The sequence below is a fragment of the Camelus dromedarius genome, chromosome 3 (genome assembly GCF_036321535.1).
Source record: "Camelus dromedarius isolate mCamDro1 chromosome 3, mCamDro1.pat, whole genome shotgun sequence".
In the NCBI taxonomy this organism is placed as follows: domain Eukaryota; kingdom Metazoa; phylum Chordata; class Mammalia; order Artiodactyla; family Camelidae; genus Camelus; species Camelus dromedarius.
Window position 1 is genome coordinate 12482997 of NC_087438.1, and position 144179 is coordinate 12627175.

The window sequence follows — 144179 nt, forward strand, 5'->3', positions numbered from 1 at the left end:
ATCACACTACGGCAAGTAGCCAACCAGGTGCCAGTGTTTTCTTGTACAAGCCTGCCACCTTGTGGTCACTTGGAAAACCAGACTTGGCAAAACAAGTGCTCTGCAGTACTTTTCCTTCAATAAGTATTTTTTGACCTCCCAGTGTGTACCAAGCGGTGTCCTAGGTACTCAACTTATGACCGTTAATGAAATGGACAAGAATCTCTGCCCTCCTGGTGCTTACGTTTTAAAGGATAAAGACTTGCGTATGTAAGTTAAAATTTGGAAATGTGACCCCCTTTTATAACCTGTTAACCTAATATCCTATGGGCATGTGTGCCGTCTTCTCGATCACTTCTCCTGCTTTATGTGAGCTGCTTTAGGTCAGCTCTTCCCTGTCTTATTCTCTGGATCCAATACCTCTTTCCCTGTCAAAGACTCAAGGACCCTGCACCTGTAATTACCCCCCTCTCCCCTATATTCTCAATCTTCCTCCCTCTCGCACATACACATGCTCCAATAGCTGACATCAAAACAAAACAAAACAAAACAAAAAACCAAAAAAGCCCTTTCCTTAATCCCAAATGCTCTCTAGCTAATGCTGCATTTCTCTGCTTTCCATCGCAATAAAATTTTCCAAAGTTTTTAATCCCTTGTGTCCACAAGAACCTCGTCCACCTTGTTCATCGCTGAATTCTACTCCTCAGAACAGTTCCTGGCATTTAATAGGTGCTTGATAAATGTTTAGTTTGCACATGAATTCCTTTTGCAAGAATGGTGACTCCCATCAGTCTTTGGTTTCTGGGTAAACTGGTATTTGGAAAACAGAAGTAGACAAGGCATTAAATCGATGAGAATCACGCTTAGCCCTTGGGAAGATGCCTGAACCTCATGGCTTCCCAATTTGTAAAATGAGGAACTGGACTACATTGGAGATGACAATTACCTATCAGTCTTGGGGTGAGATCTAATTAGTAGTGGCATCTTGGGTACAGTATTACAAAGAATGTTCTGGCTAGGAGAAGCCTGCTGTCATTGACTGATATGGATTGATCAGTGACAGCCACTGGTTGTGGCTGTGTACACTTGAGTCACGTGGTTTCCCTCCGCTCTGAAATTAAAATGATTTAAAAAGACAGAGTCTCAAAACCTTGTTGTTTCAACTGCATTTTAGATTTGAACAAAACTTAAACCTTTGAGCAGTTCTCAACATTTAATGATAGAGTAAGAATTAGACTCAACATTACAAACGATGATCTCCAGGAATAAATCTAAGATGAGTGGAAACAGATCTAACACCTACATATTTAGCCAGAGTTCATCTGATGTCTTATAGCACCAAGGAAAGGACTTTTACTGTATATTAAAAATGTTCCTTTCAGAAAAATGTCCTGCACTGTCTGCTGTTTATTATGCCTAGTATTTTATTTCCCTGTAAGATGTGTTATCTTCTCTTCTCTTAAGTTGGCTGGATTCATTTGCTTTCTTTGCTCCGTCTTGCTTCTTTATGAGGAGGTAATTCCAGGCCAGACTGACAAATATTTCAAGCTATATTTCAATTACAGGGACAATACATGTGAAATTAATGAGATTAAGACACAATACACCTCAGAAGGGAGGGTAAGCCCTTTTAAATGGAAATCGGGATTAAATGGAAATTTTCATCACTTTACAGTTCAGTTAGTTATAAATGTTTTGAGTGGATTAAAAAGCCATCTGAATGGATATGAAGACTTAAAAGAATGTGTGGAGTTATCTTAGTGAAAAGAAAAGACAGTGACTGGAGATCTTAGCAGGAAGAAATTCTTAATGACCTAGATCAGGTTGGGAAAATTGTAGCCCTTGGGTCAAAGCTGACTGCCAACATGTTTTTGTAAATAAAGTTTATTGGAACACGGCCCTATCCATTTGTTTTTATGTTGTACGTGGTTGCTTTCCTGTGACAATGGCAGAGTCCCCAGTGGCAGACAGACTTGGGCTTGCAAAACCTAAAATATTTAGTATTTGGCTCTTTCTAGAGTATGAGTTTCTCCATTAGATTTTATATTTTTGAAGGGAAGGATTCTAAGTTTAACCTTGGTTTTTAATTTCTCTTAAAAAAATATCAATCCCTTTAAGATGATCAGTTAACAACAACTTTAAGAAACATAGTATAAAACATAAATTGATGCAGTGGGTGGCATTTTCTATCAGTAGTTACCTGTGTCCTTTAAGTCAACTCTGTTTTTCTTTGCCCTCAGAGAAAGTTCTGTACCTTCTGCTTCCCCATCCTCAGCTGGGCTCTGCAGGGTGTCCCACCAAGAAGGGCGCTCTGCACAGCAGGACATCAGGGCCATGACCTTCCAGCCTGGATGCTTCCCAGGAGCCACTTAAGGCATCTTTGAGTCCATCCAGTTGGTTGGTTGGTTGGTTGGTAACAACTGCCCTCAAGAGTCTTCCTTCCTGGTCCAGGCTGCCTCTTCCAGCCTCTGGAGCAATTTCCAGGCCCTTGGGAAGATTTTAAGCAGCTGCCAACAAGATGTAAGGTGTCTGTCGCTTGCCAGACTCCCAGGGAACCCCTTCAGGAAGAAATGGGGGTGCCCTCTATTTCAGCCAAAATATAAGCCAAGGTCTTAAGTTTAAAAGAAAACCTTAAAATACAAATATTTCTTATTATTTTTCTGCTAACACAATACTCAAGTCAATTCTTGTGCTGCAGTGTTTGCTTAAAGTTCACATCAAAATGCCTGGCTTTTAGTAAGAAGCAGCTAAGCGAGAGGGGAGGATAATTCCCTGATGGCCACCCTGAAGTCTCCTAGGAGCCTGGAGTCCCAGGTTGAAAACTTCTGCCTGAGACTGAAGTGCAGAGGTGGCATCACCGCCTGGGGTGAGGGTGGACACATATTCTGAACAGACCTCGCTCCCTTAATGGACAGTGTGCACAGTCCAGGGAGAGGGTCCCTGCTTCCTTCCTGCACCCTCCATCCACTCGGAGAATCTTCCTGTGTGCTCCAGCACAAAGATGCTGGTCTGGACCACATTATTTTTACTCTTTTCATACAAATACTTCAGCAGAATTATACTAAGATGGTTTCTGCAGTTTGCAGGTTGATATAATAAATGACCTCATGAGAGAATTTCCTTATCTCCAGTAAAAATCATTATCGAAAAATTGTTTTTAAGAAAAACAGTATCTTTTACATAAAGGGATATAGAGATATGTTCTCCTTAAAGTTGATTGCTGGGAAGAGTTGCCCCTTCTGACGCACCTGAAATGTTTTCTGTTATGAGAAATATCAATACACCATAATATTTCGATTATTTTTCCTCTTGGCTGCCAGGAAGCTTAGAGTTAAATTCTTTGTGCAAACAGAGTGTCATACTTCAGGTTTTCCGTCAGAACTATCTGTGCCCTCCTGTCTTCCCTGATTCGGTCCTTAACTCTAATTTTTTTATTCCTTCCTTAATGGTCCTGTTGGTGGTGCTATAAAACCAGCTTCTTTAAGACACATTTTCTGAATGTGTTTTCTGAATTGGCTGAAGGCCTTAAATCCATTTTCTTATATAATTTTCAGAACAACTCAGTGAAGCTGGTAATTTTCCCATTTTCTAGATGAAACCACTAAGGTTAAAAGGCAGGGAGGATTGTGTTCAAACTCATAACGCTAGAAAGCGGAGGCAAAGTTAGGATTTGAAACCATTACCGTCTAAAAACTGAGCTTGTCAGCTCAGCCCCTGAGATGGACAGTTTCCCCAAGTCATACTGCGGTGGAGTTCAACAGATGTAAAGATGGGATCAATTTTTCCATGGACGAAATGATCACAAGGATGAACAGTGAGAAGACTTTAATCTACAGAGTTGATAGTAACTTTTTCATAGGAGACTGAGACTGTTACACCAGATTAAATCCAAGCAGTGAACCAACACTGGAAAGACAGCATCTAATCCTGTTGGTAATTAAATATATGCAACTTAAAACGTTGATGGATGGATCTCATTTCTAGAAACTGAAACTGAGGAAATATTTTAAAAGATGAGAACTATGTGTTTGAAGCTGTCATCGCAGGATTATCAGGAGTAAAAGCCAGAAAGGAGACAATAATTGTCTTCAATAGAAGATAAAATGCTTAAGCGACTTTGATTTAGCAGCAATGACGCTCTAGATGCCCATTCAAATACACCGAGGAAGACATAAAACACAATGTTTCACAGAAATCAGAACTTTGTGTTGATTATGGGTTCATTAATGCAAAAAGTAAGTTAATATCTGATGGAGTAGCAGGGACTAACTTTAGGCTAAAATCTTCTTGTTTCTGCAATCATCTCAAAAGCTTGGGATGCGGGCTGGGGTGGTCTCTTGCATTAGAAGTGGGTTGGATTAGGACCAAAAGGGAAGTGCCAGGGCTTCGACACATTCTTCATCCAAACTGAGCCACTAATTTAAAGGTGAAGAAGCAAAAAGATGCAAGAAGCAGAAGCGTAGTGTTAAAATACCGGGTGCTCGAGAGGCAGTTTCCACATAGGGACTGCCTAGCCCAGAGCCGGTTTCTGGAGCAATGTACCAAATGATATATATTCTTTTAAAAAAATATTATATTTATTTATTTACTATTTTATCATTTTATTTTACTTTATCTTGGTGGGGGGAGGTAATTAGGTTTATTTATTTTTAGAGGAGGTACTGGGGATTGAACCCAGGACCTCAAGCAGGGTAAGCATTGCTCTACCACTGGAGCTATACCCTCCCCTCCAAATGATATATTCTGATTCCCAAAGTAATGAGTGGTCATTGCAAAAACATTCATTCAACATAGAACTTCAGAACATGGTATTAGAAAGCTGAGCAACCCTCCACACCCACCTCTGAAATGACACCGATTCCCAGTGAGAGCTACTATTAGCAGTTTGGGCTGCAGTCCTGCAGATATTTCCCATGTATTTATTTATAATGTAACATAAGGACAATCATACTCTCTATATTGTTCAGCAGCTTACTTTAGGCACCTTAGAAGCTGTTTTTGACATCTTTCCTTTTGTTTGACTTTGATCAGATGAATATTTTAATCACTACAATGAAACTGCTTTTCTTTTTTGTTTCCTGTCCTCCAGGAATGCTGATGTTTTAAGACAGGAACCACGATTTTCTAGTTGTGTTCAATACCCTGGTCCACCACTGTGATGGTCTGCCTCATTGTCACAGATGGTTCCCCTTAAAACTACTGACACCATAGCTGGTTTTTTTTTTTTTGGGGGGGGGTGTTTCTTTGTTTTTGGATATCCTCAACTATTTATGCCAGTTTTTTCCTTAATATATTTTAAGCCTGGCTCTCTCATTTCTGACTATACTTTTTTATGTTTGGGGAGAAGTCATTCTTTCTGACACTGAATTGGACTTATCTGAGTAGGGGATTCCTGGTCTTGAGAAGCAAGAGGATCACAGCATCTGAGCGAGAGACTTAGGGAGTCTGTCCAAAGGGCGGAGTTAGGTTGCTGTTGGAATTTGACAGTATTTGCACTTGGAGAAGTCGGCAAAGCTGCATCCCTTAATTTACAGCCCAAATGCACATCCTCAGCGGTCTCTTTGGCAACTAGCTTTTGCACTCACCAGTTTGTTTTGGCCACCATTCCTTGCACTGCAGTTAAAGTAAAAATATTTTCATGACCAGTAGGGTCTGATCAGAGAGCAGGAGCTGGTGGTAACAAGGAGCGGGGCTGGACTTAAGGTTCACACTATTTAACGCTGGAACCTCGGTAGTCTCGTTTACCCAAAAGGGAAGCCACGTGAAAAACTGCTCTACAACATTCTTTATGCCATTGTAAAGTAACTTGTTATTTGAAGGGTTTAACCGGTGATTATGGGGGAAGGGTAGCCAAGGAATTAAGGACTATTTTCCCAAGACTAAAGTCCCTCTGTTCTAATCCCCTGCCCTGTGTCTGTAGAAACAGGCAGGCACTGCCTGAAAAAAGCCCTCAATGGTTAGTGAGGCAAATGTCCCTGGATCACCGGTTTTATGTATTTTCTTCATAGAAAATGCTGATGAGTTGAAAAATTTCTTTGAGATTGAAAGGATTGATGGGGGTGGGATTGTGGGCGGGATTCTGGACTATGAAAGGGAGAAGGCAGTTGGGAATGAGAACTGTTTAGGTAGGGTATAATGTTGTGTTTTATCCATTTTTTATCGTGGGCAAAAATGTTCCCAGTTTGGTGCTCAGGCCAGGTTGCTCCTTCCACTTCAAATCCAAGGTTTCATGGTAAATACACGATTCCTTAGGCTTCCCAGCTATCCTGTTACAGGACATACACAGGAGGGTGAACTAGGGGACCTGCCGTTAAGCTGTTTTTTTTCCAGTCACCCAGCGTGGAGTGACAGAGTGGAATTCAGAATCCCTGATGGGAACCTTGGCCATTGCTCTGCAAGGGGGCGCCTAAATTTGTGTTCTAGTCCAGCTAGATGGCAAGAAGGGCTCAGGGTGCAACTCAGTCCCTGCTAAAAGGAAAATCACTGTGAAATCTTTGCACCTCCAGACCTGCTACTTGCTGCAGACACCGTGTATCATGGCAAGAAGCAGTCCCCCATGCAGCGTGTGCTCTTCCAAAAAAAAAAGAATCAGGTCTTTTCCAGCCTCATGCTCTTTCAAACCACAGGATTCTCAACCTCCTCATATTGACATGTTGGGATGGGTAATTGCCCATTGTGGGGCTGTTCTGCATGTAGGATGTTTAACAGCAAACCTGATCTTTACCCATGAGATGCCAGAGCACTTCTCCGCCTTATACTTCCTTCCCCCAAAGCCTCCAGATACTCCCACAGTCCTCTGGGGAGCAGAAGAGCCCCTGCTTGAGACCGACTGATTGAAACAAAGGAAGCCCTTTCACTGGGCTATGTGAAGGGTGAGGTTGTAATAATGGTGCTGGGGGCAGGGGATAGAAAGGGAGAAGGATGCGATACATATACAGATTTCAATATTTTCCTTGGATTAAAAATGATTAATATTCTTAAGAAAGAAAAGCTGTCTACTTTTCTACGTAATATTGGCTGTTTGGTCTTTCGCTTGTGATTCGTAGAAGAGATCTTGTGATCAAATTACAGCAGTTCAGTCCTCCACCCAATACTTAGCCGTTGAGCTGAACTGATCAAATCCCCTACATGGGTGTCCAAGGGCTCGCGTTAATTCAGTGGCCTTGAACGGGAGCCAGTCAAAAAGATGTCAAGCAGAGGTGGCTGGAGTGACACGGGGTGACACTACTGTCACTGTGCTTTTTGCTTCATTCATGTTGGTCTACATGTTTTACTTGGGACCTGAATTCCCTTTTTACTGTTTAGGAGGAAAGGATGGGGAACTGAGGAAAATGCTAAACCTTGGTGGGTGATATGAGAGGTACCAAGAGGGGAGTTATGGGTGAGGTTTGGAGGTGAGATGAGATGAGGTCGATGTAATCATCTATTGTACGCGTCTCAACTGACCATAGATACGATTTGAAAAGCTAAGCACATGTTGAAGTTGTCATAAACCTACTAATTTAGGTGCCAATGAGTCCATGACGTTGCAAGCAATTCTATGGCAAATCCTTTAGCAAAAATCAGTCATCACTGAATCATTTATCTTTTTGATGAATATTTTCATAATGCAGGTTATGCTTCACTGAAGCAAAATGTGTAGGCAATTGAAGATGACAGTGGAATTCATTTTACAACCCAGGAAGTCTAGCTTTGTTTATTAAAGAATTATTCATTCCTTTTGGAGAGTAAAGCCATTTTTATTTTCATGACTGTAATGTTGAAAGGTAATTAAATTTGTCATAAATTGCACCTTTAACATAGACTCCCAAGTTCATTAGTCTGTAATCTAAACAGCTAGTGACATCCACAATAGTTAATATTAAAAATTTTCTAAACTCCAGAGCTTTAAATGCTTATTCATTAATTCCCTAAGTATGTGTTGAAAAAAAAAAAAACTTTCAAGAGCATGCAAATTAAAAATGAAGATGTTAGATGAACAATTAAAAATGAGACTAAAAACATCACCAAATTGGATTTTACATAGTAATGTGTTGAGATATAATATTTTGGGTACCATTTGATGTATAACTATAAATTCTGGAAAAGCTTCCATTCTTAGGATTAATAGCACTATGAGCCAGTTACATCATTATGTCATTAAAGAATTCTTTTAAAAAATCTTTTAAATGAACAACTAAATCTGATGGAAGACAAAACTGAGGAGACCTGCAGTCTCATTGGTGTAAGCTTTTGCCTCCCATTTCTATGGCAACCTGTGATCCGTATTCCAATCACACCTTTAAAAGGCTTGCTTTCTCCATCATGAAAATTTAGCTGGAAGCACTGAAAGTACCAAATTATAATTTTTATGTATTTTTTCAAAAATCAGAAAAAGAGAAGATAGAACTGAGATAACATCCAGAGATTTATCATGGAACCACAATAGGAACATATGTTTACGAATTTTAAGATAAGTTTACATGCCTGGAAGATCACAGGGACAAAAACTGAATGCTAAATGAGATAGCTACACAGATAATCCATAACAAGTACACTCAATAAATGCTTTGAGCATAAAATTGCTAATGCTTATTCAATTTAATAAGTTAAAGACTTAGACACTTGCTCACAACAATTAAACAAAAATTTAGAGCCCAATAGTTTTCAACCTGGAGTGATTTTTGCCTCCCAGGGCACATTTGGCAATGTCTGGAGACATTTTGGTTGTCACAACTGGTGATGGTGGTGATGGTCGTATGTGTTACTGGTAACTAGTGGACGGATGGAGGCCAATAATGATGCTGAACAGACTACAGTCCACTGGGCAGGTCCATCCCCCCGACAACAGAAAATTATCTGCCCCAAACAGGAGGGTGAGAACTACATCTAGCTTCATGGAGGGTGTGCTGGAATGAGGGTCAATTAATACTGACCATATTAAATTATTGAATATTTATGTTCAAATAAATTAAAAGCTTTAGAGGTAACCCTAGTTGTAATTTGCTTCCCTGTTCTTATGCCATGTTTCTCTTATACCATATTCTTTGTTCTTTCATTTCAATGGCAGAAAGACAAAAGAAGAAATGAAAAAGACAGCAAAATTCCTCTGCCCCTGGCTTTAACATGTGAACATTTCCAGCCTGCATTGCCTTTGTCTAATTTGGTGTGGTTCATATAAACTGTCAACACCTGTGCAGTCCAGGAGTCTGTTCCGCTGCAAAACCTCTAGCGTAGTATGGGGTCTTCACGGCCACCCGGATTCATTTAAAATAGTAATTAAATTCTGGTAAGTTTTTTCCTATTAATTGAAAATGGACTTACCTTTCCCCAGCTGAATGCAGATGCAATTGCCTTTGGAGTCTGCCTCTCTAAATATGGTTACATTTTGTCACCCTGATTTTGGATAATATTCCTGCTCTCAAATCCACGCCCAGGTCAGGAGGGCAGAACCATCCTGGAGAACCAGCAGCTCCATCCTTTTTTTTTTTTTTTTTCTTTGCTGAGATGTAGGCGACCATGAAAGTAATCCAGACACAGCCAGAGGGCGCCCAAATGCCGCAAATGAGAGTTCCAAAGGTTCAGATGGGTTTTGCGGGAAGGTAAAATTGGCTTTTGTTTAGTGAAAGAGTTACCGTTGTAAGCGATGTCATATTACGTTATTATTATCTTTGCATTTGCTTGCCAACGGATAAGCAAGGTGAGCATATCTGCCCACCCGGGTGGTTATTTCTTATCTCGGTATTAAACAAAGTCCCAGGCCCCCGGGACACCCTGACACACCGCAGTTGGCCACGGTTTTGATCTGTGCGTCTCTGAGCGGCACTGTGCGGGTTGCCTCGGCTAACTCAGTCTTCCTGAGAGCTGGCTGCCATCAAAAACCGACGGTTCCTTTCCCAGGGCTCTTGTCTTCACTCCCTCCTCTCCCAAGTCCCGAGAGCACCCTCGCAGGGGCAACGCCGCTCGCCTGGACAGCTGGAACTTAGCGCCGCGCTCGCCCAAAGCCGCAGCTTTCGCGGCTCAGCCCAGCGAGTGCGGGAGCCGCCAGCCCAGCGCGCTTGGTCCCCCGGGGGCGCCGCCCAGACGCGTCTACCGTTGGAGGCCACCCTCAAACCCGCGGGCATCTGTCCTGACGGGTTGAGGGGAGCTAGCAGGTCACCCCCAACCTCACTGCCTGCCCGGGTATCGGAATCTCAGCCAGACGTCTCGAGCGGCCGGACTGGGATGCTGAGACAGGTAGCAGGTGGCAGGGGGCGTCATTCATCACCTCCAGGCAGCCCTCTGAGTGTGAGCGAGAGCCCGAGCACTTCTTTTCCAACCGTTCCAGAGAGGGAGAAAGGGAGAGAGAGAGGCAGAAAGAGAGAGAGAAAGTGCCTGTGGACAGCCCCGCCGCGCGGCGGGGGAGGGGAGACGACGAGGGCTGGGGGCAAGCTGCTGGAGAGGAATGGAGGAGAGGTGGGGAGGGTGTGGGAAACAGGCATTCAAGGCTGATGTAGAGAGGCAGGAGGGGCACAGGGATGAAGGGAAGGGGAGAGCGAAAGGAGAGGACAATCCCTTTGGAGAAGGGGGTGGGGGGGGGACCCGGGATGGAGGGAAGGAGATGTAAGGAGAGAGAAGGGCTGGAGGGGATTGAACGGAGGCGGGCGGGGCACCAGGACTGCGGGGAGTTGAGGGGAGGCGGGCGGGGCACCGGGATGGAGGGGAGGGGAGGGGAGGGGAGGGAGGCGGGCGGGGTGAGCGAGAGGAGGGAGGCTGGGCGGACGGACGCGCCGGGGGAGGGCGCTGGGCAGGAAGGGGAGGGGGAGCGCGAGCGCGAGAAATGCAGAGGCTGCAGCGGCGGCGGCGGCGGCAGTAGCGGCAGCGGCGGCGGCGGCGGCGGCAGCGCTCCAACTCGCTCCTCGCTCCGGGCTCCGCCGTCGAGCCGGGGAGAGATCTTCTGCCAGCGGCCAGGCACCCGACCGGACGACACCAGCGACCCGGGCCCCTCGGCGGCACCGCGTTCACCCAGGGGCGGCACAGGCACCCAGAGCCGGTAAGCAGGCGCGCCCTGTCGCCCCGCTGCCGCGGCGGACCCGGGGTGCCGGCATCCCCGGGGCCTCCGTTCCCCTCCTGCACCCGCCCCACCCCCGAGGCCCTTTGTTCTCTCCCCTAGCTGCAGCCGGGGCTGAGGGGGAAATGGTGCAGGGCCCAATTAGACGGCGCCGGACACGGGATCCCCTCAGTGACTGCTCCGTCGCGCTACGGGGATCTTGGGTGGTGGGGGCCCCGGAGGTGGGTGGATTCCGCCACTCGCGGGGTGGGGAGGATGGAGGGTTGGTGAGCCTGATAAATGGAGTTGAGGGGGTGAGTAGTGGGAGGGAAGCTTCTAGTTAAGGAGGAAATTGCCGCCTGTGAAACCCTTTAATCCATTGAGACCCGAAGAGACGGTTTTTTGAGGCTTAAGAGTTATCTGTCATCGGCACCATTCACAGCCGGGAAGAAAGCGCTTGGTGCGAGGGGCGCAGCAGCAAAAGATGGAGGGTGGGGGTGGGGTGGGGCGGGAGTTAGGGGGAGCAAGAATACGGGGACTGTGGTGTGATCGGAAGGAAGGAGGTGCTTTTTGGTTTAGCAAATGGGTTTCCTTGACCTGTGGGACGCCTGAATCTTGGCTTGGGGTGGCCAAGGAATGCGAGGTTCACACGACAACGTGCCTCCAAAGCACATTTGAGCAGATCAAAGCCCCAGCCTCGGACTTGGCTGAACTGCCTTCCCATTAACCGGTGGGCTACATCTGAGCATTTATTTTTTCGAGTCTTCGCCTTCAGAGAATGCGCTGGGCGCCTCTACCCGCGCGGCCCGGCGGGGAGGGTGTGAGCTTGAACCTGACAGCGCGCGGCCCCTAACGGCCCAGACCCGCTGTGAGCGAAGGTTTGGGGTTTAGCAGGTTTTGCCTGAAGTGCTAACACTGAAACCCGACGCTGGGTCCCTGTTGCCCCTCCCCGCCTTACCGTCCCCTCCCCCTCAAGAATAAAAATTGCAGAATCCCTGGATCCGAGCGCACACACAATGCGTGGCTCCAAACCGCATTCTTTTCATGAATATTCATCGAACGCTTGGCTGGGCTCCTTATCTGCTTCCCCAGAGACATTTCCGCCTTGAAACGAACTCCGCGAACAGTCTTTGCCTGTGTAATTTTCACTCCGCTGAAATTAGTACAGCGCGCACGGGTGCATTTTTAGTACCTTAAACAGAATTGACGCCACACCTCGGTCTGCCGCGAGGCCACTAGCACATCTGTGATGGCGGGTTAAAATCGGACACTAGCATCGAGGTGGTCTTCCTGCTATAGCGGTGTGGATCAACCTCCCAGGGATTACCGGGGCTAAGAGATCCTCAGCACTGCGGGCAAAATGAATGAATCGGGACTGTAATTACCTATTCCTTTGTCTTGGCCTCGCGCATGCGCCTGAGAGCAGGGTGTGGAGGGCCCCGGCAGCCCCATCTGATCTCTGCATCACCCACCCACCCACTCCCTTACCAAAACCAGGAACAAAGGCGTTTACCCTAAATGTTGCGTGAAACCCTTGGACACAAATGACAAGTTTTTCCCTCCTGTGTGTATATTTCTTCCTTTCCAGCCTATCTAATCGTTTGCTTTCTTAGTGATTTCAATTGATGAAAAATAAGATTAGCCTTGATGGTGAGGTCAAACCTGTGGATTAAATATTTTTTTGTAACCGAACACTGCTATTTTCTTTCTAATACTGTTCATTGTTCTTTTTCCTGCATCGTTTTGCACTGCAGTGATGGTGGCTCTCTTAATTTGCATCAATTAACCGTTTCTCTGACAGATTTTTGCTGTTGGCCATTTGATTAAGGGATATTCGTCTTAAAATTGACAGTGGGTATCGCCCCTAGTGTCACCATTTGGGAAAAATGAAGACATTTTGGCATTTATGCGAACAAGATGGCCTACAAAACCCAGAGCTGAGAAAATGGTTACCTTATCAGGATCCTAACTATGTCTGTTTTCTCTTGATTTCCTGATTGTTCTCCCTTGATTTTCCTCATTGTTTCATTAGGGATCCCAAAGACGAACCCCATGGAGTTGGAAATCCACTGATGGGGAGGAAGAAGTCAGCTGGGGCTGCTGGGGTGAAGATGATGGTTGATTAAGTTCTTAATTTTTTTTCAATGTCTACCAGAAACCATGATATATATACATATATACATACCTTTGGTGGTTGATGGATGATTTTCTTACCAATGATGTATTATCCAAGGACCATGTATGGCCCTTAAGATTTCTTTTTGGGCTAGTTTGTTCTATCAACTGAAAGAAGACTTAACTGTACGAAATAGGAGCTAAATATTATATTTTCGCAATGGTACGTTATGCTTGAAAGAATTTTATGCTTAAGTATTCTCAGTGAATCCTGGTAAGACAACATGTGGCAGGAAAATGGAAATCATCTCTTTTGTCCCTTTTAATAAAAACTTGATATTGATCAAGTTTAATATAGCAGAGCCTTTACTTGGTAGGGTAGCTGCCTGGTACCCTCTCTACTTCATAGTACTGAGTGGGTTTTTTTGTTTGTTTGTTTGTTTTTTATGGTTTAGGGGGCTAGATGTAGATTTTTCTTTTTCTTTTTAGGTTTTGTTTTTGAGGGAGGGATGAGTCGGCAGACAGACCATATGCAATAGCAAATATATAACAATATGCCCCCAATTCAATGAGTCTCAGGTTTTTGAGCAAGATAATTTTTCAATTGAATTCTAAATGATCATTTACCTTATTCTTTTATCCAGCTAGCTTTTTGGCAAGCTGTAGCAGGTGGAGAAAGGGGAAATTGGGCCTTGTGACAAAATGCACCAACAATGACTGTATTATCAGTGGTGCCAGTGGCGGGCCTCTCCTTAACTGGTGCTCCTGCTTTCTTTGTGGGCAGAAGAGGGCCTTCCCTCCCCCCAGACCACCCCAGGTTGAACATCTAATTTGAACACCCTAATCTGAATGGAAGAGCCCTATGGGCTTCGGCTCCTTATCTTTGGAGGCGTCTTTATAATCTTCCTGGATTTACTAGAAGATGTGATGTATTCTGTCTCTTTAGTTTTTGTCTTTTTTTTAAAAATTCACATTAAGAACAATCCCAAAGTATTGTTTTCCTTGGTCATAAGTGGAGTGTGAGAAACTTAGGTTTGGAGAGGATTTGCTCACTCTAAAATGGACGTCTGTAATACTTCACTGTGGGGAAAAAAAAAAGCAAAATCCAAACCCTTTTTTAAATCAGTTAAGGTGCCATATATATTTATACACACACATAATTTATACATATAGACTCATGCTATAAAATAAAATTTAATTAATGATATGAAATGAAACTGATTGGTATAGACTATCATTTTATAGTGCTTCATAATAGTCTTTGGAAAATAATTAATTTTCTGTTTTTCTCAGTGTATATTGAAGGGAGAGCCTAGCTAGTCTACTAAGATGCTCACTTCTAAGTTTTACCAGTGTACCCCTGAAACAAATGGGTTGTACTGAGCATCTTAAATTAACATGTTCATTTACAGGCTTAAACATTCACATGAAGCACTACCGAACATGAAGAGCTGTAATAAACAATGCTTACTAAATAAAAGATTTATAAAGTTGCTCTGCCTTATTTTTCTGATCACTTGTAAAATTTTGTTTTGAAAAATATCCAGAAAAGGCCTACCAAGTATCATTTGTCAAAAGCAATTGCCTTTGGTGTCTGATTCTGTTAAAAGAAACGCTTTGATTTGCTTAGGTCTTTATCTTTCTAATATGTAGTTTTTACCTACTCATTTTTTTACCCTTTTTATCAAAAGATTAACATCTTCTTAATGACTGTTTTAGCTGGTAAACTGGAAACCAGGTAACTGAGGAAAAGCCAAACGTGTAGATGCGTTGAAGTTCTGGGGGAAATGGGTGTGGTATCTGTCTTTTTGTCACGTTTTCTCAACTCACCGAATCTTTTCCATTTATTCTGACTCGTAAAACTTTGGATAACACAGTGCAATGTGAATTTTACTCTTCAGCTTAATTATGGTGGATTAATAGCAGGAAATAACTGAGGTTGTGGACAGCCAGAATTTTTTTTAAAGAAAATAGTCTTGATCGGGAGGCTTCCTCGGGCTTAGTTGGTTTGAAAAATCTCTAGGTACTGGCTGGGCCACTTTGGGCAAATTACTTCAAACCTCTCTAAATTTCACTTTATAAAAATTGTTATTGTAAAATTGGAGTAATAATTCCTATTTTTAGGCTATCCGAAGGATGACATGTATGTCTGGAAAGTGTGTAAGGACAGTGGCTGGCTCTTAGGGGCCCCTTGCCCTCTCAGTCTGCATTATCAACACAGGCGGTGTGATTGACATCGATAACTAATTTCTCTATATTAAGCTGCAGTTTTCTTCCATGCTGATTAATCAAGACCTGAGGGTTTCCGTGTATTCAGTCAGAAATAGGATATTTCAAACCACATAGAGATACATATTTGAAATTCTGTGAGACAGAAATGTATGGGAATTTGCCCCAAAGTGGATTGAGTGAAGCCAGAATGGCCACCCTCATCAAATTTCCCATGGCTGCTTCTGGAACTCAAGAGACAGCATTTAAGTTCTTTTGAGAAAATATAGGAGTAGTCTTAAAACCACAGGCGCTCCCAGCCTGCCAAAGGAGGATTTTTGGTAAATGCCATTCCCTCCACTGCTATTAAGACAGACATCTAGGTAAGTGTCTTGTGAGGAAAAAAAAATGTCCAGTAAACCTTATCAAAAGTAAAAGATAATCACGTAGATAATCAGATTCTTACCAGGATAGAGTTAAAGTGCAATTTTGAAAAGATACAAGCAAGGTGATTAAAACAACATTCTCTTCTTCCCCCTGGAACTCAGAAGCCCGATGAGATGGGATGCAGAGAAAGTCTCATCACGTGTTTTCTTTATGCTTGCAAAGAATTTAAGTAACTTACAAAATCAGGCTTTCTAAAGGCAGCAGTTTTTTGTTTTTTTTTTTGTTTTTTTTTTTTTTTTTTTTTTTTTTTTAATAAAAACAGGGAATGCAGGAATTGTGTGGACTAGCCAAGGCTGCCAGTGAGGGGAGGCTGTGATTGAGCATGCCTCGAAGTCTAGGAATAAATTCCTGAAAGCCTGAGAGATTTAGAAATAGAAGCCATCTGCAAACACAACAGGGACCCAGGTCATAAGGAAACATGTCAAGATGATATAAGAAAGTGGTGTTCAGTGGGGAAAGGCCCGGCGTTTACACATTTCCTTCTTATTGCTTAAACACTTTACGAACTTGTTTTTAAATTGATTTTTTTATTCTTTTGTTCATTTTGGATGAGGGAGGAAGGGCTGGTCTTCACTGGTTTGTTTCTTGAACTTTGCTTTGAAATATACGTTTCAGCTATGGTTTGTACACTGTAGGGCGTACGGTATTTAGAAAGTGTGACTTGGAGGGCTGAGTGTGGAGCCAGGTTCACTAGGTTAAGAATCTTGTCTCAGCCATTGTCTAGCTGTGTGATCTTTGGTAAATTGCTTAGCTTCTCTGTGCCCCACTTCTCATCTATAAAATGGGGGGGGGTTTATAATGCAGTTATTATAGAGATTAAATGAAGTCATCACACACTTAGGACAATGCCTTATACATATTTTCTGCATCTCTATAATGCACTTTCACTGTCAAGTGGTGAGGAGACCAGCTTTCTTTACTTCATCCTCTATGTCTGTAGCTGTCTCTAGGCTTATTTCAAAGGTCATTATTGCAAGACAGGCTGTTGGTGGTGCCGTGGACAGGAGTTGGGAGAACATAGAAGTCTGTGGTTTAGAAAAATCCTCTTGTACTAGTTTCAAAAGTCCAAAGTGGGTAGATGGATACAACTCCAGCCTCCAAACTGAGTTGGTATTGAAATGAAAAGCAATGATGTGAAAGTCCTGAGAGCCTCAGAGAAAGGCTCAGTGTTTTGATATGTTGACATCTGGACTCCACTGGATGACCTTGGGTATTGACAGAAGTCCTTCATATTCCTGAAACTTGGCGTTGTGGTGTCCTGAATCAAGATGAATTCATTAGCATTTGAAAGGAGTGTCTTAGTCCTTAGTACAAAGATTGTATAAACCAATTTATGTGTTTAAAATCCTCAGGACACACCAGGTGCAGGCTTTCGCTTTCCCACATCCCCACCACCCACTCCAGGAGTAAAACTGAAGCTTATCTTATGCAGGAATGTGACTGTATCACCTGTTGACAAAAGTCTTTGGAAATAATTATCCCCCTGGCAACCTCAGTCACTGTGGAATCTTAAAAAAAAAAAAAAAAACAAGGAAGTTCTTTGGAATTTCAGATATTTGAGATGGATCATCCTGGAATCTGGTTTGACCTTGTAGGCATTTAATTCTGGGATCTGCTTAACTAACTTGTTTTTGGCCTTCTGGATCCTTGGGCTTTGCTGTTCCATGAAGGTCAAGTCATTCTCATTTTGGCTAAATTATTTTTTTAATAGTTTCTTTAAATGGGTTTTTGACTCTTATGAATCAGGATGGTAATTATATTTAACTTTATCTGTCAGATATTCACTGTAGGAAAGAGATTTTGGATATGGTGATTGTATCATTTAAAAAACTTCATCAAAATTTTTTTCTTTTATATCTAGAGAAGTTTAGGAATGAAATTGGACACTTAATGAAATTGACTATTTATTGTATGTCATATGCTTTAGTTGAATTTTATCCCCTCAAAAAAATTGTTAAATGCATTTTATCTGTGAATAAATGAAAAATAGAGGGTTAAATAATGTACCTGAGATCCTGGAGCCAGGAGAATGTGACAGAATTTGAACCCGTGTCTGATGGCCCCACGCTATTCTGTCTTTCCCTTAAGTCTTGGCCATTTTATCTCATGTCATATGGACACTTGAGGATAAAACGGATGACATGTTCCAACATATTAGCATCTTCATTAGAGAGAGTTGTACTAAGTTGTAACATGAAGAATTATCATAGAAGAGATACAGCTTACAAAAAAGTTTTAATCCATACATATATTAAGTAACCTAGATGAGAAATTCTTCCTTGTCATGGTGAACATGGGCTGATGTCCTTAAGTCACCTCTGTTCTGCGATGATGAGGATGAAGAGGGTGAGGATGATGGCTCCTCTTCGGGACTTTGGATAAATGTGGGTAGTCGGCCCCTTCACTTTCCTCATTACACTTCACAGGTGGCCCACAGTAATCACTCAAATGCCTTACCTGTAATTCAGCTTTTAAAATACTCACCAGAGAGGCTAGTCAGCCCTCCTGCAGCTATGTAGTAATGGTTGCCTGATGAGAAATAAACCAAGCCCTAAATTGGCTACCCCCTTTTTTTTCTGCCTCCATGCAGAGTTCATTTACAGAAAGTTGGTGATAGCTTTTACTTTCTAAACTACAGCCTCAGTCCTTTGTAAATACTTGCCATCATAAGTTGAAAGCTCATAATTAAAACACTTACTCTGTAACTCAAAAGGACCTTGGACAATTTGGTGGCTTAGTCAAGGTCTCATGAGCTGGGTAGTGGCTGAGTAGAAACCCAGGTTATTTCCCAAAAAAGCCTCACTCCTCCCGCCCTCCCTTCTTTCTAATTGAGTCAAACTCTTACTCACTGTCCACAACTTAAAAAGAAAAATTCCTACCATTCTTTGGCTCTGATACCATTTTTTGGGAATCTGATCCTGATCCTGTGTCTCTCCCTGCTGCCCTCCTCAGAGACAGACCCTGGTCTGCATTTTGATAGCATCCCTTGTGCAGCTCTCTCGTTACTACCTGCCACTGCGCGATCTGCTCGCCATCTCTACTCCTCAGCTTACCTCTTTTTTGCTCTTACACTACAGACATGTGGTTTCCTTCATATGGCAAAGAACTTACGGCATACGTTGAAGTAGTTTTTCCCATAAAACTAAATGTTAGTATCATATCTTTGTTTTCCTGCAGAAATAAGGAGTGGTGCAGGGTTTGAAGCCTGCAGATGGAGGGATAGGAGTTTGACAAGAAAGCCAGTTGGTTTTAGACTCATTTGGGGGCTGCTGAGTGAGTGGAGCAGTCAAGCATGGTGCCCTAGAAATGCTCTGGAATCTCTTGGAAGATCCACCATGTACAGTGATGCACAGGAAGTATTATGCCAGTTTCTCGTGTGATCTGGCTTACTGATTTGAGAGCTGCATAAAAGACATGGTTTAATCTTTTCTTCTTTAGAATTGTCATTTATAGTATTTGCGCTGATTTAGGAGATTTAAAAGGGCTAGAAGTTTCTGAAGTTGTCATTAAAATATGGAACTTAAGTACTTAAGTTGTTAAAATACTTCATAAAGCTTAATATTCGGATATTTGAAACGGAGTTTAGCAATGTAAACTGTTTATGTGCATTTGTATTTTGAGAAATTGTGATAAGATTAGTTTTAGATGAGAGAGTTTTAATTTATATTTAAAATGACTTATTTAGACATTTCAGTAGGTGGAGAATAAGCCTTGGGTGAATTTATATTTTTTTTCCCAGGGAAACCTGCCCTAAACAAGTGACTTTGCAGTTTTTGTAGTGCTTTTCATTATTACAGTTTTACAGGTTCAGAAATGAATATATTCCTAAAATAAGCCCAAATTAAAACCTCTTTTTTTTTAAGTTTATGAAGAATAAGATGTTAGAAAACAGCTTTTCCGGGTTGAACTTTCTAAATTACAAGTTTCCTGGATTGCTTGGCGAAGTGAATTTGAAAAGACCCACATCATTTACCCATTGACAGCTGTTCAAAACACCGTTACCACACAGATTAATACAACAGCCAAGTTAAATATTAACAAGATCTCAGTGGGGAAATAGTTTATCAAAGGCGAAAACAGTAGCAACCATTGGGTAACTGTGAAGACATCCCTGTTCCCTAAGGATAGAAGACAGTCTCCTCGGAATTGTCGAGTCTTTACAAAGTATCGCTTTAAGCCTCTCTGGGCTTGTCTTGGAAACTGTACAGGCAGTAGGGGTATTTTTCTTTACAAATGCTCTCAGCTGTTTCAGTCCAGGTCAACAGCATCTGTATTTGCCATAGACATATTTAAGATGATTGGAGAAAAGGAGCATCTAGAGAAATCAGTGACTTACAGGGGGGTAGATTAGCAATGACTTCCTCCTGCCATTACCCTGCATTCCATCAAGAAGTTAGGCTGAGGTTATGTGGCCACTTGAGTATTTACTAAGGACTTAAATGATTAAATGAGGGGTTCTGGAACCGTCTCTGAATGACTCATTTTCCTAAAGAAAAAAAGAAAGACTCTCAATTAACAATTGGTGGTGACAATAGCGCTTAGCATCTCATGGTCACCCAACCTCGGTGGATCCTGCCCCACTTACCATGGTTTATTTTGGCACTAGGGTTTCCTCAGTCGCTCTGGTGATCTTTTGTTGAGACCTCAAGCTTTGAATTCCCAGGGCTCACCCAACTGGACTTTAGTAGAAACCTGCTTCCAGAACTTTCAGTGTGTGGTTTTCAGACAAATAGTAACAAGTGTTGGTAGCAATGTTGTCCAGAAGGCTGTTAATACAAGATGGACAGTGGTTTCCCAGGTACGTGTTTCTTCATGTGGCTCACACCTGAATATCTCTGTTCCCCCTCGTCAATCTGGTGGTTGACTAATGGAAAGTCTCCTTGAAAGTTCTATCGGTGGAAGAGACAGAAACACTAGGTCCCTACATTTATCTCCATCCTTTCTATTCTAACCGGTTTTGTTTCCACCATCCAGAGAGCTTCACCTTGATTTCAGCTATATGAAAGTCCTCTGGGTGGGTGGGTATCGGCTCATCCTAGGAGAACTCAACCGGCCACAGTGCAGAGAGAAGCCACTACACAGTGGAATTAGAACACATGATTCCACTAAGGTAAGAGCTGTAGTTTTAAATCCGAAAGGAGTTCTACTCATCCTTCTAAGCTATGATGTTTAATTTACTACTAACAGAATGCTGAGAATGTAGCAAAAACTGTATTTTACGAAACTGAATTTGAATGTCGGCAGGCTTCCATCTCTCTGCCTCACCCAACCCTGTTGGTTAGTCCTTCCTGCTTAAAAGATATCACTTTGTGGCACTTTAAACGTCAGTAGTAACACATTCTTTGACTGTATCCTGATTTCCAGCAGTAAGTATTGCCAAGTTAAGGGGAGAAGAAATGGCGGTTAGAGGAAGCAACTGGCGAATTAGTTAGGATTGGTCCTCATTCAATTTGTCCTAAACTAAATTAGGGTTTGTACTCATGCTACCCCCCTTGCCTTCTTTAAGACCGGGAGCTACGACTTGCATGCCGCTTACCTGTGCTCATCCCCACTGCTGGGCATACCACCCGCGGAGGCTCCTTTACCATTTTTGTAGTATGAGAGCCAAGAATCCCAGATAAAGGGTAAAGAAGTCCAGAATGATGTAATACTGCAAAAAATGTTACTGCTGTTTCTAAGAGGAGTAAAAAAAAAGCTCAAGCCAGTTTTGAGTTGGGCATGATTCCTGTTGCAAGAGGGTGTGAACTGGGGGAGATACATCTGAAAAACAAACCAGCCCCTCCCAACCGCTCAAACCCTTAGGGTATTTAGGCAGCAGAATAGAATACAATTGATGTCAGCAGCGCCAGCAGGCCCTGACTTGTTAGCAATTGTCTGCCTGGTTTACCTGGTAGAGGAAATACCTGACTGCTAGAACAAATGTTTTGGGTCGCTCATATGCACCACGGTTAGTGTGAGGTTTAAGTGGCTGGGGATGAATTCCCACTGAAATCTGATTCTGAAGATGTATTTAGCTACCGCCCTACCTAATTAACCAATCCACTCGAGAGAGGGACAGGCATGGGTAGCCCTTGTTAAATATGGAGGTTTGTAAAACCTTCTGAAAAGGAGGAAATGGCTGTACTTGAGGGAAGTGGCGATGAGGTACTTTTGCAGCCATGGTTCTGGATGGAGAGAGGGGAACACCATTCCTTTCTGTTCCTAAGGGTGTCCGGATTCCCCTTGTGTGGGCAGGATTTCTGGTAAGTACAGGAAGCAAAACTACATTGGTCTAGATCAACAGTCAATGACCTCTTGTTTCTAAGCCCCACCACTCCCTCCTTCTAGTGTTTCCAGGGGCAAAAAAGAGAAGAGAGCATGAGAGGAGGAAGGGGAGGGGTGGGAGAGGGGAGGATGGAGGCGTATCTGCAGAAACAGGAATGGTAGACGCAGGGGTGCTTTGTTCCCACGTTTCTCTGCTGGGGCTGCCAGAACAGAGCACAGGACCAGGAGGCTAGAACTCCAAGGTCATGGTGTTGACAGGTTTGGTTTCCTCCGTGGTCTCTCTCCTAGGCTTGCAGATGGCTGCCTTCCTGCTGTGTTCTCACAGGGTCTTGTGTCTGCGTGCATGCACCCCTGGTGTCTCTTTCAGTCCCAGTCTCTTTTCATAAGGGCACCAGCCCGATGGGTGAAGGCCCACCTCGATGGCTTCATTAATTAACCTCTTAAAGGCCCTATCTGCAAAGACTGCAGTTTAGAGCTTCAGCATATGAATGGGGGTGGCGGGTGGGGCACAACGCAGGTTGCAACAATTCGTGCTTCATATTAAGAAAAGTGGTTTACAGTGAAGAACATTTACAGCCCCTGTGCAAAGTGCAGTTTCACTTGGCAGGAAGAAAGGAGTGGGGAGAATCAGCTACACTCCAGCCTGACTTAATCCTCACGACTCCATGTGAGGCAAACATATATCCTCTTCTGACAACATGAGATGCAAAAAAAAAATTAATTTTGCTAAGATTGGCATTACTAGGACAGGTAGAGCCTGGTGTGGGATTCAAAGCCTATTTCTGTGGCTTTGTTGTACCAGGGATGGCAAAGGGTGTATGCAGGTACCCCTCCCTCTGTGCACTCGTGCTGGACATGGGTACATGGACGAGGCCTCAGAATCCTTCTCAACACAGTGCTCTAGGCAGTTGCCACCATTCAGTAGGCGTTAGCATGTGGCATTTCTCATTCTAGCGCTGTGTTATCATGCTTTTCCTCTGTGTGAAGCCTTTCCCATTTGGTTACCCAAATATGACAAGAATGAATAAAGGAAGAGAGAAGGATTTACTTAGTCTATGCAGTGTAATGAACTAGCCAATCTCGAGTAAATTAAAATAGAGTTATTCTGGGAAAGCCCATTTGATAGTGGCTCAAGAAAGAGCCCTTCCTACCCTGTATGGAAGGGTTGACCTTCCTGCCAGTTGACAATCCTATTCTGCCATTGGTAGGGGATTCACCCGACTGAATCTTACCACAGGGCAAGTTTTACTGGATGGACACTTGAAGACATTAGAAGATACAGGCTTTACCAGAAAGCAGATGTGGGAAGAATGCTTGGAATTTTCTAGGTTTCTGTATGGTGGACAGTGAGGATTGGGCAATTAGTGGCAGGCATCATATGGAGTCTTTGATGACTGCAAAAACCAAGGCTAATGAATTTTGGGGCCTTTCCAAGTAATAAAACAAGTAGTGATACTGAAGGGATTTTTTGAGGGGCATTCTCAGCAAATGTGGATGTGGGGATATCCTCACTTAACACTTTTGAGAGGGTTTTATTTTTTAAAGCAGTTTACAGCTTTTGAAAGTGCCCTGTCAGGTGATTCAGTCATTGCCTTTCTGTTTCAAACTTCAAGTCACGTCATGTTGTGTTAACGATGGCAATAAAGAATATTACCTCATTAATCCACAGTGTAATTGAATATAATAATTCAATCTGACTATACTCGATGAGCCACCAGCCCTACACTAACTGAAAGCTGGTAATGTTTATTATCTTTTATTAAAAATTTTCACCGGTAAACTATTTCCGGCATAAAACCTACAATGGGGGTTGCTGTAGAATTTTTTATCTTAAGTCTTTAATTCAAGCAACATCTACCGCCGAGCCCACGTCTGTGGTCTTCGGTGCTCGCTTTCTGGTCAATAGCACCTTCCTCCATTCATTCCAGAAAACTGGGATCTTTCTGCTGACAAAGTTCTGTAAAGTCTATCTTGTAATTACCCCTCACATACGTCCATCCATTTCCCTGTACAGTAAGTCACGGATCTAGTCGAAGCTTCTGTCCCCCCCCTTGACTGCTCCCCTAATGCTCCTCTGAATCTAAGCACGGCATGCCTGTGCCTAAGACTTTTATATCAAGACTTTCTGTTACACTTGGAATAAAACATCAAAGTCCTTTGCTGACCTGTGAGTTCCTGCGTGTTCATCTTTTCCCATTTCCCTCTTCTGCCTCCTTGCATCCTCTCTCTCACCCACCCTCTGTTCCCACGTGGCCTGCCTTTCAGGTCTCCCAATGCTCCAGGCTCTTTCCTGCTGTCCTCCTGCCTGGAATATTCTTTTCCCCACTGTCCAAGTGCTCCTCAGCCTAACTGCCACTTTCTCAGAGGCGCTTCTCCTGACTGTCCCCACTCCTCTCACAGCATTTGGCATTTTTGCCCCCACATTTATCAGAACTGATGTGATTGATTAGTGTCTCTTCTCCTCTAGACGGAGAGACCCAGGAGGCAGGGATGTGTCGGTTCTGTTGACCCATAACAGCGCTGTACAACAGTTCTGGTCCATCCCGAGGAAGCCTTACTTGTCCGGTGTCGAAGGTTGCCCATAGTCCATTATATTCATGGAGGGCACACGTCTTCTGAAAGTCACCTTTGGCAGCTGAGACGACTTCCGTTTATGGACACTAAATTTCACCTCATCAGTTGTGCTTACTCTGAAGATGAATATCTGATGAGCTCCAATTAGTGTAATTATTCGGTTTCCAAGCAGTAACCTTAGTAGTAATTGTTCTAAAGCCCTGTGACATTACGAGTAATTAGTCCTACTAATTACTGCTTCCAAGCTTTCTCCTAAGGTAGAGTCTCAAAGGAAAAATGAAATTGTGTTGTTATTTGGGAAACGAATAGTATGACGTTGTGGGTTTTTTTTTTTTCCCCCAGAAATAAACCACAAGGAATGAAAGCTGGTGCTCATGGTCGTTCTGTTTCTCATCTGTTCCTCCCAAGTTGTTGAATGCCATGGGTCTGCTACGGATCCATTATACTGAACGTCTTAACCAATGCATTTTCATAACAGTCTTTGTGAAGTCAGGAGTGTTAGGCCTCCAGATGGTTTTAAATCTGAACACACTCGTGGATTGTAAACCTGCTGAAGTAAATATGAATTTAACCCTGGTTCTGTGCAGGGACCACTTACTTTAAATGCTGAGTTCCTCCAGTCCAGGACTTTGCTTTGTTCATCTTTGGATGTCAGTTTCTAGCACAAAACCTATGGTCCAGTAAGGGCTGAAGGCACTGAAGGACACTGGTTTATGGCCGTTTGACAAATAAGGCATATTTCAGAGTGTTGGGAACCACATCTGGGAACCAGCTTGCAATGAACCTTTAGCAAATATCACAGGGTTTTCTTTGGGGTGGGCGGGATAAACACAATTAAGACTACATCTGTGATTTACTCTTCAGCCCCTCATTTACACGTACTCCTGGATGGTCAGTATCAGCTTTCCTTGTCTCATCCCTGAGTGTCTTTGGCCTCAGTTTGAACTGAGATTCTTAAAGATAAATATTTCATGTTAACCCTGAGATCTCTCACAGGTCAGTGTCTAGTTTTTGAAAGCTGATCCTTAACGATGGAATTCTTGTTAACGAAAAAAAGATTTGTAGTTTTTTTTTACAATGATAGGACACTGGTTTCTAAAGTAACCTGTGGTTAAGAAATAATAATGCAGGTTTCCAGGAAGCAAGTCTAATCTGACAATACAGTTTACTCATTCTAAAACATTTTTAGATTTGGTGCTTTATTTGTAAAATTTTTGCTTTAATAGGCTTCTGTTTTACATATTCAAAGTGCAGTTGTGTTGAGGTGATTGTCAGGTCTTTACTGTCCATATCCATTGGCCTCTAAGACATTGTTGTGTCATCTACATGATTTATACCATGAACACCGGCTGCTTTTACTATGAAATCAATACTTTGTCTTAAAATGGTCTCATTTTAAATGAATTCAGTTTATGAATGAGCCAGTGGCATTCTCTGCAGCTGTGGCTCCTTCATCTCGCCCTCCTGTCCCTGATGCCCCCCCCCCCCCCAACAGGTAGAATGGCCCTTCCAGATGGACCTAAAGGAACTGGCCATTGGGAGATGGGGGCACAGCTAGGGATCATCTACTCTGTAGGGTCAAGTCCATTTGATTTAAATTGGGCTGTAGAATGAAAAGGGTGGTGATAGCTCTTTGCAGTTAATTTTTTTAATCTTATGCACCGTTGAGTGTCCCTTCCCTAACTCACCCTACTTACTGACGGCTGATTTCTCACCAAACTTCATGATTTGCTTTGCAGCCTCGAGGCTGTAGATTATGTACTTGGAATCTGTAATTAGCTGGAATGACATGGTACTGATGGTTGAGCAGCAGTTTCTGACACACATGAGTAACTGGATGACTGATAGACCTTTGGGTGTATATTTCCAAGCAGTTTCCTGGGTGATATTTTCCTTGCTTTATTTTATTTTTTTTAAATCCTCTCATGTGACTTGCTAGGGTAGAGGTGTCATTTTGGTTTTGAAATTAAGGAATATAAACAGAAAAGTTGCTGTCGCTGCAGTCAGGAAGCCCAAGGCATGATTGGCTTTGAATTCCGCCAACTCCCAACTCCAGGAAGCATTCATTCCCTGTGAGTCTCTGTCTTCTGCTATTGTGGGTACATACGTCATTCCCCTTCAACTGTATGAAAATCATTCTATTTCTGCTCTATCCGTGCGTTATTGGGTTGGACACGCATGATGTACACTTACCCAGCTGAAGACATAAGTTTAAACATTTATTTTATATAGTTAAAAGGTGAAAGTGTTGCTTTGGTGATGAATTCATTCTTTATTTAAAGATCGGTGGCATTGTTAGGCATATAAGACTAAGCCTTTTAAAAGCAGTTCCAAAGAGCAGCTGACGTGGGAGTTTTCTACTCTGTTAATGCAATGTGGGAAAATACAAACCGCGTTAAAATCTTGTAGAATTAGTGTTTGTTTATTGAATGAGCTGAGAGATGCAAAGACCTGTTACCTTGTTTATAAGGAGCTTACAGTCGGGGAAGGCAAATGAGTACACCAGTAATTACAGCGAGATGAGTGGGTAGACACACAGGATAGAGACACTAGCAGATAATCATTGGATTAACTACATGGACCTCTGTCCTTTCTCTGTTCCCCTGTCAGTAGAGCCATCTCTTTCACTCGCCTAAACCGTGGGGGATATTCCAAGTTCAACTGGCTATTATTTAACGAGTTTTATGTAACTATCACTTTTGAGAATAAGGAATTCAGGATTGATTTCACTTAATTCGAAGGTCTTTTTAATCACTCCGGAGCAAAGCCATTTACATATCTTAAATTTTCATCAAAAACAAAGTACTTTGGGATTATAAATCAAAGGAAAAGCCTTCAAGAATAGTTAGTTCTTTTTATTTTTTTAAGAAAAAAAATGGCTCCATGTACATAACTGTAATTCTTGTCAGTGATTTCTCTCTTTTTTTTTTGACATTTTTTATTGATTTATAATCATTTTACAATGTTGTGTCAAGTTCCAGTGTAGAGCACAATTTTTCAGTTATACATGAACATATATAAGAATAGTTAGTTCCTAAAACACAGTAAGAATATGCTTTAGATCTTGAGCAGAGCTGCTTCCTTAGAGTAACCGGACGCTGCCGTGGGGAAGCGCCCCCAGCTGCGGCTCCTCCCTGCCAGCCTAACTGCTGGGAGACAGGCTGCTCAGCTTGAGAAACAGGGGGAAGGATTTCTGTTCTCATCTTCTAGAGTCTAAGAAAAGCACCCAGTCGTTTGCAGGATCCTTCAGATCTTTATTCTAGGGACATTACTCCCTGAATCCAGGAATGAAAGGTGCTTGTCCTTTGGAGATGTAATCTCCAGGCACACAATGTGTGGAAGGGACTCTGAATTGCACATGGCATGTGACTAAGGAGTGTCTCTAGACAAAACATTTTATTTTTGATAATATGTGCTTGGGAAATGCTCATTCCAGTTTCTTCTTGGGTTGGGTACATTTGCAGTGCTAAAGTTGATAACAGATCACTTTTCTGTTAATGTTTTGTCATAGGAATTATATTTCCTTATGTGTCTAGTCTTTTTTGCCCTAAAGTGCTGGTTTCTCTTGACTCCTCAATTATAAATAGCTTACAGGGATTCTTGAATATGATACATATATATTTAAAAAAAAATCCTTCATTGAATTTAGGGCAAGGTTGGTAACCAATTTCTCACCATTCCTCTAGCCTTCACCTTCTAGTCTGATTTGTACTCCCTGCCATCTGTATTGGCTGATTGACAGATGGTTATTTCTCACCCTCACAGGAAAACTCCTTGGACCAGAACACCTGTCTTGCTTGACTGTTGTTCTCCTAGAATTTAAGGCACTAATTGACCCAGAATAATTGCTCAATGTAAATCAATGTATTGATCTTGGAGATAATTCTACTTTGGGGGAGAAGAGCAAAAAATGATTATTTTTCACAGTTTTAAAATTGCTTGTTACATGAATTTAAACCAGTGCTACATTGCGGGTCTCTTGGGCAAATCATTCTGAGAGCTAGTTTCCCGGCTGATCAGTGGGAATTCTTCACTCTCTGCAGATGGTCTTTCCCGAGTAGTTAAATGGCTACTGAATCGATCCTGAGTTCATGTCCTGAGTTTGGTTTCATGTCATTGTTTACAAAAACCAAATATATATATTTTTTAATGGTGGTACTGGAGATTGAACCCAGGACTTCATACGTGCTAAGCATGCACTCTACCACTGAACTATACTCCCCCCAAAACAAATATTTTAATAATAGGAGTTAAAGATTTAAATAAAATCTTCAGAGACCCTAATATCTAATAGGTGAGTAGGTGGCGAGTGATGCACACTTTTAATTAGTTCCATCTTAAACAATTCTTCAGCCTTGATGTAATTAATAAATAAATCAATTCGTGGCAAAAACGGTATTGGGTAATTCCCTCTGAAATTTTCAAAAGCTAGAATTTTTTCTGTATACCTTTGAAAGCTTGTTCATGGAATGTTCCAGCCCACCTTGCAGTAAACAACCAGGAATTCTTCCTGGAGGTGTCGTAAGGAAGGCTGATAAGTCTCTCTGATAAGGAAGCAAAGAACCCTCCTTGCTCGTCTGGAATTCTTTTCCGACTTAAAACACAAACCAAAAGTCGGGTTTTTAACATTAGTGACTTGGATAATTTTCATTTGGAAGAAGGGAAACTGCCTGAATCTGGGGTTGAACTTGCAGGTAATACAGGTGTAGACATCCAGAAATGAGATGCTGCTGCAAGGCTTCTATAGCCTGGCCCTTCCTAGGTGTCCCCTGATGCTGCTTTCCAAATTCAGAGCACTTGCAGCGCCACCAAACGAGTACAGAACGTAACACGTGTGTCAGGAGGCTCTTTAATATGGATGCTCATTTGGGGGAGTCCTGTCTTTTCCCAGTTCGAAGTCGTGGGCGGGTCTGAGCAGTTTGATGCTTCTACTAACCCTTTATTTGCTTCACGACTTGAAACATCTTTGCGCGCTATACCCATTCCCTTGTCTAGGTGCCTTGCTATTCTCTATTTAAATTACTCTGTCTTTTCAGAATAGCAGGGGACTTCGCTTCTCCTTAAAATCATTCCAGATGCATTTGGTTCTGCTCAACATCTCAGTCTTATTGTCCTGGAAGAGTGGTCACTGTTTCCAACCAACTCAGTTTACCTGGCTGGCTCTCTGAGTTTTTATTGCGAGCAAAATAAGACTTCAAAGGAACTGAAGAAGCTTGAGCGTCCTTTCTCTCTTTCAACTAACACCTCCTGATGTTTATCCTTGGGAGTAATTTGATGTTTATTGGATGAAACATGTAGTTAGGTGTTAATGGAGGCTAATGGCAACCTTCAGAACAGTATGTAGAAACCTTTAATATTTTTTGTTGAGCATTTGATACCCTGTGGTCAAGGGTTTCTATGGAATCCATGACATCCAGGAATAAAAATGCTTAGAGGCCCCCTAGTGGTCTCAACTGAACGCACTGAAGTGTAGCCACAGCCATTTCACCCCTGAACTTGACCCACCTTTTCTTCTACATCTCTTGCTGTCTCTTCTTCCTGCCTTGTGCCATCTCCAATTTGTCGTCCTATGCTCCATCACCGTGAACTATTCCTAATTTCTGATAAACATCTGAAGTGTGGCACAAAAGATATGACACTTTAAATATGACTCATTAGGAATTGTATTTAAATATTGATACGACAATGACTTTTCCAAGAATCTGTGGAGTGTAAACTCATTTTTGAGTGTAAGCTATTAATCACCAACCTTCTATTCCACTTCGGTTATCTTTGGTAATTGTTAAGTGCATTTCCACTCGGATAAAGACTGCCCAGCTTTCTGATAAATGCCTGGAAAAGGGGGATGGCTTTAGTGCTAACTCATTTCAACCAAATAAGAAACCAATGGAGCTGGCTTGAGCCAATGGAATGTATAAAGGGGTCGGGGAATAAAGCCACATAACTTCTTACTCTTACCTGGATAATCAGTCAGCACTTGACTTAATATTACACACCACTTTAGCTCCTGAAAGAAGATAGGGCATCTATGAAAAATTCCCTCACCTACTTTGGTTTTTCTTGGTAAACCTTTTTTTTTTTTTGAAGGTGTCGTTTATTTAAAAAAATTTTTTTTCTTTGGTTGGGGGGAGGTAATTAGATTTATTTACTTATTTTTAATGGAGGTACTGTAGAACCTCCTGCATGCTAAGCACACACTCTACCGCTGAGCTATGCCCTTCCCACCAGGAAAACCATTTGTGAAGTTGTCAAACCCAGGGTCCAAATAAGGTAGATCACTGTTAGTCCGTGTAGCTGGAGGCCATATGTTTGGTGATGATCGCTGACTCTCTGCCACTCACCCTGGGATCTAGGTCTCAGCGTCCTGAAGGGCGTGTTTGAGATAGTCTTAATTACAACTTCTGTTACTTTCCTTCCAGGACCTTGCAAAGCAAGGCTGATCTAGTTTGGACCCAGTGAGGAATTTAGACGCACGTGGCTTATTTTCATTTGTTAAGTTCTTATGGTTGAAAACAGAAGCTTCACTTAGTGCGGCAAAACTCCTCCAGTTTGGATTTCCCCTCCCCCACCACCTTGAGTCTGCAAAGTCCTCTTCGCTGTAAGCGCCGTGCTGGTGCTGGTGCTTGTGCTGGTGGAGCCTTTGGAAAAGTCACTCAGTGGTGTGGTGGTGGTGGTTTTTTCCTTTTCACTCTGTAGTCCTGTGTTTGGAACAGTTAAGAGAGATGCCATTTCAAAGAGTCTACCAAATAAAAAGCCTGGGCTGTGGTGATTTTGATTCCAAGTTGATAACGTAAAACCATCATGACAGGGACAGCAAAACTATGCGAAGGTGTTGTGTTTTTTTTTAAATGGCATTTCACAACACTTTGTAATCTTCTAAAATTATATTATTACAAAATAAAACCTTTTCATCTACTGAACCCTGGCAGTGCTCCCAACTTTACAAAGACTGACATTTTAAGATGTGGCAACCTGGTGACTTGTCACCCCATTGTACGAATGAGGAGATTGAGACGCAGAGATATAAGGCACAGGTCACGTAGCCAGTGTGACCAGCTTTTCTTGGTCCACATTTCCCTGCTCTTATCTTGCCAGAAGCATCCTGGTCAATAGGAGGGCTTAATTTGTTCCTTTCTGTTTGGGTAACTTCTCTTCAACTTCTTTAAGTCAGTGCCACCCGTCAGCTGCGTTTGTTGGAAATGAACAAGATTCCAAAGCTGTCATAGGTCTGTTCCGGAGCTGGAGTGGAGCCCGTGTGCACAGCGGTGACTGGGTGGGAATGCGGCCTGTGGGTCAATTCACCAAAACAAAATTGAGACTCCGGACCCCCCTGAGTGACCAGGATCTTGAGGATTTGGGGTCAAAGCTGCAAAACCAGTACACGGAGCCAGCTTGCCAACTTGGGATTTTCTGAGACTCAAACTTAAGTTTAAAAATTAAATCAGGGGACTCAACTGAAATATTGAACTGGACTGTGGTCCCTCCATAAACTATGAGGTGTGCTGCATTTAAGGGGAAGCAGTTATCCCAGAGAGAAAGTACCCCATCCCCTCGAAATTCTGTATCCTTTCTGGAGTGGCCGAGGAAGGAGCAAAATCTCAGTAAGGTGCTGTTTTCTTGTGCTGGTCCCCAGAGTAAGAAGGCATGCTTCATGCACCCTCCATAGTTTTGACAGTTACTGTCAGCCACAGTGAATTTGCAGTTCCTTTTTTTTTTTTTTTTAATTTTGTTGACTCAGTTAATAAAAAAGCAAGAAGAAGTGGAAGTTTAGCGTGCACCCCTGTCAGCAACAAACGGTGGTAAGAATGATCCTGTGGGTTCATCTCTCCCTCCCTCTCTCCCTTCTGTTTTAATACTTTTTAGAGTAGTTCTAGGTGCACAGCAAAATGGAGCGGAAGGCACAGAGATTTCCCATGTATGCCCTGCCCGGATACATGCAGAGCATCCCCGCAATATCAGCAACCCCCACCAGCATGGTACATGTGTTACAGCTGGTGAACCTACACTGACACACCATCATCATCCGAAGTCCAGAGCTGACATTAGGGTTCATTTCACACTTTGTGTTGTACATTCCGTGGGTTTGGACTGATGTACAATGACACGTATCCACCATGACTGTATCATAACTTTGTCTCTTAATCAATGTTCAAGTCAGGCCTTCTCATTTAATTTAAGGGGGTTTGAGTGTAAGTGCATTTTTATGTCATTATGACTACTGATAATATGTTTTAAAATCTTTAAACAGCAACAAAAATTAACGTTATTTATAGTCCTGCATATTTGCTCAACTTACTAATCTTCTAACAGAGTGGAAGTTTAGAAAAAAATCAACTCAGTTTTAAGAAAAAAGTATCTTTTCCCTTCTAAAAGGAATTTTTGTGGAGGGGGGAGGGCATCCCTTTAAATAAGTGAACTTGTGCTTATAAAATGACATTTTTGTAAGTCCTTCCATCCCCAGAAGTTTGCCCTTTTCTTAAAGTCTGAGTCTAAGAGTGTAACATGTGTGTAAAGGGAAAATGGACATTCTGGAACACCCGTAGCATACTGCCTCCACCAGGCTCAGGCAATAGATGGTGAAACAGAACTGTGATAGACCGATCTGGACTTAAACCTTTGCTCCATGCCTTGTTTATTCCTATATTGACTTGGATCAGTTCCTCCAACCTTCAACCTTCTTAGCTTCAGCTAGTTTGTGCCTCACTGGACGCGAATGATGTCTCCCTCCTGTTATGAGAAGGCTTCTCCAGGCACTGGAGTAATTCCTCCAGAAGGGGTGATAGTTACTGTCCTCTCCCTCCCTGCCCTAATCTTAAAGCATTTTTGACACGTAGTGATTCTTTTGTTGGGGAATTTGTCTTATTTGTGCGTGGACCGGGTAAGCTCTCTGCTGCCAGCCCAGGTCTGTCTCATCCACGGCTGGGTCTTCAGCATCTGCACCTCGTACGTCTTCAATGTCTAGTTACCCGCTGCCGGCGCCAGACAAAACACCGGAGCTCTTGCCAATGTGTTTAGCAGGCACCGTTTCTCCAGGGCAATACGTGCTGGGTGCTGTGGGAAAGCAGGTAAAGTTAATTCCTTGCAATTATATCCTTATACTGTAAACTAACACCGAATGGAAGATTTCTGCTTGGTATTTTACGTTCTCAAATATTGGAAGATAATAACTTTATATTCAGTGAGAATCTCTATATTAAATATATCCAATATATATCCTCTTGAGAAGAATATATACATTATACATTCCCTCATGTGTCAGGGGCTAAACTAGTAAACCTGAGAGGGGAATTTTAGATAGAGAATTGGGCCCCGGTTATTATCTCAGTGATTGCTGTTCAATCAGAACTTTGTTAGACACAAATTATTAGAGAAATGATGCTGTGCTTTGTGTCAGCTCACAGCTCTGTAACTAGATACGAGCTCACATGGGTGTTTGTAACTTGGCAACATCTGCAGGAGGGGTCTTTTTCAAAATCGCATTTTTCTACCTCTGAGCCTCTGGGGGTTTGAACTCTGACCGTGAATGCTGAGAATTGCCCTGTCTTCCATTGGTCATTTTGTATCATCTTTTAAAAGTCATCTGGATTTCTGAATGTTTGATTCTTAACTTACGTTAAGATTCTGAGCATACAGAGGACTGGCCATCTGAGACGGCTTTGCTCCAGGGACCCTCCGCGCGGAAAAGTGCTCCAAGGGCTCGCTAAAGGATGTGGATCCTGACTTCATCCGTGTAACGATGTTATTGTGATGTTTTTGTTTGGTTCAGAGGATCGAAAACCGTGTTACTGTGTCTTCCTTCAGCTAGGGGAGAAATCAGTTGAATACCAGACTGCCCAGTGGGGTGTGTTCCTCTACTGTCAGGCTTTTGAGACCCATTCGCCAAAGCTGAAACAGTCTCCCGGATGCCGCTTCTTCAAAAGGTACCCGTGGTTGGGAATCAGCTTTGATGTGGCCCGAAAGTTCCTGGGCGGGCACTTAAGTCTGCTTTTGATGGAATCACCCCTCAGTCAGATTTAAGCAATGTGACTGAAATTGTGTCCCTTTTGGCATATAAGACAGTGGCAGGAATGAAGTTCATGAGTGCGGCTGAACAATGGCACTTCACATGTCCCAGATTTAACTTAAAAGAATCGGTCGAGTTCTTGTTAATGAGAATCAGGGGATAAGTGTAGTGCAGAGGATTTGGAAAATAGTTAGCATTTTTGTGGTCTCTTGAGCAGTGCCCCACTGTTTCCTGGAAGAAAGACATCAGTGAGCAGAGAAATTGTGACCCCCTTTGCATCTGGGACACCATGAAGCTGTCTTAGGCATAGACTGGCCGGGAGCCCCAGGGTCATGAGGTTTCTGTCTTGTTCTCAGTTACTTATGATTATTGCAGTTGAAACATTGAAATATTCCAGATCTGGGATGGGGAACAGATGGTTTCATGCTAGTCAGTATTCTAGTAAATATATTTTAGATGGTTGCGTGCAGTCATACTGTTAGAATTCTCACTTCAGCTATAAACGCAACAGTCTCTCTGGCACACACTTAAATTTAGCTGTTGTTTGTAAACTATGAAAAGACCACGTTCACATCCAGTGTCCATTACCTGGAGAAAGTGACCAATAAATGTGTGTATCAGCAGCCTCTGCTGTGACTTCAATCTGTTGATCTGATTTGAAAACAATTGCATCGTATAAATAGAAGGGTTTTTTTTCCCCCATCATATGTTATGGTGCTGGATAAGGATTTTGTCACTAAAATTTATTGCCAAATGTCAGTGCACACGTGGCACGGATTCTACAGTTGACGACGTTGCGTAAATTTCAATGGGAGGTTATGTCTGCAGAGTTCGACAGTTCATTACGTTATTCAATGTTTATTCTTTTTTTCTTCCCCGCCCCCGCCCCCTAGATGTTTATCCTAAGATTGAGCATTCTCATTGCATGAACTAGAGGATTAACAAAACCAAATTCAGTCACGGGAAGTGTTCTTTCCACCTCAGAAGGAAGGCACAATGCAATGTATTGCCTGCAAGATGTCCGTAGCTCCCAGCCCGCAGTCCAGCGTGGCGCCCTCAAACAAGCATGACCATGGGGGCCCACATCAAACAGGAGGGCACCGGATAACCAACACCATCAGACCTTGCTATAAATACATGCCACATTGCAATTGTGCTTCTTGAATAGCTTTTAAAGCACTTTTATATCTTGTTGACCTTTTTAGGCCTCCTTGATTACCTTTTTCTAGTCTCATACCATCATTCCACAAGTTCTAGCCTCTCTTACTCCACATCATAGTCAACGTTAAAACACTTGCATCCCAAATTAAGTATAATGTGTGTAACTATACATCTCTGTGTTGAACTGTAGCAGCTCACTGGCATACTATTACTGTAGACACATTTGTCCTAGTCCATTTGGGCTGCTGTCATAAATACCATAGAGTGACTTAAACGGTAAATATTAATTTCACTTAGCTTTGGAGGCCAGAAAGTCCAGGCTCAAAGCACCAGCAGATCTGGTGTCTGGAAGGGGCAAGTAACTCTCTGGGGTCAGTTTTATAAGAACACTAAACCCATTCACCAGGGCTTTGCCTTTTTGACTTAACACCTTGAAAAGACCCTGCCTCCAGACACGATCTCGTTGTGGGTTAGGTTTCAACATGTGAATTTTGGTGGGGGTAAGGAGGGAGCTAATGCTCAAGTCTACAGCAACACAAACACTTACTAGTTAAAATCTGGAGTCTTCTTTTTATTTTTTGGAGGCTCTATTTTATTTCTTTGAGAGCTCAAGTTTTTAGACTTTCCAGGGCCTTGGGAGCTCAGACACCCTCACCCTGTGCCTGCAGCGGGGCCTGACGCAGGAACCATCCCTGTGGCTGGCCTGCGTCGCTTCACCTCTTGGTGGGTGGGTCTGACCTCGTCGGGTGCGGTACCAGTCAGTCTTCCTGAAGCCTTTTGTTTTTCACCTGGAAGAAAATTTGGTGACAGGTGAGAAGCCGTCTACTCCTGTCTTGTGCAGGCCTGTAGCAACAAGTCAGAGCTGTCATCCATACCCTTGAGTTGCAGTGTTCAGGCCCTTGGACATGGTAGTTCCCTCCTGAGCTGGGGACCAGTGAAAGTCTAGATGGATGGGATGAAAACTGATGTGGACTTTGAAAAGCCAAATTCAGTAACTAGCTCCCAGAGACCCTCTCTGTCCTGTTCAGTCAATGCTAAGGTGGTGTCCCAGTACACAGTTTTTGAACTCTACTTAAAATTACTCTTTGCCTTTTTTTAACTTGTGTTTATTTTCTGTTATGTTTTGTATAAATGGTGCTTTTTCCATACTAACACTTCTATCTTTGCTTTGCTTCTCCCTGCCTCATTAATTTTTTTTTTTTTTAACCCACAACTTTTTTCTTGACCATCTTTAAGGCTTCTCATTCAGGTGTGTTCCTAGGGTTCCTGTTTGCTTTTGCTTCTTGCTAAGACTCACTGCTGCTAGTGTCGTTTGGTCCATCTGTATTAAAGTACACCTCTTTTTTTCAATTTGATATACATTCTGCTTGACTATAAAAAGTTAAGAAATAGTCATGGTGGGAGGAAGTCATGTGAATAATTTATTGCCCCATGTGCTGAGATATTTTATTTTAACCTGAACTTTTGGTGCCTGAAGTGATTTTGAGAAATCTACCCTCTCTTAGTATTAGTTTTTGCTGCATAGATAGAACAGAAAATCCAAAGTTATAATGGCTTAAATGAGAGGGAAGTGAATTGCCTCTTACACAAAGTTCCAGAGATGGGCCCTCTCCCGCGCTGATGTGGTGGTTCAGTGGTGTCTTTCTGTGCTCATGATTAAAAATGGCAGCTGGAGCCCCAAGCTGTCTTTCTTTAGAAGAATTTACAACACTTCAGGTCATATTTTGTTTGCCAGAACTTGGCTGTGGAATTATGAACAGTTTTTAAGCAATTGGATGTGAGAATTGTGGTGGTGGTACAGATTGGTCCACAATGGTGGTGGTGGTACAGGTTGGTCCACAAAGACCCATGTGTATCTGCCCAGGCAATGAGGGGGAATGGTGGTTCTAGTCTCATGAATGGGAACGCAGGAAAAGGAGTAGGTTCAGGTAGGTGGGAAAGGTAGCAGTGAGCTCACCTGGGGAGAGCTTGAATTTGAAATCCCCAAGGGACATCCATATTGGGTCAATGGTACACTCTGTGTGCATGGCTGTGACACTCAGGAAGTGACAGTGAGCTGTAGGCACTTGGGATCCTCAGCATCCCAGAAAGCTCTTGAAACCGTGCAAGTGGGTGGATCTTCCAGGTAGAACGAGGCCTAATTGATGAGGTGCAAAGGCGATGCCCCCATGGACCTTTGAAGGAAGTCGTGGACAGGAGAGAAACTTAGGTGGAGGGAAGATGAGAAAGATAGGTCGGGGAAAATGAAAGGAAAGCAGAAGCTGTGTTTTCTTCCGTTTCCCTTTCTTCATTGTTTGATATTATGGCAGCGTCCCAATGATGTGCGTTTGAACTTCAGAGAAGGCCAGGCCGGATATCATCGGAAGGGTGTCACAAGGCCATGCCCCCTGCTCGAGAGGCGTATTGAAGTCTTTGTTGTCTGTTTTAAATGTTACAAATAAATCTTTTCTCATAAATTGGATATTATCCCTATTAAAAAAAATTTATTTTATTTTTTTATTGATGTGTAGTCGGTTTACAATATTGTGTTAGTTTCTGGTGTACAGCATAGTGATTCATATATATATATATAAATTTAATATTTAAATACATATATAAATATAAATGTTCACATATATTTATATTCCTTTTCAGATTCTTTTTCATTATAGGCTATTACAAGATATTGAATCTAGTTTCCTGGTCTATACAGTAGGACCTTGCTGTTTATCTATTTTATATAGTTAGTTTCTCATAAAGTGGGTATTATCCCCATTTTATGCTTGTGAAAAAACAGGCTCACAGAGGATGGGAAACTCTGTGCCATGCAGCAGAAAGGAGTGGAGCTCTGACTTAGCACCCAAGCAGGTTTTTTGGTTCTGGTCTGGCTTTTGTGCTGTGGCACCAAGCCTCCTGAGACTGGCTTGTCCAGAGTTTTTGACCTGGAAGTGCTGTGTTGATACAAAACCTAAGTCTCTTTGCTCTTGGGCAGTCAGAATACAGAGAATAAGTGATAAGAGGTTTAAAAAAAAAGGCTATCTTGTTTCCCAATCTTAAAACATTCCCATGTGACATTCTTCTTTACTGATAATATTGTTGCAGACCGAAAAGGGCCTGATTAATCTTTGCAGCATCTTTTAAGCTTGAATCACACTCTCATCTGATTAGAACCGAGTCACTGGTTAAGTATGTTCATCCAAGACTCTAGACTGGGGTCAGCAAACTTCTTCTTAAAGGACCAGGTAGTAAATATTTTAGACTGTCGACTGAAATAAATGCGTAGCCTAAAAGTTGAGAGTTATGTGTTTGGCGGGAGGACTCAAGCTGGGATGACAGCCTCTCAGATCGCTCTGAGGGACTGCACCCAAGAGGTAGGGGAGGAACTAAGATATATAGGAGCTTTACAACAAAGATCAGGTAGTTGGAACAATAAAAGATTCCTTGTTGTCTAAAGAAATCCAGGCATCTCAAGTTAAAGAATTTAGTGCTTTTCTATGTATGGGAGGAAGCAAACATTTGGGCTCATTGAATTCATTCCTCTGACAAGCACCTACCTATCTAGGGCCAGTATCCTGTCCTTTCTTACCCTGAGTCCCCTCGGGGTGCACCATTGTGAGTGGCTGCAGAGGCGGGGCTGCAGGCTTGTCTTCCCTGGGGTGTGGGGCAGCCCCCGATGACTTGATGGTTTTAGCATTCTTTGTTTACTGATACGGTTTGCAACATTTTTCGGTCACAAGACTTTGCCAGCCCTACAATTTCCCTCACAACTACCCAAAGCTTTTGCAGCGTTGAAGGGCGTGGCTGTGTGCCAATTAAGCTTTATTTAAAAAAAATAACGACAAGCAGGTGGCCCAGTTTACTGACCCCTGCTCTGGGAGAAAGCTTCATTCTAGAATTTCTGCTTTTAATCCTGCAAGCAAAATTATCTGACAAAATTGTGAACATAGGCAATTGTTCCTTTTCATTTTCAGAACTCCAAATATTGAGCACATTTTGTTTTTAAAACTAACTTAGCTCTGTAATGAACTTTTAGATGTGTAATGACAGTTTTGGAAGAACAGCTGCAAAATATGAAATGAGATTCCTTATTTGGTTCTCTATTTTGTTTTCTCCTGGGAGTCCTGATGGAATGCTGAATTATCAAGGTCCTTCCAGATCTCTCAGAACAATCCGTGTCTTTCAAGTCAACCCCTAAATCATGGAGACGCTTGGTTACCAAACTTGAGGCATTGAGTTGCTTTGATCGTCACCCACGTGTACCCCAATATCTGTGGCTGGAATCTGTGCCTGTGAGACAGTTGGGACACTTTCATTCTTAGCAAAGTTCCCTGCGTTTGCCTCACCAATGATAAGCCCACTAGCACATTCAGGGGGCTTTAGGGAACAGAAAAATCCTTGACCATTTGTTACTTTATCTCCTGATTTTTATTTGTATTAAGCAAATAGATGTATGTAGCTATTTTAGAAAAGCATTTTTCTAAAAGTGCAGTTTGCATGTTGATAGCTTCCTGATAGGTTCAAATTGCTCATCTGCAGTTGTATGGTAGGTGAGTTTTTGGTAACAGGAACTAGATGGAATTTTTTTTTCCTTTTTCAGTTTTATTACATAGATTTATTACAGTCAGACTACAATTATACATTATATTGTATGTAAATACATATACAGTATACTGCACATTTTATTTTAGCTTACATATATGTACTGATTGTTTCTAAGAACAGATTAGAGTTTTAACTTTTTAAACTTACATAGTTATCAAAGGAATAAAGCCATTAGATGGAATTTTTAAGGGAACTGTCTTCTTCCCATGAAAGAACAAAGTAAGAGGACTTGAGCATCTTGTATGCAAATAAGTGTTGATTATGACAAATGAGGATAATTAATTCAGAAAAGACTCATAAGCAGGTTCTTGATTCTTTTTATCAGTTAGTTCTCATTTACTTGTAATTGAAAAAGCACATTTTTACTAAAAATCATTGTAATCCATCCTTCGCGTTCATTTAAAATTGCTCTGTCCCTCCCAGGCAAGGCAGGCCGCGTGCGTTGTATTAACACAGGATGCATCTTCGGTGAATATCCCTTCCGCCACTGTTAAATGCTTTTTCTCTGTTTGGCCTTTGGTTTTCCTCATGACTTACAGGAAATAAAATATTTCTTCTCGTGCAGAAGGTCTTTGAAGTTAGAGTGACTGGAGGAACTGAGAAGACGTGACAGGGTTTGGCAAATCCTCTGTGTAAGTCTATGATAATCACCTGTGACAGTCAAATTGTACTAATTCCAAATAAAAAGAGACAATTTTGGCTGAGAAGATGGTTCGGATTTTAGTGTCACTTGCTTTCAAAGCTGCGTCATAAATGGAAAAATCTGAATAAGTAAAGCAAGGTATGTTGATAGACATGTTCAGTTTACAATGGTCCTTCAGTATGTAATGAAGAACTCAATATGCTTTGAATAACAGATTTTAATTTGGTAAGATTGGCAAAGCCCCCATTTGAGTCATCACAAAGTGAGAACCGCGTGATGTGGAATAGGAAACTTGTCCTTTACACCGTGCTTGGTGATGATCCCTAAGACATTTTAGGCTTGGATTGGTAAGAGGTCCGGTATTAAAGTGGAGAGAATGAATCTTAAAGCCCCGTCGGAGTTGAGTGTCCTTATTTCAGTAGGTGGCACGTGGACAGCCTATTTCAGTTGATACCGAAAGAAAAAAACGTGTTCTGACACAGATCTTTATCTTCATAGATGCTCCCTCTTTTTTGGATGCTCTCAGGTAATTTCAACTCACCTTCTCCTTCTTTTTAGCCTACCAACTGACAGAAGGTACAGCTTTGATTTTTCTTCATGTTGCATTATAATTTATTCTAATCAGCAACCTATTTATTTATTTGCTTATTTGGACTCATTACTGATTTGGACAAGTGAACTGTTGGGGACGCGCAAAGTTTTCTGTATTGCTATTTATTGTAATAGTGTTTTAGACACATGCGAGATGAAGTAGTTCGATCCCTTTGTTTTACAGAAAAACCCTGTCAGTCCAGAGATGTGAGGGAGAGGTGGACAGTCACAGGAGCTAGAAGATGCCGTTCTAGCAAAGATTCTCCTTCCCTTTGGCTCTACTTAATCTATTTTAGGTCTCGTGGTAGTGACATAGTAAAATAATTCACCCACTTAATACTATAATAAGTTCACTAGGATTTTCCCGTTCAAACAGACCCATGAGTCATAGATGAGTGCTGCCTTGCAAGCTTGTATTCTACACTCTCCTTACATCCAGGGGTTCCATGGTATCTGTGGTACCTGGGCTAGTCTCAGGCTGTTGTGTGTTTTGAAATCTCTTGCCCCATGCTGATGCCCGGTATAGGTCAGGAAATGTTGTAATGGGTTCCCCGCTCCCTCTGATGCTCTTACAGGGTAGGAAGTTGAGGGAGTGCAGGGTTGGTGGTGGGGATGAGCAGCAGAACCCTCGGGATCTTCACTGAGCCTTAGTTTTTCCTGCTTATGTGAATCCACTAAGCTTGGTTGTGTGCAGTCCACCTTCTGTTTTAAAGGGACACTGCGTTGGCCTTTGACTTTCTTATTAAGACAGTCCACCCCTCCTCAAATGTCTCTGTCACAACTTCAGGATTGCTTAAGACTCACGCTGCCTCTGGCATATTCCATTTAGCAACGTCCTACAGACCTGAGTACATTTATAGACAGTGAATAGACAGCCACACGGAGGAGACGTGGGCTGAGTGCATGGGATACGACCCTTGGTCTCCTAGTGAGCAGGAATTTGTGTCTGACTGAGTGGCTCTTTTTTGTTAGTGTTGTCATTTTGGGTGGGGGGTAATTAGGTTTATTTATTTATTTAATGGAGGTATGGGGCATTGAACCCAGGACCCCGGCATGCCAAGCCTGTACTCTACCACTGAGCTATACCTTCCCCACAACTGACTGACTCGTGGAGGGTCTGTCATTGACACCTAAAGTATCCCTTGTCCTCATTTGTCTGGTCTGAGCGTGCCTCTCCACCCCCACCTTTCAGCCCTCCACTGTCAGCAGCTCTCACCTTGGTCCATGTCTCAGACAGTTCACAAAAAACTTGAAGGAACAGACTCACAGACATAGAAAACACACTGTGGTTACCAAAGGAGAAAGGGTGGGGAGGGATAAAACAGGGGTTGGGGATTAACAGACACACATGACTATATACAAAATAGATTAAAAAAAAAAAAGGACCTACTGTAGAGCACAGGGAACTATATTCAATATTTCTTATAATAACATAATGGAAAAGAATCTGAAAGGAAAAAAATATACACGTGTGTATATGTTTAACTGAATCACTTTGCTGTACACCTGAAACTAACTACACTTCAATAAAAAATTACAAAAAACAACAGCTTGGACTTCTCCAGGAGAGCCTCATTAGCAAAGATCTGCTCTAACTTTTGCAAAATAAATTGACTTTCTGTTGTAGTGTACTTGTTAAAGTAACTTAAGCTGTATCGGCAGAATCCAGCCCAAAAGCTAGCACGTGCTGTTACCTTTGACCTTTTGAGGAGGCGTGATTTTTCCTGTGACCTAGACAGAGATCTACAGGCAGTAACAATGTTCCCGTAGATTTGAGTGCTCAGTATAATCCAATTAAATATGTACATTATTACAGCTCATTTGTGGAAGGATGAAAAATTGCAGACCTAAGGGATATCGTTCTAGTCATGTGTATTACAAGTGACATAACCAAGCCCTGGGGAGTTACAAGTGGCTTGTTTAGCGTAAGCAGCTGGTAGTGGCCATGGTGAGACTCAAGCCCAGACTCAGGTTCACAAAAGCAGGTACAAGGAATTGTGTTAGTTCCTTTTCCGAGGAGACTGATTCAGATGAGTTAATTGTGTGGCTTGAGCAGCCCGAGAGGGCCTCCGCTGATACATTAACTGGGGGCCCTGTTTTAAGTTCCACTTGTCAGGATGGTATTTATCACCTGGTCAGCAGGCCGAGATCTAACGTGATGTTGGTGTGTCTCCGAATGCAATGCTACATTCCCTAGTGGTTCCCTAATTCCAAGAAAAATGCTCATGGATATGGGCCTTTGGGTTTCCTTAACTTGCTTTTCTGAGCCTATAGGAAAAAATTAAAAAGTGTCTGGCTTCTCGCCTGATTTATTTACTTAATTTTTTTTTTGCTAAGATTGAGGAAGGATATCTGGTTAATTATTTCCTTTCCTTTGTGTTTAAATGTATTATTTTATAACTGTGGATGAAAAATAAGATATTCCTGGGGAAAAGGTTTATTGATATTTCCACTTTAAAACTGTTATTGAACTCTAAGCAGGTGAAATGGGCAAAACAGAGTATTGTGTGTGGCCCTTTGCTGCAGCCTCTCAATTGAAAGCAAGATGGAAACAGAGTTAGGAGAGACTCTCCCTTTCCCAAGGTTGTTTAAGGCCCTTCTCCCTTTTGATTTTCCATGTAGTATTTTCCCATGTACGCTGGGCTCACTCGGTGTTTGGTGTTCCTGGTTGGCATTCATCTTTTTCCAGCGTTACTGAACTCAAGTTCAGCTGCTCACTGCTCAAAAGCCAACCCTCGAGAGACAGGTGTTGGTTGGAAAGGAAAGGTTGCTTTGTTCAGGAGGCCAGCAACCTGGGGAGAAGGCAGATTCGTGTCCAAGAACCAACATCATTCTCACTGTTGTAAGATTTTGCCTGGTTAGTAACACTTACCTGCTCTTAAACCTACAGATTATGTTGTGTATATTGCAAACTTTAATCTAGAATTTAAATGTTAAGGGACATGATGGTGATGATGATGATTTTAATTAAATTGTATCAATTTCTATTTGTTCGCCTGTTTTGAATACAGTAATTTGTTCCACCTCTCTTCTACTTACTCTTGAAATTCAAGATGACTCTATTATATAGAAACAGGGCTGAGAAATGGGTTTTAGGTAAAGGAGTAAAAGAGTGAGTGTGTTGTTAGCTGAACTGTGTACTTTCCTGTAAATACTCTATTTAAATGGGTTAATAACCTCCTCCCCCTTTCTTTTATGGGTGAGTTTGAGTTTGCTGAGGCTAACTGTCCTGCCCAAGTTCACGTAGCTGAACTTGATCTGCTGACTCCACTGCCCATATGCTTTCTCCCACAGAGTATGTTGGATCAGGGCGCAGAACTCATTGGCCAGCTATCAAAGTTCTGTTTGAAACTAAAACAAAAAAACCTGTTTTCTGAAACGTGAACTCTAATTACATAAAATGGATGCTTCTGAAAACACAGTATCGTCTCAACAGGGCGGACTGTAAACTTTGAACAACAATTGAAGCCTCACATTGTGCGAGAAGGGAGTTTGCAGAGCTGAATGTCCACCGTGCTGTGCTTCCCCCACCAGTGGCAGAAGTTGCTGGGGAGACAAGGGACCGCCCACGGCCTGGCGGAGGCGTGGGGCTTCTCAGCAGCTGCTGCTGCTGGTCCGGAACCTTGCTCTTCCCAGCAGGCTGCTGTGCGGTGTGCCTCATGTGGCAAAACAAGGGCGCTAGTGGAGGGGTTAGGTGGGAGAGGGTGGGACAGGCGGTGGGGGGCGGGCAGTTGGGTGCCAGGGAGCTTTGGGGAAGGAGAATGAGCCCTGACAATTCTAATTTATTTGAGATTCTGGTAGCAAAGAGGACCCAAGGACAAAATGGCTTAGTAGTTAATGAGATTTCATTGGGGCTGATGCCACCTTGTTCTGTCCACCCTCACCTCCAGGCTGGACCTGCGTAGGTCTTCTGCCATGCTTCTTTCTAGCTTGGTAAGCTCCAGTAATCACACTGGTCTTTGGGATTTTCAGGTTTTAGTTTTTACAGATGATGCAAAATCATTAGCTGACCCAATGTCACTTCCAACGCCATGTATCTGTATTTCTCAGTGAATGGCCCTTGAGACACTGGCTTCAGCTTTACCTGGTCAACTTGTTGAAAAATAGATTCTTAGGCCCCATTCTGGACCCATTAATTAATCTCTGTAATGTGACCCCTAAATTACATTTTTAATAGGCTCCTCCGGTGACTTCTGTAGACATTAATTTCACTACTACTGTTTGATACAGACTGAAGTATCGACAAAGAAGAAAATTTGAGAGACTTTGCTCTAAATCACATCATGAACAAGGAACAAACTGGTATTTAGTTCTAGTTGCTTCAGTTAGAATTCGTAACCTTTCATTCACTACTTAAGAATCTATGTATTGAGCTTTTACCGTATGCCAGGTCTGAGGATAAAAACATCGTCTTTTTTCTTAAAGAGTTCCATGGTTAGGAAGACATACCCCCTCAGTTATGTTTTTAAAGTCTTAGAGCATTCTGGGACTCAAACCTTTAATGTTTCTTCATTGCTCAGTGCCTCATGAAATAGCCAAGATGCTCAAATTTGAAGAAGGCAAAAGCATGGCAGCTTGGGATAGAATGTTTAAGAAGCTTTGAGAGATATATCTGGATTTGTAAGGAGAGGCTGGGTTGCAGATGGCATTAAATGTTCCCCTGTGTTGCTTAAACTCAGCATTGTAAGAGCCTCTTGAAGACGGAGGTAACTCATGCTATTTACTTGTGGATTGAATACATTGTTTCTTAATTCAGCATACATTTACTGAATCCATATTTGTGCTGAGCATAAACACCAAGAACCAAAGCAAATTCTTTGTTTAAAAATCAAGGACACATATAAAGAATTCTAGAATGGTTTTCATCAAAAAATGATTAAAATATGAAATAGCTTTAGGGCTGGAAATCTGACATTTGCTATTGGTGCCGAGGGAAAAAAAAGACACATTAAATAAATGTCAGCTTGTGGCAATTTTAGGTGATCATAAAAAGTGTGAACTACGCTTTATAATTGGAGATAGAAATGACTGGAAGTAGGGAAAGGGTACAGCTCAAGCAATAGAGCGTATGCTTAACATCTACAAGGTCCTGGGTTCAATTCCCAGTACCTCCTCTAAAAAATAAATATATAAATATGTAAGTAAGTAAACCTAATTACCTCCCTCACAAAAAATAAATTAATAAAAAATTTTAAAAATTACTGGAAGTAAAGTTACAGTTCTTCTCGCTGTTAGGTGGGCCTCCTTCCTTCGCCTTGGCCAGCAGCCGGTCTTTGTTGAGTGGGTGCACTGAACGAGCCCTTTGTGGCTCCAAAGCCCATGATGATCTATCTAGTCCGTTAACCGTTAATAAGCAGCAAAAATATCTTGGCTGCTGCAGGTTTTTTCCCTGTGCTTTATTTTAATTCTGTTTTGAGCGTTCGAAATTAGTTGCGGTCATAAGACATATTAGTTTCCTGGGTCTGTGGAAGAGAGGGATGGTTCAGAAGTGATCTCAGCAGTTTGCATTTCCTGGGCTGGTTGTGGTTCACTTACTAGCTTTATTGACTAAAGGAGCAGGTGATTTATAACATAAAGTCAGATGTTAGAATGCTGCAACCAGGGCTTTTGAAAGGACCACCCGTTAAGTGCAAATAAGTAACAATGTGAATGGACAGTAGACTCTAAAAGCATATTAGACTATTGATGAGAATGAATAATGAATGTTTTCTGATAGTGTTTGCTGCATGTGGCAGGATATTTTCAAAGGGGGAGAAAAAGCACTTCTGCATAAAGTCTGCATTTAGTTAACCTTTATCTTCAAAGGAGAGCTTAACTGTCACCTGCCATATTTATAGCGGCATCATCAGTTCAGAGTTTTATGCTCAAAACTTGTAGAATCAGTTAGGAGATAGCTTTTGAAATGCATAGTAGCTTAGAAGAAAAATGTCTTTTCACTGTGATTACAGAGATTTCTATGTTCTCATCTTTAATTATGTGATGGATCCTAGTGCCTTAGAGTTTGCCATCATGGATGATCCCTAGAACTTGGCCGTGTCTTATTTAATGGAATGGAAATTTCACTTCTAATTTAGCAGACTTATTTCTATCACCAAGTGAAAGCTGAGTTTACATAACTCAATGGTGATGATTGTGTAGACTCTTTGATCTCCAGAGTTTATAACTTGAAAATTGCATGTTTCAGTGGAGAGTGAGTCTGTAATATTGACCCAGTAACCATCATGTATTGCCAACCTTAAAACATAACCTTTGTTCTGGGGTCATCATATATCCGTTGAGTAAATTGAAGTTAGACTTTAGGTCGATGTTGAAGTGAGCCCAGATCTGTTTTACTGTTAAAACTTTGAACTTCGAATATAAAAGGGTTAAGCAATGATGATACAGATAAATGGTCAAAATGGAGACTTATCTAAAGACCAAGACTAGATTGCATAATAAGGAAAGAATAAGGGTAGAAAAGACTTCTAAAGAATTAAGGTCCTTTTATATTTACATTGTGAATGCAGGTCTAGATATCAATGCATTTCTTACCTAAGAAACTCTTAAACCCTTTTGTAATGCAGTGAGCCACTCTGCTCTCCTTTGCACATCAAATTGTTTCACCATCAGACCTCTCCTGGTTTAGTGGTCACTATGTTAATTCTTTAGCACTTTAAAGCATTTTAGTTGATGAAATGTCTGTCTCTTCCTTCCAGTACTTGAGAAATCCTAACTGTTATGTGAAGGAACTGAGAAGATAAATGACTGGACATATGAAGACCTAAAGACTAATGACTTAAAGACACAATCAAATATTTACTAGAGAGAGAACTTACTGAGTGTTTGGTCTGGAAGAATTTAGATTTAACTGCATGCACCTGAACGAGAGTGATGTCAGTGCCCAGTCTGGGAAGACCCCTGGGTCTGGAATTTCACTCACTCTTCTCTCTCGCTCCTCGATCTGTATCATAAGGGTCCCTCCTTACCGAACCGAGCTTAACCGTGACTGACCTTCCTGAGTCTTCCAGAACCTTGCCCTATCAATTGTTTCTCCTTTATGTTTCTACTTTCTTTCTTCTTTGTCTCCTCCCATCTTCCTGTATATACTTTCAGTTCTTCCAAATCCTTATAAACAAATGAACAAAACTCCGTTTTGACAAAATTGCAAATTCTTGCCTTGACTCTTGCTGTTACTTCACTGACTCTCTTTTATGTGGGCCTTTGTGGATCTCTTCGCTGGCTGAGTTCTCTGAGCCCTTCCAGAGAGGCATATGTCTTTGCTCTTCTACCTGAGTCACTCCAGGGTCAGCTGTTAACAACTCATCGCAAGATCAAATTGTACAACCTCTGTTCCTATCTTTCTTAGTCTTTTTGCAGCTGAATATCACTCCTCCAGGCCGCTTCCTAAAATTCTCTCTTCTTTTGATTTCTGAGGCATATTTTGCCCCCTTTCTGGTTTTCTGCCTTCTGCCTCCTAAATACAAACATTCCATTAGGCAACCTTGATAGGTGTATCCATCATCCGTCCCTCCAGGTGGATGGGTCCTGACCTATCTCCTAAAGGAAAATAGGGGTTTCTTAACACTCTTGACTGGATTCTTCCTGTTAGTTTGCTCTAACATACTCTCCACTTCTCCGTCTTCATCGAAAGACAGCCTAGTCATCTTCCAAGGCAGTTTATCGTGATGGTTACGAGTGCTCACTCAGTGCCAGACTGCGTGGTTTCACACCACATCTCCAGACCACTAGTTGTATGATCTTGGGTAAGTTATTTGGCTCCTTTGTTTCCTAATGGTAAAGTGGAGACGGTAATAATAATTCCTTCCTTGTAGGATTGATGAGACAGTTGATGGTTTAATATTTGTCAAGATTAAATAGTAAGACAGTCCTAGAGTAAGTACTATATGTATAAGTACTTTTAATATTTCTACCATCTCAAACTGCAGCTTCCGTATAAAACTTTTCTGACTCTTGACTCCAACTAAAGTTCATCTCTTCTGGGAAAACTTATTTTTTGCTCTGTTATGACGCCTGACTTCCTCTCATTTTACTTGTCTCTGTTTGTCTTAACCCTAGTGCTGGACTAGAGTAGGTTCTCTTTCCCCTCTTATATTCCCTGCCATGTCTTACTTGACTTCAAAAAAATTTCTTTTCCTACCAAAGATGAGGTGTATTTTTTTTGTAGAATAATTTCTGAAGATTTGAAGTTCTTGAGGCTACTCTGCATGTTGGATTTAAAAAAATGTTTTTATTTGCACTCTTTTTAATTGAAATATAGTCAGTTTACAACTTTGTGTCAATTTCTGGTGTACAGCATAAAGTTTCAGTCACACATATACATACATATATTCATTTTTCATATTCTTTTTCATCATAGGCTACCCCAAGATTTTGAATATAGTTCCCTCTGCTATACAGTAGAAATTTGTTTATTTCATATATAGTAGTTAGTATCTGCAAATATCGAACATCCAATTTATCCCTTCTCAGTACTTTTACCCCCCTGGTAACCATAAATTTGTTCTCTATGTCTGTGAGTCTGTTTCTGTTTTGTAAATCAGTTCATCTGTGTCTTTTTTGCATGTTGGATTTTTGATGAGTGATCTGCAGAGATACTTTGAGGGTGCTCTGTAGGGCTAGCCCGAACTTCATGAAGAAAAATAGTGGAAGCTTCACTTGTGGTTAATTTCCTTTTCTATTGGAGGACTTTCTGACTTTGTAGATCTAACTCATCTTAACCACCTCTTTGGGAAAATTGGGTTGCAACAGTGAGTGTATGTGCATCTGTGTGCTTTCCAAATATTTCTTGCACATTGTACAGTACATTTTTTACAATGTTGAACATTTTTTTTGTGGCAAGTAAGTAGGTTATCTTGCAAATGTTTTCTCTAAAATTTTACTCGTGATATTTAATAGGTTTGCCTTAGAAATTTAGACATGAGTTGACAACTCTTACTATACTTCCCCTTCCGCAGAGGACATTCCCAGCCCCTAAATGTTGGAGATTTTACAGTTGCTAAATAGAAGCTTTCACCAAATCAGATACTGACAACAATAATTCAAGAATGGAAATTATCACCAGGCATTGATAAAACCTGAGAGCAAATCATTATGACAAAGCATATCCTAGTAGGAATACCAGAAATACACACAGGCTGCATTATCTTTATTTCATTTTCCTCTTTTAGAGCAAAAGTTTTGGCATTTGAAAGAAGAGAGCCAGCCATTTGTTGAAAACAGAAATTGTTGCACATAACCAACCATATGTTTTAGATTTTTTCCCCTCTATTATTGAAAATGTATTTTGAATTTGTTGTGTTTCTCCATACTTTGTAAATTCTTTCCTTAAGGTTAAAAAGATTTTTCCCCCCTTTTTCTTATCCCAACATTTGCTTCGGCTTGGTTTAACCAACAACTTGGAGTCTTTGAGCCTGAGTCATTATAAACCCAATGTGTCTGGTGATGTTTGTCTGCAGACGCAACTTATGAGTCAGTTCTAACTTTGTATGTATGGATTTTCTTGTATATAAACCTGTTGAACCTTGGCAGCCCTGAATTTGCAGAATGACACAGTTAATGTGCTACGGCCACAGATTTAACTTTGTCAAGAAACATTGATTCATTCTCATGATGTGATCAAAACAAGAAATAATCTCCTTTTGATTCTGTTTCCGTTTTATAATCAGAAGATAATGTATCTGCTTCGCAGATGGAAGCAGAATGAAAAAGAGACTCTTTCTTGTCTTGATCTCACAGTGAAGCAGCAATCAAACCAGAAATAATGCTCCAGTCTCTGACACACACTGCTGCATATTCATGTTGGGTTTTGCTATAGGCTTGGAGTCATCTTTTTCTTCGTATTCTGTTTGATATCATCCTTAAGAACTTTATTCTTCTGGTTCTAGATGAAATGGTTAATTAATCCAAATTTGTGTTTTCAAAATAGAAACGTGGCACTAGATGGGACCTTTGTATGATTCAAACTGTCCTATACAGAAAGTACCTAGATATTAGCGCAGAGATAGAAGATATAAGAATAGCACGTGAAGTCATAATAAAGTAACTTTCAGATCATATGGAGAAATTCTCTATCATTTCCTTGTTTTGTTTTATACACCAGTAAATGTATGCCAGTGATTTTCATTGTCACAGAATTATGTTGCTGTTCATTGACAGAGTAACAAAAATGTAGAAATATGCTAATGAGAAATGGAATTGGGAGATGCCTTGGAATACGTACTATTGTGGGAAGAATACAGTGCTTGTAATGCCCTTGGTTTTTGGATAGTTAATGCCTGGAAACTGTCATGATACAAGATTGCATTTTCTGAAGAGGGTCAGTGCTCTAACTGGGGCTTGCCTTTTTCATCTGAAGGTGTGGGCAACACTTAACTAATGGCTATCACCAGCAAAGTGCTACCTCAGTGAAGCTTCTTCCATCACAAATGGTGATCATTTGCATGTCAAAACATGGAAAATTCAGTAGATGGGCTGAGAAAAACCTTAACCTTTAATTACCAATAATCTTGCTCACCAGCAGGATGCAGGATGGTTCTTGAAGCTCTTTGGATGACCCAGCTCTCTAGTGGAACTTTTCTCGGATGCCTGATGGCATGCTGTTACTCAGATCTGCCTTAAAGGACTGAGATTTTAAAGTTGGTGGTGACAATTATTGTTTCACCTACTCAAAACTCCTTTTGATTCAGTATTTCTTCTTTCTCCCTCACCTACACCCAACCAGACTATTCAGTAAAGGCTAAATAGTCTTTCAAGGACTAAAGAAAGGAAACAGCAAGTGATAGCTCCTAGACCCCTCATGTTTTACTGAAAAGCCATGTAAGAACGACTTCCAATAACGGCTAAAATAGCGATTAAATTCCACCCTGGTGGGTAGAGTTATGTCAACGTTGGCAATTGTCTTGACCAAAACCAAAGGGACACACAGGCAGAGGGGCCGAGCTGTGTGTTTTCACTTGGTAGCCAGAGGCTTTGAGAACCTCAGTCGCTGGAAGGGCAGAACTGTCTTCTATAGAGACAACTGAGGACCAAGTCAGCTTAAAGGCTCCACTCATCACAGTCTGCCAGTCGGCTCCTTTCTTAGCACCGAGGACAGGGAAGCTATCCCAATGGGCTTCCCGATTCATGGTAACTTTGCTTTACCTTTAGTGTGGAATGAAGTCAGGGTTTAAACCCTCTTCCACTAGGTATTTCTTGCCTGTGAAGGTGCCCTACTGGAAAGGGTATGGGATGAAATATTTGGCTTCAGTTTCTATAAGATAAAAATTCAGAAAAAGATTGGATCCAGTGGAGGAGTAGATACTCGGAAGCAGTAATAGGGAGAATTTTTCTCTTTCTCCTGACTCTCTCCCTCTCTCTTTTATGTCTGGGTGATGCATCTTACTGTTTTCAGAGCCACCATGACCTCATGCTGATAGTCCCAAAGCAAAGCTGTTGGTATTAAAAACCTATAACTGGCTGGGAACTCTTTCCCAACCTATGATAAACTCCAAACAAAATCTTCTAACATGTTGCATTTTGATAGCACAGTAAAAATGGTGCTATGTCCTAGTTTTGTTCCGTGTCTCTTTCCATTACATTGGGTATAGAAATGAATTACCCCTTGATTTTGAAAATATGCGATTCATGAGAACATTCTTAGATACAACTGTTTAATTAAGAGAATCCACAAAAACATATGGACCTTCATAAACAAGTGAATTATTTTTTTTCCCCCTTAGATGAACCATTCCATATTTCTGGGCTCAATTCAAAACCAAACAAACAAAAAATGGTTCCTCCCAAAGCAAGTGGTATAATCAGTTGGTGGTACTAGTGCTTGCTTTCTGTTCACCTCTTCAGACTTGTTGAAGGAATGAAAAGAGAATGAGTCCGTGGCTAAAACCCTCAATTTTGGCAAAAATGTAGACCATTTTTGTATTGGACAATCATTGTAACATTGGTACATTATTAATCATGGTAACATTTATCAAGATTTATTAATCATGGTAACATTTATTCTGACTCAGGGATTTAATCCACTTTCTTCATAAAATTCAAGATACTTTATCATGTTTTTTGCATAAGCAGATTACTCTAGATGTAAATGAAACTGCCCCACATATTTTAAACATCCTTTGAGACCTTTGGGTGAGGGAGGAGTCCATAGTCAGGAATTTTAGAATTTGAGAATTTTAAGATTTATTGAGGAAGAAGTGAGTCTAGCCACTACTAAGATAATTTTTCTCACCGGTAGCAAGTGGGTGAAAGCTGGTTTCTGACAGACAAAATATACTTTGTCGGGAGGCCACACGTGACTAAGTGCTTGGTGTTAATGTCCTATGAAACAGCACGGTCTTGCCTTAGAAAGAAGGCGAGTCTTCCATTTGCACCAAATGTGTGTTCCTAAAGGATTTGCAAACACTGTTCCCAATGTTAACTAATTCTGGATGAGGTGGTAGAGATGGTGTGGCAAGAAAATCATTCCTCTGTTGTGCCAGTTTGTTGTATAAGTGTTTTTTTATCTATAGGAAACAGACTAATTAGTTTTAGATTACAAAATATTGAATTTATAAATTTAAATGGTTCTCACGTGATACAGGGTGGGAAAAGGTAAACCTTGGGGGTTAAGTTTCAGCATGAATTTTAAAGAGACACAAACACTCAGACCATAGCATTGATCATAGGACATTTTTCTCACATACCCCTTTTTGTTTAGTGCCAAGAAGGACCCATAAAATATATCTATCCATCTATATATGTATGTGTATGTAACTTTTTTTTTTCAGAAGGGGAATAAACTTCAAATATCTTTTACTGAAAGGGAAATTTGAGACCCAGAGCAGGAGGTGACTTGCTCAGAATTTTATAACAAATTATTGGGGTGGGAGGGTATAGCTCAGTGGTAGAGTATGTGTTTAGCATGCACAAGGTGTTGGGTTCAATCCCCAGTACTTCTGTTAAAAAATAATAAAAATAAATATACCTAATCCCCATTTTTTTCCAAAAAAAAAAAAATTATTGACAGCTGGGACCAGCACTCAGTGTGTTTGCTATTTTTAGCAAACGTCATACTAAGTGAGTGCTAGGTGGCTTGTTTTTGACATGAGCCTTAAAGAAAAGATTAATAATTTAATTTTTTCCTAAATGACATTTTGTCCTTTGCCTGTCTACCTTTATTTTCTCAAAATTTCAATTCAGTAGGCTATGCTGGTTAGATTGGTTTATATTACGGTCAGAAAAAAACAGGTAAGTGCCTATTAGGAAAGTTCTGGATGAGTCGATCATCTTAGAATTTGCAAGAATTGTGGTTGTTTAATGAAATCCCATGATAATTCAGTTTACACAGAAGTGGTTCTGCCCAGTGTGTCCTGGGATTGTGTGTGCAGAATAAACACATCTTAGACGATTTGAATGGCTAAAGAACACCTTCTGGCTTCACTGGCAGGCTTCCTGCAGCCATAGGAACAAAGAATTGAAACCGCTTAGTACAGGTGATTATCTCTGTTAGACTATCTTTGTTACAAAAAAGCATTTCAAATTATTTCTTGTCCTTAATCCCTCAAAGAATTTTTTTTAGGTTTGCTATAGTGGTAATATATAGGATCAAGTTTTTCTTTTTCCTTTATAGATATATATTAGTCAACTTGGTGGTTGAACATTAGCTTGTAAACAGAATTTCCTTTTACAAGAAAAGAAATCCTTGTTAGCTCCAAGACTCAACAAAATCCTTCAAAGATTTGCTTTGGGGAAGGAATTAAAACCTAGTATTTAGGCCATATATTACTTTACTTCATGTACTTAATTCTGAGTACAAAAGAATCCTCACCTTACTTAGCCTACCCAGCTAGGAAGTTCCTCTGTTACGTGCCTTGAAGACGTTAGAGAAACACACCATTAGAAGTTTTGTGAAAGTTCTTAAATATAGACCGTCATTAGCAAAAGTCATCCGCTGCCAATAAACAAAGAAAAGTGTCAGAAGTGAATGTGTCATGTAAGCTAACAACCATGCTATGCAGTCAGCCTCAAGAGGTGGTGGGTGGATCAGTCACCTGGATGCTGCCTCCTTCTGAGTCCCTGATGGATGTGCCAGCAAATGGCTGGCTGGACCACCACCCGCTAACTTTCACAGCTTCTCTCCTGTTTTCCCACGTCCCATCCGTGGTGGCTCTGATCACCTAGCAGTGCTAGATTGTCACTTTCCTCTCTTCACTCAAAAGCAGAACTTTAAGTCTCCTGGACTATTTGTTTATAGCCAAGTGGGGTTAGTTAACTAGAGCGAGGCTCGGTTTTTGTAAGATGGGGAAATGAGTCACAAGACAGCTGTGGGAGGTTTAAAACTGTTGGGGGGAGGGTATAGCTCAGTAGGTAGAGTGCGTGCCTAGCATGCATGAGGCCCTGGGTTCAATCCCCAGTACCCCCATTAAAAAAATAAATAAGTAAACCTAATTACTTCCCCCTCCAAGAAAACCAACCAAACCAAAAAGAAAAAAGGAAAAAAAAAACCCAAAACAAAACACTGTTTGTTAGTACCTTAAAAATATGAAATGCTTTGGTACTTTATAATAAAGAAAATTTTGATCTGTGGAAAAAAAAAATAGGGGGTGGCATTTGACTGCTACCTTTCCTCCTAAACATCTTATGTTTAGCTTCTTAACAAAGGTAAGGTGTAGCTCAAGTGTTTTGCTTTCACATGTATATGTCAGTAAGTGAGTTTTAACCGAAGAATTTGGATCCTCTTTTCATCCTGGTGACTGAAGAGGAGATTTTTTTTCTCTCTCGTTTCCTTGAACCAAGTGATGAAGAGGTAGTGAAACGATGAAATGATATTTCTTTTATGATCACTCTGGCATCAGCTCAGATTGGGAGGAAGGAGGTTTGATGACTAATCTATAAGTTTTACTTCTATCTGGAAAATGATTTCTTGGTATAATAGACTGTTTATATCTTAAAAAGACTCATAACCTGGAGAATTTTAAGTACATAAAAGTTTCAAGTTAAAGAATTTTGACTTAATTTTAATTTTAAACTTAATTTTAATATGAGCAGTATGGTGATGATGTGGCGACAGCAGATAACCATACAAACTTCCTTTCCACATGTACCCAGTCTGCAGGAACATACATGGAACACACACCCCGAAAATCTCCTTGATGACATTTGAAAATATTTTTAAATTTAAATTTCTTAAATTTTTTATTTTGGGGGAGGTAATTAGGTTTATTTATTTATTTGTTTGTTTCTACTATTATTTTTTTTTCAATGAAGGTACTGGGGAATTGAACCTGGGACCTCATGCATTCTAAGCATGTGCTCTACCACTTGAGCTATATATACCCCCCCCCCGAAAATATTTTTAAAATACCTGAATTCCAGGGCTTCTAGTTCCTGATTCTAGAACTTGTGTGTGGAACCTATGTCCTCCTGGTCTCTTGGGGTTTGCAAGCACAGAACTATCTAAGAATTGCAAAATTAAATGGTGGGGAAAGGAACCAACATTTATTGCAGGCCCATGAAATGCCAGGCGTTGTACTGATGCCTCATGTTAAATTTCCCTAAGATTGATGTTTCTTATCGGACAGGAAATGAAAGGACAGTGAAGTTAAGTAACTTGCCCCAGGATTCTGGGCAGGTGAGCTGTGGAGATGGAACTCAGAACAACATCTCACCAGTCTTCCGTGATGCAGTGTGCAGCGTCTCTGTGAAATAATTCCTGTCCAACATTTTCCAGATTAAACTCAGTGAAGCTCCTCTTTCTCTGCTGCTGTTGGTCATTAGTTGTTTCCTATGCCAACTTGAAGCCATCAGTCTGTAGTGTTGGCCCTTGTAACATAGTATTCTCTTGTAATTTGAAAGGAAAACTCCTGACTTTGCTTTCCTTTGAGATGTTAGTGTGTGTGTGTGTGTGTGTTTATATATATTTTTGTTGAAGTATAGTCCATTTACAATGTTGTGTTAATTTCTAGTGTACAGCACAATGCTTCAGTCATATATGAATATATGTGTATTTGTTTTCATATTCTTTTTCACCATAAGTTATTACAAGATGTTGAATATAGTTCCCTGTGCTATACAGTAGAAACTTATTTATCTATTTTATATATATTAGTTAGTGTCTGCAAGTCTCAAACTCCCAATTTATCCCTTCCCACCCCCTTCCCCACTGCTAACAATAAGTTTGTTTTCTATGTCTGTAAGTCTGTTTCTGTTTTGTAAATAAATTTGTTTGTCCTTTTTTTTTTTAAGATTCCACGTATAAGTGATATCATATGGTATTTTTCTTTCTGACTGATCTCACTTAGAATGACAATCTCCAGATCCATCCATGTTGCTGCAAATGGCATCATTTTATTCTTCTTTATGGCTGATTAGTATTCCATTGTATAAATATACTACAGCTTCTTTATCCAGTCACCAGTGGACATTTAGGTTGTTTGCGTATCTTGGCTATTGTATACAGTGCTGCTAGGAACATTAGGGTGCAAGTGTCTTTTTTGAATAAAGGTTCCCTCTGTATATCCCACTCCTTTGAGATGTTTTAACTAATAAATCAACTTTAGTGTTTGATTATCATATCAACACATAGAGCTTAGTTCGGTGCATCAGCCTGAGTCTGAGTTTTTTGCTGTGCCACTCAATGGCTGGTGAATGTCCCAAATGTGGAGAAATGCAGAGGTAGTCTTGGCCCTTTCATTGTAGCTTCAATTTGGGTTTAAGTACCTTCCAGCGTGGATGACTAGTTGCTGTGTGTGTATGTGTGTTTGTTTGACTGCTTTTTTATTTTTAACTTAGAAGTTCCAACTTCTGACTTTCTACACCAACTGATTTCTTTCAAAATTAAAAGTAATAGAAATGAGTGGCATAATTAAACTAATGAATATTAGTTTATAAATATTAATATAATTAAATAAATAATAAATAAATAAATACGCCCAGCACTCTCCTTATTTCTTAAGGATCTTGATACAAAGCTCTTCTGGCAAATGGGCTGATAAAATGTTTAGGGGCAGAGGGTACCTGAAATTCTGAATTTCATCCTTATCTTGTCTACATCTTGAGTTTTGAGTCACCCCAGATCTGCACCAACCGTGTGACCCAGAGTGAGTACCATTCTTGAGAGGAGAGCTCTGCCTATTTGCTGGCTTCTCGGTGGAATTCCCTTTGACCCCCCTGGCTGGGGCCCTCCTGCCTTACCTAGTTTTGTCAGATGGACTTGGCCTTTTGCCTGTGGTACTGGCCCAGCTAGTTAGAATTTCCATGTGGGTAAAAAGGAGGATGCTCATGACATACTACCTCATGGTACTGTTGAGAAGATTAAATAAAATGGCTTAGTAACGTGTTTGGGATTAGGGTTGTGCTGGACCCCAGGAAACAGTTAATAGATTTTAAGTTGTAATTTTAATTTACCCCCTAGTTGTAAGGCAAGGTTTTCACCCAGAACGTCTTGGGAAATAACCAGACTACCAGAGTTCTGGTGAATTCTTTAAGCTTCCCTCTGATATCTCACTATATCTAACAGAAGAAAATTAGCAAAAAGTAGCTGTGTTTATTAACTTTGTGTTCAAAAAACAAACAGGAATGGAGAGACACTTTTTTAGAATTTGATTCTGTAGATTCATTTCCTACCCAGAGACGAATCGCAGCTGGACTTAAAACAAAGAATAGGAAGTGGCCCTAACTGTGTTTCAGAAAACCAATTTTAGTAATGTAGATTTTAGGTTTGTAAACCAACATGACTTTAAGCCTCTGGGGATAGCTGTATAGAATTTCATGCTGTATGGGGTCAGAAAGGGGCACTCGTGTTAAGTACATATCCACACTACATTTATACTTTGTCTTCTCTTTTGTAGTTTCTAAGTTGGTATATGGGTTTCTATTATAGAATTGGGAGAAGATCCTAAAGGCAGACCTGTCGCAGCTCTAACTTGATGTCCCAAAATATCTTCAACTATCAGAGCTGTTACTTTGACATGCACCGTTCACGCATGCTGGGTAATTCAGAATTCAGTGAAAGAGTTGTAAACTATCATTTAAACTTCTGCTCCAGTGTATTCATATTTTTACTTATTGCTTTGTGACTGCTTATGGGATAAAAGTACATTTAATTGTATTTTTACCATTTATGTTTGTTCCCACTTCTGAGAGAGAATAACCAAAAATTAAGTCACACAGAGCCCACTGGACGTCCAAAGTGGGTTATGACCAAAAGCCACTCCGTTTTTAAAAAGATACGTGTAAGAGAAATTCTTTCTTTGGTAACATAATAAAGGCTTTCCTTGAGAATTGGAACTGTATTTTAGTCACCTTTTGATGTATTGCTTTTTTTTCTTCCCCAACAATTCAAGTTACTGCAGATGGGAAATTCACATGCAGAGTGGTGAGACAGATTTTGACTGACGAATAGCACTTTGCTAACCAACACCCGGCTTTTAAATGAGATAAATGTAGGTTATTCACTGTCATGAATCGTGATTCCAAGGAATGGAATGAATAAGCAGCAAATTTTCTGTTTTAAATGGATAATACCTTAAAAAAAAATACTGGTTAAAGAGTACATTATAATTTTGCCTGGAGACAGCCCTGACCTGGAATGGAACCAGGAGGTCTCATATGTACACCTGTACACTTGGGGCACAGGGCAAGGCGCTCTCTCTCTCTCTTTCTCACTCCACTGGACTTCTTATTTGTGAGGACTGAAGAGGATACTGGCATGTGATTTCTGTCATATGCTTCATCAAGGAAAGGCAACCGGTTTTCCTCTAAAGAGCAACATTTCAGTAGTTTCTCACTGATCTCTGATGTCGTAAAAATGCACTTGAGGAAAAAGAAACGCAGTACTTGTTTAGCTCCGGCAACGGTTCTGCACTGAATCTGTTATTTATAAATTTATAATTGATTGATGTGGATTAATGCTTTGGTGCCAGGGGAGAGCAATTCAAGATTCAAATACATTCACGGGTTTTTATACCAGACTTAGTGTCAGCCTCTAGGAAGTTGGAGACTTAACTTTGAGTGAAAAAGGCTCTTAATGACCATTGAAGTTGTGTATCTCTTTTGAATTCTCATCAGGAAAGTGATAATGAAAGATGTTTTTAATTACCATGGAGCTATTTTTTAAAATCCCAAAATACCTTGAAAGCAATGAATAGAAGCTGGACATAACTAACAAACTAAATGTAATTGGCAACACCATGCTTTTCATTTCTTGGGCGATAGTCTCCTTTAACTGGTCCTACTTAATAATGAGATAGACCAAATCCTCTTTGCTTTTGGTCTTTGGAGGCATGTGTGCATATATGAACATATTTGAATAATGGAGTTTGAAGTGTGAGATTGTTTTCTTGAAATTTGTGATTTGTGTGATTTTCCAGCTGGGCCATTTCTCTGGAAAGTATTTTAAAATTATGAAGCCTTTTTTACTCACTACAATATAGACTTAAAATGGCTGTGCCTGTCATCTTGTACACAAGTGCTCAACATTTGGGGCTTGAGTTGGACATTGGAAAGCAGAAAAAACAAATACTGCTCTGATGTTTGTGAGTAACAAGCTTACTCTTTTAATTACCGATTCTTTGATCTCAGCTTAATAGGTCCTCTGCTGGCTGCGATTAGACCTTTTATAACTGAGTGTTTGACTTTATGATACACTTTTTTTTTATATGTTTAATTGTGGCAAAGTACATGTAGCCTAAGACTTCCCATGTTAACCATTTTCAAGTGTACAGTTCAGGAGCATCCTTCCTGAACTCTTCACTTTGTAAACAGAAGCCTCTTCAGTTTTTATACTCCATAGACATCTTTGTCCGTTGGCGCGCTGTAACAGATTACCACCGACCGAGTGCTTATAAACAACAGAAATTGATTTCTCCCAGTTCTGCAGGATGGAACATCCTAGATTAAAGTGCAGGCAGATCTGGTGTCTGGTGGGGACCTGCTTTGTGGTCGTGGACGGCTGGGTCCTGGCTGCGTCCTCATATGGGAAGGGGACCAGGGAGCTGAGCGGTGGGGTCTTTTCTGGGAGGGCACTTATCCCATCAGCCGGGGCTCCACCTGCTGCCCTGGTCACCTCCCCAAGGCCCACCTCCTCCTGCCATCACACTGGCGGGTAGGATTTCGACCTATGGGTTTAGTAGGACGCGCACATTCCGTCCGGAGCCACAAGTAACTCTTTTCTCGTTGTGTGTTGTTTCCCGTTGTGTTACAGAACTCCGAGATGGGAGGCAAACTGAGCAAGAAGAAGAAGGGGTACAATGTGAATGATGAGAAGGCCAAGGACAAGGACAAGAAGGCCGAAGGAGCTGGGACAGAAGAGGAGGGAACCCCCAAGGAGAACGAGACCCAGGCGGCGGCGGAGACCCCGGAGGTGAAGGAGGGCAAGGACGAGAAGCCCGAGAAGGATGCCCAGGACGCGGCCACCAAGCCCGAAGACAAAGAAGGCGAGAAAGACACAGAGGCAGCCAAGGAAGACGCCCCGAAGGCAGAGCCCGAGCAGACGGAGGGAGGCGAGGGGAAGCCGGAGCCCCCGAAGGATGCCGAGCAGGAGCCGGCGGCCGCCTCGGGCCCCGCTGCGGGCGGCGACGCCCCCAAGGCTTCGGAGGCCGAGGAGCCTGCCGCCCCCGCCAAGGATGACAAGGGCAAGGAGGGAGGGGAACCCACAAAGACTGAGGCTCCCGCCGCTCCTGCCGCGCAGGAGACGAAAAGTGACGGGGCCCCAGCTTCAGACTCAAAACCCAGCAGCACTGAGGCTGCCCCATCCTCCAAGGAGACCCCCGCAGCCACGGAAGCACCCAGTTCCACGCCCAAGGCCCAGGCCCCCGCAGACGAGGTTAAACCGGCCGAGGCGCCGGCAGCTAATTCGGATCAAACCGTAGCAGTCAAAGAGTAACACGGACAGCCTATGGAAAAAAAGAATACCGTCTAACAGCAACCTGTCTCTCTGTCTCTCTCTCTCTCTCTCTGTCTCTCTCTCTCCTATACTAACTTGTTTCAAATTGGAAGTAATGAGATGTATTGCCCAAGAAAAAGGATGATGTCCCATCGAGGGAGGGAGGGGGTGGGGAGAATCCAAATAGTATTTTTGTGGGGAAATATCTAATATACCTTCAGTCAACTCTGCCAGTCAGTTCTGGATTTTCAAGCTCAATGTCTGAAAGTAAAGTACATCTTTTGTACCTGAACCGCTGTTCCATGCACTCTGCCACTAAGATCCCAACATCCTGCCTTCTGCAAGGGGAGTCGGAGTGTTCGATTCTGCCCGCAGGGCCTGTGCCAAGGCAATCAGATCTTTATGAGAGCAGTATTTTCTGTGTTTTCTTTTTAATTTACAGCCTTTCTTATTTTGGTATTTTTTTAATGTCGTGAATGAATGCCAACTTTCAGACAGCCCACTTAGCCTGTCCACATGTATCTCAAGGCCAAGACTCCATTCTTCCTCCCCAGGTATTTTTGGGAGTAACAAACATTCTCTCATCCTACTTAGCCTCCCTAGATTTTCTCATGACGAGTTAATGCATGTCCGTGGTTGGGTGCACCTGTAGTTCTGTTTATTGGTCAGTGGAAATGAAGAAAAAAAAAAAAAAGTCTGCGTTCATTGCAGTTCCAGTTTCTCTTCCATTCCGTGTCACAGACACCACCACACCACTCATTGGAAAATGGAAAAAAAATAAAAATAAAAATAAAAAAACAAAAAAAAAGTACAATGGATGCATTGAAATTATATGTAATTGTATAAATGGTGCAACAGTAATAAAGTTAAACAATTAAAATGAAGTCACAAAGACTCCTGGTTTTCTTTTACCACCACTGCCCTGCCCCGCGCCCCCACCTCCCCAGTAATTACTGACAGACAGAACTTATGTATTGGGCGTTTTCATGAATATATTTGGACAGACATATAAAGCAGGAGCCTCAACCTTATCTGTTTCAAAAAATTAGCTCATCGGTGTCAGTAAATCTTAGAAGAATCGAAACTAAAAACTTACTATGTCTATGATGTACCCCATAAAAATGGGGTTGTGATGAATTTACTTAAAAGTCACAAATATTTTGAATAAAATACATTGGAAGACAGACAATAAACGGAGTTGATCACGAAGGGCTGGAGAGAAGAGAACTCCAAGATCTTAAAAGAAACATGCCACGTACGTCAGTTGTGAAACCACTGAAGATGGTTTTGTTTTATCTGTTTATCATTGTTGTGAGAGAGCCAGGCAAGGGGCCCTGAGTGTTGAGCAGTATGCTGGAGGGCAGTGACTTTAATCCTGTTCAGGTTTAGCATGAACGACTTGTATGGCTTTTAAGCTACATTTAAACTGCGGGGCTTCCCTGCTCTACTTACAAGACGGTTAGGGCAAAGCCCCGTCTGAAATATTTAATAGTTTGTGTACGTGCCTGATGGCGGATTTATAGGATGGATAGGTATGTAGCAACAGCTGTGATGTCACCTCATCCCTTGAAATCTTCCCCAGAGCTGAAACAGTGCTCCTCCGTTTGCTCAAGTTCCGTAGATGGGGAGGGGTTGGAGGTTGGGGGTCAGGAGCGGCTTTCGGAGCAGCCAGCCATGTGCATCTGTTCTGTAATGTAAGATGAGTTGCTTCAACTCTCTTGATGTTGATTTGGGTCTTTTCCAATTGGATATTAGCCACCAAATCTCCAACATAAAATACTTAAAAAAGAATTGAACCCTAGCCACCCCAAAATTCCTCATGATTCTCAGTTAAGTGGAAGTTTTTTTTTTTTTTTTTTTTTTTTTTTGCAGGGATAGGGGGGTTGGATTGGATGGTAATTACCCAGAGTAAAATACAATTTCATACTCTAACCTAGAAAATTTTCTGCAGAATTTGTGAAGGGCTAGTATACATGAATTAATTCCCAAAGGGACATGAGCGATATGGTGGATGAGGATGACCCTATTCGGTTCAAATGCGTTATGAAATAAAAAAGAAGAAAAAAGTACTCCAAATATCTTCTCAGTAGCCTAGTGTGGACCATACCTAAGGTGTCGCCAGTGGATGAAATGGGAGAAGAAAACAGTGAAACTGAATATTAGGCAAATAGTCTTGTTGGGGTTAATTCATATCTATGTTCAACTTTAGGCACTTTTGGTTCTTGTTTCTATAGTGAAATAAATGTGAAATTAATGCTTGGAAGCACAACAAACAAGATATATGTAAACACATTAACCACCAAGCAACTGTTTTAGGTAAGAAAAAACAGCAGAGGAATGTCCAAATTATTGTGGGTGTGTCCTAGCTTATATAAAATAGCTCGGGGGTGGGTTGGTAGCGGTGGTGGGGAAAGAACAGATTCTCTGAACCATGGAGGGCATTTAAATGGTTACTAATATTAAATACCACGCTTTTCTTGCAGATAGATGTGCTTGATGGAAGCAATATGTTATAAATTCACTGTTCATCCCCTTCTTTTAATAAAAAAAAATTTCACTAGGCTTTTTGGTGATTAGAATACTCAAATCAGCCTCCTGGTGTAGCGTTAATCACTATAAATTTGCCACTTAGGGCTAAGTGAAACTAAGTGGACGTTTTTCTTCATTTATTTACATTTAAAGTTGTTGCCTGGGAGAATTAAAATCTGAGCTATTTTTCTCTTTTCTAACTCTAGTAGGTGTTCAAGCAATCTAAAAGTATCAGAAATGTGATCCCCTAAATATGTATTTATTTATTTGAAACATTTTTCCTTAGATTTGTTTTGGGGGGGGGTAATTAAGTTTATTTCTTTATTTATTTTAATGGAGATACTGGGGATTGAACCCAGGACCTTGTGCATGCTAAGCATGCACTCTATCCCTGAGCTATACCAGGCCCCTCACCCAAAATATTTAAATCAGAATTTTAACCTAACCATGGCTCATAACACTTAATTTTACCACGCTAAGAAAAACTTCTTTGAAATTGTGTAATCAGCAGCAAGTGTCTTCTATGTGGGAGTGACTGGCTCAGCCAGGAAGGAACAATGTTGGCATCCATTTTAATTTTGGATTAACCTAGATTGCTCCCTCCTCAAGAAGGATCTTAAAGGGAAGGTAACACACAGACTTGTGCTTAGCAGGCAAGTTGTTTGGGGACTCACCACACTCAGGCGTGTTCAACATCTCCCTTACAAAGAAGAAAGGATTCCAGGGTCTAACACTGAGTGTCTGTGTGCAGACGGCAAGGAGGAAACTGACAGGAATTGAAATGAACTTGTCGATGGTGACCAGCTCTGTCTGTCTACCTTGAATGTCCTGTCCAGTAGCTGACACTGCCTCTGTATGATGGGGATAGACGCAAGTCCCCAAGAGCTGAGGGGTTGACAGACATCCCATGGTGACCATTCCTGGCCTCAGCCCTAAGAACAGCCCATCTTCAACCTGTCCCTGGCCACTGAGGCAGAGGCCACACATGGCCACGATCCAGGAACGCCACTTGGCCATTCTTGAAGAGTCTTCTTTCATTTGGTGCAGTCGAGACCCAGGTCCAGTGTACATTAGGGAATTGGTTGTCAGCCGTCTGGTGCTGAGAAGATGTAGACATTCTTTAGCTGCCAAAGTTGGGAAAATTATTAGGTGCCAGAAGTTATACAGTTTTTCCAATAAAGTATCCCAAAATCTTAATTTTCATGAAATGAAATACCATGGTATATTGAAACACACTATCTGCATTGAAACATTCAACATATCAATTAACGTTCACTGCCGGAGCTGCTTTGGGACACCCATCTTTTTTTGTTCCTTTACAGATACAAGGCTTTGACATACAGCAAATTTCAGTCCAGTTTCACTTATGGAAAAAAAATCTATTTAGGAAATTTACTATTTTGTTGTTATCCAACGTCCTGTCTCAAGAGTGGTGAGGTTAATCTTCAATCTTGACTTCTATTTTGCTTTTCCAGAGAAACGGGCGCAGTTATTTTGATCTTTATTTTTAACTAATTTGCACAAGTATGGAAATTGGATGATTGGAAGATAATTTTAAGAATATACCAAATAGCAGTGCCACTAATATTTGTGGGATTAACCAGATGAGCTATTATATGCATCTTTATAAAAGGAAGCAAAGTTTGTTTCATTTATAATTGATACTGTTTTTGGTCAGCCAAGCAGTCCATCTTTAATCCTTTAGCTCAGGGAAAGCTATTTGAGCAGGATGTTGCAATTTTTTCTTTTTTCTTTTTTTAACCCTTTCTGCTCATGGAAAAGTGAAAAGAGTAATATAGAGAGTTTTTTCAGAAAGGTATATCTCTTTGATTAAAAAAAAAAACAATTTCTTTTCATGAGCCTATATGCTTCATGCCTTTTTAACGATAGAGATTTTATTAGTGTACAAAATCTCAAAGTCCAGGAACCACTGGTTTAGTACATTTCTCCCAGTTTCTCTCAGCCTTCATTTTATTAAGAGCACTTTTCCTTCTGAAGCTATATTCTTCCACTTGGATACATATTTAAATTCCTAGAGGGAATGTCTGTTTGAAAAAGAACTATGCTCTTGAAAAAGAATACTGAGTACAACTGTACACATTAAAGTAAACTGCAATGTCATATAGCTCTATCTCACGTACGCTTGACCTTCATATTGTCCCACGGTCCAAATACCACATTTGTTCTCCATTTTGTTTCCTTTGAAGATGGTTTTATGTTTCCCTCTGAGTCTAGGAAAATTCACTTTTAATATCACTCATTTATAAATTAATTGGTCTTCTAGAGTGTATCCACTTGTTTTAACTCCCTCAGGTTCTCTTTTTCTCACAGGATTGCTGATCAGGTCCATGTCCTCAACGGTCGACTGACAGAATGATGGAGCGATAAGCACCAATTTAGAATCATTTAGAAAGTGTTCGTGTTTGCTCTCCTCACATATGTTTCCGCTTTTGCATGCCCAGAATTTAAAAGCGTTAGAGTGAAAGGGTCTCAGAAGTGTTGTCTGGAGGAATTCTCATCTTCTTATGACTTTACAGGCATGTCCCCAATTCTGAGGCAGAATTTCAGGTAACAAAAGCGAAGCCTGTCAGGCTGCAGGCTTCCCTGAAGCCGTGGGTGAGGAAAGGCTGCTTAAATTTAAAAAGAAATTTGTTTTTTAAAACTTAACCTCAATATTCTGAGACCTTAAAAATATCTGTATCTTAAAGACTGAGTTTCAATCACTAGAAACGCTATTGGCAACCTCACTATCTTCTGGCTTTTTAAGCTATGAATTTTTTCAAGTAGAAAATATGTTGGATCAGGGCACCAAAGACTCTTGCTTTATAATTGAATAAATCAGTCCCTGATGTCGACTGGATTGTATTTAAGAGCCACACGGCCAGAAAGTCAGGCCCATCATGTTACTCAAAGGAAAAGGGCACCTTTTTCACCTGGAGGTAAATACATTCACTTAAGATACACTTTTGTTAACAACAAGAATGGTGAAGAAAAATGGAAAAAAAAAAATCCCTGAGCCCCTAAAAAGAAAGCAATCTTCTTAATGGAAGGGAAAGTCTCCATTTTGGTCCTTTACAGACAGAAACAGCCCTGTTTGGAGATTTGCTACGAGAAGGAGGGGGTGACACGTCTGATTACAACTGCCTTTTACGCAGGTTTGGGAAATTTGATCTGACAGGTGAACCCCATTAAAAGCACTGACTGGAAGACGGTCCAATGGCAGCAGTGAACAATTTCCATCTCCCTGCCTCAGCACAGACGTCTAAGAATAGAGCGGCCTCTCAGCCGGAACCACCCACAGCAGCCACCAAAGTCTGACTAGTATGCAAATTCCCCAGAGGGTTCTTTTTCTTCTTCTTTTTTCTTTTAGCTGAGGATAATAGAGACTATATTTTGCTTGCTACCTATTCAACTGCCGTCTCTTGCAGGAGCTGAAATTGCCTTGACATTCAGAGCAAATTCTACCGTTTCAAAATAAAATACACACACACACACACACACACACACACTCACTCACTTAATAGTAAAAATCAACAAAACCAAAAAGAACATAATTAGAAGACAAAAAAAAAAAAAAAAGAGTTGCTTACATTTCTGATGCTAGTCAGAACTTCATTATAATTTTTTATTTCCTCTCTTCTTTATTCTGTTTCCTCTGCATTTTTGTCTTTCCCATCAAGTTTTCTACTACTTTTTTTGGTCGGCTAATTAAATTCTAAAGTGATGATGTCACTGTCTTTCTTCCCTTTCTCCCTCCCTCTTTTCTTCCCTCTCCTCTTCTTTCTTTCCTTCCTTCCTTCCCTTCCTCCATCAAATTCACACTGACTGGGGCAAATATGTACAAGGGGCCAAAATGATAAAAATTATATACATCTTAAATATGTACTTCTCAAATACACTTTAAATGTACTTTTTTTTTTGGCTTTGCATAACCCTTAATATTCATTTGTTCTTTGTTCAGAAAGAATAATATTCTTTACTTGGAAATTATGTGTAATTTACTTTTCTCCCCTCCCCCGCCCCACCATTTACCTATAAGAATAACTGGGAGGTTAAGAGCAGATATGTTCAGGATAATTTCAAATGGTCTTTGATGGAGAATATTTACTAAAAGAGAATTTTTAAGGTTTCACCTCCAGAAGCTCTCTTCCAGAATGCAGGGCAGCGGTTCCTAAATTCCATACAACTAGGCTACGGAAAATTTTCTTGGATATTCAAATAAAAACGTTCCAGGCACCAAGCCGTGCTTCTGACTCAGTAGTTCTTATGGAAGATGGAGGAAGGGAGACGTTTCATAAAGCCCTTCTTGGGGAATCCACTGAGATCGTGGAACTTTCAAAGATTTGCGAAGAGACTTGGGTTAGAATCTTTTTTTGTGGATTATTCTTCGATCTTAAGTAAATTACTTAACATCTCTGGGGCTCAATTACCTCATTAGGAAAAAAAAGGGAAGAATAATAATTTGCTGCGAATATTTTTAAAAAGAGCTGGAAGTAACCAGCTCTTGATATATACTCAATGAACCACAGCAGAGGCTTCAGTTTCAGAAACAAACAAACAAACAAACAAAAACAAAACAAAACTAGGATTGTAAGCTCTAGCCTGTCTATTTACTTAAATTGTAAAAGAAAATATAATGGGAAGACATATCTTAATGTTTTCTTGGAAATACAAAAGCAATGACTATGGAATCAAGACCCAAATTATCCTAGACAAGGCAGCCCACTTTATAGGAAAAAAATAAAACACACATGCAATGTATGGAAATCATTTTGGGGGGAGATTAAAATCCAAGATGGTTTTCCTGAGAATATTCAAATGAGAGTACAGAGACAACTAAGATATGAATCAAGGAGGGAGAATGAATTGCCTTTGTGAATGGCAGGTGAAGACCTTGGAATCCTACCTCTTTTGTTTGGTCAGCTCTGTGACCTGGGGACAGATTTCACTTCCCGGAGCCTCAATATACTAATCTGAAAACTAGAGAATGTACCTGTCTTGGGGGTTCGTGGAGAGCATCAAAGGTCATGTTTAGCACAGTACCTAGTATATAAGTGTTACCAAAGCTGTTGCCCCAGAATCATGCCCCTTCCCCTCCCTTGGACGGAAGCCAATTACGCTTATATAAGTTTCAGGAAGAAGCTGCAAAGATTAGAAAAACAAGAACTAGTTAGAACCAACTAGGCCCAAGATGGCAGAAGATTTGACTTCCAGGAGACTTCAAGCATCATTGTACACTCATTGCACTACATTAGCATGCAAAAGACACACCCACCAGTGCCATGACAGTTGACGATTGCCATGACAGCAACTGGAAATGCCCATACAAGGACTGAAAGAGAGTGTTGCCTCAGTTCCAGGTCCAAACCAGACCCCTGTTCTCGGATAAATCTGAATTTCCCTCTCACTACCTAAGTCCCTCCCTTTTACCTCAACCTTACTAAATATTTAGTGTCTCCACCTGAATTAGGTTGAGAAGTTGATTTTCAAACTAGATCCCAGCTTCTCCATTCTTTGGTAGTTGAATAAAGCCTGTGCTGTTCCAGCCTCAGCATTGGTTTCATCATTGGCTGCATGAATCTAGTTGGAAAAAGAACTGTCCTGGCCAAGACAAGGGTTCTCAGCCCAGGCTAGGACCCTTGGCCAAGTCCAGCTGACCAATTCAGTTACTTAAGTACTCATTGAATGGATGCACTGTGCATATAATGTGCATTTCCCTCCAAACAAGTGAATAGTCAAGACTGAGGCAAATCATCTTTCCCACACCCTGATTTTTATGATCAGTTTCTCTTTTAAAGAAAAATCCTATTTTATAGATTAATTCTGGTTGGATCTTTATTTATTCTGTATGTATAACATTCCACTGATGTCAGCTTTCCTAGGGTGTTCTTCATTGCTTCATTCATTGATTCACCAAATATTTATGAAGCAATTACTATCTGCCAGGAATCATATTTCTGCAAATGTTAGGAATACAATAATCATGAAAACAGAGTCCAGAACTTTCCCCTCAACTCTGGACTCCAAAATACAACTTTCCTCTTGAACCCGCTACTTGGCCATCTTACAGGTGTCTCAAAGGCCACATATCACAAAGAACTTCTAATCTTTCCTCCCAGTCTTGCTCCTTCAGGCTTCTTTGGCTCAACTAATGGTAACTCTATCTTCCAGATACAACAAATCAGTGATTGCATCCTTGACTCATTTCTTTTTCTCATACTCAGTATCCCACATGTCAGAAAATTCTGTTGACTTTATACATCTGCTACAACCAGGATCCAACCACTGTTGTCACCCTGGCCCAGGTCACCCGAGTCTCTTATTCAGCTTATTGCAAGGGCCTTCTCACCAAGTGCTCTGCTCTTGTCTCAACCCTCTGACACTCATCTCACCAGAGCAGCCAGAATGGCCTTGGTGAAACGTAAGCGAGACCATGTCATTCTTCAGCTCAAAACCTTCAGCTGGCTCTCTGTGTCACCCAGAGGGAATGACAATGTCTTAACCAGAGTAGACAGGCAGAGGGAACGGTAACCCACTAGATCCTGCAAACAGACCAGCTGTGTAATTTACAACAGGCAGACCAGCTGTGTAATTTGCAAGTCCTTGTCCAAAAATGTTTAGGAATTTCAAGACGGTCAGAATATTAAAGTAGGTCTGAGGTTATTCTGAGCGTAGTGTCCTGTGTGTCGGCCCGGGTGACATGCCCATGAACCAGGCCTTGCCTATAGGTTCTCCTAGGGTCTCCCTTCTTCCCTTCCCTCCATAAGCTCCAGTTTTATCGTCTTTCATTCCTTCTGCTCAACCAGGCTGGCTTCTTGGCTGTTCCTCCAGTGGGACCATCCCAGGCACCCTGTTGATTTCAGGTCTTTAAGCGTGATATTCCCTCTGTCCAGGTGTCCTCCAAACCCCCTCACCTCCCTCACAACTTTGCTCAGATGTCACATTCTCAGTGAGATCTCCTTGACCATCCTATTTTAAATTTCAACCCACCATCTACCTACCCTCCGCAACATACCTTGCTCTTTTTCCCCATTCCCCAATTCTTTCCTCCACAGTGCTAATTATCCATAGATGATACATTTTTCTTAAATAATTTGCTTATTCTGTCTCCCACCACAAGAATATAAGCTCCATAAGGCTGAGCTTTTGTCTTTTTTTTTTTTGTTCCTCTAGCACCTAGGACAGAGTAGAAAGTCAATAAATATTATTGAAAGGGATGAAAAAGCTAGTGGTTGAAGAGGTAAAAATTAAACATAATCTTCCAACAATGAATAGTTAAATCTGAGTTATATACCATGAAGGAACATAAGCTCCATGAAAAACCATAACCAGGATGAGGCTGGGGAGAGGGATAAATGTTGTAGGCAGAGGGAACAGCATGATTTAGGGACCTGTGTGCAGAGGGAACAAGGAATTCTTGAGGAGCTGAGGTGAGTGCATAGTAGTAGGAATTCACAGAGAAAAAGCAAAAGAGGAAAAGATGAGTCTGGACACACAGCTGAGGTCAGTATAAGCAGGACTTTGCAGGCCAGGCTGAGGACTCTGTTCCTCACACCACAGGAGAATGTAAATGGGGTGGGGTGGGGTGGGTGCATATGGGAAGGAAAGAAAAGATCATTCTAGGTTCAGTGTGGGGAACAGACGAGGGTCCAGGATGGATTCAGGAAGTCTGATGAGGAAATTCTTGCAGTTACCAGACTGAGACGAAGGGCTGCTTGGACTACAGAAGCAACAGAGAAATGGAGAAAAAGAGGCGGATGAGGCACTTAAATAGAGGTAAAATCCACAGTCCTGGCCACGGGGTAGGTTAAGGCATGTGTCCTCTGCGGGGGCAATATTGTCCTCAAGGGAGTGGAAGTTGGTTCTGGGGGCTGTAGTTTGTCAGGGTTGGTTCTTCTCAGGCCTCTCTCCTTGGCTTGCAGATGCTCACTTTTTTGGTGTGTCCTCACGCGGTCTGCCCTCTGTGTGCGAGTGTCCCTGACGTTTCTCTGTGTGTGTAACTTTCCTCTTCTTATAAAACACCAGCCAGATCGGATTAGGGTCTACACTTACAATGTCATTTTAACTTCACCTCTGTAAATACCTCATCTGCAGATGTGGTCACATCCTGAGGTGCTGGGTGTTAGGACTTCAACATAGCAATTTTAAGGGCTGTAATTCATCCCACATCTGAAGTAAAAAAATCTTACCCTTTGTATATGTATGCCACAGGAACACATATGGCACATATACAGGTATACAGTGGATTTGTGGTATTGAAATTTCATACAGGTAGGGAACAGCTAGAGGAAAAAATGACTGAAAAACTCCTGGAGTAGGGAGTGATAACAAAGGATGGTTGAACTCTTCAGGAATGTGACAAAATGCTCAACATGGCTAATTATTAGAGAAATGCAAATTAAAACTATGATGAGGTAGTACCTCACACTGGTCATAATGGCTATTATCAAAATGTCTAGAAATAATAAACACTGGAGAAGGTGTGGAGAAAGGGCACCCTCGTACACTGTTGGTGAGAATATAAATTGGTGCAGCCACTGTGGAAAACAGTATGGAGATTCCTTATAAAACTAAAGATAGACTTACCATATGATCCAGCAGTCCAGCTCCTAGGCATATAACCATAAAAGGCAAAACCTTTAATTTGAAAAGATGCATGCACCCCAATGTTCATAGCAGCCATGATGTGGAAACAATCTAAATGTCCATTGACAGATGACTGGATAAAGAAGTTGTGGTATATTTATACAATGGAATACTACTCAGCCAAAATAAAGCCATTTGCAGCAACATGGATGGAACTGGAGATCGTTATTCTAAGTGAAGTAAGCTGGAAAGAGAAAGAAAAATACCATATGATATCACTTATATGTGGACTCTAAAATGATGATACAAATGATACAAACTCCAGGATTGGATTCTTCTAGGTGCATGTGATAGAAACCTAGACCTCCAAACCCAGTTAGGGACCTGGCAAGATTGTTGTTGATATGGTGGCCATTGCATGACAATCAGACCGGGAGGGAGTGAAGAACCAGGAGACCGATGGACGGGAAGAAAGGAAAGCAATCAGTGGGATAAACACCCCGGAGAAGCCAAACCACAGTCACGGTAAGAGTAGTCGGAAAAGCATGTTCAAGTCATGAAGCAGGACACTTGAATTTGAAGCTTTGGAGGTGGAGATGTTTTGCATGGTGACAGTTCTCCTGGTAACTGGGGAAGAAGGTGGCTGAAGGGGTGAGTAGGTTATTGAATAAGAGGAAGTGAAGATGCTGAGAGCCCAGGGCTTCAGATAAGTTGTCCGTGTGGAAGGCGGTGCCACCCGGGAGGCTGGTGGCCAAGCCGTGGGTAAAGAGAAGGAGTAAACAGGAGCCCGTGAAGATGTGAGGAGGAGGGAAGGTCAAGAAGCAGAAGCCTCGAAGCAGACTTGGTGCTGTTTTTCACAAAAGAGTGGGAGAACAGACTTCTAGAAGTCGCAGTGAGGAGCAAGGTGCTCACCAGCTCCACTGGAGAGGGGTGGAGCTCAGCCTCAGCGTCTTCAGTCAAGGCAAGGAGGTAGAAGAGATGTTCCAAAAAGGGAACTGAGGATAAGAAGGAATTTGCCTGCGCTGACACTGTGGTCTGCAGCACATAACGGCAGAGTTTGGGGGGCGGGGAGGAGAGCACAGCTGAGCCTGGGTGAGGAAACATAGTGCATTATGGGAATGATGACGGTGCAGCCCGTGGGTTCCCCGGAAGCTTCCCCTTGGGTGTGGACTGATGATAATTGGAGATGAGAGACATGGAGATGAAACTCTAACACTCCCGTGGTGGACAGTGAGTTCTGGCCCTAATGGCCAAAGAGGAATTCTCCACTCTGCCTCAGTAGACCTTGCAGGCTGGACCTCAAACAAAGCACACGTGGTGAACCTACTTCACACGTGGGCTCAGCACACATTGTTCTGACCACCTCAAACCTCTCCAAAGACCTCCCAGGCCTTTACGCTCCTTGACCCTTCCTCTCTCACAACCTGCACTTAGAAGATGTTCTCTGACTCCTTGGTTTGAAGCTTGCCTCTGAGACTTTATGAGCTTAGCGACCTCAGGCAAGTGACTCGGCCTCTCTGTGCTTCATCCTCCTTATCTGTAAAATGGGAATAATATCATGCAACTCACGGGGTTGTCACGCAGATGATACAATGGACCTGAGTCACAGCACCTGGGACCTAGAGAGGGACGAAAGAGAACACGCAGCCTAATTTCTGTTTCTCCAAATGGTTCCTAAAATCCAGCCTTACCGGACTTTCCCCAGTCGTCTCTGTTCTGTGTCTCCCTCACTGGACCGTGTGTGACTCTAGGGCAGGGACCTAACTTCTCATTTTCTTATCTCGAGTACTCTGAATGTTGCCTCACACTTAGTATGTTAAAAATATTTGTTGAGGTGTAAGTGACTTACATACTATGACCTCTATGTCCTCTCCCAGATCTATTTGCCTTTTACGACGAGACAAAAAATTTAAGTAAAAATGACTCTCAGCTGTCCAATTTCAGGTGAAAGGTCAGGCGGAGGAGAGAGAGTTATTTGGGGAAGGGCGGGGTGGCTTCGGTGGGCAGGGCAGCGTTATCAGTGAGGATCGTCTGGGAACCACTGAAACTGCATCACATGCAGCTGGTTTTTGATTCTCAGTTAATAAGGCTAATCCTGTCTTTGGTGTTTGTTTCATGATATGACCTGATAACAACATGATTTGTCATCCTATTAATGAATTTACAGTATAACAATCTCGAGTTCTTGGAAAGAAGGGGTGTAAGTGCTTGTTCTAATTCAAATATTAGAAATGAAAACGCACCTGTGAATCACAGGCTGAAGCCAGTCATTACTATATGAATAGAGCTGCCTCACTAAGCGTCCGACGTCTGAATAGACTCCGATGCATCTCCAATAGTCTTCCTGTGGGACTGGCAGCCGTTGGGCAGATGGCCTTACAGTGATCTTGCTGAAAACACTGTGTGATACTGTGTATTCAATCTGGATAGAATACAAGCAATTAGAATGGCCTTTATTTCACTTGGTATTCTTTGGAAAAAGTAACATTTATTGTTGGGTTCTTCATGCCTTCCTGGAAGTTTGACAGCTGTTTTAGAATCAGAGTTTCAGCCTTTCCCTGAAGGTCCCATTGAAAGTTCCCGGGGCCGCTCTCTACTGATTACAAGAGCTGGCGTTCCCTTACCTAATTCTCCAAATCTCTAAAGACAATTAATAGCAATTCAATGGCTTTATCTTTTTAAAACAAGGAACTAGGACTTTACACGCTAAGTCTATTATCAATCCATCAGTGTTATTAAGTAACCAGAGAGTAAGTTTATTCTGGCAAAGCCCTTACAGTAAACTAACATACATATCATCTTCTTTCTATATGTACTGTGGGGTGATTTGCTGACTTCTGGTGGAAACACACACAGTTCTCTTACAGATTTTCTTCTTATGAATCATGATATTTTCTTTTCCTAGATGGAAAAAAGTAAAAATATAAAGAGTTCATAATTTCCATCCATTATATCGTGTGCTAAGCATATGCCTATATCTTCATTATATTTCGCCAATTAAAAAATGACTTATTCTTCATTTACACAAGGCACACAGAAAATATACTTCAACTATAATACACTTTTAAAAAGAAAAAAAAACCTGTTATTATCCTTAAATTTGCTTATCAAATTTATAATACAATGAAAATAATTGTATGAGGTTATAAGGCATATGGATTATTATATTTAAAAAACATTCACATTAGTCGTTTCTTCATTTATCCTGGGCATCTGATTTTAGGGAGAAATGCTGGCTAGTCGTGCAACCTAGTTTGATTGATAGTTTCTTATAATCTCGGTCTTTGAGGAAATGCCTGGATCTATTAGTGGATCTATCAACTGAGAAATTGCTTGATTAAATCTTGGTTAACTTTTTTTAAGGCCCATCATTCTGTTGGCACCCAACCATCTATACTCCACAGCCCACATTCATTCACACAAGGTCCTTCTGATGTTCAAATCAGAATTCTTCCAACTTTACCCTTCTTCCATTTCTCTGAAGCAAGCACAATTCATCCTTACCAGTTACAAGCCACCAGTACTCTCAAAAGCAAGAGGAGGCCAAAGTGTAGCTGATGATTCAGATAATTTTGTTGAGTTGAACCTAAAGATACTTTGCATTTGAATTTTGGCTTTGTTTTTGTTTGTTTGTTTTAATCTTAGACTATGGTTCCACTTGTTCCTTGAGACAGTTTGGGTTTATGGAATTCAGAAGAGAGTCTTGTGTGATCTTTGAGGAAGATCACTTAGGAAGGTCAACGTGCAGGGGTGTAGTTGTAGACAGGAGAGATGCCTGAAAGCCCACAGGGTCCAGAAATGAGCATGCTAACTGGGAACTAGCAGATCAGATGAAGAAGATGGTAACCCACTTTGGCCCTTTGTCAGTGGACAAGGTCAAATATCAGAGATCTTTGTGATTTATGAAGCCAAACACTCGACCACGTGTGCATTTACCATAGATGCTCGATGCTTTAAACTTCTCCCCAGTCTATCTTTCCTGCCTTTTGACTTCTCCCCAGTCCTCCCAGGGCTTTTCCTGAACCTGTGGGCTTCCGTCCTTCTGCTTACATCATTCCTCATCCCATGTGTATTTCTGATAATAGGTTTGCTGAGTACAAGGGAATTTTGTGAAATGGTAGAGGTGGAGGGTGGAGATGGGAAGTAGCTCCTTAATATATTCACCTTCCCTAATTAAGAATTATATTTCAAGATAACTGATGCTAACTGATGGAGAGGTCTCTGCATAAGAAATGAATGTAATTTGCTAAATTGTCATGATTGAACACACGGCAAAGAGGAAGGCACTAGCATATATCTCAGAGTATTTCTGCAACATAATATGCATATCAGTCACCTGGGGTCCACATTAAATTGCAGATTCTGATTCAGTAGGTCTGGACTAGGGCAAAAGCACATCATTTCTGAAGAAAAAGCTTCCAAGGGGTGTCTACACTGCTGGTTGGTCCTGGCTCCACCCATCAATAGCTAGGGCTTATGGGATTCCAAATAATTGACCTATTCTATACAATTGGAGCTCATCTATTTCTGGGAGTGTATGTCAAAGGTCTGCTTGTAGTCTTTTCCAATCTGGTACTTAAACAGAGATTCCTTGGCCTCTGCCTTTGATGTCTATATCTGATTAATTGCTAGGCTTAAGTCATGAAATGTTGAATGGCTATTACCTGGCCTCCACAGCTAGATGACAGGTTCTGTGTCTTTAAATATGTGGAGAGTTATTGTTTTCTGTTTCTCAAAGGATCGCTGATCATTCCCAGCATACCCTCCGCCCCCAACATTCACAGGGGACTAAAATAGAAACAGGGCCAAATTCATGCTGCACAACTTTGGCTTGTGCAGAGCAGGGGCCTGTAGGATGCTGGGGCCTGTTTGAATCTTCATCACTGAGTGATTGTCTCAAAAAGAATAGACTCTAATGTAATCCCTGTCCCTGGACGAGAACCCCTGACTCAGAGCACAGCCTGGTGGATTTAGAAGGCTGGGTCACTGACCCTCACAAGTCGCGAGTGCTCCACGTGATAATGGAAAGATCACACGGTTGCCTTCTGTCAGTGAACAGCCCCTGCCAGGTTCTCATTCTGTGAGTCCCTCTTCCACCTGTGTCTGGGAAGACTTCAGTCCCACGTGAAGTTCATCTTTGCCTGCACCTTAGGGGACAATTTCTTGACCTCTGTCTCATCAAGGGACTTAGGAAGCCTTGGCCCAACACTGAGGTTAATGATGGCACTGTGGCCTTGGTTCTGAGGCCCTTGGACAAGTTTGCCCTTGGACAAGTCTGCCCTTGGACACACTTAGGATAAGAGCATTAGTAGCATATCCCAGAACCTTCCTAAACTGCACTCCTCCAGAATTGAGGTCTTTCTTAGATGATGACAGTCCTCTTCTTGGCTGGGAGGCCAGGTCCTAAGCTCACTGCCAGTGGGAAGATTGCAGCAGCCAACGTGAGCTTTCCACGGTCTCTGCTGAGGCCACCTGTAGCATCTCTGAATTTCACCTTTTACCTGGATCCTCTGCCCCTCCTACCTGCACAGATAATCCCATTGTTATTCCATCCTATACATCCTAACACTGTTTGCCTTGACTGGTCGAAATTTACTGAATTCTCTGAATACTGGGGTTTTGTTCAGTTTCATCCCTAAACTGTTAGGAGTCCGGGCATTCCCCACATTAAGGGGCAGGCCTATTCCTGGGTCTACCTCCTCTAGTCTGATCTTTGCTCCACAGTGAATCTGACTTTGCCCGACAACATTCTGAGATGAAACGTGGGTGCCAGGGAGGTGGCTGTTCCTGATGTTTCTGAGTGTTTGGTGATGGTGTCAACCAGAAGAAGAACCACATACTGAAATTTTGAGACAAGGGTGTTATAGAAAGTTTTGGGGTAGAGTTCTTTGCCTAATCTCTGGACTGGGACTCAGGAGCTTATAACCCACATCCATTCTGTTAATGTGAGGGATAAATCTTATTACCTTTCTTTATAGTTACATGCCCAGAAAGGATTATAGAGTACTTAGGTGTGGCCACCTACAATGTTAACTCTCAGATACTGTCACTGGGACCTGACAGCTTATTTTACCAAAAAAAAAGATACTTTTTAGTTCCTTATAGTTTTTTTTTTTTAAATAAAGCTATTATTCGTCAGACTTAAGGAGATTTGAAAGTGATCAGGATATACATATTGAGTGAAGGAAGTCAGAGAAAGACAAATATCATATGATATTACTTATGGGTGGAATCTAAAAAAAAAATGATACAAACTCTATTCACAAAACGAAAACAGACTCATGGACACAGAAAACAAACTATGTTACCAAAGGGAAAAGCACGGGGAGGGATAAATCAGGGGTTAGAGATTAACACATTACTATACATAAAATAGAGAAACAACGTGGACCTACTGTATAGCATGGGGAACTATATACAATTTCTTGTAATAGCATATAATGGGAAAGAATCTGAAAAGAAAAAACATATATTTATGTATAACTGAATCACTTCTCTGTATACCTGAAACTAACATTGTAAATCTACCACACTTCAATAGAAAAAAAAACTGATCGGGATATATATGTAATAAATACACATGTATGTATACACACAAATGCATACATTAAAAATGTCTCTAATTCAGTGTTTTCTTTCACTAGCTCATATACAAACTTGATAATTTTGCTATATTCATGTAACATGTGAACTTGTTTACTTAAGTGTTTTCCTCAGATTAGCTCAGTGGTTTATTTTTATGGAGACATTTATTTAAATAGGGACATCTATTTCACCGTCAAAATGGAAAACCATTATAATTTGCCATAAATAGGAGATACCAGAAGACTTGAATTCTAGCCAGGTGGTGTGGTCTGCCGTAGACTCTGGATGGGAGGTGCACTTGCTCAAGCAAGGAGATCAGTCAGGGCTGGAGTGGAGAGAAAAAAAACTCTAGATCAAACTGAGCCTTAACCTGGGTTTGGATTGAAGAGCACCGAAAAGGAAGCACCTCTGCGCTTTATTACATGTTGGTTCCCGGAACCACCTACCACCGTCTTGCCAGACCCCAGTGTGGACATCGCACTGCCTGGAAATTAATGACCAGACTCTGTCTGTGCCCAACAAAAATTGTCTTTGTTCCCGCTATTTTGAACATAATTTCTATTGCACCTAAGCTGCTAACACCATCAACTGAAAAGAGGAATATGAATCAAATCACATCGGGTCCTCTTTAAAATATATTATCAAAGAGGTCCTTTAACTGGCTTTGCCACTAACTTACAGCTACTTCACAGATACGTTAGTTTAGAAGAAACAAATCACTTGTGGCTTCTCTGTATAGGCTCTGCCCTTGAGATGTTTTCCCTAAAGTTTGCTAGGAGCTGCCTCCAGCCCTTCCTTCCAATAATTTGGTCATTCAACTTCACACATCTTGTCATGCAGCTTCAAGGACCTAAACTCGCTTTTTTTCATCTCTTTTCTTCCGTCTCCCTCCATCCTTGTCCATCTGTGGTGTAAGGCCTAAAACTAAGGCCCAGTATTATGTGTTGCCTTGACATCTAGGGAAATGGGGAAGGGCTTGAATGGCCGAACAGTGTGCTTCCTTCGCCTCCCTGCTCCTGTGGGCAGGGGGCCCCAGCCAAACAGCGCCTCCCACCCCCGTGTCATGGGGACCAGGCACTGGCCCTGCTTATCCCTGAGCAGCAGGCTTCAGTTCCCTGCCAGTCCACAGACTGGTTCATACAAGTCCATTGCATCCTCCCTCTGGAAGCGCCCCAACCTCTCCCTTCTTATTACTACAAAGCCTGCCTCCTACAGTCTCCACTGATTCACTTCGCTCCAAGTACGGCTCCTGTGGGCCTTGGTAGAGTGGTGTCCCCCCTGGGCTGTGAGTGTGTGAGGCTAATAAGCTGCTGTTGGTCTCCTCTGTCCACAGTTGGCAGTCGTGTAGTTGTGCATCCCCATGACTCTTGAGTGGGAAATCTCTCCCTGAGCAATAAGGTAAAGCAAAGGTGGTTAAAACACCCTCTCAGATGTGCCACTGCTATGAAGCGTCCCATAACCCGGTGCCCTTTGCTGTGGGATCTTTGGAAGGGGAGTGAAACCGTCAATTAAAATTTGAAGACACATTTACATTAAACTGCAACTATGTGGTCATTTCCCGTGTTTTCTGGGGATGCGATTTTAGGCAGTGTACTCAGTGGATGAGAGAGATATTTTTGGGAAGTGCAGGATGACTGTCTTCTTTGTCTGATGGTAAGCCCTGTCCTAAATGCTCGGCTCACGTGCTTATGCACCAGAGGAGGGAAACCGACCTGAATATAAACTACAAAGTCTTGGACAGACAGTCAGAGTGTTTTTAAGAAAGATACCACACTCCATATTTTAACATTTCAAAGTCCTTACAAAAAGCCACACCATCAGGTAAAAAGAAAAGATTTATTTCTCTTGCTTATCGGTACCATGGAAACATGGTGTAGTTTGTTAACAACAGACACAAGGGTTTCACTCACTGGGTTTGATGGCTAGTTCTGACTCGAACCGCTGATAATCCCAGCTATTTACTTACCATCAGTTACATCTGTAAAATGGGTACTTATCCTTGGGGTTCTTGTGGGGATGGACGGGGTTAATAGTGCCAGGCCCATGGTAAGTATTGCTCACATTTTGGCTATTTTTCTACCATGTGGAAATCTCAATCTCAAATAAATGTTTGACAGCATCCATATGTTTTTACATTGCTGTTTTCTAATATCCTGACTTTCTGTGGATTTATGGCTAGTGTCTTAGTTTAAATCTGCCTGAAAGCCTTACTTGTTCTTGATTGAACTGCCTGTTTATTTGAAAGTAATTTTTTTCTCTGGTCTGAATTATTGCAAGGGGGAAGCAACGAATACTGGGCATAAACAGGCTTGGCGCATGCTCAGCGAGCAGCTGGCTAAATAAATACAATGTTAGGCATACTTTCTGATTTAATGAACTGGATTTTTTTCCACACTAATGCCAAACTTATTTCTGCATCCATATCTGTGTTCAAGATGGCTAGACTTTCCGAAAGTCTGACTTCCGGAATAAGGGAGATGTTATTCAATTCTTGCCTTGAGGAATTACGTTTTGGTCCCCATAAGTTAAAGTCACTGTTTTCATCAGAGAAACATCATAATTTAAAACAAAAGGCTCTTCTTTCATGTTGGAAATAAGGCTGGAGCTCCATGCCCTGTTTGTCTAGTTAATCAGACCTCTGAAAGGGCAACGTTCCTAGAGAGGTATGAATATGGTTTGGGAGGGGCTTTTGTTCAGATAAGGATGTGGTTGATATGCCATATTTATTGGAGGTAGAAAGAGGAAAAAGAAATTGGACTGAGACCCTGCAGATTCAGACATGCCCTTTATTATTATTTTAAGTTTATATGTGAGCAAACAAGTGACAGTAGACATTGAATAATTTTCCCAACTTAGGCAGCTAAAGAACGTGTCTGCAGGTGTATGTTTGCACGTGCATGGAGGTGCATCTAAGCAGGTAGAAAATGAACACACTGAAGAAATAGGACGATAATCACAAAACACCAGTGATCACTTCAAAGTGTTGGTTGACAGTCAGTGCATTGTGTGAAGAGTGACGTCATTGCCACAACTCTCTGCTCTCCTGAGATGGCAGAATGTAAGAATTATTGCTGTGTTAGTATTAATTTTTGGAAGAAACAGTTCACATTTTTTTTTTATCAAATCAAAGTAGGACTAAAAATGGAAATAAAATTGGACCTTCCAAAGTTGTTTTTACTATACAGTTTCTAGTCTTTGAGAAAGATACATTTGTTATCTAGGATCACTCATAAATTGGGGGAAACATCCTTCAAGAGTAAATATTGGGCTTTAAAATCAACAGTTAAAGAACTGAAGCACTTTGGGAGCCATACTCAGGTACCTTCCAAATGGTAGAAATGAGCTTTTTGTTTTAATGAAATAATTTTTTTTTGTATTAAAGTATAGTCAGTTTACAATGTTGTGTTAGTTTCTGGTGTACAGCATAGTGATTCAGTCATATATATATATATATATATATATATATATATTCCTTTTCATATTCTTTTTCATTATAAGCTATGCGAAGCACTGAATATAGTTCCCTGTCTTATACAGTAGGACGTTGTTGTCTATCTATTTATCTATCTTATATATAGTAGTTAGTATCTGCAAATCCCAAACTCCTAATTTATCCTTCCACCCTCACCCCTTCCCTCTTCTTAACCATAAGCTGTTCTTTATGTATTTGAGTCTGTTTTTGTTTTGTAAATAAGTTTGTGTCATAATTTTTTTTAACCAGTTGAAATATTTTAAGTACATTTTATGAAGACCAAACAGTTCAATACATTTGCACAGAGCTGTGATATTCTTCTTACCTGGGGAGGTCAGACTTATAGAAGCTCATGAGACATTAGCCCAGAAACAAGCCAAAGAAAACCATGAGCAGAAATCAAAGAGAATTCCTGTTATGAAGCCTACTAGGCATTGTGGTCCAGAAGTCCTCAGTCTCTCTGCAAATAAGGGAGTGGACAACAAAGATGGCTGATAACGCAGGAATGGTTGTTGGTAGGGAGAGGAGACAAAAAAAAGCTGTACAATGTGGGCAGAAGTATCAGAGTCTGAGTTCATCATGCATAGGACAAGTGGGGCCACAGGACTCAGGGACTCTTTTTTCTTTAAATTGTTGCTGTTCTATTTTCTCATATCTTTTTTTAAAATTTCAGTATAGTTGATTTACAGTATTTCAGGTGTACAGCAAAATGATTCATATATATGTATATGTATATGTATGTGTATATGTATGTGTATTATATATATATAATTCTTTTTCAGATTCTTTTCCTTTGTAGGCTACTAGAAGATATTGAATACAGTTCCCTGTGCTCCACAGTAGGTCCCTGTTATTTATCTATTTTATATATAGTAGTATGTATGTATTAATCCCAAATTCTTAATTTATCCCTCCTTCCCTTCCCCTTTTGTAGCTGTGTTTCTTTTCTATGTCTGTGAGTCTATTTCTGTTTTGTAAATAAGTTCATTTGTATCATTTTTTTAAGATTTCACATAGAGGTGATATCATATGATATTTGTCTTTGTCTGATTTACTTCACTTTGTATGACAATCTCCAGGTCCATCCATGTTGCTTCAAATGGCATTATTTCATTCTTTTTTATGGCTGAGTAGTATTCCATTGTACATACATACTACATCTTCTTTAACCATTCATCTGTCAGTGAACACTTAGGTTACTTCCACGTCTTTGCAATAGTAAATTATGCTGCTATGAATGTTGGGATGCATGTATCTTTTCAAATTTGAAGAACTCCCTTTTTTCCTATTTAAATTACAAGTTTAGCTCATCACACACACAGAAATTCTGTAACTATGTATGATGACTGATGTTAACTAGACACTGTGGTGATCATTTCACAATACATACAAATATCAAATGTTGTACACCTGGAACCCATATAATGTTGCTTGTCAATTATACCTCAATAAAAAGAAGTTTATAAAAATTATACTAAAGTGATAAAGTCAGAAGAATTAAAAGTGAATTTAAGGAATCTCTACCAACATTTCTCAAGAACCCTTGAAAGCAAGCTTGCATTACAATGCACAATAAACATATCTGATATGTATAAAATGACCAAATCACAAAGGAAAGCTTAAATTATGCTCAGTGTCATTCCTGGGTTTTTTTGTTCCCCACATCAGACACTCTTGCTTTTTATAAGGACTGCCTACTGCCTCCTCTTCTGTTTCTTCTTTGTGTCTCTAGATGCCAGGGCAAAGCCCCCACCAGTCTTTGACATTAAGCAGAACATTCTAGTGTCACATCAAATTGTAAAATCATGTGCCTTACACGCCATCTACATATAGCCTACAGAATCTGTGACTTTCATCCTCACCCTCCTCCCATCCCGGCTCTTAATCTGTCCTCATCCTTCTTGGCCCCTGAACACTGCTTCATCCTCTAGTTCAGTTGCAAACCCAGGAGTTGTGAATCCAGGAGTTGCAAACCTAGGCCTTGCAGGAGCTACATAAGGTTGAGTGGGGACTGCAGCAAAGTGCTGTCGGGCTGGCCACTGCTTACTTCCCACAGATGGTGGCTGTAAGTGAAAACAGGCCCACAGTTGCCAGACCTTTTCCTCAAAGGAAGCCCCCAATTTGGATTTCTCTGTGAGGCTGCTGAATTTTTGTCAGTTAATGTAACATTTTAAGATGTGTGGGCTAAAAATAACAGTTTGTGGGCCAAATCTGGCCCATAGATTCCAGCCTATTACCTTAGCCTCATCTATCTTTGAAATTCACTCCATCTCTGAGTCTCCCCCATGCTTGACCTTGTCAAATAAGACATGTATTAAAGGCAAAGATGCATATTAAGACACCACATCGAGCTAGATTACAGTAGTAATCTTGCATAATAATGTTATAATATGTACTGTAATAAATAATAATAATGTGTTATAATAGTATAACTCTGGATAGTGATGTATTTCCCAAAAGGACTGTATATTTTCTTTAGTTATAAATTGCATATTAGGGGAAAGAAGGTTTACACATAAGGTAGTCTTAAAAACTTGAATTCATAATAGAACAAAAGAAACCCCTGTTAATATTCTTCAGTGGTTATAAACCTCCCTAAACTATTAGGATGTGGCTGGGGGCATATTTAGGATGGTAGGAGTGGAATTTAGATTAAGTAAAATGTCCTTATGGCCATACCTACAGTACGACAAACACACATTTTAATCAAATCATGGAAACAGGAAATCAAAATGGATTATATCAGTCATGAGGAATATTCTATCGATATTTTTATGTGGTCTACCAACAGTTTCTGTTGCTAAATATCAATTTGTCATTCTCTCTTTCCTTTCATTTGTGAAGTTCTTGCCTTCAGTAAACACTGGAATAGTCACACAGTCACCCTGCTACTAACAACTTCTTTTTATCCTTATGTAGGTGAGGTACCCCCAGATTTTGTCCTAGGTAATAAAAGTCTCAGGCTAATACTATTTGGGGATCTTTTATCAGCTTTGAGTTGGCTTTGTGGCACTCAGCTTTGTGCCAAATTAGTTGAATTGTACAGATTGTGGGGAGGGGAGGAACCAACACATTTCACCCCCTTGATGTGAACCCTCGGGTGATCTTAAGATGCTCATCACCTCCATGATGGTGGTCATCACAGAGAACCTCTGCCTGGCACCCAGCCAATGTCACCCCCAGGGATGCCCTCGCTCACCAGGGCTGTACTTCTATGACTTCCTCTTGGACCCCTCTCAGCCTTGAATCTGCACACCTACACCGGTCTTGCAGCTCTGGGGATTTCAAAGACTCCACCACTGCTCTGCTGAGCATCCAACTGGCAGCTTGAGCCACTGCCTTGAGGTCCCCATTGGCACTGCTGCTTCAATGCTGAGACCTGGCTTCTGAGACCGCCCCCCCCCCAACTTCTGTTCCTGCACCAGAATTTCTACTGAAAACTGCTGGACACTTACACTTCTCTGCTCCATCTTACAGCTCTGAGATGTTTGTCTGCTGCTTGGTTTTCTTGCTGAGGAAACTTCTTTTCTTGTCATTACTCTATGGCTTCTACGGGGAGTAAACTGCTCCTTGGAGGAACATACTCCCAGGTGTCCTATGTAGAGGGTTTCTTGCTCTGCAGACACGGCCAAGATTCTGTAGAGAGCCGCTCCCGGAGCATTACTGAGGGATTCCCACAGCCCTGCACCCTAGCTGGGCTGGACGGGGGTGCAGAGGAGTGAAGGTGGATTCCAAAGGAGAGCACAGAACTTTCCCTCCCTTGGTTGAGATGCCTTGACTCCCGAGGACCCTGCGTTGATAACTGTGCCGGCTGATACGCATCACACCTATTTCACACTTAATGTATCTTGAAGATCGCGCCGTATCAGGGCACGTCAAATTGTCCCACGCTCCTAGGCAATACCTGGGATAATTTATCTAATCATTCCCGTCTGCATGAACCGCCAAGCAGTTTGGCCACAGACCCTGCTAGAGTGGGGTGTCCCTGTACCCATATAATTTCATCCATGTGCCAATAAATCTTTAACAGAAATTTTAATTAGGCACAGGGAAGGAAAATGAAGAAAGAGAGGTGTTGTAATATCTGTAGCAGAAAGACCACAGGACCAGGAACCAGAAGACTTGGGGTCAATCGACACCACTTGTGAGATTTGGACCAAATAACTTTCCTGAGGCTCAATTTCCTCATTAATAAAATGGAAATGAAATCCCCTGCCTTGCCTTGCTCATAAGGTTTCTATGAGCATCAGATCCATGAGCATCCTTCCCTCCTTTTCTGCCCTTCTTCCTTTCTTCCTTCCTCCCTCCGTGCCTCCCTCCCTTCCATTGTTCTTTCTTCCTTTCTTTCTCCCCCAGTGTTCTTTCCACTATACCACAACTTTTGGGAAGTTCATTCACACCAAAAGAGCTCCCCCACCTCTCCTTGGGGTCCCTGGTGTATGTGCAGGTCCCATACTCTCCTTCTGTGGCCCTGACCATTCTCTGCAGGACCAAAGGGACTAACGTGAGAGTGGCTGAAGGCGTGGGGTGGTGTCTGAAAACATTCCTGTAGGTAACATGCTCTGTCTCAGAAATCCTAGCCTTACAGTGAAAGGTTCCTAACAGATCCTCGTGCACTCAGGGAGACGTGTTTATTTTTCTTTCAAGGGAAAGCAGTGGAATTTTACTGAGAAACCTCAAATCCATTGAGAAACCAATGCAGGACATAATGTCTGAGTTTTGCCACCATGGAGACAGGACTTGGGAAGGGCTTTTGGCCTTTCTCAATCAAAGGGGCCAAAATCTCCCAGGCCATCTCTTTCCCACTTGTTCTGGGTGGGAGAGACTGCCTTCAACCACAGAGTCAGTGGGACAGCGATTGCTCCTGTGCAAAATTCTTAGTCAGGAGATAATTGCTTTTAGTAGTGGGGCCTCGGTCCCACCTGACTGATTTATCTCATCATTAACCTCTTAACGATTCAGTTTAACAAGAACAGAAATGGTTACAGAACTAGAAATTCTAGGAATTATTATAGGCACTATGCTAGTTGGTGCAGTTATGTAATGAGTAAGATATAGTCTCTTCCAGGAAACAGTTTATTGTCCAGTGGAGGAGAAAGACAGACAGCAGAGCAAGTTTGAAATAAATGAAAAAAATTCCTTCTTACAAAATGATTGGTGTTTTTTTTTTTTTTTTTTCTCCAGAACGGTCTATTTAATACTTGCAAATAAAGGATTAAAATACTTGCAACAGTCTTGGCAATACTGACAACTGCCTGTTCCCTGAGTTTGCAAGTTCTAGGAAGAGGAATTTATTGAACCTACTTGCTCAGCATCTAAGATAAATTGAGCACCGACTCATTTCCATTTTCATCCAGCATCATAATATTAATCACCAGGCACCAGAAATACAGATCCTTCCTCTTAATGACATTGTAGTTGGAAAGTGGAGGTTGTGGCATCAGACACCTGTTTGTCTGCAGGGTATAGTTCACTGAGTCAATGGCAATAAAGTTTCAAGTTTGCAAAATACTTTTCTTTTGAGAGAAATTTTGCTTACGATGTTATTTGTTTTGCTTGGAGTTTGGCCGAAGCTGTGACGATAACTCAGTTGGGTCACTCAACTCTGAGATGATGAAGACCTCTTGTTGCTGTATTTTTCTTTGAACGTTTGGGGGGAGTTTTCTGAAAGCTTCCTTCTGTCTGCAATATGATTCATGGAGAAGGTAGACGGCTCTGCAGTGACTGAAAACAGAGCCAGAATTTGCTTCTGTAAGGAGAGGAAACTTAGGTGCAAAGGTATAAACAGGGAGCTTGATTATCATGAGGAGAACTGTTTTATTTGCTTAAGAAAGACATGTCTTTCTTACAACTGCCACTTCTGTGGGGACGTGGGGTTGGCGTTGGTGAGGAACTTCCAACTGCAGAGTTAGTCCAGTCATCACAAGCTTTTTTCTCTCATCAGCGTTATTAATATCAGAACGCATGAAGGAAACTTTAGTTGAAATAAAAAAAAAGGGCATAATTGATGTTAAAAATTGAAATATGGTCTCACTTCAATAAAAAACATGGGAAAAAATAAAATAAAACAGAACCCTCTCTCCCATCAGTATTTGAAGACAAAAAAGAATTGAAATACAGTCTTAATTAAGGAGTGAGTTGTACAACTCATAATCATTTTGACTATATTGATTGGATTAGGTAAACATAAACATAGGATAAGTCTTGCAACCTTAGGGTCAGGTAGAGTAACTTAATATCCTGGGGAAGTAGAGCAATGCCAGATTATGGGCTTGGAGGTCCAAACAAGTCCTAGAAAGACGAAGACTATCTCCAGTCTCCTAAGCTCTGGTGCATTTCCAAAATTGCAGCGCTTCGAATGATCAAGTGATTATTTGAGCAGATATTTGGCTCTCGATTAAAAGGGACTTTTCATTGTCACAATTCATTTAAATGGTGTTGACTTTAGGTGGCAGACAAGCTGGGATCAGCTTGATATTGCTTCAGGGCAATGATGTCAGCAGAGGCATGCTAAATAAATAAATTAGAGGTTCCTTTAATGCCAAGTGACACAATCAGAAACACAACAATCTCTTCCCATTTGCTTTTCACAACAAAGTTTGTGTAACGTCAGGGCAAAACCTGTAGTAAGTCCACTGGCAAATCTGGGGACTAGCGAATATCTTACAGTACGTAGAAACGAAAGGCAGGTTGGTGGTCACTAGGGTCCGCTGGGAATGGAAAGTGACTGCTAATGGGGATGGGGATGGGGATGGGGATTTCTTTTGGGGGTGAGGATAATCTCCTAGGAATAGAGGTGGTGGTTGCATAACACTGTGAATGTACTAAGTAACACTCAACTATACACTTTAAAGTAGTTACTCCTATGTTATGTGAATTTCATCTCAATAAATAATTTTAAAAGACTAAACCTAGAAGACAACAAAAAGACTCAATTTCTATGCCCCTTATGCTCACAACTTTTCCCTCCCAATCGTTGCACTTCTGACAGGCCCAGAGGAAACCAGGCGAGCAGCTGGGTTGGTCTCAATTACTTGAGGTCTTGGTTCAAAGGTCACCTTATCAGAAAGACCTTTCTGGCCCATTTATAACAATGCCCCCATCATTTTTGTCCCCCTCACCCTTTGTCTTTCTAGCACTTATCACCAACAGACATATGTTTATTTGTTAATTTCCTGCTTCTCCTCCCAATTGAGTATAATGTCTATAAGAGAAGGAATTTTATTATTTTCATTCACTGTTGTACCTAAAACGATACCTGTCACAGTACAGGTGCTCAGTACATATCTGGTGAATGAATGCATGAACGAACATCAGTACCAAGTCCTGATTTTCTTCAACTTTAATCATCACAGGCAAACATTTGAGGAGGAGGGGTAGGTGTCATTTATCTTTGACTAGCATCCAGGATGACACCAACAACAGAGATGATGCTCACTGGGGAATAGTTTTGGAACCAAACTAAGGACAATCTAGTTGGCAAGATAAGACGTCGGTAAACAAAAACTTAAATGACAGTGTAGAAGAATCCTATGAGGTTAGAGTGGAGGAGAGAATCACCTAGGAGTTGTTAGATTTCATTTCTGACGGAGAAAGCAAACTCATGCTTACCAGGGGGGAAGGGGGTGGGAGGGGATAAACTGGGCGTTTGAGATTTGCAGATACTAACTACCATATATAAAATAGATAAACAGTAAGCTTCTGCTGTACAGCACAGGAAACTATATACAGTATCTTGGAGTAACCTATAATGAAAAAGAATGTGAAAATGAATATATGTATGTATATGTGTGACTGAAACTTTATGCTGTGCACCAGAAGTTGACACAACATTGTAAACTATGCCTCAACAACAACAACAAAACAACAACAACAAAAACCCCACAAAACTTCTATGTAGATTTTACTTCTAATTCTGGCTCTTTTTCTCCTCTCAGGAGAGGATTTTAATCTCTCTGAGCCTCAAGTTTGCCATCAGTCAATTTAGAAAGTGGGACCAGATGGCCTTTGCTGACCCATTCTAAACTTTAATTAGCGCGCACATGTGTGTGCCAAAGGAAGAGAGTCTTACGCATTTAAATAAATGGAAAATCACCCAAGATGGGGAAATTACCAGGTCAGACCCTCTCCCCTGACCCTGACTGTGGGACAAGTTTAAAGAAGAAAGCGGGAGAAGGTCTCTTTCAAACGTGAAACTTTGCTGCTTAGTATAATTTTGTGAAATGGGAGTGAGAATGAGTTCCAAGATATATTCTAAGCCTTTTGAGACAACAGCCCTTATTTGAAAAGGTGGTGAATTTGTGAAGTTTGACATACTGATGCAAACTTTTCAAGGAAAATTAACACTGTGTTAACAAAAATTCTGATCGGCTCCCCAGTGGGCCTTTCAGCCTACCCACCAGCGAAAGAGCTGATTGCAATGATTTCCCCAACTAGAGTTCTAAAGTTCCCCAACGGTTTTTCTTGTTTATGATAATGTGCAGGGCACTTGCAAACTCTAAATAAACACAAACATGGACTTGAGAGTCCAGGAAAAATCCTCTTCCCTGCCTGCAGTGGTTGAAATAAAACAATGACTGCAACATCACAGGAACAAAAATCAGGGTTCAGGTGGCTCTTTGAGGAAACAGGTTGGCTTCAAGACACTTAACATGTTTGATGATTCTTTGAAAATTGACAGTGGGGGCTTGGCAAGCGAGGGTCTCTCTTACTCGCAGTTTTGGTGCAAGAGCAGAGAAGGGAGCTACAGCGGGTAAGAAGCGAGCTGTAAAAATCTTGAAAAGGCAAATCCTCCACTGGGCCGACACTACAGAATCACTTATAAGAGGTAGGATGAAAAAATCCGTTTAATGATTTTTCCCTCAGAGCACTATGAAAAAGAAATAATCTTGCCAAACTGGAGTAATTCAAGTTCAATTCCACAATACCTACTCTGAGTCCCTACTCTGGGACACGTACTGTTTTGCAGTGAAAACAAAAATGAGGTTGAATTTTTTAAGCAGGCTAAAGGTTATTGTGTAAATGTGACCAATTCATGACTAATTTCTTGCTCTTAGGTTTTTTTTTTCCCTTTTGGGAGTATTTCTCCCTTATTCTCCTCCAGAATGTAAATTTCTTTCTTCTTCTTGTATTGCTTGAAATATGCATGATGAGCTTTTTCTTTTTGTTTCATACTATTTATAATTATAAATATTTCATTTAGTTATATTTAAATGATCTATTTTATAATATTTAATCATGTTATATTTTTATTTATTATAGAATTATTTAATTGTATTTATTTATTTATAATTTAATTATAATTATTCTCTCCCCAGGACTAGAATTTACCTCCTACTCCCTCTCATCTCCCACCTACATGGACTTTAGCTGAATATGTTTGATATGGTTCTTCACTTTGACCAAATAAACAGAATCAGAGTGAGAACTGGGATATAGAGCTTGTGTAAGTATTGTTCCACTGTGCAAATAGTTTAATTCTCTAGGCCTCAATTTTCTTTTCTATAAGACGTATGGGTGCTAACGTATGGAAAAGCAACCTCTCGAAGGCATTGCTGGAACCGTTGGTTGAGTTGTTGTTCACAGATGTCAAGAAGAATGATGGGGATACAGCACAGATGGCTGATATGTGGCCGTCTATTAAGCTGACCCTATATTAGCATGAACGAAATGTTTATTTAAGTTGCACAGACACGCAGGATGTAGCTGAAGAATTGTAATAGACGCCTTTGAGTAGTGATCAGTCTGAGATAGCCTAAGATAAAATATTTAACTAGGAAGTAGCTTGCCTGTTACCAAATAATGAGGATGATAAAGACATGAGCTTGGTGGGCTGAATACACCCTAACCGTCAGCTGACGCTTGGGCTAATCTGGAAGATTTCACTACATCTATGGGAGACGGATGGACAGGAGGCCTGCTACGGGGGACTGAATTAGAGACCAGACTACACACATAAGGGCAAGGAGTTTTGGGTTTTCTCCTGAGGAGGACACATGGAAAGCGGGGAAGATGGAGAATGGGAAAGCTCAGAATCCCAGTTCTCTGAGAGCTTTGTGATATTTCAAACAATCTGAGGGTATTCTCTGGCAATATTTTTGAATTGGGAGAGGAGTCAAATGAGAAGAGTAGCCTATTTGGCAAAATACGGGTTAGTTTATGTTCATGATTATACCAGGATGGATTAACACATGCATGACCCGAGATCCCGATAGCTCCACTCCCAAGCGTTTTACGGAACTAGGCGAGGCTCCACACTCTCTGTCGCTCTCCACTTCCTTTCTTTTCTGCTGACATTTACGAAACACCCACAGTGTGTAAAGTGCTATGGGCTGGAAAGTGTGACTGTCATTTGCCATAGTCATCTTTAAGAGCTGGTGCTTCTCAAATAGCTCGGATCTTAATCTGAATCTATTTAAAAACACGCTTTTAGTTTCTAAGTTGCTAAGTTATATTTAACATACAAAAATAATTGAATGAATTACTATCTCAGCTGAATTCACAGAGTGACCTGGTATTTTTTGTGTTTCTTCAAACTTTGGCGGGCATATCCGCAGCGTCAGCACCACGTGGGAACTTGTTAGGGAGGGAAACTCACGGGCCATCCCAGATCTGCTGAATTGGAATCTCTGGGGTTCTGCCCAGGAGTCCCTCTTTTAACAAGTTTTCCAGGTATTCTGGGAAATCCTGATCTAAGTAAAACTACAAGACCATGTACTATTGATTTTCTCTATTAGTTTTAAATTCCAATAAGGAGAAAAAGCATGGTGTATTTAGCAAAATAGGCAATAAAAATGTTCAAGTTGTTATTTTGCATGAAATTAAAAATATTGCCATTTGATAATCATCCGCATATTTAGGTAAAAAGATGTGTAACAAGGGGGATGTGAAGAGTTGGGGGAAGTTGGAAAAGATACTTAATATTCTTTTTTATTTCAAAAGGCTTTGGACTGAGTTTCCGTGTTAAAGTTATCAGTGTCGTTTAATTGGAATTGTCATTTAATCCCATAGGACAAATTTTTCTCTTCCAATAAAATTGGAATCTAGAACATACTGGAATAAATATACTTGCATTTTTAGTTGTTTAAACTAGAGCGTTAAACATTATCTGTGAAAAAATGTTTTTTTTCTGTTTGTTTGTATTTTTATTTATTTTTTTGGTGGGAGGGAGTAATTAGGTTTATTTATTTTTTATTTATTTTTTTAATAGGGGTACTGGGGATTGAACCCAGGACCTCAGGCACTCTAAGCACGCACGCTACCACTGAGCTCTACCCTCTCCTCCATTTGTTTTTTAATTTTCAAATCCATGCTGGATTGTTACTTCTATAAAATACAATTAAATAAACTACTAGAAAAATGAGATTAAAAAAAGAAGCCCGGAAGGCAAGTACCAGATTTTCTGAAGCGACCTCGCCGTGGTGAACTGGTAACAACCAGTTTACAGGGGGCCCTGGTCAGCAGGCCACGCTTGGAGTAGTTCCGGTTAAACCAACTCCGTAGTGGAGTCACCAGCAAACCAGCTGCAGCAAATGACCAGGTGAATCAACTTAACCAAACAAGAAGAAGTGGAGGCTCTGAAGTCTGGGATTGGATCTTGGCTGGCCCCGTCTCCTTGTGCCTCGGTTTTCTTACCTGTAAAATGGGGATGATGATAACAGTCACCTCACAGGATAGTGGAGGGAGATTCTGGTGGTTTAGAATGTATTTGAGTGGATGCTTTAACTGAGCCATTATGGAATTTAGGCTAGGTGGGAAAAGGAGGACACCAGGGAGAGGGAGGACCCTGAAAAGTGGCAGGGTCAATGGATGGCAAAGTTAAGTAGTGTTAAGTAATTATTTGAGCTGAGACTACAGGGAGCAGGATAGAAACACAAAAGATGGTCGTTATGGACTGAATATTTGCGCCTCCGCCTCCCCCAATTCATATATCGCAGTCTTAACCCCACAGTGTGACTATATTTGGAGATGATGCCTTTAGGAGATAAGTAGGGTTAGATGAGGTTATGAGTGTGGGGACTTTACTGTGGTATTAAAGCCCTTATAAGAAGAGACAGCTGAGCCTCTCCCCACCCCAGCTTTCCTTCTTTCTCTCTCCCTGACATATGAGGACACAGTAAGAAGGCAGGTGTCTGCAAGCCAGGAAGAGGGTCCTCCCAGAACCCATGCTGGCATCCGGATCTCAGACTCCCAGCCTCCGACACTGTGAGAAATAGATTTCTGTTGCTGGGTTCACCCCGTCTACGGTATTCTGTTATGACAGCCTGAGTAGACCAAGGCAGTGGTGTTCGAGTAAGACCCCCGAGATGAGGCTTTCGGGATGGATCGGAGTTAGGAGCAACGGCAAAATCCTTCAACTGCTGTGCCAGAAAGTGGCTGGGTGAAGGGGCTGCCCTGCTTCTTTAAATCCTAAATTGCTATGCTTGAGACTGAACTTGCAGCTGCAAGATGATGACGTTTACAGAATGATGCATCCTCGATGTCTTTTTCTGATCTCCATGACGCACTATGAGCAAGTAAATAGTTATATCAAAGTCCTTGAATGCATCAGACTCATCAGACTGTCTTCACATATTTTCTTATTTTAAACCCAAATAAATTGGTATCACTTATACATTCATTCGTTTGAGAAGATCTAAGTGCTTATTAAAAAAAAAGTGTCAGGCATGGCTCTCGATACTTGGGACACAGACATGCTGGCTTAAGTCTGTCCAGGCGGTTTGAACAAAGTACTGAAGGTTGGCAAATGATCAAGGATAGAATAGAAATGGATTTCACACTTTCAAATGACTAAAAAAGTGAACACTGTGTGAGGTAGTTTAGATAGAAATGAGCACTGGGCAGGGGGAGAGGAAGGGGAAGGGAAAAATCCAGAGCGCAAGGAACCCGAGCTGTCAATCAACCAGCGCACAGGGAACTTGAGTTGTTGATCAATCAATCAATCAATCAATCAATCAATCAATCAATCAATCAACCAATCAATCAATCAACCAACCAACCAACCAATTAACCAATCAATCAATCAAGAAACCAGGCTATAAAAACAGGAGGAAGGCGGAAGCGGCGCCATTTTTCCTCTCTTGGCTTGGCCTGCTCCTAATTCTCGGGAGTGTATTATTTTTTTTACTTCACTAATAAAACTCTTGCTTATATCACGCTTTTTGTCTCTCATCAAAAGTTCTTTTTTTTTTTTTTCAGGTGCCTGAGAACCAAGGTAATTCTTATTTTCCTTTTCCCGGTAACATTAATTTTGGTGCCGTGATTCGGATGGTGTGCTTAAACTTAATCTTTCCTCCTTCATTTCCCTCTTCCTCCCCGAGGCCAGCCAGCAGAGCACAAGCTCCTGGGGCCGGTTGTGGCAGCTGGACTGAGACTACAAGGCGTGGTAGGGTGACCAGCCACTGGTAAACTAAAGAAGATCACTCCAGCCAGACCATGGAGACACCCAGCACACGGTAAGACTGTGGCCGTTCCCCTCTTTCTGAAGGGAGGCTGAGACGTCAGCTTCCATCCCCGAATCAGGACCCTAGGACGCTGGGCGCTGCTGATGCACGGCTGCCCTCCAGGGTGCATTTGGTTGTGGACACAGGCTGAGACGTCAGCCTTGTCCACGGGCTTTTCATCTTAGGACGCTAAGCTCTGAAAACCCCCCTGTACCCTACCCTTGTGTTTCAGGTGGGAAACTAAGAGTCTATCCCTGCTGGGACTCCTTCGGGCTGCATATTGGCCAACTGGGACCGTTTTAATCTACAAACCCTTAAAAGAAAACACTTCTATTCTTTTGTAATGTTGCCTGGCCCCAATATCGACTTCCCTGTGAGGAAGCAAGGCCTACAGACGGGAGCATAAAGTCAACCATCTTGTTCCAGCTGGAGCTCTTGTGTAAGAGACAAGGCAAACGGTCTAATACCACACATTCATGTCTTTCACTTACTGAGGGACAGCAGTGATCTCCTAGAAGGATGTCAGTTAACCACTCAGGTAACGGTTACATCTAATAACCCACTGTCCCCGACTGACACCCCCTAGCGAGGGGGACTCTCCTAAACCAACGCCCTGCCCTGCTCTCTGCACCATATACCCCTTGTTTCCCTCATACTCAGGAAAGACGCTGCCTTCAGCTCCTCCATTACCTCTGATAGCTAACACCTGCCCCCTGGTAGAAACAGGTGGAGAATTTGGTCCTCAATTCATGCCTAAGCCCTCCTCTCTGGATTGCTCCTTTCCCCTTCCTCTCCCCCTGCCCTGTGCTCAGTTCTATCTAAACTACCTAACAGCTATTTTGTGACATGTAAAAATTATCTAAAATTCAGGTTTCAATGTCTGTTCCTAATTAGTTTCATTGGAACATGGCCAGGCCCACGCATTTACAGATTCTATCTGGCTGCTTTTGTACTGGAAGGGGCAGAATTAGGTAGTTACAACTGAAACCAAATGGCCCACGGAGCCTAAAAATATACTATCTGACCCATTGCAGAAAGAGTTTGCTGGTGGGGAGGGTTAAATTAGGACTAAATACATACTACTATATATAAAATAAACAACAAGGACCTACCGTATATAGTACAGGTAACTATATTCAATTTCTTATAACAACATATAATGGAAAAGAGTCTGAAAAGAAAATATATACCTGTATGTATGTGTGTAATTAAGTCACTTTGCTGCATACCTGAAACTAACGTTGTAAATCAACTACATTTCAGTAAAAAATTACTTTAAAAAAAGGGTTTGCTCACCCCTCTCTAAATTCTTTGTTCCTTTATCCTCTTCTTCCATCTCCTCCACTCTCTGCCCTTCCCAGGTCTGAGGCCAGCTTGTGTCATTTAATGTCACTACTAGTCCCCTATCTGTGGGTCAGGGTCAAAGAGGCTGTTAACCTTTGTTCCAGCAGAATGTGCTGGGGATGAGGTGGGGAGGGGGGTCGGGGCGGAACACAGCAACCTTGATTTCCACATGCAAACTAGATTTACACGTCTCGGCTCCGGGAGCACATTACTTTCATGTAGTTTGCATTCACATATTTGTTTCAGGATTGAAGGCATATATTTTCTTAGCATTTGATTGTATATCTGGTTTTAGCAAAAAAGGCTGTGGGGCAGAAGACCAGCTTGCTTCTGCTAGTTCTGTCCAGGACGCTTTGGCACGCACATGGGAGGTTATTGCAAATTGTGGAAACGAATGCTTGTGGATTAGGAACAAGGCAGTTGTCATTCTAGATGAGATTATATGTCTGTCAAGTTCAGACTCTCACTTCCTGAGAAGGGTCCTCTCCTAATACTTCACGAGTTGAAGACACATAAGCAAGCCGCAAACTGAAGCAAGGAATATGAATGCTGTCGTACAGCCCGCGGCAAAACAAGGTGATTCGGTTCTTTCCCTCTGCCCAGCAGCCATCAGCCTCTTTCGCAGGCAGTCTGCTTATTTGCTTCATGCTAGCCTAATAACCACCGAAAGTGTGATTTCTGTTAAAATTAATCTTTTACATCACTTACTAATGTGCTGCAGAAGCCGTCAGTGTTACACAGACAACTTAAGTGAACTACTTTTAAACAGGAAGAGGAAGATTTCATTTTGGTTTTAATATTACATTAACATATGTGAGTTTCTGAGAATGACAAAATTTTACTTTACTTTTCCCTGGGGAGGTGTCAAGGAAGCCTCAACTCCTTCCAAGAATCCAGTTTTAAGCTGTGGTCTGTTCCATCGCCTCATTCTGTTCAATTTTAATAGGGCCAGCAGGGCTTTGAGTCAATGTAGTTGGGGAAAAGGGGTATGTGTGTGTTTGTGTGTGCGTGTGTCCGCTCGCGTGTATGCATACGCATCCTCTTATAAGGAGGTAAGGACTGGCTGAGTTCTAGACTCAGAACTAAAGAATGAAGGAATATAACCATTAAACATTGTGAATCACTATGTTGTATGCCTGTAATTGACATAACATTGTACATCACCTATATCCCAATTAAAAAATAAAATAAAGAATGAAGGAGAAGTATCATGAAAATCTCAAATGACAACAAATAGGAAAGAATCTACATTTCAATAATTAGTAAAGTTTTATCTTAAGACAACCTAGTTCTGTTTCCCCATAAAGAAGAGCTTTCCAAAAGTACCCACTGAAAAGTTTGGAAACTGCATTTTTCTTCCCTGCTACCTGGGAGAAGACGAGGGCAGGGTCAGGTGAAGAGAAGAAGGGAAAGCATGGGGGAATTCTGGAAGGAGGGAAGGACTGGGAAGGACTCTTTGTTCTATTTATACAGATTATTTTTTCTTGCAACTTTTATTATGAAAAATTTCAAGGTACAGAAGAGCAGAAAGAGTGGTTCAGTGAACAGGTCTATAACCACCCAGCCAGGCAAACAAATTGTTAACATTTTCCTATATTTGCTTATTCACCCATCAGTGTATCCATCCATCCAACTATCCCTTGTCCCTCTATCTCTCCATCTCTGTCCATCCCTTCCCATTCCATGCATCCATCCATGCCTCCCTTCATCCACCCATTGATCTGTTTTCCCATTTGTCTCTCTAGCACCCTTTAAAAATAAGTAGCAGATATCATCACCCTTGACTGATAAATACTATAGCATGCATTTTTTCAAAATAGGGATATTCTGCAGCATTAACAATAATCCCTTAATATTATCAAGTATTCATGTTTATTGAGTTTTTATTTCAATTATTACACTTTTCACCTTGGGAAGTTCTATTTCTTTAAACTTGCCTCTTTCCAGCTTATATATTAAAGTTTCTTTTAAAATGTGTCCTTTAAAAACTATTAAATATAGTTATCTATATTGTGTCTAATAATTCTAATATCTGAAGTTTCATATGTCTCTTTCAGTTATTTGCTTTTTTTTTTTTTTTGGCTAATTTTTATTAAGATGCCTGTTCCTTGTGTGTTCCCTAAAGTTTAAATGAGAGCTGCCCATTTTCCTTGGAAGTTTATTAGTGGGAATTCTTTGAGGTCCGATTTGAACTTGAGACCCTCCAGAAGATATATCTTGTTTCCGCTTGTAACAAAAACCAAGACTGCTTTAATCCAATTCTCTGTTGAGAAGTTTCAGATCAGTGTACATGTAGACTGAAAACCCATATAAGGGCTGAACTACCACTATGAAATCCTAAAGGAGATTTCTTTTTCATTCATCCAACACCAGCTTTGAGATACAGCTGTAATTTTTGTCTTGTTTAATTTTAGGCTTGGTCTCCTTTTGTGTGTGATGTATTTCTTGTTTCCCTTTGAGGTCTCAGCTTTAGGTAAAGGTTTTCCTACTAGAGTCTAGCTTGGATGACCCTAGACTTTATTGTATCTCCAGGGTTCAGTGCAAACCTCCCAGAATGCAGCCAGTTTGGGACTGGCTTACTTTTCAAGCTTCCAGATTCCCCTTTTGGGGGGATACTCTGAAGTATGCTGATCATACTTCCAGAAGGGGAGGGTCCCATAAATTCTTCACTGGGATCAGAGTTGAGAATATTCAGGGAAAAAGATGGCTGACTTGTAGAGAAAGACAGTTTCAAGACATGACTCTAATTTCCTGTCTTGAAATAGTCTAGAATCATGATTGTATACAAACTTGTGTGCCAAGATTTACTATTTTATTGTCATAAAAATTAAATAACCATTGACTTCATCTGACCATGTACCAAATGCTCATTTTTTTTCCAGCAATGAAGGTTACACATTGTCCCAAAAGGGATGCTTTGCCCATTCCAAACCAAGGAAACTAAATAATGACCTTATTAGTAACCAGAAGATATAGTTTCTGCTCTTGATCTTTAGAGCCAGAAAATGTTTCTTTAGACCCACAAAGAGGAGATTCCATGAGGGAAGTGAGGGATGAAGATGACTTTGAGGTTGTGATCTTTAGGATAGACTCTATAAAAAGCCAACTGTCCAGCATCTCTGACTCCTCAGAAGAAGGAATCCAAGGTCTACAAGTTGATTGTAATATTACTATTACTATTACTATTAACCAACCTGAAAATACAAAGCTGTTGGAAGGTGGAAAAATAAATCTGGCAGATCATTGTATTTATTATAAATTTGGAATTTTATTACCAGGTAATATTAAAAAAGTTGTCTTTATTATGGTTTTTTTAAATTTCAGTTTTCACTAGTGAACTCCAAACCTTTGAGGTTTTATGTATGCAATTAAGAAAATGGAATATTAGGACAGACTCCCAAGTATATTTCTTCCAGAGTGATTCCATAGTGACACTAGAAATACATGGATGGACAATTAGCTTTTTCTTTTCCCAAGATGTAGGAATTCCTGTGCCTGTTTTGGTCACTTGGCTGTAACTTCCATGGACTGACAGAACGTGTAGATATCAGGTTCCTGAAAATAACAGCCTTGCTTCTCTGAGAGTGGCTGAAGGCAGATGTCAACCACAACACAGTCAAGTTCAAATCACTGGATAAGAATTTTATGGATCTTTTAATTCTTACTTGAGTCCTCCTTACAAAATTCCTCAAGGATGGATGGAGAGGAAGTCCCCTTTCCAAAGTAAGATGATTGTATTTAGTATTTTAAAAAAGTTGATGACATGTCCTTCAGTACTTTCCTGAGCCTCTTCAATAAAAGTGAGAAGCAGTGAAGCAGGACTGGGTAGCAGATACTTTATGAACTGAATGAGATGGAACATCTCCCGCTCCTGGGCTTGCTCCAAAGTGCTCCGGGCCACACATCTAGCCAGAGAAACCCAGTGGAGCATTAGCTTATAAATTATCTTCGTGCACTTCATTTGAACTTGCCCTCTGGCCTGGTGTTGGAGAGTTTTTGGCACCAAGATTTATAAACTCCTACATCACCAACAACCGTCTAGAAATTCTCCACTTTCTACTGTTCTCTTCCTTCTGTTCTCCTTGCTGCCATCTTGGTCTAGGCCCTCAATTCCAACCTGCCCTGGGCTCTTTATTGTTAGACTTCTGACCAGTGAGAATACCATCTCTCATCTCTCCGCACACCTGTCCACACCGTGTGTGGCGCTCTGTGAATTCCTCCAAAAGCTGCACCACTCAGGTTGCCCTGTGCTGAAAAACACTTAATGGCCCCCATGATGACTACACAGAAAACGTCCAAACTCCAAAATTTTTTTAAGGCCCTTCAGGATCTGGTCCTAAAATCCTCCTCCAACCTTACCTGCCTCTTGCAACTCACTACTAAGAACCCTCTGTCTTGGTTATTTTCATTTATTGCCTGTAACTTGCTGTTCATATCACATTGTAAACATCAAAGCCAACAGAAATCATTAGTTTTGTAACGTGAAAACTTGGGGGAAAAGGTTAAGGGTAAACACCAGTAGATGGAGCAAAGGTATTTAAAGATTTAATAGCTGTTATAACGCCATATAAACTTGGCACATTCTTCTTTATATTTAACTCTTTGGTCACAGTAGGTGGCTTAGACAGTGATGTGAACAAATCCGCCCCACCTGGAAGCAGCTGTCCACATTGTTCAGGAAGCTTTCTCTTCGTATGAATCCTTCCTCCCGCTTTCCTTCTCTGTGCCCTTCCTTTGAACTCTCCTCTTTGACATTTGTGATCAATAGTGCCTGCCGTCCCATGTTCCTGAATAATCGCCATCCTCAGAACAGCTGGGTGTATTTTGATGGATGTCCCTTTGTTCAGCGTGCAAACACAGCATCACTTTGGACATGATTTTCAAATGGATGAATATTCTGAGGGTTCATTATGTGTGAGTGGTCTTGTCCATCACAGAATCCCCAGTCAATTTTGGCAGCTTCCCATAGTCACATGTTTATTATCCTGGAATTCAAGTTGTTCACTAATTCTAACCCCTAGATTCTTTTATTCTTAAAAATCTTGTGATCAGATCAATAATTTTATATTCAAATATTACCTGTTTATGTGATTTAAATCCTCGTCTTTTACTAAAATCTTTATTTTTGGTGGTATAGTCTCTCCTCCACATAAAAGACTAATACATTGCTTCATTTCATTATTTGTAAAGAAATAAATGCATATATATTGAGGAGGCACACTCATATTTTTAACATTAAAAGTTTGAAGACCATTTTCTTAAACCATTGATTTGACATTTGCCATGTCTCACGATGTGTGATTATCTTTTTTCAAACAGCTTTACTGGGGTATAACTTATATCCTATACATTTCCCTCATTTTAAGCATACAATTAAATGATTTTAGGTAAATTTGCAGAGTCATGAGACCACCAGCCCAATCCAATTTTAGCACATTTCTATTATCTCAAAAAGATCCTGAGTGTCTCTCAGCAAGGACTCCCTGTTCCTACCTCCAGCCGCAGGCAACTAATGATCTTTCTACAGATCTGCCTTTTCTAGACTTTGCGTATAAATGAAGTCATACGATATGTGGTCTTTTGTGACTGGCTTCTTTCACTTAGCATGTGTTTTTGAGGTTCATCCAGATTGTAGTTTGTATTAATACCTCATTCATTTATGTTGCAGAACAATACATATGGATATCTTGTACGAATATCCTACACTTTGCTTATCCATTTACCAGTTAATGGTCATTTGGATTGTTCCACTGTTGTGGCTCTTATGAGACAGAAGTGCTGCTACGAACATTCATGTGGTCATATGTTTTTATTTCTCTTGGATAATTTCCTAAGAGGGAATTGCTGGGTCATATGGTAACTTCATGCTGAACTTTTAAAGAAGCAGCCAAACTGTTTTTCAAAGTGGCTGTGCTGTGTTACATCTCACCAGCAATGCGCGAGGATCCCAGTTTTTCCACATCCTCATCATCAACACTTGTTATTTAAAAAAATTTTTTTGTATATGTATGTATTTTTATTGAAGTATGATCAGTTTATAATGTTGAGTCAATTTTTGGTGTACAGCATAATGCTTCAGTCATACATGAACATACATATATTAGTTTTCATATTCTTTTTCACTATAAATTACTGCAGTATATTGAATATAGTTCCCTGTGCTATATATACAGTATGAACTTGTTGTTTATCTATTCTACTTACATTAGTTAGTATCTGCAAATCTCCAACTCCCAATTATCCCTTCCCACCTGCTTCTGCCCTGGTAAGCATAAGTTTGTTTTCTATGTCTGTAAGTCTGTTTCTGTTTTGTAAATAAGTTCATTTATGTCTTTTTTTTTTTTTTTTTTTTTTAGATTCCACATGTAAGTGATATCATATGGTATTTTTCTTTCTTTCTTTGGCTTACTTCACTTAGAATGACAATCTTTAGGTCCATCCATGTTGCTGCGAATGGTATTATTTTATTATTTTTTATGGCTGAGTAGTATTCTGTTGTATAAATATACCACAACTTCTTTATCCAGTCATCTGTCGATGGACATTTAGGTTACTTCCATGTCTTGGCTATTGTAAATAGTGCTGCTATGAACATTGGGGTGCATGTAAATTTTTGAATTAAGGTTTCCTCTTGCTATATGCCCAAGTGTGGGATTCCTGGATCATATGGTAAGTCTATTTTCAGTCTTTGGAGGAATCTCCATAATGTTTTCCATAACAGCTGCACCATTCCCATCATCATCCCCTTTTCTCCACACCCTCTCCAGCATTTATTGTTTGTGGACTTTTGAATGATGGCCATTCTGACTGGTGTGAGGTGATACCTCATTGTAGTTTTGATTTGGATTTCTCTGATAGTTAGCAATATTGAAAAATTTTTTCATGTGCCTATTGGCCATTTGTATGTCTTCATAGGAGAATTGCTTATTTAGGTCCTCTGCCCATTTTTGGATTGGGTTGTTTGTTTTTTTCTTACTAAGTTATATGAGGGTCATTCACATAATGGTGGCCCAAACTGTCCAAACGGATAATGATTTCTTTGATTACATGGAAAAATAGTTTCATGTTTTATCTCAGAAATTTATAAACTCAAGTGCGCACAGTCGCCATGCTGGTAGCATACATGTGTAACTTGCGTTGACTTTAGGAAAATAGAGAGTAATGGAGACACCAAGCCTTACTTTAAAAAGACATCTAAGTTCATTAAGAATAATCACTGTACAGGCCAAGGAAATTTATTTATCACTGGATTCGACCTGCAGAGATACCAGATTGACACCCATGTAGATGTATAACAGATCCTCCAGCACAGTGCCTAATTCTGAAGTCAGCCTACCTCTCAGGGTATGTTTCCTCACACTCTGATGCTATGAGGATCTTCTATGAGAGATTCCACAACCTTCAAATAAGTCTTCTTGTCTCAAGCTCTCCACAGCCTATTCAGCTGCAGCCAGAGGTATCTTTTTGAATGAGACCCTGCTGATGACACCAGCACCCTTCAAGCCCTTCAGAGACTCTTCCTTACTCTTTAGATCAACTTGAAATGCTCCAGCATAGCCCACTCACCAGGGGGACTGACCTGAGCTGCTTTCAACCATGCCAACGCCCAGCTCACATTCTCATCACTAGATATTTGCTCCCATGATTTCATCTTCCAGGGAGATTCCCTCATCCTGGGGCTTCCACCTTCAGCTTGCAATTCCCACTCATCCCTCTCAGCTCATATTTAATGCAGCCCCTCCTAGAACTCCCATAGGACCCCACATTGCTCTGATCAGAGCACATTTCACATTTGATTGTAATTTCCTCTTTCCTAGCTCAATTTCTCTGCTACTGAGGGCAAGGACTATTTGGAACTCATTCACTAGTGTATTTTCAGTGACCAGAGCTTTTGGTTGCATAGAAGAACCCACCACAGACCGTTTGGTACTTCAAGTGAATTGATGTGTAAGAGGTCTCCAGCAGCAGCCTGGAGAATAACCCCACGTGATGGTGAAGAGTCAGTCAGCCAAGGAGAAAGGGTGTAATAAAACCCCCATATATCTGCAGGCAAAGTTGATATCTGATTTTTCACTCATGTTCTCCTCTGAGTTTGCTGCTTGAGAAACATCATTTTTTCCCCGTAGTATCAGGTTTACTGTCACTGCTCAATGAAACGGTATCTGGAGACTGGAGATGAGAAACTCGATGGTGCAATTCCAAGCTGTGGAATCTTCCACATATTATCTGATTGGTCTTCTCACTTCTCACTTTATGGCTGTGCCCTTGAGCAACTCACTTCCTTCTACAGAGTCCCTGGAGAATGCTAAGCACTTACCTAACATACCTTTTTCTATGATATGCAAAGTGATGGTTACCAAATCATGGGCTTAATCTTTGCCTGAGGAGACTCAGGGCTGGGGGTGGTGGAGATCTGTGAATGCCAAAAATATGACTTTAATTTCTCGCTTTGAAGGGTTTAGGTCGTCTGCAAACCTGTCGGGTCTTATACATTGGCTTAACTTTAATTTGGAAGAGGAAGTTATGCTTAGGGCTGAGGTGTTTAAAGTGACTTTTAAAAACTTGACTTTAAATGACATCTGACATCTGCATCCTGTCTTGACGTGATCTTGGGCTTCGAGTCTTGAGAGTCTCAGGAGAGGTGAACTGATGATGGAAGTGCTTTTGGCTACACCTTTCTCCCCTCTTCCGTGGGTGGGATCAGACCTCTTTCATAGAGCTTGCCAGGTAAATTCTCCAAATTCTGGGATGAGTAAAATCCTGCCTGGATGCCACTCTTTCAAATCATCTCCTGTGGGGCTGTTGGCAAGACCACAAAGTAGATGATGAACTGAGGAGATGCTTGTCTTTGGTGTTAGGATTTCCTCAATCTTTAAAACTCTTGAGAGTCAAAAAAAAAAAAAAAAAAAAAAAAGGCGGGGGAAAGAAAAAGGAGTTCTGATTTAAGAATTACTAATTAGCATGGAGTTAATTTAATAATATTGTAACACTATTTGGCATAATTGAAGAATGAGGGGCTTCCTATTAAGTGAATTTATTAAGGGATCTTACCCCATTAAACATTAAAACATACAATTAATTATGTTTACAACAACAGAACATACTTCCCTACCTTATTAGGCATTTTATAAAAGCCTTGGTGGAATGCTATTCTGATAACTTAGGCTCATCGTAAGAAACGCCAGAAATTGCTCTGTGATTTAATGCATTTATGTATCCAGAGCCTCTGCCCAGCTGTGTAGGTCTAGCTGATCCTTCATGAAATGGCTCCAGGCTGCTGCCTTTTTTCCCTTTCCTAAGTCTGGGGTCTGTTTTTTTAAGAAGAGTTTTTATGTCTCATTCATGCTGTTAGGTTGTGACCTCTTGCTTCCTTCTGCAAATGCTGGATTGCTTTTAGCAGTCCACTCCCCATTCCTTCTTCTGAGTCTGTAGCTTCAGATCTTATGATGGGACAGTTAGATCATGGAGTTTGTTAAATCCTACATAAGAGTGATTAGGCATAGAGATACCCGCCTAGGGCTAAAACAGGGGAAATTTAGTCAATGGAATGTGTGATATCTGACTTAGCTAGTTTTTTAAGTTCTAGGCTTCTTTTCTGTTATAGACAATTGAAGATATTTGACAGGTATACTCTATAAAAGTGACGTGTTCTTTCATTACATCTGAATAGATGACTGGTCAAAGTACAGAATAGAATTCTCGAATGAATCCCTACTTTCAGTTTTTTCTTCAGGCTTTGAGGATGATCATGAGGAGAGAGAGAGAGAGGGAAAAGGAAAGTGAGAGTGGGAGAAGAGAATGAACATCACAGGGGTTCCTCAGAGGCCAGGGCCCAGTTTTTAATCTTTCAGAAATCCAATTTTTTAGTTCACCCAGAGGTTATCAGACTGTAAAATAAATCACACTAACTGTATTAGTTTCTTAGTGCTGCTATAACAAATTACCACAAACTTGGTGGCTTAAAAACACACGAACTTGTTATCTTATACTATGGAGGTCAGAAATCCAAAATCAGTCTCACTGGGCTCAGGTCAAGGTGTCCGCAGGGTGGGCTCCTTCTGAAGGCCCTAAGGGAGGATTTGTTTCCTTGCTTTTCCCAGCTTCCAGAGACTGCCCGCGCTCCTTGACCCACAGCCCTTCCTCTCTCTACAAAGCCAGCCTTGGAGCATCTTCAGTCCTCTCTGGCTGTCGGACCTCTGCTTCCATTCATCACATCAACTTCTCTGATGTTGGCCCTCCTGGCTCCCTCCTGTAAGGACCCCTGTGATTGCATTGAACCCATCCATATAATCCCGGATAATTTCCCCATCTCAGGATCCTTCCCTTAACCACATCTGCAGACTCTTCTTGCCACGTAAGGGAATGTATTCACAGGTTCTGGGATTAGAACACAGGCATCTTTGGTGAGGGGAGGGGGGCAACATTATTGAGCCGACCACACTAACCAAACTCTCAATATGCTGATTTAAAAGCCAGAATGGCAATTTACAATTCACAATCTTAAGATATCTGGTGGGCTAATTGGAGTTACCTTTTTACTTAGGACACTCGCTTCTGCCAGGACAATGGTCCTGTGAGGGGATCAGAGACTAGGAGCTTGCTTGGTGAGCTTAGAATTACACCAATGGATATTGCCAAGAAACCATAGTGGCTCGACAAATTGTCCTTTGTGTTCTACGATTATTTTGACCCATCTAGGCAGGACTGGCTATTAAAAGTGGTTTTTGAAATAGTCCTTTAGTTTGACACTCTGACACTCAGACTGCTTGATTCTTCTCTCATTGGATCTGATGGAATCCATAACTTGATGTTTTAATAATATTTCCTCTTGTACAAAAAATGTGATGCACCGATGTTAAAATTACCTTTAATCTACACCCTCCTGGGACGGTTGAAATACCTTCATCAGAATCCATGTTCTAGGATGAATAGTTAGCATTTGAAGTGTCATAGCAAGGAAACAATTCTTCCTTTTCTTACTATTTCAAACCTTTGGAAATCTATGTTGAAAGGCTTATCAATTAGCAACTGGGCTGTAAGAAATAACTTTTCACTGGTGCAGTGACTGGCTTTCATGATAAGTTAAAAACTGGCTGCGTCCCAGGACCCCGGAAGCCCAGCGGGCTGCCATGGTCCGTGTAGAGCCATCTTAGTCATGCATCACTCTGCTTTGTGGAGGACGCTGACATCTCACTAGAATCTGGATGGTCCTGTCTGCAAAATATCCTTTTATTGGCCTGAGAGTGAAACTTCCCTGTAAGGTGTTGTTAGAGGGCCTGAGGGCAGGGACGGGACTTTCCTGAGCTATGAGAATAGGTCTCGTAACTGACACCTGCTTGCTAGTAAATATCCCTACATTTGTCAGAAATGAGACTAAGACCTGCTTTCTTTGTAGTCTATCACTTGGTGTTAGATCACTTTGGGGGAAGGGACAGGTAGACTGTGTCCAGAAGGATAGGTTAGTCGGTTCTTGGCTTTCCGACTTTAGTTAGCATCAGTATCACCGGAGAGCTAGTTAAAATAGGCGACTGGGCCCCAGCCTCTGAGTTTCTGAGTCAGTAGGTCTTGGATGAGGGGTTGAGAATTTGCATGGCTCACAGGGCCCCAGGTGATGCTGCTTCAGCTGGCTGGGGACTACTCTCTGAGAACCACTGGGCTAGGTTTTGCTGTGGCTTAAAACCACATAGGTATATTTCTTGCTCACACTCCATGCCCGCTGTGGGTTGGCTGGAGGCTCTGCTCTGCATCACGGCTGAGCTCATTCTGTGATCTGAGCTGATGGAGCATCGCTGCTTGTGGGACGTATGTGGAGTCCTGGTGGGTATCACGCTGGTGATTAAAAGACTCCTCACAATTCATTGGCTAGGGCTGGTCACATGACTCACCCCACTGCATGAGTGCCCGGAAGCACAACTCTACTCTGAGCCCCAGAGGAGCGTATCTGAATGTTTGTAAGTTAACACTGAAGATTACTGCAAGTACGACTCAACTTTGAGCAAAAGAAACTCGTAACAGCTAGGCAGTCCCACTGATTTTAAGTCAGTTCACAATACTTGGGCACAATATAGCTGATGCCACCAGGGTTCAGCTGACCTTGGTTATTATTTTAGTCTTCTCAAGTAGAATCTGAAGTTATGCTAACCTCATTGGATTAGCCATACTTACAAGGCAGCTCTAACTTGGTTCCTCTTAGGTATTGGGTTGATCCAAATCTCTCCCTCCACTCGTTTTTCTTTTTAATTTTTAGATTTTATTGCAGATGTGGTCTTTTCTGACTTTATCCTCAAATTTTGGAGATACACTTGACTTTGAAGGCCTTCTGCCCTAATGAGCTGACTATAGTCATATGAGGACAAAGTCTGAGAATTCCGGTCATCAGCAGTGCTTTCTTTGTGGCCCTCACCCCCCCTCCCTCCTTTTCTTCTCTCTTTCACCCTTTCCTCCTCCCTCCCTCCCTTCCTCATGCAGCTTTGCAGTTGTTTAACGATTTATGAAACTGCAACAACATCATGTATAATTTAAGCATAAACTTCAATTTTGGCTCCAAAATTATTTCTCAAGCCCCCTCTCCAAGTGTCACTTCAACAAATATTGCTGTGAAACACTGTCCTCTTATTGACTGTTAATTTCTTTCGAGCCAGTCAGAGGGAATGGCTACTTCCTCACGAAAGGGAAAATGGCAGGGTGGGGACCACTTGTTCTGCATTCTTCGGTTCAGTCACTTCAGGTCATCTGGGAAATAAGACTGTCAGCACAACTTCTCTGGGTACAGAGGACATGGCTAGGGCCTACGATTCAAAGGACTGCCCAAGGCTAAGGCCACTGTGTAAGCTTTAATTAACTGGGACAGTCAGGAGCAGGTGCTGTAGAAGGGAGCGCTACCATGATTAATATTAATTTTTTATGTGGATGTAGGGAAACTCTGGGATGCATTGTTTCATAATTAATTTCCTTATGAGTTATGAATGTCCTAGACATTCCCTAAAGGAGGGTTAAAGAGGTCAATTTATTTAAAGCAGTTTGGTTTTTAGAGGCTCTTCTTACTGCCATATACATATACGGCTACAATTGAGTTTCACCTTCTTGTGTGGCTTTCTAGAACCTAGAATAGCTCTGCCTTTGAGATGGAAATGGTTAATGATCACTGTTGTGCTCCTTAGAATAGTTCAAGGTCCTTGGGTGCATTTTTAGGCTGTAGGCTGAAGCAAGATGAACAAAATGGGTGAGTACTTTGGAGTTTCTGATATTTAAATCAGTGATTGCAGGAAATGTACAAGTATTTGTCAACCAAATAAATGTTTACTTTTTTTTAAGTTGAAGTTACCCTGGAAGTTGGTTTTAGTAAGTCAAAGTATTTTGCTTTATGCAAAATATTATATATATATATATATATATATATATATATATATATATATTATATATATATATATATTCTAATATTTTGTTCTCTTAAAAGTTGAATTTATTTCCTTACCTATTGTTAACATTGGTATTTTTATGGTTCCTCATCACACATCTTTAAATGGGAACAACTGGGGCAAAGCTATTTGCGTTTGCTCCATGGCTTAGATGAGAGGCTGATAAGACCATGTTCAGTTGAACCAGATTTTCAGGTAGGACAGAATTCATCAGAAGCCCTGGGCAAGCTGAACTCAACCCTGGGGTGAGTGGGATGGGGCAGTGGTGCAGAGAAGTAAATTTTCCTTAGAGAACTTGCTTCCTTTCATAAAATGAGGTTAATGAGAGAATCTGTCTCATAAGATACTGAGAAGAATAAATGATATAAAATGCAAAAAGGAGCATGAAGAATAAGTACCTGGCAGATAGCAAACCCTTAGTAAATGTTAGCTTTTACTTTTATGTCTCTCTTTCTTGTTCTTTCTTCCATAAATGAATAATCAAGCCACAGATACACCTTGTTGTCTTCCCAGTTGTAAGACGCTCTTGGGCTTGCCAAGACATTTGAGACAAAGTCTTCTCTAAAAGGATTCAAAGTGATTGGCAAGATGAATCCCAAATAAGTGATGATTTAGAAAATATAAGAGAAAGAAATTCTCATGAGTTTCCAAATGAGCACAGCAGAGCACATGCATCAGAGAAATTCAGGTGTGGGGAGTGACTCTTGAGTGGCCCGGAAGGCTTCGCAGCAGAGCTGTCCTGTGGCTGGGTACAAAATGTGTTGGTGGAGGTGAAGTTGGGGAGGATATGGAGTGAGTATTGGAGTATCAGGTAGAGCAAAAAGACCAAAAGCACCAAGGCAAGAAAGTGCAAGATGTGTTTGAGGAATAGGAAATAACTTAGTTTTTTGGCAGGTGAATATTTAGTGAGAAGAAATGTGTCAAGAGTAATTTTAGGGAGGAAACCTATTGGCACCTGTTAGAACCATCTTGAACGTGAGATTGCAAAAACATGTTGGCTGACATTTATTTGGGGGCACATATTTAATTCTTCACTATGGTCATAATATGGTCATTAATATGATCTACTCATAAATATTTTCAAGGCAGCATAAAGCCATGGGCAAGTTAAACTTTCCACCGAGAACCCCTTCGCTCCTCTCATAGTTTTAAATGGCACTCTAAGCTAATCGGATATCATACAGTATTTATCTGTTTTGATAGATTGCTGATTCTTGGCACTGTCCATTTCAGGCCCATGGGACATACTTACTGACTTGGCAATAGAACATACTCAGTCTTGGATCAATATATCAGTCCTTACATCGTATTAAGTTTAATTATCTATTGAAACTTATCTACTGTTGTCACAGTTTATCATTTTTGGGAGGGTGCTGATGCTAAAATGGTATTGAACAACTTGAGCTAATTTATATATTGTCACATCTTTTGTTGAGCCCCTCAGATTAATTAAAATAATTTTTGCCTTTAATATGGAGTTACTTTATGTGGACTGACTGGCATAACAAAGCGCCTAAAGTAGCATGTATAGCCCATGTCAAAGTTGAAGTTCTGCAAGATTAAAATATTTCCTTCGTAAAATATCCAACTAAACTCAGGCATATTCTTTTATGACAAATGCTTCTTTTTTTTAAGTGAACATAATCTAAAGATGTTCAAGATGGAAGCTGCCTTTTATAATCGAGTATCAGAAGTAACCGCCCATCACTCTGCTCTGTACTCTTTGTCACATGGACTGACCCTGGTACCACATAGGAGGGAATTGTACAAGATACCAATGTCAGAGGCAGAGGTCATCGGGGGCCTCCATGGAGGTGGCCACTGTAGGAGCCTTGACCCCAGTTTTGTTGTTCAACACTCTCCCAGCTGCAGGCCTGTCTAAATGCTTTCTACATCTTTCTGTCTTTCTCCAACATGAGAGAGCACATTTTCTGGAAAGCATCGGTATGCTGACTTCCATGTACCAAATGCCATAATGGGTACCATGGAAGATTTTGAAGCAATAGGAGGTGAGCTTTTTCCCCCAAGACCCTCGTAGTATAGTTGAAAAAACAGAACACACATTAGGTCTTCAGAACGCTTTTCATGGCGAATTATAGAAAATTAGCTGAACCATAGCTTAGGCAAAAGGGGGCATTTCCCAAAAGGCCTGCATAGCTAAAGGAAGGGCAAGGGTGTGGACACAGTGAAATGTAAGGTACAACCCCCACCAGGAACCTTCCCTCCCTTCCCCATCTCTCTTACACTCTCTGTATCAGTCTCATTGATGCAGACTGGCTTCTTTCTCATGGCGATCACCTAAGCTCCTGGCAGCTCTTGGTCTACATATTGCAGCTTTCCTATGTAGAGAGTCATGACGGTGGGCAGTCCAAATGTTAAAATTTGAGGGAAGGGCTCTGATTGGATCAGCCTGATTCCTGGACCAATCAACATCCATCCTTTCCTTTGTCCAGCTCTCATCAGGTGTTGACATCATGGCAGGCATTGGGGTGGGTGTGGGAATTACAAAAGCAGAAGTCAAAAGCAGATTCCCTGCTAAAGATATGGTGATGGTTGGCAGGCAGGGGGCAGGAGGGTTGAGAGGCTCATGTGTAGCCCTGAAACAACCCCAAATGGAAGACCCTGCCCGCATGCAGTTCTGCGTGTAAGGGAAGGACAGTGAGGGGGCAGGTGTGCCCATAGATTGTGTAAGGCTGTGTATCACTTCTAGTATATGCCAAAATTCTGTTCTGTTCTTCTCTATTTCTTTGGGTCTACCTGGTCCTGTCTGGGTGGCTTCTTTAAGATGCCAGTTCCTAGCGTAAGAAGCTCTTCCGAGGCTGGGTTCTGAGTAGCACCCAGCTTGCTGAAAAGTCTAAATAAGTCATAATAGTTTCTGACAGGATCTTTCTTTTGAAAGAAAGTGTGAGAAAGCAAGGGGGATAAAACATGCCTTTGTTTTCACCGAGGCACAGTCAGAATGAATCATTAAGAAATTGATACTGACTTCAGCAGCATCATCCGAGCTGTTAGTCAAGAGAAGGTGAATAAGATGTGGGTGTGTCTGTGTTTCCAGATGACAGGTGGAAGTTCCCGAGTCTGTGCTTCTGTTAATGGTTCCATCCAACCGAACGAGGAGGGCAGAACTCTCATTGGGATGAGGAGAGCTGTTTGTCCAAAAGCACACGCTTCAAATAACTAGATGGCTACTCAAATGATATGATTTTGGGAAAAAGGTAGAGTTCCAACTAACTCCAAAACAACGCCCTCAAGTCCATGTTCAACATCAAAATGTCTTTGTCAGGGAGACAAGCTATTTTATTCCATAGTTAAAAAAGAGACAGGTACAAATATTTCTGGGAGAGTGGAGGACACTTTAAATTTATATTAAAATGTTAATAAATCATATCGAATGGTTTTCTGGATTTTTCAGAATTGATGGAGGCACGTGTACGTGTGTCCATGTGTGTGGTGTGCAAGTAAGTTAGGTTAGGAACATGGATTTCCAACTCTGCCTAATACCCAGTTTTGCTTGGAGCTGATTATGATGGTGGATTCTCATTCTGCTTCACACCACAAACAATTCATAATTTTGAATGGGAATTCTGTCGGCAAAATAATAACAGATTCAGGCATTGGATCCTTGCAGAGTATTTATGTCTTTGATTATTTATTTGAACAATTTGTCTGGATATTAGTATTCTCATGAGCCTAGTTTTCTGAAAACTTAATTCTTTTCAATAAGCACATATAAATTAACATTTTCCCTTCAGATGTCTTGTTGAGGAGCAGAGAATAGTTCAGTATTTCCTTCCCAATGTGGTATCTTTCGCGAGAGCTGTATCTCCTTCAAGTGACAACCTTTGGATGCAATTCAGATCAGATAAGGTTTGTTATTTATTTAAGGTCTTTTAAGAGCACAGCCAATTAGAGGCTGTTGAATTATACTCACATCACTGAGGTTTCCTAGAAAGGGCTCAGTAATGGGGTTTTAGAGCTCCCGTTACAAAGCATGGCAGACTGCCTGTTTCCAAAGGGGTGTTTATTTTTGGAAATCCGTGATTCTCTTGTTAGACTCAGACTCCTTTGATTGTAGGTGTTTCAAAGAAATCTGAACCCTTGTCAGGCTATTTCTATAAAACCACCTACTTTTCTTTTTTTCTCATAGGTTGCTTACAAGAAGGAATTCAGTAAAAATAAAAATAGACTTAATAAAACTGTACTCTGCTTGATTCAACTGACTTCATATCAGGAGTTCATCCGATTTCTATTAATGAAGTGCTCCATAAATTCATTTATTCAGCACATGTTTATTGAGGGTTTACTGTGAGACCAGCACCACAGTCAATGCGAGAGGTAAGTTCTCGACTCTTTTGTGACAACAAGCAAATAGACAGTGAACACACATACACCTGTGAACACACCCACACCAATGACCATCGGAGGGCAGGCAAGTGTTCTGCTGAAAATCCCCTCAACGTGATGGGCTGGATAGTGACAGGGCCACTACCTTAATTGAGGGGCTAAAATAGTCTCTTTTAGGAGGATTCATTTATGTGAGGTCTGTGTGACCCAAAGGAGTGAGGCTTGTGAGGACCTAGGGAAGGGCATTCAAGATATGGAGACTTGCTTCAAAAGCCCCCCAGTGGGGATGGGCGTGGTGTCGGAGGAAGAGGGGGAAGGTCTGTGTGACAAACCTCGGGCAGAGGGGCTTCAGAGAAGTGGACAGGGCCTAGATGACGGACGACAATGTTGGTCAGCGGAAGGAATTTAGATTTTATTTTAAACACAATGAAAGACCACCGGAGAGCTGTCAGCAGAAGGATGGCATTTACTAATCTAGTTTATCTGTGGAAAATGAATGATAGGAAACAAGAGAGAAAGTAGAGCGATCAATTAGGAAAGAATTATGGTAGACAGGCGGTGACTCCGGTGCAGAGGACACGTACCCAGCGACTGTGGGGGACACTCTCCTAGCACTGTTAAAGAAAATATTATCTATGTATATTTGTATACACACCTACGTATGTGCATATGTGCATATACATATGTGTATATATTAACATTTCTTATTCTAAGCTTTCTGTTTCTATATGATAAGAGACATAATATATGGACACCATAGCAGATATACTATTCATAAATAAATCAACATACATAATGGAAGTGTGTGTTCAAAAATATTTTATGGTTTCGTGTATGATGCAAACATTTTAGAAATCACTGGTCTAGGGGTCAGATGATGATGACTTGGACTTGGAGGTAGTGGTGAAAACAGAGGCCAGTAGATGCGTTTGGGATAAGGTTTGAAGGTAAAATTAGCAAGATTTGTTGACAAATCGGGTTGTGCTCATCGTGGTGTGGGGTCACGAGAATGCATATGACTCAAGACACAGCCCAGCCCTCAGGGAGCCTTGTAGGGTTTTCCTGACTCAGGAATGAGGATATAAACTTTTCGAGTTTGTTTCTTTGCCACTTTCACACACATCATGGCTCACAGGTCCTTAAGTGAAAATGAATTTCTCTTCATGTCAGGGCCACGACACGCACAGCTCTGGGGGCCACCGTTAGCATTATATTCCCTGGAGTCGGGTTCTATGGAGTTGTCCTCCAGGACAAAAAAATCAGAATTTTATATTGAAAAGATGCCGCGAGGGTGTGGGTGTGTGTGTGTGTGTGTGTGTGTGTGTGTCCTCAAGAGTCTTTCCCAGTAGAATGACTCTGGCTTAGGTTTATCCCACCTCTGTCCCCCTCTACCTCCTTTCTTCAAATGAGGATCTTTACTTGAGACTTTAGGCACAAAGGAATAATATGAGATTAATTAACTCACTTTATGGTTGAGAGCTTAGGTCTTGAGGATGAGAAGTAGATTTCAGGGGGAGCTTGGAGCCAAGAACTGAGGCTCTCATTTGTTTTTACTGGGCATGGTTATAAAAGCATGTAGCCCTGGGGTTTCCACACATGACTGTTCTTGTCCTTCGCCAGCCCTGATGTGGCCCATGTGTGCTCACCTCGTCCCCTCCCCACCCCGCAAATAACCCCCCAACACCGAAGCATTAGTGCATTATGTGAAACATTGGACATTTTGTCCCCAGAAGATATTTGTCCTTTCCCGAGTCACTCTCATCTCCACATTCAGAGAAACTTTCCCTCAGGCAGCCCTGAACCTGGCTTCACTTATTTCAACCTCCTTTATCACACGAAACTGTTTCCTTCTTCAGGGCATATCACGTTATGTGCTCTTCAAATTATGTTCTGCCCCAACCAGATCCTTCACTGAGATGGACTTCATGAGACCAACTTCTACAAAGCTACAACTTTCTCTGTGCTGTTACAATGAGACTGCAGTAATTGTTGCATGTTAACAAATATTGTTGCTCTGTTAAAATGAATTCCAAATGACTGGCCAACAAATGAACTTTCAGAATATAATCTGTATGTACACCGGAGACCATCTGTATCTATTAAATGTGCAAACACAGTCTTCAGTTAGTTGCTAAATGCACAGTGTACTCTACTTATATTCTGGGGTGAAGAATACACATTTTTTTCCCTAAGAAACAGGAAAATGATCTTTTATAATGTTACAGTGTTTCAGTTTTCTATGGAAAACAAAGCACTAGGCAAGCAATTAAAGTAGGTTTTGTTATTGTGATTATTCCTGTGAGGAGCGTTACATTATAGTAGATTAAAGCCATGTTTAATAAGGACAGAAAGTCATTTTCTAATAAAAAACAAGAGAAAAATGACTCTGCCGTTTTGTTGCTATTGTTATTCTTGGGAAGAAACTAAGGCTTGGGTTCTATATTTTGGTCTTGAAGGTTTGGAAGGCAGTAGAGACCAGACTCCTGAACTGTAACAACTGAAAATCAACCTAGGACAATTGAATGTATATGCACAAAAAGACTCAAGACACTTGTTGAATTGGTGGATAGAGTGAAGTGGGGAATTCATCGTTTCACCTGACAAAGACTGTTTGCAGCTCTGTTGTAAGACCCATAGCAGTATGTCAGTTCTGGAGTTTGAGTAAAAGGATGAAAACAGACATTGAAAATGGAAAATCTTCAGGTGTGGGGCAGGTGTCACGCCCTATGACTGCCTCATTCATTTTGAGCTCTCTGATGATGTCTGGAGAATTCCCTTGTCTTTATCAGTTTTCTATTGCTGGTATTTAAAAATTGTCACAAACTTAGCAGTTTAGAAAACAAATTTATTATCTTACAGTTTTGGAGATCACAAGTCCAAGATCAGTCTCTCTGGGTTAAAATTAAGCTGTTGGCATGGCTACGTTCTTTCTGCAGTCTCTAGAATCTGATTCCTTGACTTTTTTAGCTTTTAGAATCTGTCTGTATTCCTTAGCTCCAGGCCCCATCCTCCATGGTCAAAGCCAGTAGCATGGGATCTCCAGCTCTCTCTGTCCACTGCTTCCATTGTCGCATTTCCTAAACTCTTATTCTGACTATCTTGCCTTCCTCCCATGAAGAAACTTGGGATTTGATAAGGCCTACCTGGACAATCCAGGATGATTTTTACCATCTCAAGATCCTTAATCACATCTGCAGATTCCCTTTGGCCTAGTAAGTTAATACATTCACAGGTTCTGGGATCAGAATATGGACGTCTCTGAGGTCCACCATTCAGTGTGCCATATAACCCTTCAGTCCAGAAACTGGATTTTTATCCAGAAGCTCACTCTCCCAGCTTTCTTTGTTAGGGCCAGGACCAAGGTAGGGAGAGTGGGGCATTCACCTCAGAAGATAGATTTAAGGGAGAACCAAATAACTCAGTAATCAAGGTAAATAATATTTTAATGTAAGAGTCTAAAAAATGAAAAAGCAAAATTCAATGATGAACAAAATTTTAAATAAAGATAGGATTGGCATTATAGGTTTTTTCTTTTTCTTTTGGATCCAAAATGGCTCAAAATGGAAGTATCCTTTGCAATTAAGCAAAAGTGCGTGGCCTAGAAGATATAAATGAGATGCACTTGTACAGGACTTGGATTTAGAACAAACATCCAAAGAAAGCAAAGGCCTTGCATGTAGTTTGCATCCTGGCTCGGCTGGGAAGTTGGAAACTGGGAGAGCAGAGGTGGAAAGCAGGGCTGATCTCTGAGGCATGGGTTGCTGTGCTGGGGCCCTTGCTTTGGGACAACGTCAGTGGACTATTGGCCATAGGATGGTGTACCTTAGGTTTTGTGCCTGGTCACCTAGCCAACCTATAAACCTGTTCCTTGACTTATCTGAAGATTCTAAGACCTATCTATTATCCTTGACTAAATTCCTTTTCTTCTTAAATAGCCAATTTGCTATTGTTAGTAACTAACATCCTTGAATAATGTAATTTGTCACAATAAGGACTGTCTAATTCGGTTGGGATAGTCAAGTTAAAGCCACAGGCATGTATCAGTGTTTAAAGAGCAGCCTGGCAGTGCCCAGTGAAGGAAATTAAGCATACACACCTCATCTAAAGACCCGATCCTAATATTCTCTATAATCTAAGAATAAAATCTTTATTTCTCAGTTCCTCACCTGGATACTTCCCAAGTTTTAAATTAGTAGCATTTTCAGGGCTTTGTTAGTAATAAGAAGATATTGACTTTTTCTCTGCTTACTGAATAACAGATCAATTCCTGTTAGAATCATATACGAGGCACTGGAGGGTTCTTTCTAATGTAAGTCTCTTTCTCTCTTCTAAAACTAGGATAGAATTGTTTCTGTTTCCAAATTTCCAGACCTATCCTCTGGTTCTTAACTTAGCTGATTTTTCTTTGGAGGGTCAAAGATGGCAATTTGACAGTCTACTTCAAAATTCTTAGAGGATACTGGATTGTGTAGATTCATTGTCTTCTTTTTTGGATTCTTTCTTTGTTAATAGTTTTCCTGCTGTTTTATCCAAATCTATTTAATTGAGTTGACTATGTAATAGAATCAACTTTGCACCCAGAAAATAATTCCTTTGTTCATGGTAAGAGATTGACGGGTTCTGGTTCAAGATGGCAAAGCAGAAGGATCCTGACCTTGCCTCCTCCCACAGACACACTGAATCTACAGCTATGTTCAGAACAATTTCCTCTGGGAGAGAAAAAAAAAAAAAAAACATAAGAAGTGGCTGTTTATTGATATCACATCACAAAACTTTGTCTAGTAGAAAATATCAGAAAAAAGTTAAGCAAATATTGAGATTACTGATCAAAAGTAGTTGAAGTGAAATAGTCTATCTGCTATTTTTCTGGAAATTTGGACAACATGCAATGATATTCTGGCAAGTTTTAGAGGGGTGACACTTGGCTAAAAATAGCTTTCTGGCTCCAGTTGTTAGTATATTCATCTTCATTGAACTGAAATAACAGTTTTCACATGCAAAACCAAGGGTCTCCTAGCAGTTCTTCTGTGCTGACTTTTTCCCAAGCCCTTGAACTCTGCAATGACTAAGGTTTAAGATGGTTTATACCAGTGTGTCCAGCAATATAATCTATGACCAAGTCCTTGCCCTTCTACACTGAAGTCATGTGAAAATACTCTCTTTGATCTCTTTCAAGTGACACTCATGCATGTCTGTTGATCAGGTACTGACAGCATGCCCAGCATTGTCGTAGGTATTACCAGAGAGAAAAGAAAAAAACTTCAAGTCTTGCCCTCCAGGAACTTAAAATTTAATTGGAGAGTGAACATTTTTATTTATGAAAAGATATGGAGTAAAATATGACAATGTGTGGGGCTGAGTGCAAAATTCACATAATGTAAGACTTTGGACAAAGGACAGAAGAACGCTGGCTAGAGGCAATTGATTGAGAGGGATTTCTTGAGGCTGGTTATGGTGTAGCCTTCTTCCCCATCTTTAGAGAAGCTAGAGGATTTAGAATATGAATTAAAGAATATGAATATGAATTAAATCTTTGTTTAACTGAGAATAGGAATTAAAGAAAGCTTGAACTGATAGGATAAGAAGTAGGTGGTTATCAGATCGGTTGGATTGAATCAAGAAAAATAAAAGCCACTTAAGATATTTCCAGCAGAGAGGTATTTAATATGGGCAATTAGATTTTAAAATTACTGGAAAGGTTGGAGAAACAGAAAAGGAAGTGGTGTTTTCAAAGGTCAGAAACTACAGGGAGATGTTACCAGACCTGCATCCCTGAATCCCTCTGCCCCAAACTGCCTGTGATGTTCTGTTGCTTCACCCTAGCCCCTAGCTACAGGTACCAAGGAGCCTATAGCCACTGCTGTGGCCTGAAGAAGAAGGGTTCTTACTCTTCTATCCTCTGATCTCATGAGAGAGCCTCCTAAGGGCAAAACCTTGACTAGAGCCCTGCTAGCAAAAGAGCCCGGGAAATGTGGTTTCCAGGCTTCCAGCCCCTGCCTGGCCTGACAGAGCTGACAACAGGTACTATCTGGCATGATGTAGAGTGCTTTTTAGAGAGATTTCTCAGGTAGTGACTGAAGTCTCATTTCTCCAGTAATGCTTTTTCCCCCACCTCCTCTAACCCATATTGTAATCCCTTGCAATTGCCTTTCGGTTTGGTTTTGCCTTGTTATTTTCTACCATTAACATTATATACTTGTTTTTATGTTTCAGTTTTATCTCCTTAACTGGATTTTTAAAGATTGGGAGTACAACTTCATTTATTAACAGGTAACGATTTACTGTACAAGAAACAAAACGCTCTTCACGATGTTGATGACAGAGCAGTAAACAAGACGCTCATAGTCTGCTCTAAAGGAGCTTACGTTCTAGCGGGAGAAACTGGGAATAAAGAAATACATGGATATTTAATATTATGTGGTGATAAATGCTATGAAAAAAAAATAAAGTAGGTAAAGTGACAGAGAAGGGCAGTGAGGGATGGTGTCCAAGGAAGGATTCTCTGATAAGAGGACCTGTAGGATATGAGCGAGGGGGAGCCAGGCTCATATCTGGGGAGAGAGGTTTTCAGGCAGACTTGAGCATGGCATGTTAGAGGACAGCCAAGGAGTCCAGTGATGCTGGGCAGAAGAGAGCACAGGAAGGTGTTAAGAAACAAGATCAGAGAAGGGGAGGGGATGGGGAAACGCTGTGTCAGACTTAGACATCTATTTTTTGTATTCCTCATAGCACTGGCTTTCTTCTGGGAAGATAACATTTAACCTCAGTCTTCAAACCCAATGCCCACCTCTCCCCAAATTATCTTTTTCCTTTTTGTATTTTTATTTTTCTCTCTTCCCTCTGATCTGGGTCTGTAGTTATATTTATTTTCCCCTTTATTAAATGTGCAAGGACCAGTTGCCAGAATGTGGGATAGTTCGGTTATTCCAGTGGACAGGTTGCCTTGGCAACGAGGCAAATCTTACCCATTTCAGCAAAACCTTATCAATAAAGCAGCCTCTTAAGAGACTAGTGTTCACATCCTTATGTGTCTGTTATGCTTTTCCTCCATTCCTTACCCATGGCAATTCTCAGATTAATTAGGCAAATACAGATTGGCTGAATGGCTCCACAGAAGCAGACACTAGGAAAGAGTAATAAGAGAATGATCTTCAGCAGCCACAGTGGACACCCCCAAGTTACCATATTGTTTTAGTTTCCTAGTTCCACCACAGCAAGTCCGTATCCCTCCCAGGCACAGGTATGCAGGAGCCACGTTGAACACCTGTCATATATTTACACTGGCCAGTATCCACTGCCTAGAAGCCCCAGGCAACACTAAAGCAGTGCTTGGAAGGAGGAAGAGTGTATTCAGTCTTGCCAACTGCTGTTTATGGATGAACAGGCATGTCAGTCTCTGAAAGGTCAAAATAAAGGAAAAGAAATACATCTCAGACCTTTCAGGTTAAAACTTAGGGCACCTCATACCACTGAAATAAATTATTGAATCCATGGTGTAAACAGGCATATGAGCTAAGATTTTTTTTGTTACAGTAAGTTGCCCTTCTTGTCTGAAATAGTTATGAAAAAATTAAGGAACAATCTTTGTATTGGTTCAGAGAAACAGTATGTGTATCTCCACATGCACATGTACATACATATACATGCACACATATATAATGTACATACATACATATATTTACTTATCTATCAAGCATCTATTCTATTTATTCATCAACTGGAATCAACAGGCTCACATGATTCCTGAAGCTGGCAAGTACAAAATTGGAAGGGCAGACCGGTAGGCTGTAAATTCAGGTAAAAGTTGATGTCACAGTCTTGAGTCTAAAGGCAGCAGGCTAGAAGCAGGCAGAATTTCTATGTTCCAGTCTTGCGTAGAATTTATTCTTCTATGAGAAACCTCTAACTGATTGAATACTGCCAATCATATTATGGGGAGTAATCTGCTTTATTCAGAGTCTACTGGTTTAAATCTTAGTTACATCGTCAAATACCTTCACAACAACATCTAGACCGGTGTCTGACCAAATGATTCAGCACTGCAGCCTAGCCAATTTGACACATGAGATGAGTCATCCAAAAGCTCAAAATAAGAGATTTGATTTTGATAATTCTAGTTTCCTGAGAGTAATTTCTTTTTTTAAATGTGAGGGAGTAAAAAAAGAAGTGAAACTAGGATGTAAAAGAAATATGGCAACTAGAATAAAAGTGATTCTAGCCATGATGGCAACTTCCTTATCCTTCATTTTTTTTCTCCCTTCCTTAATTGTAGCACTTTGAGATGATAAAACCAGCTAGGAAAGCATATTCTATAAGTTGATGAACCAGAATTTGCTTCATAATTATTTTTATAGAGTATCATCAAGTTAAAAAAAATAACCATATACTTTGACAAAAGAAAACTATTACATACCCTGTATAAAATTAAAATCTGTATAATGTGAGACCTTCTCAGCTAAGATAATTAATGTCTTCCATTAGTGTGGTGTGGTTTGCTTAAAACAATTGAATATTTGTTTTGACAATAAAAGTGTATGAAGGACTAAAGTCAATTAGTGTTGGGTTTTGGCCCTACGAGATGTCTCTGTACGGCTTATGTGATTATATCTTCTGTGATTTATGCAATTTTCCATGATTGTCAGTTTCTGTTGTTGGAGGATCTTCTATTGAAAAGCAGGAGTGTATGCCTTTTGGGTCTTGCTAACATTCTCCCTCATCTGATACAGTCTTTGCTGATACAGGAACTGTGATGATATTGTGGACCCAAAAGGATGACCACACTGTGACGGTTTCATGTGTCAGCTTGCCTAGGCTATACCACCCAATAATTTAATCAAACACTAACCTAGATGTTGCTGTGAAAGTATTCTGTAGATGTGGTTGATATCTACAATCAATTGACTTTATGTATTTATCTGATAAAAAGGATACTATATCAAAATCAGAATCAAAATTAAAAATTGAATTAAAAATAAATAAAAATGAAAATAAAGTACAATTTTATTTTAAATAAGATAAAATAAAATAAATTAAAATTTAAAAAATTAAATGAAAAGGGGATTAAGAGGTACAAACTACTATGTATAAAATAAATAAGCTGTAAGGATATACTGTACAGCATGTGGAATGCAGCCAATATTTTATAATACCTATAAATGGAGCATCATCTTTAAATATTGTGAATCACTGATATACCTGAAACTTATATAATACTGTAAATCAATACATCTCAATTAAAAAAATGTACAATTAACTTTAAGTAATTGATTGTACTTTTTTTCTCCTTTTGCAGTTCTATTAGGTAGAATTGTTACAATTTGACTGCACATACACATTATATTGCATGTAAGTACATATATACTTTTTATATATATGTACTTTTTTTTATATACTGCACTTTTTTTTAGTTTACATATAATGTACAAATTATTGTTTCTAAGAACAGATTAGATCTTTAGCTTTTTAAATTTACATAGTTATCAAAGGAATAAAGCCAACTACAAAACAAGAATCAACAGAATGCGGTAATCCAATCATAAAGGGCAGTCAAATGTGCTTACACATATTCAAGAAATCAAAATAATAATTAGTTCATTTGTGTCCTTATTATTATTGTTATTACGTTTAAGTAAGGAGATTACCCTTGATAATACGAACACATTCATCCAATCATTTGAAGCCCTTAAGAGCAAAAGCTGAGGTTTCTTGGATGAAGAAGAAATTATGCTTCAAGGCTGTAACATAGTAATCCTGCCTGAATTTCCAGCTTGCCACCTGCCCAATGCATTTCAGACAACCTCCACCACCATGTAAGCCAATTCCTTGAAATAAACCTCCAAGAAAAAACATATATATACATACATGAATAGTTATACATACGTATATATATCCTACTAGTTTTGTTTCCCTGGAGAACCCTGAATGATACCCACACTAATATTGCTTTTGTTTAACTCATTTATTTGCATTATTGAAATCGGAACGTATCTGTTAAAAATTAGTGTCTATATGACGTTGCTTAGTCTAATGGGCATAAGAGGTCATTTAGGCCATGGTGCTGGGGATCTGTTTGTATAGATCAAAAAGCTATTTTACTAGGAATGGCTAATGACTTGGAAAACCTTTTGCAAGTTGGATTAAAAGTAAGGTTCATTAAACTAGACAGTATCACCTTATAAAATTAATTTGTTTGGCTGTGGGATTTAACCTTGAAAGTATTCCTTGTCAAATATAACTTAGAGATTTATTTAGTTATATCTAGTTATTTTTAACTGGGGAATTGACTCTCTAGTAAAAAAAAATAGACTAATATAATGGCAATGCCTAAAATCATGTCCAACTGCAAATTAAGTTCCTCTGCCAATGGAAGCAATCACAGACGGGGAGTTGAGCGCATTTGTCATGTCATATGGGTAAAGTTCAAAGCATGTGGTAAGGAGTCCTGCGTGAATTTCAGCACCTTAAAAAAAGGATGTCAGAATCTGAGCTTGGTTTAAAAACAAATACCAGTGGAGGGAAGTGGCTTAGTTTTTCTGACAGAAAATACTAAGATAGAGAACAGCACAGATGCTCAGAGTATGGGCTAATTAAGGAGGCTTCTCAAAATTGCCATCAATGGATCTATTTGAGAAGGTGTTGGGTGTAGAATGCATTCTTAATACTATTCCAGAAATGCAGACACAAATATGCAGTCTAAGGAAACTCAGCCCAGAGCCAGTTTGGGACAGAGGGCAGAAAACTGACAAGGGTTTCCTGAAAGTAAATTTGCTGTGAATGTGTTAAAATATGTGATTTTACAAATTATCATGAGTGCCACCAAGATCACAGTTTTATTACTCATATAAAGTGTTCTTCTGCTTTCTTGAGTTAACCGATAAAATTTGGGGAGGCTGACTTATGACTATTTATAAGAAGTCAGGCAAGCTAGGTCAAGGAAGTACAGGCTTAGAGGGGATGATTCTTCGGTGATTTGAATTAAACTTGGCATATTGACCCCTTTCTGCTGACACTCCTCTTTTGAAGGTCACCATCTCTCTCACTGTCAAGTCTGGTGGCTTTTCACCTACCATTATTCTTCAGATTCTGCTGAAGTTACCCCTCCAGTATTTTGAGTCCTGACTCTTCCTTTCCTTGGCTAGTTTTTTTCTTAGTCTTCTCTATTGATTTCTGTCTTTCTCCCACTCTCATTTGCTCAAGTGCTTCATTCTCTACCAGAAATGAAATGTGAGAGACCCTCAAGAATGATGTTAGCACTGAAATAAAAGCATTTTAGGGGATACTTTTTTCACCAGTGGGAAAACAAATTTCCTAGGTCCAACTTTCTGTTTTCTCCCCTAGCTCTCCTCCTCATCACCCTTTGTGAAGAAGAAGGCATTTTTAAATCATGATAAAGCGTGGGGTTATGTTGAGAATTCTTCCAAATTAGCCGGAGAAAGGTTTTTGCTTGTAGTGTTATGCTGCCTTGTGCTGAAGGGTGTGGAAGACCTCTGTTAAGTCTTTCTATGAGAGACAGTTAGAAACCCCAACTCAGAGGAGCTGTCCTCCAGGATGGAGTTAGGGACACGGGTCCCAGAGGCTAGGCCTGGAGCACACGTCGGGTCACACTGGCTGTCTCGAGTAAATCTGAAGGGTAGAAAGAGTGGGAGTCAGATGAGCCGCAGAAATACTTCTTGGGGCCCTTGGGAGCCCCACTGTATAGGGACTGAAAGCACCCTTGGCAAAAGGAGAGAAATACTTTCATACTTCACTTTGTGAACAACTTGTTTTGCTCCTGAACGAAGACCCTGCCCACCTGCCCTTTCTGTCATTGAAGTCTCACTTGGATCCAGGTAGGACTGCCTCTGGTCTGTGGGAACCACTGGAGATGTAGTGATGGATCTCGCCTCTCATCTTCTGTCATTTCATCAAAACGTCACCCCCATATGTCTAACTGCCTTCTGGAGGTATAACTTAGATATCCTCACACTTGAAGAAACCCAACCTGCCTCAAATTGTACAAACCCTGTCCTCTCTCCCTGTTGTGTCTCCTGTTCCTGATTCCCAGAGGCGTCATGAGTTTCCCAACCAAGAGGCTTGGGAATTTGGAGTTCCATTTGACTCTTCTTTTATGTCTAATGACTCACATTTGTTCTGTTTCAAGTCCTGTGGCTTGTTGGCCTTGGTTCGTATCTTGTATCTCTACTCCCTTCTCCATTAACTTTGTGAACATCCTCATCCAAGACTTATTTACCTCGTGCCTCCTAATTGGCTTCTTCCTCTTTCCTCTCTGATCCAAGCAGAATACTTTAGCTGGATTTATTTTCTTAAAAGAAATTCCTCTTATCTTGCCGTTGCTATTCAAAACCTCTCAGTTTATATCCATCTTTCTGGTTTCCAGAGCCCTTAGATCTAGCTTCATCCTTCAAGCATGCTTATTTCTCCAACGTAACCTCTTCATTCGCCTTAGAACGATCCTATGGCTACCAGGACAAGCCTTACTTACTCTTACCTCACTGTCTTTCCTCTTCATCTTCATACCTCCCTACATCAATGATGATTTTAAGTTCTTGCGATCTGCTTTCACTGCTTTGAAACCCAGAAAGCATCATTTCCTTTGTATTCTTATTGCTCATATCACTTATAGAATGCTTAGCGCATCCTTATATTTCCTTTCTAGGACCCATTTATTTACTACGTATGCTGAGTATTGTGCTAGGCACTGGGTATATGGTGGTAGAAGACATAGTCTACCTCCATACATATGTTTCCCCAATTTCCCCATTTTTAGACACTGCTAAGCTCTGCCAAGAATTGTTCTCCTTTATTACAGGAAGTCTAGTAAATTTAGCTTTGCTTGAGCAGCAGGTTTTTCTGGTGACTTTGTGGGAGATTGATGAGATATTTTTATTCTGTCTCAAAATCCTTTATCTTCCTGGCTTCTCCTAAGCCTTCATCCACGTGGCTCCTAAATGACACCCTTCCCCCAACAGCCCCTTCATAAGTAGATAATTTAATTCAGCCCCATCTGGTGAAGCCATAGGCCCTAGTGGTCCAACCACCAAGTGGACTGACCCTAGTATTTTCTCCACCAGGTGGGTTTCTAGCTGAGGACTTTAATATGGTTGTCTCCATAATGTAACGTTGCACAGCTCTACCTAGAGTCTGGGTGGTACACAATTCACTGTAGAGTCTTTATCCTTTTTTCCATTCCTTTCCTCTCTACCTACCTCAGGAGTCTGAAACAGCTGCCTAGCAGCTGCTTAAGAGATAGTTTGAAAGCGTAGAGTCAGCAGATGGCAGGAAGAAATGTTCACAACACTGACTCTGCCATACTTCCCCTCTTTCAAGGACAGGAGGGTTTGTTTTCGCGTGTGGAGATAGACTTACATGAGGATTACCCCCTTCTCCAACCAACTTCTCCCATTTTAACACCATGGTGTGTCAACATCTCTGATTTCAAAAAAGAAAAAACAAAAGGGAAGGATAGGAGGAAATCCAGAAATTCTTTGGGATTAACCAATGTTTCTGTAAACCTTTTGGAAGCATGGTGAAATTCTTTAAAGCACAAGTGTGCTTTTAAAAGCCCCCCATAAATATAATTTTTAGTGACTATATAACATTCCATCATAGTCACACTCAGTCATTTTTCTTTACTGTTTCTCTGTTGATGGACATTTCAGTTGTTCATCATGTTCAGGATTTTGAACATTCTGGAGAATAAATTCTTGTCTGCATTCCTTATTGTTTTCCTTCAGGATGAATTTCTGACTGTGGAATTCCTGGATGAAAGGCTACAGCCATTTTAAGGGACTTAACTATACACTGTACACAGATTTCCCTTTGCAAATTTGAAATATCTTTTGTGAGATGATTAATTCATGGCAGAGACGAAATATACAGTGTTAATTGTTGGCATTAGCTGCCGGCCATATTTATATTGGAACCAGACTTTTGAATTTCAATATGCACAAACTTGTATCTTTGTACTTGGACAGCAAGCAGACTCAGCGGATGGCAGACAGAGTCTGCCTATTAAGAGGAAAGCCTTTAGCATTCACATGCCAGATTCAAGAAATGCCCAAATTCTCCATTTCCCACTGGAGCTCTGGGATTCTAGGCTTCCTGGAGAACACGGACGCCGGAGGCCTGAGAGCCCCTTCCTGGTCTCAGATGAGACGTTCATTCCCATTTAGAGAAGCATTCTCCTCTCTTGGAATGATTTTCTGTGCTTTCTTTTGTTGGAACGCATTGTACTTTTCAAAAGCAAGATCCCCTCTCTCCCCTTTGCTTAGGCATGTTGAGAGTGGTACGTTTTCCTAAATTGCCTAACCAAGCAGAGCAATTAGCGCCCAAGGAGACAGGAGGCTGGCTGCCTTGCAGAATGAATGGTTTTCATGGGAACGGCAGTGAAAGCACTGCACAGAGCAAGGAAACTTGCCAGAACCTTGTTTGGTGCTGGCCCTCCTGTTTGGTTTTATAAGAAGTTGTTTATATTTGCTGATGCTCTAATAAACAGCCCTTTTCATGGGGCAAATCCTTGAAATAGTTTCCTTCCCAACATGAGTCCCTATCGCCAGTCAGACCCTACAACCCAGAATTAGCTAAGAGTAACCATGGTCTCTGCTGTTCTCTGGCAAATTAATTCAGCCATCGGGAAGCCCCTGGTCTTTTGCCTCCTATGTGAAGATTTTCTTCAACCACTCGGTTTTCAGATATTCATCAATTGGCCAACTGGGTCAGATCTTGTTTTGGACAATGAGGATGAAGTGATGGATGAGACAGACAAGGTCCCATTTCTCATGGAGCTGACATTCTAGTGGGTGTAGTCAGACAATAAACAGATAAATAAACATGAAATGTGTCAGGTGCTGATAAAGAATGCAGAGAATTAGAATAGCCTGTTAAGATGGTGAATCTCTAGCCCTGTTTGGGTTGTCCAGGAAGGCATCTCTGAGATGGATTCTGAATAATAGCTCAGATTGGCCTATTCAGAAGAGGGTTGAGTATGTCAGGCCAGGGAAAGAATAGGTACCAAAGCCCCAAGATAAGAAATAAATTGGTGGATTTAATAAAGAGAAAACCAGAAAGAAGGCCACATGGAAAGGACTTACTGAGCAAGGGAGAGAGTGTACTATCTGATAAGTTTCAGTAAGTAGACAGGACATTGTCAGTTGTCATAAAGGACATCGAAAGTCAGAATAACGTGATGGGGTTTTATTCTAAGTGTGATAGGAAGGCAATGGATGATTCTAAGCAAGAAATGACATATGATTTGTGTTTTTAAAAACCCACTCTGCTGGCTGAGTGTTAACTGTACTGTCGGACCACCCAAGGAGGTACAAAGGTGAGTGAGGAGCCTATGACAGAGGGAAGTTCAGGAGAGAGAAGATGGCTGGACTAGGGCGGCAGTGGTGGAGATACAAAGTAATGTTAGAACTGGGATATGAACTTGTGCGTTGTTTTTTTTTCCTAACAACAGTACCAACTGGGTGTCTGACAATCAGTTCAGTTCTGACACAAACTATCCAGATTTAGCACAAAGCTTAGTTCCATACGACGACCTGTTTTAGACACCAGCCTCACACGAGATCCCTAGACCACCTGCACTTCTACATGGCTGGGTACAAATTTGGGGGTTCCCATGATACCCCCTGGGGTTTGCCAGAATGACTCGCAGAATGCAGGAAAGAGCTATATTTAGGATCACAGTTATTAGAAAGGATACAGTGATCGCCCAGATGGAGACGTGCATAGAGCGAGGTCTGGAAGGGTCCCAAGTGCAGGGGCGTCTGTCCCCTTGGAGTTAAGATGCACCATCCTCCTGGCATGTGGATACCTTCACCAACCCAGAAGCTTCTTTACTTTCATTGTTTCAGAGTTTTAATCCAAGCCGCACTGCATAGGCAGGGTTGATTAAATTATTGGCCATTGGTGATGGAACTGGATCTCCAGCCTCCTTTCTTTCACCAGAGGTGGGGACTGGTGAGGAAGTCCCAACCCTCTGATCACCCGCTTGGTTCCCTTGGTGACCAGCCCTCATCCTGCAGCTCTGTTAGGGTCCTGCCAAGAGTCACCTCATCAGCATAAACCCAGGTACGGTTGAAGGGGCTCATTATAAATAACAAAAAACACATCACTCAGGAAATTCCTAGTGTTTTCTGTACTAGGAAATCTGTACTAGGAATGGGGACAAAGACCAAATACATATTTTTTCTTATAGCCCAGAATCGGAGGTAGAATTTATAAGCTGGAATGTGGGGAATGCAGTGAGGGTTCAGAGAAACAGAACCACTGTAATAACATTATATCTGTATCTATATATTGTATTGTTATCATATAATATTATCACATAATATATGTATATCAATATTATGTTATCTATCTATCCAAAGAGATTTATTATAAGGGATTGGCTCTTGAACTTAGGGAGGCTGGGAAGTCCAAAATTCTCAGTGTTGGCTGGCAGGCTCAAGACCCAGGAAAGCCAATGGTGCAGGGCCGGTCAGAAGGCAATTTGCTGAAGAATTTGCTTTTGCTCAGGGAGGCCACTCTTTTGTTCCATTTGACCTTCAAGCAATTGGATGAGGTCCACCCACACTGTGGAGTGTAATGTGCTTTACCCAAAGTTCACCCACTTACCTCCCAAGTTGATTTATGAAATTAACCATCACAATGTGTAACTCCTAGCTTTCTTGCTTATGTGTCACCAAATCATCTTGGTGTCTTAGCTTATTGGATGATGATAGAGATATGTGATGTAGTCTGGATTTTGTGGTTTCCAAAGCTTGTTGAGATCACTGTACAAGAGTTTTTCTTGCCCCAGCACTTTTTTTTTTTTTAGGTGATGGTGAGGACATACCAGGAAGAAGGGGAAAAGTTAGAAGTATTTGTTGATATATTTAAAAATTTTGAATTGATTGGCCATTGCACGCCCATGGTAGAAGAGCAGTGAGGACCGCATGTAGGCAGATGTGTGTGCAAAAGCCTGCAGTGTTGCAACCTCTGTGTCAGTTACAGGGGTCTTGGAGCAGCTTCTGTTCAGCAGCTTCCTTATCAATATACTGATCTTAGGAATGGTCTTTTTTTTTTTTTTTTTTTTTTTTTGAGCTTAACAGACACAGTGTGAGCAAAGTTTTATAGGAGGATGGCATATCCCTCCTGCTGGATGGCCATCAGAGGTGAACTGGCTGCTGGTGAGTGAGGTCATCACAGGATGAGGAGGGGAGGGACAGCAGCCCTGTCCTTGGGCACTGGTGATGCTTAAGGAGTGATGGCGGTAGAGTCTGTAGAAGGTGGATCACTCAGCTGCCCTCAAACTGCTGGGGGTCAAGCAAAGCTCTTTGCATCCCTTCCTCTTGTGCACATGGCCACTCCATGGCTGGCCCTTTCATTCGGGATCCCCAAATCTTTTTCCTTCAATGTCCCCTCACTTCCCTAACCTAGAGAGATTGTTCTATGTTCTTCGGGGAGAAATCCTTTCTACCCCAGGCATGTTTCTGCCAGGGATTTCCTTCTATCATTCTGCAGTGCTCTTGACATCAATTCTGAAGGACCTTTGCTTCAGTTTGGACATCAGTCTTTAGGAAACAAAAAGCTCTGAGCTTCTCAACTCATGCAAACAGAACTTCATTAGAATGGCGTGGGATGGAGCAAGGTGCCAAGAGTTTGGGAAAGAAAAGGGAAAAACACTGGAGGGGAAAAAAGATCATTTAATATCTCAAAAGTGTTAGCCTGGCCTATGAAGATCAGGATCTCAATCCAATATTTTTCTTTCAAGTAATCCACAGAAGTCTGCTTTCCCATCAGTTCCTAAAAGAATAGCTGTTCCATTATTTGAGTGAATTTTTAATAATATTTTTTTCATAATGAGTTGAAAGTCTATCCTGAGAAAGCTGTGAGAATGCTCAAACTAAACTGCAGCCCAGAGAAGCAAGCTAAGAGGAAGGATAAACAATGACCTCCATTTAACAATGTCTCCCTCCGTTGGCCAACCTTTCCTCGTAACACAGACTCCTCTTGTAGACTTTATCCCTTCATGTTGTTCTCTGTCCTTGCCTAGAGGCACATGGTCCCCAAGTGGGATGTATGCATAAGGCTGAGTGTGGGGAAGCCAGAGGATCTCTTTGGGTGTGGGAAGCAAATATCAGGATTTACACTTTAAAAAAAATCTCATCTTTTACATTTTTCTGCTTTTTTTGATGTTAAAATATTAGTAACACAATGAACATGCATGGAATATAAAAGTAAGTCCAGTGGTACAAGAAAAATTTTCAGGACTCCTGAGCTAGAAATCTTGCAGGTTTATATTGTCTTTTGTAAGCCTGACTTTCTAAGTCATTGGTCCTAAAAGCTTGAATTGCTTTTTTTTTTAGTAGTTTTTTTTTTTAATTGAAGTAGAGTTGATTCACAATGTTGTGTTAGTTTCAGGTGTACAGCAAAGTGACTGTTATATATATACATATACATATATAGAGAGATATACTTTTTCAGATTCTTTTCCATTATAGGTTATTACAAGATAATAAATATGGTTCCCTCTGCTCTACAGAAACATATATAAGTAGGTCCTTGTTTGTTTATCTGTTTTACATATAGAAGTGTGTATATGTTAATACCAGTCTCCTAACTCCCCCCACCCCTTTTCCTCTTTGGTAACTTTATACATTTGTTTTCTATGTCTGTGAGTCTATTTCTGTTCTGTAAATAAGTTCGTTTGTACCATTTTTTTTAAAAAGAGATTCCACATGTAAGTAGTACGGTGTTATGTTTGTCTTTCTCTGTCTGACTTACTTCACTTAGTATGATCATCTCCAGCTCCATCCATGTTGCTGCAAATGGCATTATTTCATTCTTTTTTATGGCTGAGGAATACTGAATTTCTTTTTAAAAGTGCTGATTTCTATTCTTCCCTGCCCCTAATTATGTTTCAATTGGTCTTAGGTTGTGCCCAGTAATCTGAATTTTAAGAAGATTCCCAAATGGTTCCCGAATAGAAGTTGGAAAAGAACTCAAAGTACTAATTTCCAATTCCTCATATTATCTCCATGTAAAACACAAGACAGCATGATTTATCTGCAGGTTTTGTCTGAGACAACTTGCCCCAGATTATAATCCTTCACATAGATTTTCTACATTGAAGCATTGGCCCATCATATGTTCTTGGCCCCTAGATCCCAGTAGAGGAAGAAGACTATTTGAGCTATTTCTCTGTAATTTTTAAAATTCTTGCCTCTATATGTTTTCATAGCCTGTATTGTCAGTGAGCAGTCATATCTCTGCATTTTCCCCTTGTAATTACAAACCAAGTGACAGTGACCTCAAATGATGCTCTCTTGGCCTGCTCTTCCTGCCCCAAAGGATGGTCCTCTGTATGTAGCAGACACCTCTGACATCAGAACTGTAATAGTTACATGCAGGTGTGCTCCCAGCAACGGTGGAGGCAGGGTGTGCCATAAATGAACTAAAGATGTGACCTTTTAAATATCACTTCTCTTAAGGTCTCAGATTGTGGGATGAATACTGGGAAAACGTCATGCCAAACATCATACAGCCCAACCAGCATAATTTGCTCTATTTCCACTAATGGGGAAAACATTAGTGAGTTTTCTTCATTTTCTTTCTTTATTTTTTATTGAAGTATAGTTGATTTACAAAGTTGTGTTAGTTTCCAGTATATAGCATAGTGATTCAGATATATATCTATATATCTATATATATATATCTATATATATATTATTTTTCATCCTGGGTTATTACAAGCTATTGAATATAGTTCCTTGTGCTATACAGTAGGACCATGTTTATCTATTCTGTGTATAGTAGTTTGTATCTGCTAATCCCAAACTCCTAATTTATCTCTTCCCCCTACTTTATCCTTTGGTAACCATAAGTTTGTTTTCTATGCCTGTGAGTCTGTTTCTGTTTATAGCAGCACTATTTACAATAGCCAAGACATGGAAACAACCTAAAAGTCCATCAACAGATGATTGGATAAAGATATTGTGGCATGTATGTACAATGGAATACTACTCAGCCATAAAAAGAATGAAGTAATGTCATTTGCAGCAACAAGGATGGACCTAGAGATTGTCATACTAAGTGAAGTAAGTTAGACAGAGGAAAGGGAAATATCATATGATCTCACTGATATGTGGAATCTAAAAAAAATAACACAAATGAACTTATTTACAAAACATCAGTGTTTTTACTGTAAGTTATTTCCCCTTTCCACAGAGCCTAGCAAAGGAAACATCAGGAAAATAGGAGAAGGGGGATCAGTTGTGCAATATAGAAGCCATAATCTCACCTTGTGATATTCAAACTGGGATGTGCCTACCTCGTGCAGTAAGAGCAGACTTTCCAAGTATTGGATGGAATCCCTGAGAGCTTTTAATGGATTTAGATTCTAGACCCTCTACTTCCAAATATTCTTTTTCTAGGGAAATGATCTGCCTCAGCACACGTTATGGAAGGTGCTCAGTCCTTCTCCTTTCCACCTCTCTTCTCACATCTCGTTTTTGCTGCTTTATGAAGAAGAGCATGGATGGTGGTGATTGTTTTGCAACAGACAAATGTATCAAATCAACACATTGTACACATTAAACTTAGACATTGTTATGTGTCCATTGTATCTCAATAAAGCTGGAAAAAAAGAAAAAAAAGAACTGCATGTCCCTTTCATATAATAATTCTTATATGTGGCCTTTTTCACCATGAAAAAATTTCAGTAAGGCAACACAAAGCATTATGTTGGTGTCAGATAAGTTTCTTTTAATCCAGACACCAAAACCTTGCCTATCCATTTTATTAAGAGAAGCTATTTCCCCCGATTTTACTTTTTATTCTTACTAGTTATAAAAAATTTTATGTTGTTTAATTAATTATGGACTAATAATAACATCAAATTGTGACTTAGAACTATATGAGCACAATGACTTAAACACTGTATACATTTAAAAGTATCTGCATATATTTGATCATTTATGATTGAGTGATCAATAAAAGGCATTCAGATGGAAAAATAGATCATCTTATAGTAAGTTGTGTGGAAAAATGAAAGAAAAATAAGATTTCAAGGAGAAAGGGAATAATGTACAATTTGTGACTTTTACAAAATAGCTTATTCACATGTTTTGAAAATGAATGATGGTAAATTACTCTGATATTTAAATGAACAGTTTTTAAAAATATCACAATTGAACTAGGATTCTAGAAATTCTATCCTTTGAAACCATTTAAACTAACAATAAAAAAAATTTAGACGTCACCCTAAAATGTGGTCTGTCATCAAAAGTTTGAAGGTCTAACCACTTGCTAACAACTTTCATACTTGCTGCTGGAGGCGTTATATAATAGGCTTACTTTTCTTTCCAATTATTGCTCTGGTTTTAGTTTAGTGGTGGGTCTAAAATTTTTCCCATGAATTCTTAAGTTCCAGAGAATGAGGGAACTTGAATTCTTAGATGCTGATGGAAAAGAGCTAGTAAAGACAAAGAGATGGAAGATAAAGATGAGAGAAGGAGCTCTGATGGACCAAGGCTCTGGAGGAGGTATGTGTGAAGGGATGGAATGCATTGAACAAGAAGAGATGTGCCTTTTTTTCCTGCCTCTACTGTGAAGGAAGTGAAATAAACATGGCTATAGCTAACTTTATAGTGATGATGATGGTGATGGACGATCTGAATATTGTTTAGCTAATAAAGGCAAATTGCCTCAATTTTCTTGTTGAATGTAGAAGCAATTTTTTTGAGGGTGAGGATGGCAGAAGTTGGGTAGTGGGCAGGCAATGTACTAAGGTTTGGATGGAGTTGCTTTCCCCAAGAAATTGTGAAATTGTGCCACAGAGCATTGGTTTGCCTCCTTACCACGGTGATTTTTATGTGAATCAAATATTGGACTTACTCTTTTACATCTAATTTTTTTTTTTAAATTACATCTAATTTTTAATGACATTTTGCTTGTAGGAAAGAGTCCTGTGGATTTGCAATTCTTTCCCCCCAGCTGTTGATCTGTAAGCATTCTCATAGCAGTTGATTGTCTCTGGATTTGGAGGACTTCCCTCTTTTCACCTCCTTCTTTCTGTTCCAATAAGAAAGAGAAAACCTATGGAGTCATGTGTCTGGTGTACATTCTTCGCTCAGAGTCAATCCACAGCCTTCTGTGGGGCTTTGTGAATCCCAGGGCCCTCAGGGCTCTGCACCAATCTGTTAAAATGCAGAACAGGAGGGACCTTGGGGGTTACTGAATGGGAACTTGTGTGCATTTGCAGCACAATGGGGCTGTAGGCTCCCAGGCAGAGGCTTACACCTGTGTCTCAGAGAGAGCAGGAGGCTGGTGCGATCAGCTGATGTTTTGTGCCCAAGACATTTGTTCCTGCCTGTTAGTCTCTTAAGCATGACCCTTGTAACACTCCTGCCCTCATGCTTTACCCCATGTTACCCCTTTCTTCTGAACCATTCTCTATGCCAAGGATTCAGCACAGAATGTTAGGACTGAAAATGAAGCAGTTAACAGCACAGCTTCCCTATCACTCTGGGGCTCAGAAACAGAAAGCTTTTTCTTGGTCTCAGATTAAAAAAATCTTTATCTTAGCTTTTCTTTTTAATAAAAAAAAAATTGTACCTGGTATTAAGTTTTGGTTGAGAGTGCAAGCGTCCAATATACATTTTAGATGAATTGTTACATAATGTAACATACATATTATTTGTTTACGGTCCGCCTCCTCTGCCTGACCCTATGCAATGCTTGTTATGGTGACAGGCATGTCATGGGCTTAATAACTGTAGAATGTAGAGCATATTGTTTCTGATCATAATAATCTATTCTTAGAGAAGTGTGATGAATCTTGTTACCCTGAACCCTGGGCATTTCAGGTGAGCAGAAGATTGAATTTGATTTAATTTAGAAAAGGGCTATTTGATTGGTTTGCAGCTGCGAAATATAGGCTGACCCTCAATTCCCAGCTCGCTAAAGCAAGGGAACTGATGTTGGACCTGTGACCTTGGAAAAGGTTTTGTTACGGGAAACAAAGAGATGCTCTGTGGCAGAGTCTCCCTGACCAGCTCTCCAGGTCTTCCCCTTTCTCACTTCTTTTGTGTTCTCTGGACTTGGACTTGAGAGCAGATTTGACCATCTTTTTTTTTTTTTTTAAACATAAGACCACGTGGGTGCAAATCAAAAGCCACAGATCCCTGAATGCAAGAAATGTAACTTAATTTATTTTTCTATAATGGAATTTAATTCCCATTATGAGCCTTCACTCTACCAGGCAGCAAAACCTTTAAGTCAATTTAGCAACCCTCCTGCCTGCATCCCACAGTTGTATGGGGTCCAAACTAATTTCCAAGGGGCTTTAAGATATGTCTCTGCCCGGTGGGGATCGGGGTGGGGGGGGATCTGGCTGTCCCATCACCAATCCACATCACCCTCTGCTGGGAACACTCATTCCTGCCTGCTTTGGTTTATTCAGATTGCCCTTCTTTTGAGTTCTGTGGCTCTGATTCCAAATCCTGCCCAGCATGGCCTACCAAACAGTCCTCCCTTGCCTCCAGCAATCTACCGGCCCTACCTCCTCTATGTGTCACCGTCCTGTCCTGCTCTTCCCTTACTTGCTGACACCCCAGTCAGTCACAACTGAGGTCCTAGTTTTCCCAGGATCTATTGACCCTTCCAGGAAGGGTGTCCTTTGGGGGACAGGAAGGACATGAGGGTCTCAGGCATGCCTTAGCTTCGAGTTCTCCTTATTAACTCTAAATCTTTCTTTTTCCTTCTTCTTCTTGCCTGAGAAGACAGCATCTCATCTTGGGGTCAGAAAAATAACCTCGGGCTGAGTACTGCTCCTAAGTGTTTTAGGCCTGGACCGAGGCTTCTGAAACTCAAAGCCTGAGCCTACCTTCTGTCCTTCTGTCCTTCTCTATCCCATTAACTGGTTTTATTGCTCTCCATCATATTTTCATCAGTTGATCTTTAAAACAAACAAAAAAAAGGTTTGCTCATTGACTTCTCCCTACCAAAATATAAAAGTCTATGAAGATAGAGATTATTTTCAGCACTGAGGACAGGGTCTTGCATATAGATGGTGCTCAATAAAAATTTACTGGACAAAATAATGGATGAATAAATGAGTGAAGTTGATCCCTGTGTCCTTCCGACTTATTCCTTTTCTGAAGCAGTGTCACAGCCTGAGCTGGGGGGAGGGCGACAAGGCCACAGAGCCCAGAAAAAATAAACTTAGTTAGTATCTCAAAATGTTCTCATTACATATATATACAAGATGATAACAATACTATTTAGTTTATTATGCGATGGAGCTGATGTTTTCCTAAAGGTAGATGAAATCTCTTCCTGGTTCCTTTCTGGTGGGTAGATTTCATTTCCTGATGTGCTTGCCAGGAAGAACTTGGCAGAGATTTGGAATGTAGCTCGACCATTCATCTTGGGATAGCTCAGTGGAGATTTTCACTCCCAGTTAAATTCATGCGTTCTAGCCCAAGTCACTGCAAAGTCCTTGTTTACATTCCTCTTAGAAACTCTTGATACAGCTGGTTGCAAAAGTGCTGCGGAATGCAATGAAATATAAAAATGAAGACACGAGTGGGAAATGGACTTGAAGTTCATGATAGTGTTTTTTTTTTTTTTTCCCTACCCAATATATTAGTAAGGAAAACACACGTATAGATAGATTTAGTTTTACAGAAATGATATTTTTTCTAAACTACTTTGCTCTTAATAGAACAGTAGCTCCGATTTTTTTCTCTGAATCTTAATTGAGTGTTAAAGGCCATAAATATTTTGAAAAGATTTACTGATTCACTCATCTGTCTCCAGCTGAGATAGAAGACATCAAAGGCATAAATTGAGGAAAACCAGGGCGAATCCCTCAGGTCATAAGTCTTAGTGAAAATTCTCCTGGGTTACAGACAGGAGAAAGATTTGGAGTTCCCTTTGAGAGTAAGTACAACTTTCTCATAGATTATAAGCACTGGTAAGATTAATATTTTAAGTCATCTGTTTATTTTTGATACTAAATGATTACTTTTCACTTAGGGAACTAATTTTTTTTAGTCATTTAAAAATACTTGGCAAAAACAGACCCATCAGTCACAAGTTAGATAGTGGAGATTGAAAATGTAGCTCAGTTTTGCAGATTCTGGGCCGTTTGAAGATCTATTTCGAAGAAAAATGATGTGCTGTCCACATAATTCAAGCTCTAATCAAGTCTCTCCTTTCTGGTAACTCCTGATTCAGATGTTTTTCATTTTATGCCATGCTGCTCCCTTGAAGATGCAACTAAACCAGATCATCTTTTAAATGTACTGAAAGCACTGGCTGTAATAAATCACGAAAGGAGATCTCTTCTCCAAACTGAATCACTGCCTCTAATGCAGCTGACTTTTAAATTTGAATTCCCCGAGGCTTGACTTAAAGCTTGGCTCAGGGCCAGGCTGCCATTAGGAGATTTGTGTGGTGACTCAAATACACTCTGTGTAATTGCCCGCAGGCTTGCAAATGGTCCCAACAAAAGGACTAGACACATTTTTATATAACTTTGTAGGAAATAAAGACACACTATGGAAATTTTATTACAATAGCCACTTTCCATTAGCTTTTATTGCTCATGTGCGTATAAGAAAAGTAATCATACAGATGTAATTAAATTGGGCAGAAAAATTTCTACCCTTTTTGTTTTTTTTCTCATTATAGAGAAGGCTCAGACAAGGGATCTCTTTGTCATGTGGTCACACAAATCGTGAGATTTTGACTATACACTCCTTATATGCCTGAAGATCATCTTCTTGACCTCTTTTCATTGCCAAATGGAGCCATTTATCAATGAGATGTTCTATGAGCTGGTAGGAAAGACATGTTACAGGGTCTCTATGCTTTGATTGCTGTTCTCTGGTTCTTCATAAAAAAAAAAATGCAGACTTGCCCAAAGGTTCAGCTCACTGTAGGTGCTCAGTACTGCTGTTTGTCCTTGGGGACTGTCGTTTCCTGATTATCTGGAATTTGGGAAAGCAGATTTTCCAGTGAGAATTTCCCTTTGAAATCAGCTGATGAGGGATTAAAATAATATTATACAAAGGATTCTTAAAAGAGATAGAATGGATCTTTGGACCCTCTAACCCAGTGAAAGCATCCTTTATTAGCTGTGTTACACCGTCTTTCTGCAGGGAGGTTCAGCCCACTTGGAAGCTTGGATAAAAGGGGAGTCACAAGGCAGACAGGGTGTTACCCATCTAAGCACCATCCAGGGAAAGCGAGTTTTCATCAAGAAACCTCAAGTGCCAAGGACCCAACTGATGCCCCTGTCCCTGTTCCAGAGGCCATAGCTCAACAGCATTAAACTTCCTATTAATATTACTCCTTGTGTTCTGAGTCCGACCTCACCATGCCACTTACCGAAGACAGTTTTCTTTCTCTTGTAGGTTTGCATGGCATTTCTGAGTTCAGTGAGTCAACGGACTGTTGATGTATGTCTGACTATTTGCTCCTCTTAACGTATTTGGTTTCTTGTGAATATGCATCTGACAGACAACAGATCTCATGTCCAGCATACAGAAAATTCATTTTCTTATTTGTTTGGTCAGCGAGGACCCATTGTGCACTCACTATGGCTAACGCCAAGTCAGCATGTCCTCTTGGGAGAGATCGAGGATGCCCCACTGGCTCCGTGCGTTTCCACTAGGAAATATCTTCGAGCCCGTTCCCCTTCTCCCTCCCCAACTTAGTCTTTCTCAGGTTTTGATGTGGCCCTGTTGTTGCCAGATGCTCATGCAACCGCTGAAAGGCTTTGATAATTTTCATTAGCTTCCTGGGTGGCAAAATGAGGAATGGGATTGAGCTCTGCTTTGCAGATGAAGCTTTTGAAAACTCTGAATTTCAAATGGCCCTCTATTCTCACTCCCAGGGCTGCAACTTCTTTGGTGGTTGGCTCTTGGATTTTGGGAAAGATTCCTTAACACACAACAATATTTGGACTAATGGCTGTAAAACCTTGGGGCCATCTTGGAGTTAGAAGGAGCCTGAGAGATTATCTGGAAAAGCATTTACATTTCTGAAAGAAAACTGAGGTTCAGTGGTAAAGTCACTTGGCCCGGAACATGCAGCCTGATTTGATTTACTTCTTGTGACTTGGAGCAAATTTCCAGAAGGTGTTCTCTTGATCATGGGTGCTTCTAACGTGGACGGTGATACTCCTCAAATTATTAAGATTCAGTTCTGGCAAACTCAAATTTACTCAAATTTTGGTAAAAAATACATAGTATAATTTTGAAGAAATATTGAAGATTACATATAACAGAAAATATCGAGCACCGAAGTGGTCTAGTTCTGATGAACGTGATGAATCAATAGGGCAGCCGGCTCAAGAAGAGGGCTTGTGGCTCTGCCATTGTTGTTTCTGTAACTCTGCACATGTTGTTGCATCAACTGGCTGTTCACTGCTATTTGTGTCATTCAGCTTTATTGCTGTCCAGTCGTGACTGAGCGCCTCTAAGAGGTACCTGTGGTCCGCTGGCTTCTCAGAGGGCCCACAATGATCACCATTTCCTGATTCCATGGCCTTGTGTTACCCTCACCCCTTGAGGTTTGGCCAAACCTGGTGACTTGCCTCCAACCAACAGACTCTGGCAAAGGCCAGGGGATACCTCCTCGAGGAATAGGTTACAAAGAATTTTGACTTCCATGTTGCTAGTTGGCTGTCTTCGTTGCCTTCTTGGCTTGAACACATTGATGAAGCAAGCTGCCATGATGGAGAGGCCAATGTAACAAGGAACTCAGGGTGGCCTGTGACCAGTAGCTGTGAGGAATGGGATCCTAAGTTCAACCAACTTTGGGGAACCAAATCCTGGAAGCCATCACATGAGCTTGGAAGCAGATTTTTTTTCCATCTGAGCCACAGCCCAGTGTACACCTTGACTGCAGCCCATGAGGAATCCTGAAATGAATGGATGCAGTAAAACCGTGCCCAGATCCCAGCCCATAGAAGCTATGAGATAAGAAATGTGTGTTGTTTTAAGTTGGTACATTTTGGGAGTAACTTGTTA

The 144179-nt window shown here is 40.9% G+C and overlaps 1 protein-coding gene across 1 annotated transcript; it reads left to right on the forward strand.

Moving 5' to 3' along the window:
- The first annotated feature begins 10783 nt into the window (after window positions 1-10783).
- On the forward strand, window positions 10784-63318 carry BASP1 (brain abundant membrane attached signal protein 1). The gene is made up of 2 exons (XM_031443485.2): window positions 10784-10990; window positions 61754-63318. Exon 2 carries the CDS (start codon window positions 61763-61765, stop codon window positions 62432-62434), a length of 672 nt encoding a protein of 223 aa, XP_031299345.1. The 5' UTR covers window positions 10784-10990; window positions 61754-61762; the 3' UTR covers window positions 62435-63318.
- Window positions 63319-144179: the final 80861 nt, after the last annotated feature.

Bases quoted from the DNA above. Each gene is read 5' to 3' on its own strand.
- BASP1 (XM_031443485.2), top strand. From the start codon at position 61,763: ATGGGAGGCAAACTGAGCAAGAAGAAGAAGGGGTACAATGTGAATGAT.